At 38.0% G+C, this 121,206-nt stretch overlaps 2 protein-coding genes and 1 long non-coding RNA gene across 3 annotated transcripts in view; 1 reads left to right on the top strand and 2 right to left on the bottom strand.

Moving 5' to 3' along the window:
• The window catches only part of SHC4 (SHC adaptor protein 4), a 130,957-nt gene extending 121,637 nt beyond the window's left edge, over window positions 1-9,320 (bottom strand). Inside the window, exon 1 of the mRNA XM_081293224.1 lies at window positions 8,356-9,320. Within this exon, the coding sequence (XP_081149350.1) occupies window positions 8,356-8,940 (585 nt within the window). The 5' untranslated portion in view covers window positions 8,941-9,320. The remainder of the gene's footprint in view (window positions 1-8,355) is intronic.
• Window positions 9,321-41,973: 32,653 nt separating this feature from the next.
• SECISBP2L (SECIS binding protein 2 like) lies at window positions 41,974-96,508 on the bottom strand. Its single transcript, XM_081291725.1, has 18 exons — window positions 96,323-96,508; window positions 87,322-87,500; window positions 85,148-85,472; window positions 83,402-83,537; window positions 80,662-80,891; window positions 80,361-80,385; window positions 79,903-80,018; window positions 72,050-72,184; window positions 70,589-70,669; window positions 69,412-69,579; window positions 69,124-69,265; window positions 65,040-65,206; window positions 63,969-64,101; window positions 62,395-62,557; window positions 59,794-60,014; window positions 58,835-58,989; window positions 49,563-49,782; window positions 41,974-46,227 (listed from the first exon to the last, which is right to left on the bottom strand). The coding sequence occupies exons 1-18, from the start codon at window positions 96,344-96,346 to the stop codon at window positions 45,545-45,547; spliced, it is 3,303 nt and encodes a 1,100-aa protein (XP_081147851.1). The 5' UTR covers window positions 96,347-96,508; the 3' UTR covers window positions 41,974-45,544.
• A 119-nt stretch (window positions 96,509-96,627) lies between these two features.
• Window positions 96,628-100,525, top strand: LOC308647541. The gene is made up of 4 exons (XR_014021648.1): window positions 96,628-96,744; window positions 97,214-97,340; window positions 100,268-100,348; window positions 100,459-100,525. It is a non-coding gene; the product is annotated as an uncharacterized lncRNA (long non-coding RNA).
• The last annotated feature ends 20,681 nt before the right edge of the window (window positions 100,526-121,206 follow it).

The following is a 121,206-nucleotide window of genomic DNA, read 5'->3' as shown; positions in this document are numbered from 1 at the left end:
CCCCCACCTGGAAGCTATTATGACACAAGTTCTGTGCTTAGCTTGATCCTCTCTCTAACCATAAGAGAAAGCTTATCAAGTCTTATCATTATTTCTCTGGGAAATTTCATTTTTGAAATTTTTTACCCACAAATTATAGACAGTCTGTACTAATCCTGGAGTACTCCTACTCTGAAAAACTCTGCAACATTGTTAGGATAGTAAAAAGGCACTCTCAGCTGAGAGTGTCTCACCCACTCTCCAGGTCTCACCCAGCACCCCCCTCCCAGTACTCTTTGTCCTTTTGCATAAAAGAAAGGAGCCAGAGTATGTTCACCTAAGAAGACATTCTCAGCTTCTCTACCAGGTAGTCTGAATTGGAAAGTGAAAGACAAAGGATTAGAAATTTCTTCACATTCCCATGCCCAGGTAGGTATGAAAACCTAGCCACCCTGGGGGCAGACAGCTGATGTGAGTAAGCAAAGCTCAGTAGAAGGGGTGACTCAAGAGTATGTGTGCATCATCTAGATCATTCTCCAGAGTTGGTTCAGTGCCATCCATGTGGTTACATAATATTGGCTTTAGAGCAATATGAAAATGGAAGTAACCTGGGCAAGGTGGTGCACACCTATAAATCCCAACAACGCAGGAGGGTGAGGCAGAAGGATCTCAAGTTCAAGGTCGGCCTCAGCAATTTAGGAATTTGTAGGAATTTAGTTTATTTTTCCATTAGCATTACCTCCTGATCCACATCCCAGGTTTATGCAATTCATCCCACTGAAAAGGGGTTTCAGCCTCAGCACTATTGACATGTTGGGCCTCCTGAGTCTTTGTTACGGGGTCTTCCCTGTGTGTTATAAGATGTTCAGCTGCATCCTTACCTCTAACCACTAATGGCCAGTAGTACCCTTCTCCTGTCCCAGTTATTACACTCCAAAATGTCTCCAGGCATTGCCAAGTGTCCCAAGTTAGTGCATTGGTTCACAAGTGGGCTTTCACACCTCCAGTTACTTCATTCTCGTGCTTCTGCTCCAATGTCTGAATTCCACAGTTAAATATTTAGCTCAAATCTCAAGAGACCCTAAACTACTTAGGGAGAACCTGTCTCAAAATAAAAAGTGAAAAGGACTATGGATGTAGTTCAGTAGTGAAGCATCCCTGAACTTAATCCCCAGTGAAGAGGAGGAGGAGGAGGAGGAGGAGGAGGAAGAGGAGGAAGAGGAAGAGGAGGAGAAAGAGGAGGAGGAGGAGAAGGAGGAGGAGGAGGAGAAGGAGGAAGAGGAAGAGGAGGAAGAGGAGGAGGAGGAGGAGGAGAAGGAGGAGGAGGAGAAGGAGGAGGAGGAGGAGAAGGAGAAGGAGGAAGAGGAGGAGGAGGAGGAGGAGGAGGAGGAGGAAGGAGGAGGAGGAGGAGAAGGAGAAGGAGGAAGAGGAGGAGGAGGAGGAAGAGGAGGAGAAGGAGGAGGAGGAGGAGGAGAAGGAGGGGGGAGAGGGAGGAAAAGGAGGAGGAGGGGGGAGAGGGAGGAAAAGGAGGAGGAGGGGGGGAGAGGGAGGAAAAGGAGGAGGAGGGGGAGAGAGGGAGGAAAAGGAGGAGGAAGAAAGAAAGAAAGAAGGAAGGAAGGAAGGAAGGAAGGAAGGAAGGAAGGAAGGAAGGAAGGAAGGAAACAGAAGTGAAAAGAAGCCATATTGGAGAAATGTCCCCCAGAGGGTTATAGAAGATGAATGAAATAGGCCAGTCCATGCATAATTGTACAAGTCCTAGTCCAGCATGGACACATACCACCCTCAGGAACTTACTTAAATACAATGGAAAAATTGTCAAAGCCAGTGCTCTAAGGTCTCTGCAATAGTTTGGATATGGTCTTAGTGTGTATTCCAAAGGCTGGTAGGTAGAAAGCTTGGTCCCAGTGTGGCAGTGTTGGGAGGTGGTGGAACTTTTAAGAAATGGGACCTAATGGGAGGTAAGTAGGTCATTAAGGACATGCCCTTAGAAGGCATTAATGTAGTTCTCACAGAGTCCCAGTTGGTTCCCACAAGAGTGAGTTGCTATAAAAGACAGTCTGGACCTTGACTCTTTCAAGCTTCCTGTCTCCATGTGATCTCGCCCTCTCCCATGCACTCACACAGTGACGCCATCCACCATGTTATGATTCAGCCAAGTGACCCTCACTAGAGACCAAATAGATGGGGCTGCCCAATCTTGGACTTTCAGCTTCTGAAATTGTGAGCTTAAAAACCTCTTTTCTTTATACATTACCCAGCATCAGATGTTTTCTAATAGCAATGGAAAACAGTGGCTCCTTGCCATTCTCCCATTCTTTCTTGTATCTTCTCACTACTATTTTAAGACAATTTTCCTATTAGAAAAAAAGTTTGAATTTTGGTTTTATTAAAGCATGTCCAGCATTTTAACCAAATAGAGAACATTTGGAATAGCACATTGAGTACAGGGAATGGAAAAAAATAAGCATGATAGGAGTAGAAAATAGAGTGCTATAAACTTTCTGGGCTCTACCACTAACGAGACGTATGGTTTGGGGCAAGTCACTAAACAGCTTGGAGCTGACTATAAAGTGAAGCATTTGGACTCACTGATATCTGAAACTCTTTTTTGCTCTAGTGTCAAGGTGTATGGAAGGACTAGACAGATCAAGGGACATGGAAAGTTCTTAAAAAAAGAAAATACAGGTCAAACATGCCAGGATTTTCCTAAGATTGTTCTAGTAGAATCTACTTCATAAACACCCCACAAAGAAACAGGGAGGAAAATGCAATACCCTCAAGCCAAGTTGTCTGTTTACCTGGAATTATTTCCACCTACTCTCACCACCTCCCACTAAATCACCAATCACATAGAAAAGCGGGAAGTTGGCAGAGGAAGAAAGCCACCTTCCTTAGCTGTGGGCATCTGAGCGACACTGCCTGGCCCTGCTGTGTGTACACCATGGGACTGTCTCTCCAGGGGTCTTCTGGAGTTACAAGCCTTCCTCTTTCAAGATTAGAATTACCAGGTTGTCTGTCTGGCAGGGCCTTTTTCTCTAAGCACTTTTGTCCAGAGAGACCAGGGAAGGGTTAACTCCTGCTGCTCCTGCAGTCCTTCTGGTAGACCAACACATGAGAAATGCCATGCTCCCATAATCCCTGCCACCATCGCTCCCCTCTTCCAACCCTGGCCTCCCCTAGACTAGCCCACCTTCCACCACTCCCTGGAGTCCCACACTTGGGTGTTGTTCCACAATCTGACTCCTCTCCACACACCTCTAAAATCTACCACCTTTACCCATGCCATTAGAACACATCCCTTCCTGGCTTAACAATGAAGCCAGCTCAGTGTTTCTCAAAGAGTAACTGAAGGACATTCTTTATCCTCTCTGTTCACAAGATGATGCTAAAAATTATTTCTTCCAGAGACGTCTTTCTAACCAAAAAAAAAAAAAAAAAAAAGTCCTAATAGTAAGAGATTTCAGACGTGTGGAAAAGAAGACTTGGAACCTCAAGAGAATAAACAGCATTTTATTCAGTCTTCTTATTTCAAGTATGTGAAGATGAAACCCCAGAGAGGTGAAGTGACTCACCCAAGGTCACACAGCCAGTCAGCATCATGCTTTAACCCAGCCTGTCTAACTTCTAGACCTACACTTTCCTGTGGAAAAGATATTTGAGGTAGACATAACATTTTAGTTTGGTGAACTACATCTAGTCTTGAAATTAGAATACTGACAATACAAGATTATTGGTTCAGAAATAAGATACAACACTAGACAGAGCAAGGTGATTTGTCAGAGTAAATGTGATATTCACAAAGGAAGGTAAGAAAATCTCTCAAGACAAATTTGTATTTACACACAAAGCTGATAAACACAAGGATACCTATGTAAGCAAACACACTGCAATAAATGTTTTGGGGGACTGTTATGTGTTGAACTAAAACCCCCAGGAAAAATATGTTCAGATCTTAACCTCCCCAGAATCTGTGAATGTGACCTCATTTGGAAATTGGTTTTTGCAGATGTAATCAAGTTAAGATGGAGTCAAGTTTGACTAGGATGGGCTCAAATCCAATGACTAGTGTTCTTATAAGAAGAGAGAAACTTGGTCATGGACACACAGGCAGAATGCTATGTGAAGACAAGGAAAAGAATGAAGTGATACATCTACAAGCTAGGAAACAGCAAGAACTGCTGACAACCACCAGAAGTTGGAAGGGGTGAGGAAGGATTCCTCCCCTAGAGCCTTCAGAGACAGCATGGCCCTGCTGATACCTTGCCTTGGGACTTCTCGCCTCCAGAACTGTGAGAAAATAAATTTCTGTTGTTGCAAGCTGCCCAGTTTGTGATACTTGTTATAGCAGCAATAGCAAACTAATACAGTCTGGGGAAAATGGTTGGGTAGAAGTGAAGAGTATAGAATCGTGCAAATAAATGCCAAGTTCTATGGGCTGGTTCTGTATCAAAGCTGTCCTGCCTAGTATGGTTCTCCATCTACACTATTTCATTCATGAACTTCCAGTCTTGCTCAAAGGTAGGTGAAATGCAGGAAGAAGACCACAGGAGTCAAATCTGGATAGGAATCCATAGTCTGCTGCTTACTAGTTGTAATGTATATGCAAATCCCAAACCCTTGGGGTGTCAGCGTCCTGACCTGGAGAATACAGTCTTCTTCAGAACATTGTTGTGAGAACCTCTGAGGTTACTTGGAGAAGCTCTGTCAGAGTAATTTTCTTTGCTTCTGCTTTATTTAGTCTTTGAAGCAGGTTCAGGGTTGGAGTGTGGTGGGAAAAGGAACTAAACATTTTAAACACCTCCCATGTGAAGAAAGGAGTCTTGGAGTCATTAAACACTCATGCTAGGGGACACTTTGAAGAACACAGAGGGAAATTCTCTCATTTTAGAGTGAGAGTGCTGATCACATTATGTATTTTCTACACTTACTGCAGATTATGTTGGGCACCTTGGAGACCTTTAAGTGAGTGACTGTTGATGACTGAAGTGCCTTGGGAAGACCTCATTAAGAAACAATACTTACTTTTATGATGAGAATGAAAGTCACTATTTGACACCACTTAATGGACTTCAGCCAACTCACTACTTTGCCCAAACCAGGGCCTGACTGTCTCATTCCTGGCTTGGTATCTCTCAGAAAATGGTTTGCCAGGACATCTTTCCAGAGAGACTTCAGGGGGTTCAAAGTCTAAGCTTAAAAATGAAAGTTACTCAGGTTGCAGGTGCCTATCTGTTGAGGATGCCCTGAGCCTGCTCCCTCTGCAGGTGGGAGGTGCTTAGGATTCATAGTGCTTCTTAACTGTATTACTAATTTTATGTCATAATACCAATGGAAGTCCTTTTCTACAAAGACATTTAACCCAATGTCAATGCTAACTTAGAGTAGATGAAAAGTACAGTCTCTATTGCAAAGAGAAAAGATGCAAGAAAATGAAAAGAAGCTATAACAGTACCCGTTTTATACCCAGAAGGAATATCTGCCTTCTTCATTCAGGTGCTACCTGTTTCACTTACCCTGCATCATTGCTCTCTGTAGAACTCACTGCCTGCTGAAACAGTGACTTGCTTGTTTTATTAGGCCCCAACTCCATGCACTAGAATGAAAGTTCCATTAGGGCTCACACCTGGTCCAATTTGCTCACGGATGCCCAGAACAAAAACTAGAATAGCTCTTACCACATAATTGTTTCACAGTCCATACTTGTTGAAAAAATGAGTGGATGAGTTGGCAAATAAGTTTTGGCAGGGAGGGGAGCAGTTACATGTCATGGATATAGACTAGACTATGAGGCAGATTTTGCCTACAAAATTCCACCGCCCCCCGTCCCCGCCCAGTCCACTAGCCATTAAGAATGTGACTTCTGGATCCAAAGACATCATCATTAAGCAAGCACTGACTTAAATCTTCCTATGTGCTTTTTCCTGCAGATGAGTTACATGGATCACATTTGTGGTTCACTTGGTATGATATTTTTTCACTGTATATTAATAGGTTGGCATTGCAGCTTTTAAAAAGAGGTTCATGTCTCAAAAGGATTCTTAGGACAAGAACATCCATCAGGATGAGAACCTGTGGGAAAGAGCACCAAGAATGATACACAGGAGACTTAGGTTCCAAATCTCAATCTGCTTTGGACTCAATGTGTGGCCTTAAAAATTACTTCTTTAGGGTACAGTTTCCTCATAGAGGCACTGATTTTGATGAGTTGATGAATAGGATCCTTCTAAATCGTAAAGTTAGGATTGTATAAAAATTCAAGTAAGCTCCTCCATGTATTGTGACTTTGTAAGAGAGGTAGTAACTGGAGTCACATCACAGCTATTGGCATTATCTAGTGTGCATTTGGGTCATGGGGTCAGCACTTTTCCTGGGGTCAGTTATCATTGCCATGAAAAGACAGCTGGTGACCTCATTAAAAACCTAAAATGCCAGCTAGATCACTTCCCAGGGAAAATAGAGAATGCATAGCAACTATTCCACATTTAAAACTGTACAGGTGTGTGGGTGTGGGGAGGTGGCAGGAGGTACAAGAGAGAAGGGAAGGTGAAGCAGAGGGCAGAGGATCTGCAGACCTCAGAAGGACAGATGCAGAGAGCATGGGTTAAGAGAGTCACTTGTTTTCCTACGAGGATTTGGCATGCACTGAAGCTTGACAAATGAACTTTCAGTAGACACATTAAAGTGTTTCCAATATGGGCCACTCACTGTGCTGGAAGGCAAGAACTGAGTGCTCCATACATTTATCTTTCAGGTTGCAGGTGTCCGTCTGTTGAGGATACCCTGAGCCTGCTCCCTCTACAACCCTTCCGGAATTTATTATTTGGCCTTCCTCAAGATCCCCTCTTGTCTGTCTGTGATCCAGTTATTGCAGTAGCTCTCAAATCAATACCTTCAGATCAAAACTCTCACCTTAGTGCCAGTCTTATTCTGTTCTCTACCTACGTATTAGCACCACTAGATAATATTATTTTAATGTTATCTTTCAAAAGCACACTTAGCACAAATCCCCCTCCCTAATTCACTCCTTTTCTTTCTTTGGCATTGCTAATGTCATTCCAAGACTTAAATTTGAAAGTAATTTTTCACTCTTCACAATAATCATCCTCAGTCTTCACAAACAAAAGCAATAACAAGATTTCTCACTGGCCTTCCAGCCGCAAATTTTTCCCTGCTTCAATTCATGTCCAATAAATCAATAGTCTGATCTTTTAAAACTACTGCCATCAAGTCATGATTTGCCTACAGACCAGGGAGGGTTCTTGTTCACCATTCAGAGTGTTTACAACCCTCTCATTTGGCATTGGAGAGCTTTGGACAACTGCCCCTCATCCCTAAACTATGCAGGATCTATACTTGTCTTTATTCATGTTTGTTTGAGCACTGTGATACCAGCCACTCTCTTTATCACCCACTATCTCCACTTTCCAGCATCTTCCTTTCTTTTCAAGGAAGCCCTGTATAGCCCTACGGAGGGTCCCCTGCCACCACCACAATGTCTTTGCTCCTATTCTTGCACCTCCAGGAATCTCCTCTAGATATGATATTTTTTCCAAGATGCACCTTCCCTTGAAGGTTTACCACATGAATGAATCCAGATCACAAGCACCTTTCCCTTTTTCTGAATTCCCTCAGCATTATCACACTAGATATCCATAGGTAAGCATTGTGCTCTTATTATTTTACAAGTGTTCATTGGGATCTGAGCTTTAAAAGGGCAAGGGGCCAGAACTTGACTGGGCAAGGACAGATGCAAGGCTAGTGAGAGCCTTGATTTTGCACGTAGCCCATGGACAAGGCCTACTTGCTGCAGTGTAGGCAATAAATATGCACCGAGGAGCTAAGACCTCCTCCTAGCACAAGGGTTGAAGACTCGGCCATATTTTGAGAAGTGTTTGTTAAATGTTGAATTAATTTTTTTCAAAACTAATTCAAGCTCCCTTATATACCACATGCTCCTCTCTAACAGAAATTTCTATTGGATTCATCCAAAATACAACAGCCATTATAATCTACCAAGTCTCAATCACTATTCAGATTTGAAACCCTTGACTCTTTTTGCCACAATGTTAGGTCCAATGGAGACAAGAAGGTGCCACCTCAGCTGTCTGTATCAAAAGTTGTCCCTACACAAGCAACTATCTACAAGTTAGCACCAGTTCATGCCCTTGAACCAAAGGTTGTCTTTCTGACTCTGGTACATGCCAGATATTTACTGGAAAATGTGTAAAGCCAGCTCCCCTCTCCCTTGGCCCCGTTGCACAATGTCTTGTTCAAATCTAGAACCCAGGCAGGTAATGTGCAGCCCCTTGCAGAAATCAGGGAAAATGTCTCTTTCCCCCAGAGTCCTCAGGAGTGCAGAGAGGGAAATGGACTTACCCTCACGCAGAAGTTCATGCCCATCCCCAACAGGGGCTGCAGAAAGTGTTGGTCCTGCCTGCTTTTTGGGGTTTGTTCTCCAGGACCAGGAAGTGGGCAAGCATCAGGGCTTAAGGAGGTCACCCTGTGTCCCAACAGGTCCGGCTGCCTTGCAGGTGCAGACCCGATTTTATTCAGACTGCTTTCTGGGGATGCTGGGCTACTGGGATCCGGATCCTGGCTTTCCTGGAGCTTCAGCCGGGGCACCTCTTTGGTACCTAGACAAAAGTTTTTCAGACTCAATAAAGTGGCAGGGTTGGCCAGCTTCATACTGGCCATGCCGGGGATCAAGGTGCACAGTGGGGTGGGGCTCTCCTGGGTCGGCAAGGTGGCATCTTCAGCCGGCAGGTGAGGTGCCAGACCAGGGTGGGGTGGCTGCGGCGAGCCCTTGTTCCCGACAGAGACTCCAGGACTGCCTTCATCCAAAGACGTGATGGACTCGTTCCGAAAGCGGCTGTACTTGGCCCTGTGCAGCATCCCGGGGTGCCCAAAGAGTCCTACATACAGCACAAGTCCTGCCAGGCTGTCCTGGCCGCGTTCTCGCATAGCCTTGGCAGTGCTGAAACAGGATATTGTAGCATAAATCGCTTCGTTGTCTGGCAGATAACCGGTATGGACATCAAATGCCTCAACGCCCCGTGCAATTCGCAAATCGCGTAGCAGCCACCTCTCTAATTCTGCTCTAACCCTTGCCCGCCTCGGCTCCGGACGCTTAAGGATGACAGCCCAGGGGGAAACGCCTCCCCATCTCTGATTTCAGTCCCTCCCTGACCGAGGCAGGGGCCTGGTGCTCTCGCCTCGGATTCCTTGCTGGGAAATCCTGCACCCAGGCTACCAGCGACAGGGATCCCTCACCGCCAACTCTTCCGCACAGAACCCAGTAGAACACTAGCCAGCCGGTCCAGCTGCATCTCTAGCCTTGCAGGAATCTAGCAGAAATATGTAGCACGCACCCCCCCCCTTCCCCCAGCCTCCCCTTCTGCTCACAGGAACTTTCAAACCTGCTCCCACAGGGCGGGGCAATGACTGGCCTATTAACCCTTTATCTGTTCCAGTGATTGTTCATTTAAAGAGGAAAAATATAATGTATATATGAGTCAAAGGCCCTTCTGTCTGGGTTCTTTGATTCTGATGGCTGCTCTCTCTTGGAAGATCTGGTCTTGCATCCCATTCTGGGCCACAAGCCAGGAGTACTAGCGACAGGAGCTGCTCCGCATTGTTTCACTGACTCCAGATCCCTCCATTCTCCCCCACCCCACCCCGCCGTGTTCCTCAGATTCCCTCCCAGCCTGCCCACCCTGGCTCAGAGCTTCCCTCCCTCCCGGACTCTTGGAGCTTCTTTCAGGAGCCCATTCGCAGCAGAAGGCTGAGATGTGCAGAATGATAAGCAGAGTGTTGAAATTTTTATGAATGAACTTTGCCGAATGAATTTCTCTCCGTGTGTGCAAGCTAATAAATCTGTGAATGAAGCTGAGAATAGCTGTAATTGACTGATGGTCTCAGGGGTGCTTGGTTTTTATCCAATCAGACAGCAGCTCGATGACTCATGCACCATAAATATACTAAACTAGTAGCCGGGAGAAATAGATGGGGGGTGTATATTTTATTTTGTGCTGTCTGATGAATGAATGGGTTAAAAGGAAAGGCAGTCTTTACTATAGAATATCAGAAAGCTGGTAACAGCAGGTTAAAAGATCTATTTTCTTTCTTGTTGAGATGGCTGGGGAGAGCCAAGCACAAAAGATAAAGATTAGATACATTGTCCCCGGATATTAGAGCATATGGTACACAAACAACTCCTGTGGGAAACCAGTGATGCATTTTTCTTAGAAACATAGTTCCTTTTTTTTTTTTTTTTTTAATATTGATTGCTGGTTCCATCTTCCCTCCGGTGCAGCTTCCTGAACCTATCAAATGTATTTGAAGACATGATGATAACTGCAAGAGGCTTAGCATACAGGAAGCCAGAACCGGAGCTGGGCAGAGGAAATGCAGGTTTTTTTCAGGAACAGAGAAGAGGAAAGTGCTGAGACACTGGGCTGAGGGTGGGGAGGGGATGAAAATCACCTGGTGGAAGAGATAAGAAAATGGCTAAACCTTGCATTTCTCCGTGGGTCAAGGCTCTGGTATCTGAAATTGTTCATTAATTCAAAAATTAAAGCAAACTAGTAACTAAGGGAACCAGGGATGTGCCTTGATGTCTCACTGACCACAGGCTGCATTCGGCTCATGGGTATTCACGACTGTAATAGACTGAGCTCACCAGGAATGCAAACACAGGTATGGAATTAAATGATTGCTGGTGACCCCTTGGGAAAGGCATCCTCTTGGGCTTCTTACTTCCTCCACGGAAAGAATAAATCTTTTTGCATCCTGTCTGCTAAGTGTCCTCCCCCCCCACCTCCACCCCAATCCTCCCAAACGCCTTCAGCATCTTTGTGAATCTTCCTTTCAATCCTTGCTGACCTTCATCTATCCCCAAACCTCCTCCTGGCAAAGCTGAGGGTAGAGGTAAATAAGTCATATCCCTGGGGCTTAGGAAATAGGCTCTATAAGATTGTTATCTCTTATTCCTCCCTGTTCCTTTTTGTCTTTTCCTTCTCTGCCTTGTCCTACCCTAGGCTCCTTCCTTGCTGCCACTAGTGACTATCTCATGAGGTACTGCCTTGAGAAAGTTACTTTACCTCTCTGTGCCTGGATGTCCTCATCTGTTAGGAGCAGCTATCTAATGGAGATGTTAGGAGGGATTATGAGACAATCCTAATCCCTGAGAAGTCTTGGCACAGTGCTCCAGAGAAAGGCTGCCTCACTTAGGTACATGATGGAGAGAGAGTATTTTTAAAAGACTACTGGAACCAGGCTCCTCCCTCTAACATTGCTACTCTTAACCCTATATCATCCTAAGCAATTAAAGAGCACCAAATTGGGGAAGACAAGAAAGCCAACATTGTCCAAAGAAACATTTTCCTAAAAATCATATGGGCCTGAGAACATTGGCCAGAGGGCTGCTGGTTGTGAATCCTCATGGAGGACTTTGTCTTTGTAGGACTCATTGACTTCCAGAGCCCAAACCAACCTCCATTCTTCAGAAGGAATTCTGGGAGAGCTGTGACTGGAACCAGAACAGTAAGAAAGCAGGCAGGTCACTGCCCAGGAACCCTGGAGACCTTGACTCTCCTAGGTACCTCAGCCATGGCTGCTCATGAAAGTGAAAGAGCTCAGATCTGCATCTGAGCAGTGGGGTAAGCCTCCAGGCAGCCAGCCAGAATGGCTCGGCAGCTTTCAGTCCAAACACAGGGCTGAAAAGATGTCTCAACAGCTCATGAGAATGATTGTTAATTGCGTGGATTTCTATTCCAGGTAGGTGGTATACAAGGTAGATGGTTTGCTTTTCTTCTAGGGTATTAAACCATCCTCTTCAACAGGTAATACCAAACATAATATGAATTAGAGCTACTATTTATGAAACACCTGACAGTTCACCTATATTCCTATCCAATTGTAACTCTTGGAGGCTGTGACTGTGTTCATTTATAGATGTGGAAATGAGGCTGAGACGAGTGCTTGGTCCATGTCTCCCCACTTTTGAACAATGATGCCAAGACCCCTCCAGCAGCTCTGCCTCACTGCAGAGCCAGTGTCCTAACCTCTGCATTCTACTGCCTCCCACGGGAGCAGAGAGCCTAAGACCAAGTTCTGGGCCTATGTTGAGGACCACACCATCCTGCTGTTCCCCAGGACTCTGGGACACAATTGAGCAGAAACAGAATTGGGAAGTTCTTTGAGGTCACTGCCACTAGTGACTATCTCATGAGGTACTGCCTTGAGAAAGTTACTTTACCTCTCTGTGCCTGAATTGCTGAGAACCTTATGCTGCCCTCACAGATCAATGACAGAGGGGTCTAACAGAATATCCCCTGCTTATTGTTCTTCCTGTCACTACCCCCACCAATACACACACACAATTTCCAGGGGAAGTGTTTTTAGCCCAAAGATAATCTCTCAAAGTGAGGATGATACTAAATGACTCAAGAAACTTTGGTACTTGGACTACTACCCACAAGCAGTGTGTATTAGCAGCATAGTCTCTCTGAGACTCAGTTTTCTTATCTGTAAAATGAGCCTGGTAAGAGATAATATCTGCTGGACCCAAACTAAGCAATTCATATGTGAACCTCCCAGCAACTCCATGCAACAGGTGCTATTTATCATTCACTGACTTGTCCAAGTCAGAGAGCTAGTAATTAGCAGATCTGGGTAGATGTGAGCACTGACTTATTCCAACCCCAGGCCCTTAACTGCTGTGTTACAGTCCAGAGTTTGCAAGGACCTAACTCCTGCTTCATGTTCACTAAATGTTCGTTTTTGCTCTCTTCTCCTCTTTGGACCTCAGACCTAAAGAAAATCCACACTAAATACCTCATAAGGAAAAATATGAATCACAGATAAGAAAAACTGTGATTGTTATTAAAGGACCAAAGAACCATGAACCCCTCACATCCTCATCCTCGGCAGAGACAGCTTTACTCAGGCTATCTGGTGTGCCTCCTTTGCTCTGAGATGTGCCCCTCCTGTGTACCTGCTGTGAATCAGCACACCAGTTTCCTAAGGGGCAGCCTGCTCTGTGGGTTGAGCTGGGTCAGGCAGGGCCTTGCTAGAATTAGCCAGGTGGGAGTAGTGGGAGAGAAGAGAACTTGGCCCAAAACAAACAAACAACAAAACAAAACAAAACAAAACAAAACAAAACCACAATGTCACTCAGAGCTTGAAGTTAATACAGTGTGGAATTTGGGGTGGAAGAAGGGTGCATTGGAGTGTATGGGGAGGTGTAGGCAGAATAAAGCAGAAGTTACTCTGGAGGACTGTGGCCAGATTGCTACTTTGGAATGAAGTAGAACAGGGGCCATCAGAATGTGATAGCACAAGGAGGCCACTCCAGCCCGCCACCAGTATTTCCATTATAATGGAGAACCCTTACACACATGGCCAGCCAGCAATATGCAAGAGGAGCCCACCAGTGAGCAGTGGCAATGTGGCTGAAGCTGTAGTTCAGGAGGGAAGAATTCCTGGAGACAATATTTATATAAAATGATTGACAGTGCAAAGAGAAATCTGCCCCCACCTCTCAAGGAAGCCATGTCACAGGAGGGGGGCTGGGGGGGGATATCACAGGTATGTGACTACCCACCTACTTCATATCATTCTAAAACTTGATCTACCTCTTTTCCAGGAAGGACAATGTATACAGTGAGCAAGGGTGGCCTTGTGTTAAGAGGAAGTCTCCCAGGGAACAGCCACCTGTCTGGGTCAGGTGTCAGACCCCTGATCTCTTCTTGTGCATGGAAAGATCCCTCTGAAGCAGACAGGGGAACATCAGATGGAAATGCTGTCTGGGGCTGGGGCTGCAGCTCAGTGGTAGAGCACTTTTCTTGCCCATGTGAGGCACTGGGTTCAATCCTCAGCACCACATAAAAATAAATAAGTAAAATAAAGATATTGTGTCCAACTACAACTTAAAAGAAAAGAAATGCTCTGTCTGCATCTGACACTTTTTGGTGTAGAGAGATGTCAATTTCTTTGACAAAAGGACAGCTTTTCAGAGCCATTCCTGTGACTATAATTTCTCTGAATAAACAATTCAGAATATACCAAGGAAATGTATTTGAGGTGGGATATTTTACTCTTCTGCAATGAAGACCAAAACACCATTTTAAGATTGGGGAAGTGGGGGCTGAGGTTGTGGCTCTGTGGTAAAGCGCTTGTCTAGCATGTGAGAGGTGCTGGGTTCGATCCTCAGCACCACATAAAAATAAATAAAATAAAGATTTTTTAAAAATTGGGGAAGTGAGATGGGGAAGAAGGGCTGAATCTGAGACTCAGGACCTCATCTGACAAAAGTGGAGGCAGGACCATTTTGCTCCAGGTTTGTCACTGACTATTGACTCTGGAAGCAACCTTGTCCTTTGCCTCTTGAACTGGTATTCTCTGTTTCCCAGTCTTCAGTCCTGCTAGGTGGTCATCTCTGATGGCTGCTGTTGGCCCTAACTAGCTCTCCTGAAACCATGACCACCTAGAAATGAAGAAAAAAAATCCTATCTTTCCATCTGTTGAAAATGAGATAATGTACCTTACAGAGCCATGTGAAGCATTAGATATCACACAGAAGAAAAAAATAGATGAATTACAGTAATTACTTATGGTTCAGTTGCAAATAACACAAAAATCTAAAAATACAGTGGCTTAAATGCAAAGTTTATTTACCTGGTGGTGGGAAATACAGGGCTAATGTCAACTCTTGGCCATCCCTAACATATTCCTTCCTCTTCGTATCCCAAGATGGTTGATGGATTTCCAGCCATTTCATCTGTAGTCCAAATAGCAAAATAAATTAAAGAATAAAAAGGGACATGCTCTCTCTGTAAGGAAACATCCACTCATGTCACATTAGTCAGAACTTAGTTACATGGCTGTACCTAGTTGTAAGAGAAGTCTTCTTCATCTGAGAATAAATAAATCTTTTGTTTGGGTGTGTGGCTATTGCACATAAAACCACAGTTCTGTTACTAGGGAAGAAGAGGAGACTACATATTATGGTAGGCAATGATAACCTCTACCATGCTGAGATTTTCAGGAGACTTTCTACTCAGAATTTAAAGCTAGGTTAGGATAAGAATGTCCTTGGTCAATGTGACCTAAATCTACCACCCACACCCCCCTTTTTTCCCTATGTGAGTGTGCACACACAGTGTTTAAAACAGACCCATGGGAAAACAGGTGCTACCAAAATGAAAGTTTGCCTCTGCATGGTCACCGGGACTGGTGGAGTCTCTCGACCTCTGAAAGATGGTTAGGTGCTTCCAGGGACCAGCAAAAAATGACGGGAAGCATATTACAGCCACTGCAGATGGCAGTTTAACCAGATGGCTGGGGTCAGAATATCTTGCCAGAAGAGTGAGTAGGGGTCAGACAGGGAGTCTGAGCACAATCACCAGGAGGCAGCTGATTCAGAAGCAGGGTGGCGATTCCAATGTGAATTGGTTTAAAAAAAAAAAAAAAGACCAAGACAGGATCCCGGGCAGAATGGAACTTGGCTGGTCCAAACCTCATTTCCAATTTTCTGCTTCTTTACCTACCTCCACCAGGAAAAGCAGAAGATTAACTTTCTCAGATCTCCTTATAATAGCATGGGATGGGACATGTGACCTAGTTCTAACACATGAGGTGGCAAGTGAAAGTCTGATGGGGACTTTCAGAAAGACATCTGCTTTCCTGATTAAAGAGGCAGACAGAACTGGAGCCCACTGCCTATCCCCATGTCCTCCTCTCTAGCACATGTGGATGTGCTAGCTGGAGCTCTTGCAGCCACATTCCAACCATGATAGAAAGACCAACAATTATCAGCCCAAAGGCTTGACATCACTGAATCACTAAATTGAGCCCAGCAACCACCTCCACACATGTTGTTATGTGAGAAAAATAAACTTCTACTAAGTCAAGCAGCTCAAGGAGATCTTAGCTGTTTGCCGTTACTTACAGCTCAAAGCATTACTAATCTGACACAAATACAGTGGCAAGAACAAGACTACAAGATGAGGGGCCCTCCAGACATGAGATAAAGTCCAGTTATGACAGGGACTATGAACCCTGGTAGGAAGAGTCCAAATGTAATCAGAATGACTTGAGTTCAAGTCAGAACAATAGCAGTATGGAAGGCAGATTAAAGGCCCTCAAAATCGTCCATACCCTAATCCCAGGAACATGGCAAAAGAGATACTGCAGATGTCCTTAATTTATAGACCCTGAGATGGTGGACTATCTGATTGGACGCAATCTACTCACGTGAGTCCTTCAAAGCAGACAACATTTCCCAGCTGCAGTAAGAGCTGGGAGATTTGAGGCAGGAAAAAAAAAAAAAAAGAAGGGGAGATTTGAAGCATGAGAAAATTCAACCTGCTGTTTCTGGCCTCAAAATTGGAAGCAGGAGGCCAGGAAGAAACTGGGAAAATCCCTCAGCTGACAGCTAGTAAAGGAACAGGGGTTCCCACTGTTTCAGTCAGTATTTTTTTTTTCTGCTGTGACCAAAAGACCTGACAAGAACAATTAGAGGAAGAAAAGTTTATTTGGGGGGTTCACGGGTTCGAAGGTCTCAGTACATAGAGGGCTGGCTCTATTCCTTGGAGCCCAAGGTGAAGCAGAACATCATGCAGAAGTATGTGGCAGAGGAAAGCAGCTCAGGACATCACATCTGGAAGGTGGGGGGATCAGGATCTCCTTTCCATGGGCAAAATAAATATAAACCTCAAAGGCATGCTCCCAGGGATCCACCTCTTTCAGCCACACCTTACCAGTTAATCACTCCCAAGGGATTAATTCACTTGATTGGGTTAAGGCTCTCATAACACAATCATTTTACCTCTCAACTTTCTTGTTTTGTGTCATACGTAGCCTTTGGGTGACAGCTAACATCTAAACCATAACACCGACTCGATTCCACTAACCACCTGAAAGAGCAAGACCTTGGATCCTTCCTTGCAGCCTGCAGAAAGGAATGCAACCCAGCCTGCCCTTTGATTTCAGCCCACTGAGACCTGTATGAGACTTCTACTCTAAACTATAGCATAAGAAGGTAATAAGTTTGTGTCCTCAAAGCTACATGGATGGTAATTTGCTATGGCTGCAGTAGGAAATTAATATAAATTTGGCATCAGGAATGTGACACTGCTATAAAAAAATACAAAAGGTGGAGTGACTTTGAAATTGGTCAGCAGGCTGTAGCGAGAAGGAGCACAACAGGAGAAGCCTAGGTGGACTATTAATAGAAATGCAGATATCAAAGTTGCTGTGTTAGTCAGCTTTTTGTCACTATGACCAAAATACCCAACAAGAACAATTTGCAGGAGGAAAAGTTTATTTTCCCTCATAGTTTCAATGTTTTAGTCCATGGGGGCTGACTCTATTGCTCTGGGCCCAAGGTGAGGCAGAACATCATGGCAGAAGGGGTGTGACAGAGTGCTGCTCTGTTCATGGTAGCTGGAAAGCAGAGAGGGGAAAGGCAGGGGGTCCCAGGGAAGATGCACCCTTCCGGGCAATGTGCCTAGAGACCCACCCCTTCCAGCCATACCCCACCTGCCCACAGTTACTACCCTGTCAGTCCATTCTAACTAGAAGGGACCAATTAGGTAATTCCTCTCATAATGTAACCATTTAGCCTTTGAATATTCCTGCATTAATAGAAGAGCTTTAGGGAAAACTTCAGATTCAAACTATAACTGGTGCTGTCAAGTGAGGTCTCTGAAAAACTAAGAGGCATGTCATTTGAAACTGGAGGAAAGAGGATCCTTGATAAACAGAAGCAAAAAGCTTAGTGGAATTGTGTCCTGCAATTGTGTGGAAAGCAGAATTTGTACAACATAAAATTTGACCTTTAGCAGAGGAGACTTCCAAGAAAAGTTTTGAAAGTAAGGTCTTATTTCTTCTTGCTAGTTTTAATAAAATGGGAGATAAAGACAAATTGAGGGGAAACGCATTTAAAAAAAAACGAAAATAGGATTAGATGGTTTTGAAAACTCTCATATTATCCAGATGATGAAAGATGCTAAAATTAAAGGAGTCCAGGCTAGTTTGCACTACAGGAAAAATCCAGGGCATGGCACCTCAGAAAAATAAAAAGGTATAAGTCACACAAAAGGCTCTTAGAAGATATTATCAGAATGATGCACAAATACCATCAATAAAACTAAAAAAGCATATGTGCTTCTAGCTACAGCAAGAAAAGCCAAAAATGGAGGTCAGAATATCTAGAAAGGGGGCTGGGGATGTGGCTCAAGCGGTGGCGCGCTCGCTTGGCATGCGTGCGGCCCGGGTTCGATCCTCAGCACCACATACCAACAAAGATGTTGTGTCCGCTGAAAACTAAAACATAAATATTAAAGAAAAAAAAAGTTAAAAAAAAAAGAATATCTAGAAAGATCTGTGCATATACTTCTTGTCTAATGGAGTAAATTGACATAACATACACGGAAGACACATTAGATACTTTTTTAATATTTATTTTTTAGTTGTAGTTGGTCACAATACCTTTATTTCATTTATTTATTTTTTATGTGGTACCAAAGATCGAACCCAGGGCCTTGCACATGCTAGGTGAGTGCTCTACTGCGGACCCACAACCCCAGCCCCCGACATTAGGTACTTGAGAATGTTAAATCAGCAGAAACTCCAGTAACTTTAGTAGAAATGAGCAACAGAGTACAAAACCAAGAAGGCTGTCAAACCCCCAAATTCCTATGGGCAAAAAACAAGTTGGAGAAATATTTATCTGCAACCACATGCTACCCTTCATGAGAAAGTGGGGGTGACTCAGAGGACAGAGCCATGAGTCTGGGGTATAGAATCATGAGCCACAAAGGATTATTCCCAGACCTTGAAACCTAGAATGATTTGCCTGGCTATATTTGTGAATTACTTGAAACCCAATAATGCTTTTTTGCTTTTAATTTTCTTCCCTTGGGAACTAGAATATCTGTAACTGTTACTGCATGCCTGTCCTACCATTATATTTTGAAAGCAGATAATTTGGTTTAGTTTCGCAGATCTGCAGATAGAGAATACTTTCTTTCAGGATGGAACATGGAACATTCTCAGTTCTTTGCCTATACCTAATTTAGATGCTTGAGATAATGAGATTTGGGACGTCTGAGAGGATAAGATTTAGTGAGATTTTGGACTTTGAGTCATTGCTATAATAAATTGAGAATTTTAAGGACCTTGGGATGAGGTGAACTTATTTTGCATGTGAAACAGATGTGAATCTTTGGAGACCAGAGGGTGGACTGGCCTATGCAAAATTAAGATAATAAATTTGTATTGCTGTTTAAGTTGCTAAATTTGTGGCTTTTTTTTATGACAACAGTAGTGATCACTCTGTATTACAAATCAAGTGGGGGAGAAAGAAGCATTTTGCAGCTCAAGATAACAAAGCAGCAACAGAAACCTAAATAAATAAGGGAATCGATAAATAGGGAATAAGTCTACTTCAGCTCATTTTAGTCCCCAAAGGAAATGACATCTCCGGCTCCCTCAAAACTTATAAACTCCCTAACCAAACAGTTTTGCGATGCTGAACTGAAAAATATGTGCTGACCTCTGCAAATGTGACAATCACGAGAGAAAAACTGCTGTTTTCTGCCATAACTAGACTAACTGCACATGTAGTAATCCTGGTGACCTCATGATTTTCCTTTAAATACCGACTGTAGGGTGAGCTGATCTTTCTAAAGGATGGGCTTCCTTGCAGAACCTCCATATTAAGTCATCAACTTTTCTTTTCAAAATGTTTTTATCTCTGTGTCTTCCTTCACAAATTATTTCACTTCTCTGAGCCCCAGTTTCTCTTCACCTGTACAATGAAGATAACAATGTCTATATAGTGTTACTGTAAGAAATAAATGAGTACAGGACACATAGTAGGCCATCGTTATGAGGCAGTCACGTTTATTAGCTGTTTTAGTCAGTTTTTTCGCTGTTGGGACTAAAAGATCTGATGAGAACAATTGTAAAAGAGGAAAAAGATCTGATGAGAACAATTGTAAAAGAGGAAAAGTATATTTGCGGGCTCACCGTTTCAGAGGTCTCAGTCCATAGACTGCATTCTCCATTCCTTGGGGCTTGAGGTGAGGCAGAATATCATGGTGGAAGAGTCGGGGGGGGGGGGGGTGGTAGGAGTAACTCACCTGATGATCAGGAAGTGAGAGAGACTCCAATTGCCAGATATAACCCCAAAGGCCATGCCCCCAAGGACCCACCTCCTGCTGCCATGCCCTACCTGCCTTCAATTACCACTCAGTTAATTCCCATGGGGATTAATTCACTGATTGGATTAAAGCTCTCATAACCCAATCATTTCTCTTCTAAACTTCCTTGTATTGTCTCACACATGAGCTTTCGGGAGACACCTCACATCCAAACCATAATATTAGCACAGAGGCCCAAGGCAGGGGCAGAACTAACCAACACCAGGCTGAATGGATGCTGAGCCCACACATTCTGACCTAGAACATTTTAAATGTTTCCCTAAGTTATGTTTTGAGAAAGAATCTTTACCTTTTAGAGATACATACAGAACTATTCAAGGATGAAGCAATGCGATTATGGAAATTTACAGTAATCAAGCAGAGGAGAAAAAGTTGGGAGAAATGGGACACAAATGAAGCAAGATTGGTGGCATGTAGATGACTGTGGAAGAAGGCGAAAGGTGGAAGCATGAGAATTAATTGCACTTTGCTCTCCACTTTCTTAGAGCCTTAGAATAAAGGTGATCCGACAAATGCCACCTGAGATCAAGCAACAAATTATATATACATATATGTATATGTGTGTGTGTATATGTGTGTATGTGTATATATATATACACACTGAAGAAAAGTCAGGTGGGGGTGAGGCACACAATAAAGCAGACCAGTCATCCCACACTCAGTTTGGTCCGTGTCAGTCATGTCAATAGAAAGGAAGACATGGGGTTGGAGGCATGACATTTGAGACAGCTCATTTGTGTTTGTCAGGGCTGCAGGATTTGCTTCAGCTGTTTCCCATATAATCTTCCATTCCTGCAACATACACTTAAGAAATTTTTTTTTTTGCTTTCTAAGCCTCCAATTTAACAATAGTAAAATGGGCATGGAGAATGGATATTGCTGAGGTATTATTATTCATGGCTGTAATATACTCTAATTGAAGAAGATGTCTTTTGGTAAACCATACCACTATTCCTTAGCCAGTAAAGTCATGGGGAGATTTCCCATGATACATTTGTCTGCAACCATCACACACATGTCCATAGCTTTTATTAATAACTGATGCACTATGCCGAGGATGAAGTACACTGGTAGAATGTTTGCCCAGCACACTCCAGGCCTGGTTCCATCCCAGAACCACAGAAAAAAATATAAGTAAACAAAGAAAGAAAACCCAATTCACTGATAAGCCTTAAGTTTTCTTTGTAATCCAAACTCCAAGTTCCAGATTCAAATTTCTGTCCATCTTCAAACTCAGAGGGTCAAAACTAGAGCTTTTCTCCTTGACATTCTGTGATTGACTAAGAGCATTAGTGCCCCTCCCCCCATCCAGCTGTCACCCCAGATGCCTCTCTCTTCATGCCCCACATCTGATCACTCATCAAACCTGTCCATTCTATCTTTGAATTGCCTTTTGATTTTATCCTCAACTTTCCACTCACAGGTCAGGCCTTGGTCATCTCTCAGTGAGACTTCACATATCCAATACATTTGTCAGAATTATTTTTTTCTTCTCATTAAAAAATATGATCACATCCATTCCTGGATTAAAACTTTTGATGACTCCTGAGATTTATAGGATAAAATTCTAATCCTTCACCAAGGCTATCCCTAAATAGCTTTTCAATCTCTCCCCCCATCATTCCTTGAAAATCCTATTTCAAGGAATAATTAAGCCATACCAAGTAAATCATGACACTGGCCACTGATCAAGGACAAAGGAACTATATGACAAACTGCCCTGAGAAGTTTGGTAATCCTCCTCACTCTCAGTCCATGAACTCCTTCTCCTCTTTCTCAAATGTCAAATATCATATCTTTCAGCTTCTCAAGATCTGCTCCTGGATTCTTCATTCACACAAAGTCAAATGATTGATAACATATTATAGTGACATCATCCATGACTTTCTTTAAATGCATTTTATTCAATTTGTCAAAGTGAGAACGGACCAGTACTCTGGTAAGTCTGGTTTAAATGCGAATTAGAGAAACAAGAGTTTATATAGGCTACTCTTGCTCACTTCCCATGCAGGTGATGAAATTCCAGGGTTCCTCTGCGCATAAAGGGCTGGCTGCAAAATAAAGCTAAGAAAGAGAAAATGGTGAAGAAACACAGGACACTGGAAGTGATTTTAGAAAGTGGGGATGGGATGGCTCTTCCAACTTAGGAATCAATCTTCTACACTGGGAAGAGAGCGAGAACCCACATTTGCTTTATTTATTTGGGGGAAGCATCAAAGGTTTTCCAAGGAATGTTCTTTTGCCAAATAAGGTAGGAGGTGAGCTACCTAGTTTCCAACGGGTTATGCCCCACTCTAGAGCTATGAGTGCAGACTCCCTAGCCCAGGGAAGACAGAGGTCAGGTGCATTGCGCAATCCATTGAGTGGGAGGGGCCACAAAATAGTTTGCAATGCCAAACCTAAATCTTCCTGGCTCAAGGCTGAGTGAAGATGCTCAAATAAGCTTAAATAATTTACAGGTGGCATCTCACAAGCTACCAGGAAAGTTATTATGAAATAAGTTTGTGAAGTTAGAGAACAAATTGGTTAGTGTTCTACCGAGCGATAACACCATAACCTAATGATTATCTTTGCTACTAGACAGAAATTATTTGTCTCTATTCCAGACAAGGTCTACAAGTTAACATGTAACTTCAGAGTTTTAGCTCTTAATTATAGTAAAAACCAAAATCAAACACAGTGACATTCCCCCACCCCCTATAATTAGATAGCTTTTGGCTAGGCCTGTTAATGCTTCTATGTAACACTGCAAGAACACACTGATTCAGGGGCCAGTGGCCTTGTTGAGTGGCACAATGGTAGTTCTTGGGTGACTCCATGTAAATGGTGATTTGCAGCCTCTTTGTATTTGATAATAGGCCAAAATGCAGATCATCCTGAAGATCCTCACCACCAAAACCATCAGCCTAGAGATGAAGCACAGTGATACCACCGAGAATGTGATGGCCAAGATCTTGGCTGAAGAAGGACTCCTTGGCCAGCAAAGGCTTATCTTCAGAAGGAAATAGCTGGAGGTCAGATGTACTCTTTGTGACTACAACATCCACAAAGAGTTGACCTTGCACCTGGTCTTCCATCTGAGAGACAGCTCTAATTCTTCAGTCTGCAGTCATGGTGCCAATGGTTGTATTACTATGTACTATAACCATTTACCCCAATTTAAGTTTAGACATTATCAGTTTTGGTAATAGCTGAACCTACTTGAAATATGAATAATCATTTGTTGCCTGGTAGTATAAACTTAAAAAAAAAAAAAGAAAAGACATGCTGTCTACCTTTTGTCTTATTCCAAGTTTTTAATGATGTTTAAAAACATTAATGAAGGAGCCAGGTACAGTAAAGCACATCTGTAATCCCAGGCACAAAGATCAAACTGAAGAAATTTCAGGCATTGATCAATAGGTGTACATGGGTAGATTAGAATCCTAATATATACTTCTCCCAGAATCATCTATAAAGATAGCTTTTCTAATAAAAAAATGAAATTAGGAAAGAATTTCCCTGAACTGCTAATACCAGCTGATGAGCTCAGTGATTTTGGATCAAAAATAAAATTTGATCCACTGGGTATACTCTGGTGACCCAAATCTAGACAAGACTCGGAAAAGCAGATCAGGACTATTTTATGTTCATTAACCATCTTGCACAGAATCAGAGATGATCTGGAATGGGGGGGAAACCAGTGGTTCTGGAGCAGACAGATTTAAATTTTATTTCTAATTCAAACATTTTTCAGCTCATGGTCTTTGAACCTCAGTTTCCCTACTGGCAAGTACTTGTCTGTGAAAAAGTTTTCACCTGTTTGTATAGAAATAGTAATCATTTTTAAAAAGTATAAAGGGGAGAAAGGAGGAACTTATAGTAATAATTTTAGAAATTCTATTTAAATACTGATGATTTTTATTTTGATATTGGGGGGGGGGGTGTAACCAGAGATTAAACTCAGGGTGTGCTTAACCACTGAGTCACATTCTCGGTGCTTTTAAAATTTTGAGACAGAATCTCACACCTCCCAACAGGTGTGAGTCACTGAGCCCAGTGGTAATGTTTTAAATGGTTTTATGTGGCAAGATAAAAGTTATTTACCCTATATTCATTTACAAATGAATTTTGGTACTGCTTTAGGAACTAATATAAGAGTGTGTGGATTTACTTTGTGAACTAAAAATATGTGCGTGCAGCAAAGTAAACACGAGAGTGAAGAGAAAGCCTACAGAATGGGAGGTTTTTGCCACCTGCTCCTCAGAAAGGTTATTAATATCCAGAACATATAAAGAACTCAAAAACTTAATACAAAAAAAAAAGAAACAAATCAATTAACGAATGGGCAAAATAACTAAACAGACTCTTCTTCAAAAAATAAATACAAATGGCCAATAAATAATGAAAAAACATTCAACATCTCTAGCAATTAGAGAAATGCAAATTAAAACTCTACATTGAGATTTCAGAATGGCAATTATCAAGAATACAAATAATAATAAGTGTTGACAAGAATGAGGGAGGAGGGCAGGGACTGTGGCTCAGTGGCAGAGCACTTGCCTCACACATATAAGGCTCTGGGTTCGATCCTTAGCACAACGTAAAAATTAATAAATAAAATAAAGGTACTGTGTCCATCGAAACTAAAAATATATATATATTAAAACAAAGAATGAGGGTGAAAGGTACATTCATATATTATTGGTGGGACTGCAAATTAATGTAACCACTCTGGAAAGCAGTATGGAGATTCCTCAATATATCCAAAAGATCTAAAATCGGCATACTATAGGATATATCCACATCAATGTTTATAGCATCACAATTCACAATAGCCAAGATATGGAACCAACCTAGGTGCTCTTCAACAGATGAATGTATAAAGAAAATGTCACATATACACACACACACAATGGAGTTTTACTCAACCACAAAGAAGAATGAAATTATGGCATTTGCTGGTAAATGATGGAACTAGAGACCATCATACTAAGTGAAATAAGCCAGATTCAGAAAGTCAAAGGTTGAATGTTTTCTTTGATATGCAAATGCTAGTCAAAAATAAGAGGGAAGATGGGGAGGGGAAAAGAGAGGGGATTCTATTACAATAGAAGGAAGATCCATGGACAAGATGAAAGGGGTTGAAGAGGAGGGATAAGGGAAGAACAGTGGAATGAATCTGACCTAAATTTCCTGTGTACATATCTAAATATACCACAGTGAATCTCATCATCATATATATATATACAAGACACTACAAAAATAAACAAAAAAATCTCAAGGATCAGTAGATGGAAGGGAACAGGGGAGGGAGGAAGAGAGGAAAAGGGAAAGTACTGGGGACTGGACTGAAGCAAATTATATTTCAAGCTTTTATAACTGCATAAAAATGAATCCTAGCATTACATATTACTAAAAAGAAAAATTTTCTAAATAAATAAAAATAAAAATATGTGCTGCACAAAATGAGCTATGGTTACTGTGCTCTCTCAAAGTGCCATTGGTTGTATGGTGATGAAAATATCCTGTCAGTTCTAAAAGTTCTGGAAGAACCTGTATTAAAGTGAAGGCTCCCCCTGGAAGACTAACAGGGACAGTGCCTCACAGAGAGAGAACTCAGGGCCTGATCAGTGCTGCATCTGGGTTAAGTCAGAGAACTTGAGGAGAGGACTTCCATTCTACTTACTTACAGTGGGGGAAAGTCCCATGGTCAACCCCATCCCCACTCCCCAACAACCAGCAGAGACTAAGGATCCTCCAGGTCTAATAGTAAGAGAGAGAAATTCACATTTTGGAGATGAGCAGGTGCAAGAAAAAGGAGGATTTTTCAGGTCCTCAGCTTCAGGAACCTGTGTAGGGACAGTGGAGCTGCTAATGGAGAGAGATGGAGCCATGTTTGCAGGCAGATTGGAAGAGCCCAGGACTTCCCCTGGATAAGTAAAACCCGATGGAATAATCCCAGAAAGCCCATTTGTCCTCTTGAGTTGACCATTCATTTTAAGTCTCTTTCTTCACTTTACATACAGTATCTCATTGAAAGAAAGAATAATAATAATAATCCAGAGATGAAAATTCAATTTGCCCATACTCTAATTTAGACACAATCCTTGCTAACATTTTAGCAACAAAAAACACATCAGGAACTGGGCTTGGTGGTGCACATCTGTAATCCCAGAGACTTGGGAAGCTGAGGCAAGAGAATCACAAGTTCAAACCCAGCCTCAGCAATTTGGCCAGATCCTATCTAAAACAAACAAACAAACAAACAAACAAACAAACAAAAAAAAAAAAAAAACAAGTGGGGATGGCTCAGTGATTGAGTGCCCCTGGGTTCTAACCTCCATACCAAAAAACAAACATCAGGATGTGTCCACCCTTGCCCCCACCGGCACAACCATGCATAAATAATTTTTTTTCAAACAAAAAATAACAATATTGTATATACAGTTTTTTAACCTATTCTTTTTTCACTCATCAGAGAGACTACATTTTTTTCCAAGTCACTAAAGTATTATTGTGCCACAACTTAATAAATGGCGGGGGGTGGGGATTAGCTTTCTACACACACACACAAAGGACAGCCCTCGTAGCTAAATCTTTTCATACAAAATGCAGATTCTAGTGACCACGGTACCATTCTTTCAACTTTTCTGAATGTTTGAAATTTTTGCAATAAGATCCGGATGAAAATGTTTTGAAATATCCTCGCAGCGATCCCTAGACGTCTAATTAGAACGACCCTACAAGCAGCGTGGCTAGGCGAGAGGCTGCAGGTTTGGGAGCTAAAGGGCGCAGCTGCGGATCGGCTTCGCGACGGCTCCTGCGGTTCCTCCCAGCCCCGCGCAGCGCCCCCTCGGCACGCCGGCTGCAGATGCTGGCCGCGGCTGCTACAGTCCAGTAAAGCCCGGGAGGACGCGCTGACCGGGAGAGCGCCTGCTCCGAACTTTCGCTCGGCCTTCCCGAAAAAGACCCGCGGAACACCAGGCTGCCAGGCGCGCAGCATCAAAGCTGCAGGCACTCGGAGAAGAAAAGGGCCAGTGTGCGTTCGAGAAACTCCAAAGCCCTTCTCCAGGCACAATGACTCACGGGGGAGGGGGAGAGGGCGCTGAAACCGCGCTTGAACAGTGTGGGCAGTCAGGCCGTGGATCTCCCGCCAGGACAAAAGGTCCTCAGTGCTGAAGAGAAGGCGGCCCCGGGGCCTGGTGGAAGCATAAAGGGAAGCTGTGTCTCTGCAGCACTCAAGTTCACCTTTGTCTTCAGAGTCTAAGTCAAAGGAAGGTTACAGAAGGAGCCCGCAGGCTCTCCTCCCTTATCGGGGATCTGGTGGGTAGGAAAAGCCAAGTTTTTCCCCAAGATGCTGGGAATTCGGGTGAAAATAGAAATGTGCTTGCCTGCTAGCTGGGACAGCGGTCAGTGTATGTCAATGGCGTGTCCTCTGGCCAGGGCTCCGGAGAAGGGGGAAGCCAGTACAGATGACTGCAATCTGTCCAGAAGGGGCCCACGCACTTGTGGTACACAGCAGTGAGAATCTGCCCCTGTTGGGGAGTGGAAGGGGGAAGAGGGGGTGTGCAGATTACTTCCCACTAGACCCTAACCAGCCTTCAGCTGCCCATGTGCTGCCCTTGCCTCTTCCCCTAAATGTAGCTATGCTGTGCCCTGGCCTGATAGCTGCAGTCCACTGGCCATCAGGGAAGGGGAAGGGGAAGGTCAATGAGGGAAGTAAGCTACCGTCCTTACACTTGACCTTTGCTGAATCTTCTGAAGTTGGCACAAGATCAGCTGTCTTGGGCCATACTTCTGTTGGGGAGAGGAGAGAGAGAGAGAGAGAGAAGAGAGAAGAGAGAAGAGAGAAGAGAGAGAGAGAGAGAGAGAGAGAGAGAGAGGAAAAGTAAGATAAGTCAGTCCAATGGCTTGCAGCAAAGTAGCTGTGATGAAGAGTGATTCACACACATGGGATTTGTAATCCTGCTTTTTCTCATAGACAACCAAGACAGCTAAAACACACACAAACAAAAAACCAAGGACCTGAACTAACAGTCTGAATCCCCAGAGTGTCATTCCAGCTTTGCCACTTACTAGCTTTGGCTTTGGACAGCTAGCTTAGTCTCATTCTACTGCCTCATCTCTAAATGGGCATGATATCTGCCTTATAGAGTTGCAGTGAGAATCAAAAAAGAAAGCATGTGTGAATGTTCCTAGCACAGCAGTTAGCTTTACTTATGATTAAAGCCATTTACTTATGCTTTTATAAATTTGATTTTTTTTCCTGAGATTGTCCCAAATGAGTTTGAGGCTACTTATTCAAATATAGAGTACCACAATAAACAATAATGCTCTCAAGTTTTGCTCTGTTTAATCCTAAATTCTTTTCTTCTTTTACGACAAGAATGCATTCATCCATTAATTTATGAAATAAATGAATTTAAGAACCAAGCAAAGGGAAAAAAAAAAAGAAAATTAGGAGAAAGCAGTAGTGATAGTATATGAAGTATTTGGCAAAGGACAAGTAAATTTGCTAGAAGTAGACTGTCAACTTAATTCTGATCTCCCAAGCATTCCCTCCCAACAAAGAGGGAATATGATCATATTCATAATTCATAGTTTACTGGTGAAAACAAAACTGCTATTCTTTAGAAATTTATTTTGAACGATTTTGTGAAGATAAACACTATATCATGGACATGCAATCAGCAATGCTCCTTCTTTAATAGCAGAGTGAGTTTCACAGAATTACTTTTTCTTTCTTTCTTCTTGGTGGTAATGGCAAATGGAGTTACTTTTCCTAATGCTCCTTCAAGATGGCCAAACACTGGTGCACAGCTCAATGTGGGCCTGCCTCCAAGCCACACACTCGACAGTGTCAGCAACAACCATGGCCCTCACTTGTAAAGAGTTAACTAAGCACTGCTCCTTGCTTAGATAACTCTTTACAATTGGCACTTTCTTTTTACATGCACTAAATAATTTATTCTCTGACAGTCCTGTAACTTCATCAAGGCCCACTGCTAGAAGATGGCAGAGCCAAGACTCTGAACCAAAAATTTCCACACCTGTATGCTTGGCACCACCAACATTGAGTAACTCATGGGCAATTATAAAGAGACGTAAGAGACCTCTAGCCTTATGATGATAATATTTAATGGGCCATTGAAAAGCCGATAAGAAATATAAGGTCATCCTGGGTGAAGGATTTGAGCTAAGACGGTAATATAGGAGACAAAAGGGTGTAAGCAGTTCCAAACATACCTCGTTTTACTTCCTTTCACTTTCCTCTGCAAACATTGTACTTTTTTTTTTTACAAATTGAAGGCCAGACTGCAGCAACCCTGTGCTCAGCAAGTCTACTGGTGCCATTTTCCCAACAGCATATATATTCACTGTGTCTCTGTGTCACATTTTGGTAATTCTCTCAATGTTTCATATTTTTATATTATTATTATATTTGTAATGGTGGGTGATCTGTGATCTTTGATGTTACTATTGTAATTGTTTTGGGGTACTATGAACTGTGTCCATATAAGACAGAGAACTTCACACAGGTAAATATGTGTTTTCTGACTGTACCAACCAGTCAGTACTGTCTCTCTCCCTCTCCGAGTCCTCCCTATTCCCTGAGACACAACAATATTGAAATTAGGCCAGTTAGTACCCCTACCATGATCTCTAAGTGTTGAAATGAAAGGAAGAGGCCCATATCTTTCACTTTAAATCAAAAACTAGAAATCAAAATGCCTTAGTGAAGAAAGCATGTCAAAAGCCAAGACAAGCTGAAAGCCAGGCCTCTGTGATTAGCCAGGCTATGAATGCAGAGGGAAATTTCTTAGAAACTAAAGGTGCTACTCCACTGAACAGCCCAATGATACAAAAGTAAAACAGCCTTTAGTGATGCTATATTGTGGATAGAAGACCAGATTAGCCATACCGTTCCCTTAGGGTAAAGCTTAATCCAGGGCTCTAACTGTCTTCAATACTGTGAAGGCTGAGAGGTGAGGAAGCTGCCTAAGAAAAGTGTGCAGCTAGCAGAAGTTTGGTTCCTGAGGTTTGCCAAAAGAAGCTCCATAATGTAAAAGTGTCAGGTGAAGCAGCAAGTATTGATGTAGAAGCTGCAGGAACTTATCCAGAAGATCTAGCTAAGATAATTGATGAAAGTAGGCTGCACTGAATAGATTTTCAATACAGATATGACAGCTTCTACTGAGAGAAGATGATATCTAGGACTTTCATAGCTAGAAAGGAGAAGTCAACACGTGGCTTCAAGGTTTCAAAGGACAAGTCAACTCTCTTTCATTTTTAAATATTTATTTTTAGTTATATATGGACACAATATTTTTATTTTGTTCATTTGTTTTTATGTGGTGCTGAGGATGGAACCCGGTGCCTCACATGTGCGAGGTAAGCACCCTGCCACTGAGCCACAACCCCAGCCCAGGCCAACTCTCTTATTAAGGGCTAATGCAGCTGGTGACTTTAAGTTGAAGCCAATGCTCATTTACCTTTCCAAAAATCCTAGGACCCTTGAGAATTTTACTAAATCTACTCTGCCTGTAAATGGTACATTGCAGTCTAGATGACAGCACATCTGCTTACAACATGGTTTACTATGTGGCAGTGTACTGCTCAGAAAAAAAAAAAAAAGAGAAAGATTCCTTTCAAAATATTACTCCTCATTGACAACGCACTTGGTCAACCAAGAGCTCTATGGAGATGTGCAATGAGATTAATGTTGTTTTCATACCTTGTAACACGATGTCCATTCTGTAGCTCACAGATAAAGGAGTAATTTCAACTTTAAAGTCTCATTGTTTAAGAAATACAATGCAATGTTTAGATGAGTGTCCCCAAAGATCAACATATAAAGACTGGATCCCCAATGAATTGGAAGAGGTTGTGGATCTTTAAGAGGTGGGGCCTAGTGGAAGGCCCTTAAGTCATTGGGGCATGCCCTCAAGAGGGATCTCTGTTCTCCCCAATGATTGGAAAAGTGAATGGTTTGCTTAGCTGTATGCTCCTACCAGATGTGCCACTATTACCAGAAGCCGAAAACAATGGAGCCACCCAATCTTGGACTTGAACCTCCAGAACTGTGAGCAAAACTAAACCTCTCTTTACTTCATAAGTAACTAATTCATTATAGTGATAAAAAGCTGGCTAATGTATACATTTTCTAAGGCACAGATAGTGATTCTTCTGGATCTGGCAAAGTAAGAAAATCTTCCAGAAAGAATTCACCATTCTAGATGTCCTCAAGAATGTTCATAGAACTGGGTGTGGTGGTGTGCACTCTTAATCCCAGGGCTTAGGAGGCTGAGCCAGGAGGATTGCAGGTCCAAAGCCAGCCTCAGCAACTTAGCAAGGCCCTAAGCAACTTAGGAAGACCCTATCTAAAAATCAGAAGTAAAAAGGGCTAGGGATGTGGCTCAGTGGTAGAATTCTTGCCTAGCATGCACAAGGCCCTGAGTTGAATTCCCAGCACCAAAATAAATAAATATTTTTAAAAATTATGATTCATCAGAAAAGTTCAAAATATCATCATTAACAAGAGTTTGGAAGAAGTTGATTCTAATCCTCATGGATGACTTTGAGGGGTTCAAGACTTCAGTGGAGACATAACTGCAGATGCGGTAGAAATAGCAAGAGAACTAGAATTAGAAATTGAGCCTGAAAATGTGACTGGAATGCTGCAATCTTGTGGTAAATCTTTAATGGATGAATAGTTGCTTCTTAAGTATAAGCAAACATAATAGCTTCATGAGATGAAATCTACTCCTGGGGAAGATGCTCTGAACATTGTTGTCATGACAATACTACTAAAAATATTTAGAATATGATGTAAACTTTGTTGGAAAACAGCAGCAGGGTTTGAGAGGATTTGGAAAGAAGTTCTACAGAGGTAAAATGCTGTCAAACAATATCATATACTAGAGAGAAACCTTTTGTGAAAGGAAGAGTCAACTATGTAACAAACTTCATTGTCTTATTTTGGGAAATTACTACAGGTATCCCACCCTTCAGCAGTCACCAGTCCAATCAATCAGCAGCCATCAACATAGAGGCAAGACCCTCTACCAGCTTTTTGTGACTAAAACTCCTGGAGGTTCAGATGATCATTAGCATTTTTTAGCAATTAAATATTTTTAAATTAAGGTACATACTTTTTTTAAAGACATAATGCCATTGAACACTTAATAGACTATAGTATAGGTTTAACACAACTTCATATGCACTGTAAAACCAAACATTTTGTGTAACTTGCTTTATTGCAATATTTTCTGTATTGTAGTGGCCTGGAACCAAATTTGCAATATCTCTGTAAATATCTTGCAATATACCTGTAAATCAGAAGAATGCTGGAGATTATGGCTTGGGTAATTCACCTAGGCTCACTGCCTGAAAGTAGAGGTCATTGGAACACATACAGCTAGTTACTGCTCAGAGTGCCATTAAAACAAACAAACAAACAAAAAAACATAGATTGGGTGGCTTATAACAAAAAAAAAATAATTTTCTTACATTTCTGCAAGCCACAAGTTCAAGATCAGGGTGTCAAGGGTGTCAAGCATGGTTCTTGGTGAGCCCTTCCTCTCTTGATTGTGGACAGCCACCTCCTTACTGTGTCCTCACAATGACCTTTCCTGTATGCATACTCAGAGGGTGAGATGTCTGCTTTTCCCTCTCTTGTTATCCGGACACCAGTCCTATTGGATAAACCTTGTTACCTTATTTAACTTTAATTACCTTGTTAAAGGCCCTATCCCCAAATATAATCACAGTGAGGGTCAAATGACCTATTTTCAGTGGAAAGATCCAAGAGACTGAGGTTGTGATCTTTTCTCTGCTAGTGGAAGAATTTGAAGAAAGGCAACTTTACTTTCAATTCCTTCATCTATAAAATGGGTATAAGAATACCAGCTGCCCTACCTTCTCACATGGTCAAATGAGATCATCTATGGGAAAGCATTGTGAACAAATGCTTAGAGGGTTTCAAACAACCCTATATGTAAGATACATCACTAGATCCTAGTTGTATCATTAAGTTTAGCTCTATCCATGTCCTCTGAGAACCTAAAAGCATGGTCTTGAGGGAGATAATTGACATTTCTAGATTAGAAGTAAGGTTTGACTACTTGCCTGGACATCTGTGCACAGAGCAGGGTGAAGCATCAGTATTAAATCTTTCAATGAAGCAGATCTCTCTTTTCATCACCATCATGTACCTACGTGGGATGATCTTACTCCTCTGAGGACTTAAGAACATTTACAGAGATCAGAAGATAGCCAGAAGTGAAGCCCCTCTCTCCCACTAGTGGAGGGAAGTCTGATGAGAATGGGAGAAGTTTGGTGGTGGTTGGTACTGCTATCGCTGCTCAGTTGGAGATTCCAGGTTGCAGGAGGAAAATAGATGGAATTCGAGAGCATTGTGTTAAGTGAAATAATTCAAACTCAGAAAAGGATTGTATGTGTTCTCTTATATGTGGAAGTTGGAGAGGAAAAAGGAAAAGAAAGAGGTGGGGGATCTCATGAAAACAGAAGGGGAAAGGAACCAGGGGGAGAGAGGAGAAGAGGGAAAGGGGACATGCAGGGGGATAATATTGGCTAAAGTGTGTGGCCATATTGATGTATTCATATATATCAATGAATCCCACCATTATGTACAACTAAAATGCACCAAAAAAAGGGGGGGAAGAAAAGAAAGAAAGAAGGAAGACAAGAGGAAAAAATACCATCACAGCAAAAACAGACAAAATGGAGATTCCAGGTGCAGGGACACTACGGTATCTGTAGTGTCATGGGTGGCAAAGTTTGCAAACCCATTTCATGGGAGTTCTATGACCCTAACTCAGTAAGTATAGCTATTTTGGCCTGAAAATAAAGCTTTTCTTAGAGAATGTATTTTTTGAAAGTGAAATTAGGGATGGGGATATTTAGTTTCTGAGGCTCTGAGATGGAGTGGTAAGAGGACAGTATGGCGACTGGGGGATCTGGGTTGCAGCCTAATATTCCTCCAAAAAGCTAAGTGATCCTGAGCATGTCCCATCACTTCCCTGGACCTAGTTTCCCCGTCCATTATCCCCATATTGGGACTTGAACTGAGTCATCTCTGTGGTTTTTTTCATACCAAAATTTCTACATCCTGGGAACCCTGCCTTGGGCACAGCTCTCGTTGGTCCTACCCACATGCTGCCTGCCCTGTGTCTGCTGGACAGGGAGAGGGTGCTATTTCCTTATCCCTGTCATCAGTGTCTGGAGGCCATTGACAGGTGAGTGTCTGTCCAAAGAGGTCAGCAACCAGCAGGGGAAAGTGCAGATGAGCTGTGTCTTACCTGGAAGTCTTGATTGGCACACTGCCCCACTGGGGTGGGAGTCTGAGTAGGAGACAGTGTGCATGCAGTGTGTATGTGGTCAAGTTCTGCACATTTGTAGGAGAGGCCAGGAGATTTCAATGTGGGACTGCTGTCCTGAGTTACACATTTTCTCCTAGAAGAAAAGGAACCCACAATAGCAGTTTCAACCTATGAAATTGAAACATGACTTTTCCAATAGCATTATTTCCTAAAGTTGTAGAAATTTTCCCTATCATTTCAACTGCAATATGAGCTGTACTGAAGGACTGCCAGGTTTAGAAGTATAAGAAGTGGGAATTGAGCCCAGGGCCTCATGCATGCTGGGCAAGTACTCTGTCACTCAGCTACATCCCTAGCCTATGCTGAACCTTTTTATATGATTTCTCTGAGAAAACATTTCACATTCCAAGCGATGGCTTCCTAAGTCTTAGGACACAGCCATATGTGAGTTTGTTTTGATTCTGCCAGGGCACCTCTTTCTACCATGGGCCCATCATCAGCACCAACCAACATGAATTTGATTAAAATGAGACAGAGGGTCCTCATGTTGTGATTAGCAAGTCTCCCATGTCTTTGAACAGTAGGGTGTCCAATTCTTCCCAGATAACCTAGAGCTGTCTTTTAAAACTAGTTTTAAAACTAAGTCCCAGTGTACCAGGAGCCCTTCCCTCCCGGGCAGAGCAGGATGTTGATGTCTTTAAGAGAGCTAATCCTTAATAGGCAGGGCTCTGTGTCCTATTCTTTCTCCTGAAATGTCAGAGTTGCTCAGGCCTTTCCAAGTCTCAGTCCAGTGACTCTCCCTGAGAAGGGACTGGAGTGTGCCCCAGGGATTCTGCTTACCAGGGCAATGGCTGGATTCTGTTATGATCTTATAGAATACAGTCCTTGCCACTCTTGCTTGATTAGATTGTGTGGTCAAGGCCAGACCAGCTCGTTTCTCAGGCCTCCTCCTAGCACTTGACTGGCGCTTTCCTTGGAGCATTCCCTTGGGAGCCTTGCCAAGGTGCCTCCCTGCCCTTTTTTTCTTCACCCGCCTTCCCATGTGATGGGAGAAAATAGATGGGAGACATGGGAGGATGCACTGGCAAGTGAGCAGAAGCTCCAGGTCAAGCTCTCCTCATTCTCTTCCCCAGGAAGCGTGTGTGTGTGTGGAGGGGGGCTGTGTTATCCAGAAGATCTGGATGTGTCTGGCTAAACCCACTGTGGAACTTTAGAGAATGTCTAAGCTTGCACCAGAAACAACGCAAGAGCATTTGATAACACCATAAGAACACATGGCCACCTATTTGGGGTCCTGAATCTGTACAGGTCTAATGCAGTACCCTGGCATTGAGTCAGTGCAGGGTGCCTCAACCTTTGCACTGTAGACAGTTCAGGACAAATGATTCTTTGTTGTTGGGGAGGGTGACACTGTCTTGCACATTGTAAGACGTTTAGCCCTGTCCATCGTCTCAAGCCAGAAGATGACAGCCGCAGCTTCTCCAGTTATGGAAACAGTAAAAATGTTTCCAGGACTGGGGCTGTAGCTGGATTGGGGCTGTAGCTCAGTGGCAGAGCACTTGCCTAGCATGTATGAGGCACTGGGTTCGATCCTCAGCGCCACATAAAAATGAACAAATAAAATAAAGGCATTCTGTCCATCTTAACTACAAAAAAGAAATTAAAAAATGTTTTCTGTGTGTGTGTGTGTGTGTGTGTGTGTGTGTGTGTGTGTGTGTAGGGGGTGCTCCTGGTTGAGAACCTCTGAGTTTTTTTGTAGGTGTCCCTTTTTTGTCCAGACCTTCTGGACCTTCACAGTATAAGCAACATGTTTGGATGCACATATGTAAAACTATTGCCCCAGGATGCTCATATTTTTGCAAAGAAAAAGTGTTCCACAATCAAATAAATTTGGAGAACTTCATGTATGTTCCATGGTCCATCTGCTGCCTGATATGTAATAAATCCCTTTGTGGAAAGTTAAAATGCATTAGGGAAAAAAAAATACATTAGGATGTTGGAAGCTCTAAAATGTCTGACAGTAAGGAAACCTGCTCAACACTAGGGGATGGAGTCTTTGCCTCCTCACGGCCACCAATGACTGTAGAGGTTTCTCTCTTAAAATCCAGGTACCCATGGACACCATTAACCTAGGTACATGTATGAAGACATGAATAGTGTGACTCTACTTTGTGTGCAACCAGAGAAATGAAAAATTGTGCTCCACATGCGTGCTATGAATTGAAATGCATTCTGCTGTCAGGTATAACAAATTAGAATAAACAAATAAAAGTTTTTAAAAATCCAAGTACCCAAAACAAATTGAGCTACTCTTTCTCAGCCCCAAGTCTGAGATTCCCAAGGAAAAAACCCATTGACAACAGTATGGTTAAACTGTTTCAGGATTTCCAAACTAAACAATGGCCTTAGGACCAGCTAACTTATTGCTCTGGTTGTGATTAAGAGATTATATAAGGAGCAGGAATCAGTTTCCCAGAGAAGGGACAAACTAAACAGACAAAAGAACAGATTCCTACTTAATATTTCCTTAATAGTAACTTCCCTGAAAAGCTTTTTTCTAAATGCCCAGGCAGCTCCATCATCTAGATTCTTGCTCAGATTTCATGAAAACTGGCGGTAATTTACCCAAATTTTTGCAAAAGGTAGAAAGATGTGGAAAATTTTTCCTAAATACTGGAATTAAAAGAGACAATTAGATCAGTATTCCCATGGCTTGAAAATAAGGACCAATGTAACTGGCAAGGATGAAGTTGGCTTTGGATACAGGTCCACAGGTTTTGCCAAGATTGTACTCCAGGTTGTAGTCCCTTTAGTAGTTTGCTGCCATGAATAATCAGGTGAGGAAGTCTTTGAAGAGATAAAGCAGCCTTGAGCAGACCAGACACACACAATCAAGCTTATTCACTTTCTATTCTGAGCCAGAGATGCCATCAGTTTAAATATTGTGTTCTGGTTGCTGAGGAAACCAAATAAGCAGGTTGTTAACATGATATTAATCTATGAAGATTAAAGTATCTTGCCCTAGCTAAGGAGCAGATGGAAAAGTCATATATAGGACTCATTCTCATTGTAGGGTAGAGGGTTAGGCTAGGTGAAGAGTGGCCATGGGAAGGAGGAAGGGAGACAGCTTCTAGTTTATGGGAAGAAATAATATTTGTAGCTTTTGGCTACTTAACAAATAGTAGCAATTTGCTAAATTGTTCAGGATAAGGGTTTAAGCCTGGCTTCTGGTACCATTTCTACCACTAGTTTTCTTTGGCAATGTGTCGAAGTCAGACTTAGATAAGTTTTTGAAGTCAGTGCTGGAATAAAAAAGGGTTGTCTTCCATTTTTATTTGGCTGGTTCCTCTTAACTGCTCTTAGTAACTAAATAATCCAAGAACACAAAAAGCTCTACACAATTTAGAGAAGTGTTGATCAAAGGCATGGGAATGGACTAAAAATACAAAACCATTGCTGTAGAATTCAGCTTAATAGTTACAAAGACATGGAAAACGACATATAATAAACCCCTTTGTGGAAAGTTAAAATGCATTAGGAAAAAAAATACTTTAGAATGTTGGAAGCTCTAACATGTCTGACAGTAAGGAAACCTGCTCAACACTAGGGGATGGAGACTTTGCCTCCTCACAGCCACCAAGGACTATAGAGATTTCTCTCTTAAAATCCAGGTACCCATGGATCCAAGAACATAAAAAGCTCTTTGAACAGAGACTGTTCCTCAGAGTTTTATTTTGGCTCACAGTTTCCGAGGCTCAATCCATGGTTGGATTGTTTCTCAGAGACTGCTTTCTGTGCAAACGACTCATTCTGCTTTCAGTGGCTTCCAGTTCAAATTTTTGAGGGAACTAGGGTCATGGGCTTAATTACCATGAGCTGGGTACTGGGTTCACCTTGAATGTGCTGGCAGCCTTAGGGAAGTGCCCAGCTCTGGTCCAATTCATAAGCACCCATGGCCAAAGAATGGTCTGTTTCTCTAAGGAAAAGCCAAATTTTTTTGTTGATGAGGAAATCAAGAACCAGAGATTCAAAAGACTTGCTTAATGTTAGAGTGAGTAGAGAATTGTTATGGTTTGGATATGAGATGTCCCCCTAAGTCTTCTTCATTAATGCAGGAATATTCAGAGGTGGGAGATTGGATAGAGAGCTGTAACCTAATCAGTCCATCCTAGTTTGAATGGACTAATCATAGGCCTGTGGGTATGGCTGGAGGAGATGGGTCACTGGGGCTGTGCCCTGGGAGAGTTCCATCTTTGCTGTAGCTCCTTCCCCTTTCTCTCTGCTTCCTGGCTGCCATCATCTGAGCAGCTTTTCTCATCATTCCCTGCTGCCATAATGTTTTGCTTTGCCTCAGGCCCAGAGCAATGGGTTTGGCTAACCATGGATTGAACCTCTGAAACGGAACCAAAAAAAAAAAACTTTTCCTCCTCTAAGTTGTTTTTGTCAGGTGTTTTGTTCACATTCAAGCTAACGCAAGAATGGAGAAATGAGAACTCGGGCTTCCCAAGTCTCGGTACAATCACAGCATCCAGGCCTGCTTCTGATGGCACTCCTCCCACGTGTCCACACACCTACCAGCTGGCAGAGCTGAATGTGATTTAAAATACGTAAATTCACAACAGATGTATCGTCTCTAGAAACAAAAGAACTGAAGGGGAAAATCACATGAGTGTAAATTGTTGTGGACATCATCACAACATCAGTGGTTCACAACCTTTTTCTGTACAAGGCCAAAGAGTAAATATTTTTGACTTTGTGGGCCATACTGGCTTTAAAAGGGGAAGCTAGGAAAAAGAATAATGACAAAGAGAATTACCTCTGACATTTCTCCTATGTTTTCAAACCTTTCTCATTTCTTTTTATCCAGAGTTAACAAACAAAATTAACTGCTTAAATTTCAACTTCATTATCCCTTTCTCAAGTTGAGGGTTTACAAACAGTTAAATTCTCCAATTCAAGTAAGCAAAGAGAAAACAGAGAAACAATAACCTAAAGAATCTTCATGATAAGTAAGTAGTGGGTTCACTGACACCACTCTATCCCTGGTAGATAAGGGTGCCACGGAGACTGCTTCAAATCAAGAATCCCACCAGGCAAGGCTGTGGTTATTACCTTTCCCCTCTGTGTCATTCAAGGCTATGGCCGTTCTTGAAGCTTCCAAGGAGACAAAGCAGCCTTTCCTTCCATAGAAGCCTATACTATATAGGACTCCAGGAGCACAGCTTGCCGAGTTGCAATGCCATTCTCTTTGGCTCTCGGCAGTGTTAATAAAACACACTTGCTATGACCTCCAACTTTTATGCAGCTCATTCTTACCTGGTCCAGTCCTCTGTTTCCAGACTAGAAACTTGTAGAGTCACAGACTGGTTATAGTCACAGAATTACCCAACCCATTTCTGCAAGAGTAAACATTTCTTTTCTTGCCCCAGGGTTAACACATAATTACTCCAAGTGTCAAGATAGAAAGAGTAGGGTGGGGACTGAGACTGCATCCCCAACTGAACCATCTCCCAGTTCTCCAAACCTTCTGCTTGAGAGTTCTAGGGGAGTATGCCTTGGATCAGCAATCCACAGGCTGCCACTGATGTCTATTATGGGATAAGCCTGGTGTCTTTAACATCAGAACTCAAATTGAGCCAAAACAACTGATTGAATTGCTAATTTAGAAATGTCATACAACTTGACTACTCTAAATGGCTTTTGATAGTGTTAGTTTTAGAAAGCTTCTAAAAAGATACGCTGTGGACATGTTCCCTGAGCTCTGAGCATAAATTTAGAACTAAGCACCTTTCATGGCAAGACCTATAGTTCAGGATACTTCCTTTCTCCACATTAAAAAATTAATGTTATATGGTAGCTTTTGATTGTTTTCAGGTGCCATGCACACCCTCTTCTGGTCAGTTAGGATAAAAAACAATCATAATCAGGGGAAAAAAAAAACACAGGGAGTAGTGCACTGATTAAGAAGGAAATTTCTTGCAAATTAAAACTACACTGAGATTTCATCTCACTCCAGTCAGAATGGCAACTATCAAGAATTCAAGTAACAATAAATGTTAGTGAGGATGTGAGGAAAAAGGTACATCCATACATTGCTGGTGGGACTGCAAATTGGTATAAACACTTTGGAAAGCATTATGGAGATTTTTCAGAAAACTTGGAATGGAACCACCATTTGACCCAGTTAGCCCACTCCTCGGCATATACCCAAAGGACTTAAAATCAGCATACTATAGTAATGTGGCCACATCAATGTTCATAGCAGCTCAATTCACAATAGCTAAACTATGAAACCAACCTATATGCCCTTCAATAGATGAATGGATAAAGACAATGTAGTACATATACACAATGGAATATTACTCAGCCATAAAGAATGAAATCATGGCATTTGGTGGTAAACAGGTGGAACTGGAAGCTATCATACTAAGTGAAATAAGCCAATCCCCCCCAAACCAAAGGCTGGATGTTCTCTCTCTGATATGCAGATGTTGACTCACAATAGGTGGGGGGCAGTTCATTGGATAGGACAGGGGGAGATAGGAGGAACAGAGGGAGGATGGGAATAGGAAAGACAGTAGAATGAATTAGACATATATGAATACCTGATTAATGTAACTCCATATCATGTACAACCACAAGAATGGGAAGTTATACTCCATATATGTATGGCATGTCAAAATACATTCATGTATAACTAAAACTGAAAGAAAGGAAATTTCTGATACAACTGATGATGTACCCCTCCTTTGTGATCACCAAAATTTTCATAAAAGAAATAAAGTTTAAGTATCTTACTGTTTCTGAATAGAGAAGAATCCAGTCTTTCAGATTCCCTGCCTTTCATTGTGACAGTGACTACTCTAGGGAAAGTAATCAGGTAAAGCTCAATAATCCAGTCCCTAAAGCAATCAGTTCATTCCTCAAGTTTCACACTGAGTAGATGCCTAAAGGTAGTGAAGGTATGCTCAGTTTGTATAGCCTCAGCACTTTGTGCAGAGACCCAAGAAAGCAGTGATTAAAATCAAGCACTCTGGAATGGAACTGAGTTCTGCTACTGACCATCTATGGGATCCTGGACAAATCAGTATCTCCATGACTGTTTCATCTTCTGAAAAGTGAGTAGTAGTAATGGCATCTCTAGATGTGTTACTTTTGGGAAGTGGCTTAGAACAGTGTCTGGCACAGAGGAACTCACAAAAAGGACGACTCTTCAGAAGCCTCCTAACAATAGGATGGTCTCTGGCTACAGCCCTAAGCCCTTGCCACAGCTCATACCAACCATCCCATATGGAGATTTTTAATACCGTCCTAGAGATTTTACAATATTCTTTGGCAAACCTAGGTAAGCACTGAACAACTCTACAAACTAAGCTTTTCTTTTTTCACTACTCTACATGTTGGGTGAGTACCTATTCTGAAATGATAAGACTACTTTTCAATAATCATTTTATTAGTACAGAAGAACCCCCACTAGAATTTACATAGTGCAAAATAAGCTGTTATTACCCCCAATGTGATAACAATTATTCTTCATACAGCAAAAAAGCAAGATGAAAATCCCTTCATATTATAACTCAACTAATGTTGCTAGTTTTTATTAGAGCATTATAATTAAGACATTAAATTATAAACTCATATGGTATATTTGGAAATTACATTATAAAATAATACAAATACTTTTAGGTGTGATGTGCCAACAAATTTTAAATTTTTATCATTAAGATTTAGATTTCAGTTTCAGATTAGAAAAAATTTGGTTGATATTGTGGTGTGTATAAAGACTGAAAGGATAAGGGAGGAAGAAGACAAATAAATTACTTCACAGAAAAATTTTTTAAATCAAAAAAGATAATTAATTAAAATTTTAGCAGATTAATGTTCTAACCTGTTGGCACAACATACAGAAAATACTTACATGATGAGTTCTTTTTATTTTTTTAAAGCCAACAGCAGCTTTACAAACAATAATACTTTTTTATACATATATTAAAGTAACAATGTGTTACGGTTTAGCAGTTTTATGTTAAAGAGTTGAAAATTAATGTAGAGATCATTACTCATTTGCACATTATAATTCCCACCCCACCCACCTTCCCTAGCTTATTAAGAAATCAAACAAGTACATTATTTGGATATTAATTTATCAATATTTAAACTATGTGAATTCCTTTTGACTAATTCTTTTCCAAATACTGGAAGCATATAAAATACCATCTCTGCAAAAATGACCTCCAGTCAAAGCCTGTAAAAACTTTTCAATATAACACACATTATTTTTCCATGTTTAGTCAAAAGAAATATATTACATCATTTACAAACATATTTAAACCAAAAAATTAAGCTAATATGAACATTTGTCTTTTGAGAAGTAATCTTCACAGCAAACAAATCTACTGAAGCAGAAATCTAATTTGGGGAGTATAATTCATACTGTAATTCATATACTTATATACTGAAATAGAAATTTAACATTAAGTATTGCCAGTAAAACAACTATACACTAAGAAAAAAAGTCACTATGTTTTTATTTCTTGTGCTAATGAACCCTTACTCTTACCAAGAGATCTCTTTCTAGGTCTCCAAAGAGTGAACCACACAATTTCCAAAAATAAAACTTTCCTAATTCTCATACCTCATCCAAAGCCTATAGTTCAATATACACAAATTTCAAAATTTAAAGAAACAAATTATAAAGACATCATTAATACATACTTAAGTATACTCTCAACATAGTAGCATTTTCTTTAATAAATCTTGGGTTGTCCTCTAGAAGTGACCTGTCTCATATAAAAAAGGCTATGGTCCCTTGGTTTTGCTGGCAGAAGAGGTACTGCATGCGTGAGAGCATTTATCAAACATAATCAAATACTTCTGAAGTCTATAGCAAAATTAAATTACTGGTGTTCTGAAGATTTCCCCAACTTCTCTTTTGATACAAATGTCAAAAATCTAAAATGGTGATTCCTGTTCAGAAGAGATACAAAATATAAGAAACCTTTGAAAAGCCATTACCTCAAGATCAAGAGTTATCTGAATCACTGACATGGAATAAAGGAAATTAACATCATAAAAAGTATGAAAAGTTTTTCAATTCACTTTTAAGATTGTCAGTAGTTCAAATCCTCTATCATTTCTTTAAACAAACTAACACTTCCAAATGTGTAGAGACAGTAAGATCTGCCACATATAAATCCATGATAACTATTTCAGAGGCTTCATTCCTTACACGCTGTGTTCCTTTAAGTATTGGATAATTAGTGCCTAGGAAGTCTATACTGGAGAACAGTGTAGACAGGACATATAATAATGTCCCCTTTTAGCACACTAATAAAGCTGACAGTCTGACATTTTCTATATAGCAACGCTCCTAAACTTTCGTAAGCCACAAGTACTATATTATCAACCAAGAATCTAATCTCTCCAGTAATTAAGTGCCAGCATTATAAAACATCAAAACTAGCACAGTAGTCCCAATAAGTTCAGTAAAGAATCTGCCCAACTCTTCTCTCCCACCTCTGTGAGGCAATGCCTTGCCCCATACAATCAGGGTAGGGAAATAACACTCCCTCCTCTGTTTTGCATCTATGGGAGCTTTTAAGTAGAAAGCTGACTGAGCATGTGCATGTTAGCCAGTTGGAGATGGAGGAGGCGGTAGAGGGAAGACAGAGAAATGAATAATTTGTAATTCTCCTACCATTACATAAACTTGTAGATATCATTAAAGTTCAGGTGATGATTGACTAGCAAATAAAATATTAAGCTCAGTAAGTGTAACTTCTCCCAAGCAAGTACACACACTCCTAGAGAAGGGCAGAGATAAATAATAGTGAATAAAAAATACCTGCATATATCTGTATATAAGTCATCTAATAGGTTCAGCACAATTAGAACAACTTTCTCTGTTCTTCTAAAACTTCCTCTTCTAAGCCTTGATTATCAGGATACATGTTATGAACTGTGCAAAATTCCCTTTCCTTTCAGTAATTATGGTGGTCGCTATGTGGAAGGTTCTCAAGGCTAGGCTTGAAATGTATATTTAAAAAAAGATGAAATGGTTTTGTACTCAGGACAAGTTTGAATGCCCAATCAAATCCATATCTCAAATCAAGAGTGTCCTGAACCAGAAGCATGCAAGAGAACATATCAGAATAGACTTTTTCAGGATAGCTTACATGTAAGTGCTGCAGTCATACAATCAGTTACAGTTATTCACCTGTCAAAATTAATCTAACTTTATGTAAATAAGACTATGTACAAAAGCATTCCTGAGGTAAGTAAGAAGCAATTCAAGATAGAACCTGACAGGTCCTATCTTGGGTGACTATTCATTATCATAAATGACATTTATCACTTTTTACAAATGAGGCCAGCCAGTTCTAATCTATCCTGGTGGCGTCATTGCTAAATTCTGGAGACTCTGTTTTAGCCCATCACAACTTTAATGGATTATAATGATCAGTGACTTCTGAAGTAAGCATTTATGGGCCAAATAAAAGTTGCATCCATTTCTTAATGTATACACTTTGTGGACTCATTAACCTCAGCCTTTAAGCTTTCTGAGCCTATCTTTAGCTCTTTTTAAAACAACAACAACAACAACAAAAAAAAAACCCAACTTTTTAATCAGACAAATTAAGAGTGAAGTTGTAGTCATGAAACAAACACTGACAGCTGTTTTTATCCTTAGAACCTTGATCTTAAGCTTTCAAAATGAATTTAAATAGGCATTTTAAATTTATTTTCTTTAAAACCTGGTCTTCTCTTTTAATTATTATTTTCATTATAAAATAAGGTGAAACAGATCTGAATTTTCTGCACAGTCCTTAGAAAGACACTTTGATGCTAATTAAAAGCTAAGCTACTGATCATAACGAATACATAAAAGCTACAAAAATATTTGTTGGGAATTAAACACATATAACTATTGGACAGTGCTAAATGTTGAGATGAAGCATAAAAGGTGATGGCTGCAACCCTTACATGGTTGGGAGATGGGTGACATTTCCTGAGTTATATATTTTGGGGTGCAGAATTAGAATCAGATTGTTCTTTGTTCATAGAGCTGCAGTTACTGGACTTCTGTTGCTCAGGATTGGCTTGTTGGTCAGGAGTCCATGCTTCATTGTCCATTCCTGGCTCCAGCACCTCAGGTGCTTCTGCTTCCTCTTCTCCACCTAGTTCTACATTGTCTTCCTCAGAACCATTAAGGGTTTTTCCAAGCTGAAGGGTTTCCATAGTTCTCTGGGTCTCTGAGACCCATGACTCAATTCTACTATTAAGTTGCACTTCTACTGATATAGGTTCATGAGTATAATCTTCCTCCTCTTCCTCCTCTTCATCATCCTCTTCTTCAAGCATGCCAGGTACAAGAGTGCTAGTGGTGCTGGTGATGGAGGAATTCAAAAGATCTCGGCAACTACCATCCAAAGAGCCAGTCTCTGTACTCTGCTGTGAGGCCCATTCCAGGTCATCTGGCTTCACTTCCTCTTTATCCCCTGCTGTAGATTTCCCAGGATCTGTAGCTGAGGTAGTACTGCCTACAGACACTAATGATGGCTGCTTACTAACATGAATTGTGTCAAGTGGAAGTTTAATAGGTTTTTCAGAAGTGCTGTGCTTACAGGAAACCTCTTTTTCATTTTCTGATGTTTCCAGTCCATCTGAAGTTTCCACCATGTTTCTCCAATTTGTTTCTACAAATAGAAAACAGATTTTTAAAAGCTAAAACACTGTTTCAAAATCATGGCACTTAAAAATGCAAAAAGAGTGACGAAAAAATACTGAAATTTGTTGGCCTCAGAAATTGATTGAAAAACTAAAAATTAAAGCAACAGCTCTTACACCAACAGGAACCAATGACATTCATATATAAAATCCATATATTCATGAAAATCAATGGATCATCTACACTTTTTTTTCTTTTCTTTTTGAAGGGGGCAGTTGGCAGGTTATGGTTATACTAAGCTCAAGTAGTCACAACTCACAGATGGCAGAGCCAAAATATCCAGCAAAAATATTCTGATTTCAAGAGTTTATATCACATTTGGTCAGCAAGTTACTAAGATATTTTGGGGAATGTAATTCCATATATAAGCAATGAATCAGTCCATGTATTCCTAATACTGTGAAAATCTGATAGTATGTGTAGCTTGGCTTACACAGTGATTCTGAAGTACCAAATGTTATTATATAATACAGTGGTGATAATCTAAAATTATTTTTAATATCAGGAAATCAATATAGAACAAAAAATGTACCAGGAATCAGTAAATGAAACACAGCTCTTCTACCCCTCTATTTTTATCTTTTAAATAAAAATATTTAATTACACTCCAGCTCTGACTTGTATTTTATAAGTATAATATTTTCATCAAGTTGTAGTGAAATAAGAAACCTACTCATATTAATGTATTCAATTTGATTATCACCCATAGACTGACTGGCACTTTGAGTCAGGTACATGGTTTATAAAGAAAAAAACTGCCTTTCCTATGAACAGATCCTTCCCATTCTCACTTCTACCTCATGAAAACAAAATTTTCTCCTAGATTCTCAATCTCAGCTAATTACATTACCATTCATAGTCTTGAAGGTGAAGAAACCTCAGAGTAATCCTTGTCTTCTTTCTCCCTTAAGATACATCTTCATTCCCCTGAATTCATCCTGTCACTTCTAGCTCAAAAACTACCAAATTTGATCAGTACTGCTTTAGTTCATGCCTTATATCTTCCTAACTGGTTCTGTGAATTGACTATATCATTATCTAACTGGCTTTCCATCACCCTAGGACAGGATTCAAACCCCTTAGCTTAGCATAGCCAAGCCCTTCATGATCCAATCCTGTGTGGTCTGTTATGTGAGGTGTCCCCCAAAAGCTTATGTGTGAGACAATGCAAAAAGGTTTAGAGGAGAAATGATTGGGTTATGAGAGTCTTAACCCAAGCAATGAATTAATCCCCTAGTGGGATTAACTAAGCGTAGCTTGAAGGCAGGTAGGGTGTGGCTGGCACAGGTGGACATTGGGGCATGTTTTGGGGGGATATATTTTGTACCTGGTAAGTGGAACTCTCTCTGCTTGCTGATCATCATGTGAACTACTTCCTTCTGCCACATTCTTTTGCCATAATGTCTAGCCTCACCTCAAGCACCGAGGAATGAAGCCAGGTGCTATGGACTGAGACCTCTGAAACTGTGAGCCCCCAAATAAAACTTTTCCTTCTCTATAGCTGTTCTGGTTAGATCTTTAGTCACAGCAGCAAAAAAAGTTGATTAAAACAGACCTTTATCTATCTTTCCAGTACCATTTCATCCTGACCCCAACCCATGCATGTCATCTTGTATCACTGAATTCTCACTGCTGCCTGAAGTCACTGCATAAGCTATGCTTTAGCATACAACATTCTTTCTATTCAAATTATGTTTTCTTTTACCCCTCAGACTCTTACTCATCCTTGATATCCACCCTTAAATGTCAGTTTCTTTGTGAATCTTTCCTGACTTTTCCACAAGAGGCATTTACTAACCTGAACTCCCACAGCATTTTTTACATAGTTCAAAAAGCATTTGTTCTATTTGCTGCTCCACACATCAACTCTCCTCACTCCCAATCCTATGTCCTCTATGGTTGCCATATACTAAGTATAGGGGGGCGGGTACTCAAAATGAAAAAGTTTACAAATGTATTTATAGATATATTCAATTATGCAAAAAACTTTAAAAGCACTAAATTTCTTAAAATTTTATGGCATATTTACATTTCCTTCAAACATTTTTTTCCTAAAGAGAAATCTGAGGTTCAGGAATTAATTGATTATACCTAAATCCCCTAGGCAGAGAGTGAAAAACCAAGTTGCAATCTTTGAACAGTTTAAATCTGATACTAAATCTTTGAGAGTTTCTTTTCATGCTGTTTTTTTCCTATACATCCCCATATGGAGATTATTTATCAATCTGTCATTAGCCCAAATCCTTTGCTTTATAGATATATCTTGAAGAGTGCTTTTGAGACTTGGCCTTTTACTAAATATATATACAGAGAGAGGAGTGAACTTATTTACTTCATTTTATTTTTAACTAGCTATCACTTCAGCAAAAGAACCATGGCTGCCTCTAGCAAGTAACATCTGTCTATGACCAACGGATTCCTAAAGACCAAAAACAACTTGTTAATTGCCTCTGGCCTGAAGATTTATCAAACACTTAGCTACAATCACAGACAAGAAGCCACAGAAGGGAATGTGGGAAGAAAAGGGGACTCAGATTTCTATATATTAAATTTTAGGTGATAACAAACTATTTGATAAACTCTTAGATAAGATTAACATAAGAAAAAGAAGAACAAGATGCCAAAAAGAAGGAGGAGGTTATTCTTTAAAAAAAAACAAAAAACAATAAACAAAAAGAACAGCAAGATAGGATACATGAATCAGAAACTAGTTCAAGGAAGAGAAGTTAAAGAGTCCAAAGTATTATAAAACAAGGCAAGGAGACTACTAAAATGCAGACTGCAGTAAATAATGTTAAACATTAAACACAAATACTGTGGGTCTGTATTTCTTTTTTATCTCAATTAGATTTAATTCAAAGTAAATGTCATGTGTCTAGGTTTTATAAGATTGGACTCAGCAGTATTCAGTTCTTTAGTTTACTTAGTAAATATAGAATTCAATAACTGAGTATAAATTATTAGAATAAAACTTCCTAATATTTACTTAGTGATAGGTCACATGTATGGTGCATTCTACTTTTAAGATCCACGTTGGCTATTTTAAGATTTTAGAACTGTGATTGAATTCCAGGGTCTCATAGAATGCCTATTTCAAAAATTCTCCTGAGTTTTAACCCATTATGTCCCATTGTCCTATACAGAATTGAAAACTTCAAAATTTATAGGTTATTGAAATGTTTGGGTGATTAAAAAAAATAAAGGTAAGAACAAAAGGTAGAATGGAAAGTTACATACAAAATTATTTTAATTAATTAAATTATTTTAAAGTTTAAGTCATTCAAATGGTATGCAATAACTTACCATATTCCTTTTCATTTACTTCAGAGATAGGTTCAGAAATAACACTGCAGAAAGAAATGGCACTTGCTGCAGAGGGGTTCCGAGAATGCCCCATGTGGTGTGGTACCTTTTTCACATTTTTTAAGGCTTCTTCAGCTTGCTCTTGCTCCATTGCTGCAACCATATCTTTATATGCTTTCCTGGCTTCCTCAGTGAGTTCTACTAATTTATTAAACAGGCTCTAGAAAGAAACAGAGATTCTGATTAATCCCTGAAGATTCCAATTAGTCCATTTTTTATTACCCTTCTTTTCAGATAAAAAAAAATCTGAATGGTACGCAAACCATAGAACTACACAAGTCTGAGAAAATTCCTTGATTCTAACACTAGCCACTAACTGTGATACATATTTAACATTCTTCCCAAGTTTATCAACTCAACAACAAAACAAGTTAAATGCACTTCATTTTGTGTCTTGTTTGTTATCACAGAGAGTACAAAGACTGGAAAACCAACTTTGCTTTTGTGGAACTTTCTGTGTGGCTATAAAAAGACAAAAGACAGCTATAATTCCAGGCACAATATCTTAAATCCCTTGAGAGGTATAACATATTATGGCTTTTAGATAAGACATTAACTCTAATTGCTGAAATTCATAAAGGAAGATGATACCTAATATCCATACAATTTTGAGGGGTAAAGATAGGGCATTCTTAGCTAAACATACAAAGCCACGAATAAGGGTACAGACATTAAAAAAAAAAGTACAGGGCTTATCTGGAGAGCACAGGGCTTATCTGGGGAGCAGTGAGGAATCTTATGTGGATTAGGATTTAAGGGATGACTATATGTAGGGTGACATTTGCAAATGTAGAAGAGGGCAGTCTCCACATGAATTAAAAATTCCCAGTAATTTCACTTATTGGAAGAACATGCAAAAGACCAAAAGGAAGTCAGCTAGGGCCTTGAAAATGATAAAAATATGACATTTACAAAACAGGTAAGCATGATTATTGGGTCAAAGGCAAATTATACAAGCAGTATATTTTAGCTGGATTAAGTTTATGATTATGAACAAAAATGAATAACAAAATTTCCCGTATTTTCCTTATTCTATTTGGATTACAGTTAAGTTTATAATTATGATTAAAAACTAACAACAAGGGGGAGATCCAAGATGGCGTGCTAGAGGGAAGCTGCATTCTGTGTTACTCCCAGAGCTGGGATTCAAGTAGTGGAAATACAGTTTCTCTGTGAATGATGAGAGAACCCCTGACAGCTGCTCCCATGCAGGACTCCTGACCACTCCTCCATGCAGGTCCTGCAGGTGTCCAAGTAGGACCACCGGTGTCAGCACCCATGCAGAACTCCTGCCCACCAACCCGTGCAGGAATCCTGACTGTAACACCTGTGTGGACCCATGTCTACCAACATGGGCTCCTCCAGTCTCCTTCATCTTGGGGCACTGCAACCACTGCCACAGTTCTCTACATGTGGTAGCCTGCACCTGGGGACATTGCACTGGGTCTGATGAAAGCCGCTAGCCACAATACTGCACATCACAGAGCTGCATCTCTGAACACACCACTCAACACCACCATTCAGCCCCACCTCATCTGATACCCCATCACTGAAAGCAGCCACCTCCATCTTGGGACACCTTTGTCGCCATCTCTAGTTGGGGCAACTCCCAGCTTGGAATACTGGCTGAGGTTTAGAAACATAATCAAGGTCCCCAACTGCACCCTCTTCCCAGCAGCCTGATAACCTGGCACAGTGCCTGTGGCTATGCAGCCAATCTGAAGCCTGCAAAACCAGGTCCTGAACTGCCCAATATAAAACAGCTCTCTGAGACAGATGCACAGCCCCCTGAGCACATCCCACAAGACCTCTGGAGAAAAAGGTTCCTGATTGGGAAGTAGAAAGGGAGGGTGTGGGTGAGACACAGTTTAGAGACTAAATTAGAGACCAGGAATTATGAGGTCTACAGGAAATATAAGGAGATAAGACCAGGCACCCACATCACAAAAGTGGGCCCCAAAGGAGATCCTTGGGGTACAGTCTCCCATCGATGACTGGCAAGTGCTATACTCCATTTCCAGGAGCTACATTCCCAAGACCAATCCTCACACCCTAATAATCTTCACCATCCTGAGGATGGAGATAGGAGCAAACAACAGACAACCTCACCTACTGGATGAGAAGAGAAGCTGGTAAGATACTGATCTCCAACAAAAACAATCCTTGTATCTTTCTTGGGATTTCTCTTTTTCTCTCTCCTCTGGTCCTCACATCCCCAACATTTATGAAAGAAGTACTTTTCATGAATTAGGCTACTAAGGACTGGGATGTCTAAATAGCATATACAGTGGTGTTGTATATTCTTTTATCTCCTATTTTTACATTTTTTACTTTTCCTAATATTTATGTTTGTCTGTCTTTGTACTCTACTGTCTTCTCACTTACTTGTCTCCCCCAAATCACTTTCTCTCTCTTCTGCTACTCACCAACTTCTTTAGATTCCTCTTTCATGCTTTCTAAGATCTAATACTCTATATCCTCACTTCCTACCCCAACATCTCATCCTATACCTCATCCCTGGTTCTTTGTCCACCAACAGAAAATGAAGACCCTTTTGCAAACCTACTGTTTATACTGTAGCTAATAATTGAAGGTACCGTTTCTGTATATTGTGACAAAACTGTTAATGTCTTAATAGCAGCTCTTTGGTTTAAGATTGTATATCATTTGTATTGAGATCTGTTCACATTGTTCTTCCCCTTAAAGGAGAGATATTGGAAACCTGCAGAAACACTATAAGCCTATAAGGTAAAAACTGTAAAGCCTTGGATCTACAGTGCTAGATGGGAAGACACACGAGCATCATTAAAAAAAAAAAAGGGGAGGAAAAAGTGCTGCCAACAAACCAAGATACTACAATATTAGGATCCATGGCCAGCACAACAGAAGAGAAGGAGTTCAGGATGTAAATAATTAAAATGTTGTATGAATTAAAGGATGATATAAGAGAGAAAATACAGGCAGCAAAAGATCATTTCAATAAAGAGCTACATAAGCAAATACAGGAAGCAAAAGATTACTTCAAAAAGGAGATAGAGGTTCTGAAAAAAAAAACAGAAATCTTTGAAATGAAAGAAACAATAAACGAAATTAAAAGTTCAACAGAAAGCATAACCTAGAGATTAGATCACTTGGAAAACAGAACCTCAGACAATGAAGACAAAATATATAATCTTAAAAAGAATGTTGACCACACAGTAAAGATGGTAAGAAACCATGAATAAAGCATTCAAGAATTATGGGATAACATAAAAAGACCAAATTTAAGAATTTTGAGATAGAGGAAGGCATAGAGTCACAAACCAAAGGAATGAACAATCTATTCAACGAAATAATATCAGAAAATTTTTCAAACATGAAGAATGAATTGGAAAAGAGGCTTACAGGACACCAAATGTACAAAATCACAACAGATCCACACCAAGGCACATTATAAGGAAAATGCCTAGCATAGAGAATAAGGAGAGATTTTTAAAAGCCACAAGAGAAAGGAATCAAATTACATATAGGAGGAACTAATTAGGATATCTGCAGATTTTTCAACCCAGACCCTGAAAGCTAGAAGATCCTGGAACAACATATACCAAGCTCTGAAAGAAAATGGATGCCAACCAAGAATCTTATGCCCAGCAAAAGTAAGCTTTAGATTTGATGATGAAATAAAAACCTTCCATGATTAATAAAAGTTAAAAAGAATTTACAACTAGAAAGGCTGCACTACCGAATGCCCTCAGCAACATGTTCCATGAGAAGGAAACAAAAAACAATAATGAAAATCAGCAAAGGGGCTGGGAATGTGGCTCAAGCGGTAGCGCGCTCGCCTGGTGTGCGTGCGACCCGGGTTCGATCCTCAGCACCACATACCAACAAAGATGTTGTGTCCGCCGAGAACTAAAAAATAAATATTAAAAATTCTCTCTCTCTCTCTCTCTCTCCCCTCTCTCACTCTCTCTTTAAAAAAAAAAAAAAGAAAGAAAATCAGCAAAGGGTGGTACTGCACTAAAGGAAATACTAATCAAAGGAGAAAGAAACCAAGTCAAGTTAAATACCAAAAATAAACAAAAATGGCTGGGAATATAAATCATGTCTCAATAATAACCCCAAATGTTAATGGCTCAAATTCAAAGACAAACTAGCAGATTGGATTAAAAAAAAAAAAAAGAACCAACAATATGCTGCCTTCAAGAGACTCCACTTCATAGGAAAAGACATCCACAGACTGAAGGTGAAACATTGGGGAAAAAATACCTCTCTCATGGACTGTGGAAACAAGCAGGTGTCTATCTTCATATCAAATAAAGTAAACTTCAAGCCAAAATTAATAAAAAAGAATAAAGAAGGACATTTCATACTGCTTGGGAGAACCATACATCAACAAGACATAACAATTATAAATATATATATCCCAAACAATGGAGATTCTGTGTTCATCCAACAAATTCTTCTCAAGTTCAAGAGTCAAATAGACCACAACACAATAATTCTAGGTGACTTTAACACACCTCTTTCCCCACTGGATAGATCTTCCAAACAAAAGCTAAACAAAGAAACTATACAACTCAATAATACAATCAATAACTTAGACTTAACAGACATATATAGATATTTCATCCATCAATGAGTAAATACGCTTTCCTCTCAGCAGCACATAGATCCTTTTCTAAAACAGACTATATATTATGCCACAAAGCAACTCTTAGCAAATGCAAAAATGTAGAGATACTACTCTGCATTCTATCAGATCATGATGGAATGAAATTAGAAGTCAATGTTAAAATAAAAAAATAGAAGCTACTCCAACACCTGGAGACTAAATAATATGCTACTGAATGAACAATGGGTTGCAAAAGACCTCAAAAAAGAGATTAAAATTCTTGGAGGTAAATGAGAATACTGATATGACATATCGAAATCTATGCAACACTATCAAGGCAGTACTAAGAAGAAAGTTCATTGCATAGAGTTCATTACTTCAAAGAAGAACAAGTCAACAAATAAATGATCTAACATTATATCTCAAAGCCCTAGAAAAAGAACAAATCACCACCAAAAATAGAAGAAGACAGGAAATAATTAAAATCAGAGCTGAAATCAATGAAACTGAAACAAAAGAAACAATTGAAAAAATTGACAAAACAAAAAGTTGGTTCTTTGAAAAAGTAAATAAAATTGATAAACCCTTAGCCATGCTAATGAAGAGAAGGAGAGAGAAAACTCAAGTTACTAACATATGTGATGAAAAAGGAAATATTACAACAGACACTACAGAAATACAGAAGATAATTAGAAATTATTTTGGAAATTTGTATTGCATTAAAATAGAAAATATCAAAGGCATCAACAAATTTCTAGACTCATATGATTTACCCAAACGGAATCAGGATGATATACACAATTTAAACAGATCAATTTCAGGCAATGAAATAGAAGACACCATCAAAAGCCTACCAACCAAGAAAAGTCCACGACCAGATGGATACATAGCTGAGTTCCACGAGACCTTCAAGTTATTTCATGAAATCGAAAAAGAGAGAACACTTCCAAACTCATTCTATAAAGCCAATATAACCCTGATTCCCAAACCAGATAAAGGCACATGAAAAAAAGAAAACTTCAGAACAGTATCTCTAATGAACATAGATGCAAAAATTCTCAATAAAATGCTGGCAAATCGAATATAAAAATACATTAAAAAGATAGTGCACCATGATTAAGTGGGGTTCAACCCTGGGATGCAAGGTTGGTTCAACATATGGAAATCAAACAATGCATCACATCAATAGATGTAAAGATAAGAATCATACGATCATCTCAAAAGACGCAGAAAAAGCATTTGACAAAATACAGCATCCCTTCATGTTCAAAACACTAGAAAAACTAAGGATAACAGGAACATATCTCAACATTGTAAAAGCTAGCTATGCTAAGCCCAAAGCCAACATAATTCTACATGGAGAAAAATTAAAAGCATTCCCTCTAAAAACTGGAACAAGACAGGGATGCCCTCTTTCACCACTTCTAATTTAACAGAATTCTTGAAACTCTAGCCAGAGCAATCAGACAGATGAAAGAAATTAAAGAGCTACAGTTAGGAAAAGAACTCAAATTTTCACTATTTGCCAACGATATTATTCTATACCTAGAAGATCCAAAAAATTCCACCAGAAAACTTTTAGAACTAATAAATGAATTCAGCAACACAGCAGGATATAAAATCAACACCCATAAATCAAAGGCATTTCTGTACATCAGTGTCAAATCCTCTGAAAGAGAAACTAGAAAAACTACCCCTTTTATAATAGCCTCAAGGGCTGGGGATGTGGCTCAAGCGGTAGCGCGCTCGCCTGGCATGCGTGCGGCCTGGGTTTGATCCTCAGCACCACATACCAACAAAGATGTTGTGTCCGCCAAGAACTAAAAAATAAATATTAAAAATTCTCTCTCTCTCTCTCTCTCCTCTCTCTCTCTTTAAATAATAATAATAATAATAATAATAATAATAGCCTCAAAACAAAACAACAACAAAAAAAACCTTGGGAATCAACTTAACACAAGAGGTGAAAGACCTCTACAATCAAAATAACAGAATGTTAAAGAAAGAAATTAAAGAAGACCTTAGAAGATGGAAAGATCTCCCTTGTTCTTGGATAAGCAGAATTAATAATGTCCAAAATGTCCATACTATTAAAACCACTATACAGATTTAATGCAATCCCAATCAAAATCCCAATGACATTCCTCATAGTAATAGAAAAAGCAGTCATGAAATTCATCTGGAAAAATAAGAGTCCCAAAATAACTAAAGCAATCCTTAGCAAGAAGAGTGAAACAGGTGGCATCACTTTACCAGACCTTAAACTATACTACAGGGCAATAGTAACAAAAATGGCATGGTATTGGCACCAAAACAGACTGGTAGACCAATGATATGGAAGAATAGAGGACAGAGAGACAAATCCACATAAATACAGTTATCTCATATTAGATAAAGGTGCCAAAAACATATTTTGGAGAAAGGATAGCCTCTTCAACACATGGTGCTGGGAAAACTGGAAGTCCATATGTGATAAAATGAAATTAAGCCCCTGTCTCTCACCATGCACAAAACTCAACTCAAAGTGGAACAAGGACCTAGGAATTAAACCAGAGACCCCATGCCTAATAGAAAAAAATGTAGGCCCAAATCTTCATCATATCTGATTAGGCCCTGACTTTCTTAATAAGACTCCTACAGTGCAAGAAATAAAATCAAGAATCAATAAATGGGATGAATTCAAACTAAAAAGCTTCTTCTTGGAAAAAGAAACAGTGAGGTGAATAGAGAGCCTACAGAATGGGAACAAATTTTTACCACATACATATCATATAGAGCACTAATCTCTAGGATATATAAAGAACTAAAAAATCTTAACATCAAAAACAAAACAAAACAAAAAAACAACCCAAGCAACAAATGGGCCAAGAAACTGAACAGATACTTCTCAGAAGATGCCACATAATCAATCAACAAATATATTAAAAAATGTTCAACATCTCTAGCAATTAGAGAAATGCAAATGTAATGTATTTAGAGTGCAACCAATAACAAGAAAATATGCATATGGACAAATGATTTTGAGATTAACATTGGTTTTACAACATACATAAGTTATTAGGAATAAAAGAATATAAGGGAAGAGAAGAAAAATTAAGGAGAAAACTAGGATCAGGGAATGAAAAGTCTTAAATGTGAGAATAAGGAAAGTTTAATTCAAAGGTTTTATCAGATAATAAAAATAACTTAGGTACATATTACCACAAATGGACATACTTGATAATATGCCAATATTTTATAAAATTTTATTTTAAGAGTACATTTTAGTTTAAATAATAATTTACTTACCTTAATATTTTAGAGGGCTAGAAAAAATGTGCAAAGCTGGCAAATATTTTATAATATAAAATTATAAAAATAAATTAACACATATAATTCATGAAGAAACTGATACAATTAAAAAAAAAATTCACTTTTCTGGACCCTAGCTCTGTTCCTATTCGATAAACTCTTAATAGTGAATTTAAAAAGAGGACGTTTTTATTAGACATCTATATGTGACCCTTCTTTTTCAGCACTCAAATTCCCACATATAGTTAAACATAAGCAGATGTACATCTATCACAATTTATTCAACAAACATTTGTCACCTGCTCACGCTCAGGTAATGTGAAAGATGTCAGGCACACAAAGACAAGGGGCCTTTCCACCCTCAAAAAAGTCAGTTAAAGAGAAACACACATAAATTATAGCAAAGAAATGCGATAAGACCCAAGGGAGAAAAGCATAGGCAATTTTGAGAGCACAGATTATGATATATTCATAAAAAGTGGGTGGGTAGATAATTTTGTAGGCAAAGGAAAAGAAACTGAATGGAGGGGGAATGGGAGGTATACAAACACAGTGAATGGACACAAAGGGGGAGACACTTAAATACATAAAAACAGTGTGTTTGGCAAGAGAAAATGATCTGCCCATGATATCACAAAGTACTTAAGAGTCAACTCCATAAAAAGATAGTCATAAAATGCCATCAGGGGGCTGAGGTTGTGGCTCAGTGGTACAGTGCTTGCCTGGCACCTGTGAGGCACTGGGTTCGATTCTCAGCACCACATAAAAATAAAATATACAATTAAAATGCCATCAGTTGACAGGCATTATTCTAAACTAATAACTCTCATATTATCAATCCTATTGTAAGCTCTGTATTAGAAATTGCCAGAGGCGAAGGTATCATATGTGCAAAACTATTCTGACAACTGGTTTAGGTAGTTAATTTTCTACAGGAAAGTTCCTTCAATAAAAGGATTCTTTTCTCTCTTAATTCCTAGTATACAAAATATAGCCATCACAGTGTCTATTTCACATTGCATAATTCTGGATATCTTCAACTAGTAGTTGAATAAATAATCAAGTATTAAACAGCTGAGCTCAAAAGAAAAAACCACTGGCAGAAGAGAAACTAAGATCTTCTCAAACTGAATATAACCTACACAAATGTTTTCACTGATTTCAAAGAAAAAGGTAATACTCAAGAATTTCCACGTATTCTTTGAGAGTCATCAACTCACTCCTTTATATGCTTAAACTTAATTCTGGTATGTGTCCACAGAAAATGTACTATCTGGGGGATGTGAGGGGAGGGAAAACTCCAAGAGTGTGTTTTGCTTATTCTTACCTCAGCACCAAAGTAGTTGAAAATTCCCACTACACTAACAGGAACCAGCTTGTTCACACAGCGTCCTAGAGCTTTTCTTCCAAGGGCAAATACAAAAGGAATTTCTTGTTCCCGTGCCATAGCTATGACATTATAGAGAGCCTCATCTAGACCACCTATGAAAATCAACATATATGGAGGTAATTTAGTTATTTCCTAAATGGAGCTAATCTAGCAAGCAACAGCTAAAGCATAAAACACAGTAGCAAAGGATTCTATGAGAATTCTCATAGCACTTACACTGTTACATATTATACTATCTGACTTTATGTTACATATGGATACATATATTTTTAAAACATACACACACACAATTTTCTTTCTCTCCAATTAAATTCTAAGTTACTTCAAACCCAATATTTTTGTCTCTCCATACAGATTAGCATAGCAGGAATCAAATTTCAATTTAACAGACATTTATAATGAAGAAATTATTTGTTAATAGTAGCTAACTCCTTTTTCCAATCTTTCAGCTCAAGTAATGACCTATCACAATGCAGTAAGACAGATAACACATTATTGATTTTATTTGGTATTTCTATCCTGTGTATTTGCCTACCACTGCTACTGGGACAGATCTGTCTACTCCAATCCACCTAAAGCAGCTTTTCTACCAAAAAAGGACAAGTAAAGAAGCATGACATGGCACAATGCACTCTGACTAGTCTCCATTCTCATCACAACAGCAGGGACACTTAATGGGCCCAAGAGAATTCTTTTACCACTATTCATACATGGGGATTTCCTTTGTAACTCAATCCCAATTATCCTAGTTAATTTTAGGCTCTGAAATACTTCATTCTTTTCTCAGGCTCAATATTTTGTTTCATATTATGCTTTACAGAGAAAGACCTATGTTTAAATACCCTACAATTATACCAAATAAATATCAAAACACTTCAAAATCAAAGTGTACATACCTTTTGACTGGATTTTTTCACAGTTTGGAGAAATTATAACACACTTGATCTTATTTAGCTTCATATGTTTGGTGACTTCCCTTAGACCCATAACCAGCCGTCTTCGTGCTTTTGCTCTTACAGGATCCTTTTGGTAGATGCGTTCCTGAAAACTGACAAGTTCTTGGAGAAGAAGGGTCACACATTCATCAATCTCTTTACAAAGAACCTGATTACAGTACCTATAAAGGAAAGATAAATAAAAACATAAAAAAACAACAGGAAACTCCACCCTATTTTTCTGTAATTATAAAGTTATATTAGGAAAATATCTTTAAGAGAAACTATATTCAATAAAAAGTTTTCATGAAAAGTCAAGTCTTCAAAACTTTTAAATCCTTATCTGGGAATTGTGGTTTGCATGCTTGTAATCTCAACGACTTGGAAGGCTGAGGCAGGAGGATCACAAGTAGGAAACAACATAGCAAAACCCTGTCTCAAGAAAAAAAAAAAAAGGTGGGGGGCTGGGGATGTAGCTGTGTGGGTAAAGCATCCCTGGATTTAATCCCCAGAATGAATAAATAAATAAATAAATAAATAAAGCCTCTGAATCCCTCAGTTAACTAGAAATAAGAGTGATATAGGCTATCTTTGATAATGAATTTCAACAAATTGGCTTTTAGTAAAGGATAGGTTAATAACCTCTATGAAGTATCCAATTATTAAATTCCTAAAGATATAAATGAAATTCAAATGTTTGCTTGCCATGTGGTTAAAACAGATGAAATATTTCTGGTGAAAAGATATAAAGTTATTTCTTTTCAATGAATACTAAAGATGCTTCTACAAGAAAAGAAAGGTAACTTCTAAATGAGTGTCCTAACAATTAATTTTGAGTTTGAATAAGTCTCTGGGCATTTCTTAACCACAAAAATGAGTCAGATGAGATGACCTTCATGGCCCAGTTAGCTCCGAAAATCAACAGCTATTGAGGATAAACTCAATAGTTGAACTGAGGCCAAAATCAAACAGACCTTGGGGTAGTAGTCATATATCTTTGTATCAGACAAAGCAACTGAATGAGGCTCTTTGAGAGATCATGTATGGTTATAATGTGGAAAACAGGAAAAAATGTGATGTCACTATAGTACTTAATTTCTAGGATAAGAAAATCATCTAGACATATTTTCTATATACCCTTTCCATCTTTTCTAGTTCTCACCCCTTATCTCTACCAAAAGCAGGCATTTAATGGTGTAACTTCTAATCTAGTAATAAATAGGCAAGGAAAATAGAAGACTTCTATTTCAAAGTTATATAGTGAGAAAATCCAGGGCTGCCCTTCTTTAGTGCAAAAAGGAAAAAGAAAGAAAGAAATTTTGTGTGTTGGGAATTTTATTATGTATATAAAAAATGTTTAAATAAGTACAACATTACTTGAGAAGAGAAGATAAAACTGGACACACTGTGGGAGGATTAAATATCATAAAATATTAAAATTAAGGAATGCATTTAAAGAATAGAATATTGAAAATACAATTTTCTTCATTCTTTTTTCTTTCAAGCTGTTATTTCATACATATGTAACATTTCCTAAATGGTTCTTTTGCTCCACATCTGTTATCTGACATTTAATTAACTTCTGAAAGCTGGGCAAAAAGTATTTGCAAAAAACAATGGAATAAGGAAAAGGAAAAGAACAAACTGATACGGTTTGGCTCCTTGCAGACTAAATACTTTCGCCCTGGGATTCTTTCATATGTCATTAAGAGTTTTGGGATATAACTTGGTTGTAGAACATTTGCCTAGTATGTGCAATGTACTGGGTTTGATTACCAGTACAACAAAAAGTAAATAAACAAATAAAGGTAATTAGGGTTGTGTAGTTCACCTATGTAAATGTTAAAACCCTGAAATGCTTCATAGCAATAACCATTAGTTTAAGGTTATTCACAGATAAGGTATCATTTTGTAATTCACTAATTGTTTCAATTCTAAAAACCTATAAATATCTGCTTAAAAGCAAAAGCAAATAGGTGGTGTTGGACATGTATCTCAATGGTAGAGCGCTTACCCACTATGCACAAGACCCAAGGTTCAATTTCTAGTACTTTGAAAAAAGAAAAAATTAGCTTTATGTAATAGATTAATTTCACAAAATAGGGTTTTCAGAACTTTATTACATGTTATTGATTGATGAGAGAAATTTTTGAAGGATTAATTACATATATATACACATATACATATATATATATATACACACATATGTGTGTCTGTGTGTGTGTGTGTGTGCGCGCGCGTGTGTGTGTATATATGCAAAAGCACTTGGAGGGGAAAAACTCATAGCACAAAATTATATATGTAAGATGTAAGAGGCTAGTAGTCCAGGGTAGAAACACTATATGATATCAACAGAATATATTTAGTGTCACATCACTCTCTATGGACACTGACAAAAGGGAATGCTTCAAATAGAGCAAAACCAGCTGTTAAACAAAATTTGAAAAAAATATTTTTGGTGTTTGGCACGTTCAACTCATGAAGTAACAATGACAATACTAGATTCGGAACCACAATAAAGATCCTAAACTATTCCACCTCAATAAAGAGACAAAAACTTACTCTCTAAATCTTTTGCTATGGATTTTGGTTATTGTTGATGATGCCATTGGACTGCCTATCCCAGAACTGGCAGGAGAGCCTTGTGACACAGGTGTCATGCAGTATGGAGAATTCTGACTTGCTGGAGAGAGTGAAGTATCACTCGGTACGCTCAGTCCAGTATCTGTGGAGATGTGAAATGAGGGGAAAGAATTTAGAAACCTCAAATGCTGAAAAGCTCTACACTGATCTATATAATCTAGAATGGCAGTTGTCTTTTGGGTTACTTCCTAATTCTCTGCAAGCTAATGAGTTAGGCACTGTTCCTTTCACACTCACAAAAAAAATTCTCTACAAAACTACAAAAATTAAGTCTTCCTATTATCTATAAAAATATGCTCTTAAAATTTAAGCACAGCCTTGAAGTCTCCACAAACGAGATGAGAAGAGGCCAAATTATTATCAGAAACACGTATTCTCAGGGGATTTAAATTAAAGAACAAAGATCTGCACTTACTTTCAGATATAACCCTATCCTCCATCTCTACTTGTCCACCTATTTCTTAGAAATCTTTCTTTTTAAAGTTCCAATTGTTGCTGGCAATGATAAATTCTACCTCACTCTTTCTCTCCACATTCTCCTGATTCTCTCATGTGGCATTTGCTTCTGTGCTTAAGGAGCCGCATTTTTAAGATGCCATCCCTTGACTCTACCATTTCCTTTGTTCAATTACTGCTTCTTCCTTCACAACTCAGGAAATGAGTTCATATTTCTATGTCCAGTAGAATCATTAGCAAAGTTGCACGTATATCTATCTTATCTCCCTACTGGATCATCACTTTTTGATGACAGGACCTGCCTACTACGTATCTTCTTTATATTCCCCAACCTCCCTATTCTTGCTAGTTAATAAAATACATGTGGTAGGATTCAATAAACATCTGCTGCATGAATAGATGGATGAATAATCCTAAATACAAAGGGAGATATATGAGAATAAAGGGGAACTTAACCAAATATGCCCTAGATGAATAATCCATGGAAGTAAATTCATTTCTCTAAAAACAAAACACTAATGCTTAATCTGTGTATCAGTTAGATTTAAATGTACTGCAAAATCGTATGTGTTCAGTATTTATTATATGGGACTGAATCTTATTGACTAACTGGGCTCTGCTCTGCAATTCTCTATCACACATAAATATCAATTTCCTAAAAGCAAAAAGAAAATCAACAAAAATGAAAAATACCTCTTTGAAGAAAGATAACCAATAGAGTTTCAGATATAAAAGAAGAGAAAATTTTTAAAAGGGGACAGTATCAGAGTAACTAGTGAGATCTTAATTTTGAGGGTTTATTACAAATTCTGAAATTTGTAATAAAATGCCATAGATTCACTATAACACTTTCCCCACCCTCCAGCTATCCTCTGTCTAAAAACATCTTCAAAGGAAATCACTCCCCAAAACAAAGAAATTTATGCAAAATAATGGAGCACATCCTCCACATAGGAACATAACCAGCAACAGCTCATCCTTCAATTAAAATGCTCTAGACCATTCCATGAGAAGAGGAGAAAAAAAGACCTCCTTACCTTCCTGGGAAATAATCTCCTGTGGCAAATCATCAATAAAATCTAAATGCATTTCTGTTGGCTCTTCAGATCCCAACAGATTATGGTCCACAGTTAAACGTCCCTTCTTTTCCTCTCTTTCTTTCAAAATAACCTAAAAAAGTCATTATACCAGTCGATTACAATGTACACTAAAACAGAGGTATATAGTTTGCTTACACATGGACATGAGGATTTTAGTAGGTTATTTGTTTACATGGCTAAAATATAAATGAACTGGGAAAAGGTAAATATAATTTTATGCACTATAGGTTGAAGGAAATACTGTACACAAAAATAAAGGGAAGCAATTGTGCTTGAGAACATTTAGCTATCAAACTATATCTGCTTCATTCTTTAAATCCTGAGTGATAAATTGGAGTTTCCAAAAATGCAACTTCAGTTTAAAAGTCTGGAAACCAGTTTATATACTGAGTTACATTTCACCATTTTCAATTATTTGTACATGGATTATGTCATTCGAATCCTTCTGATAGAGTTAACCAAAGCAAATATCACCTTCAATTTATAGATGAGGAAAATGAAAGTAAAAAAGTTTACCTAAAACTAAGTTAGTACTAAGATAAAGTTAGTACTAAAGTTCAGGGTTGGGGTTAGGGGAACAGCTCAGTTGGGGTTAGTGATAGAGAGCTTGCTGAGCATGCACAAGGACTTGAATTCAATCCCCAGCACTGACACACACATACACATACACATACACACACACACACACACACACACACACAAAACAAAACAAACCAACAAAAAACCCCACCGGCTTTTGATCCTTAGGGTCTAATGCTTTTGGATATTCAACTTTTTTTTTTTTTTAATCTTACAGGGAAAAAAAAAATCATTCTCTAGGGCCTTGTTCCTCACAGAAAGACAATCATCATGGTGACATCCCAGACTTCAAATTAACTAGTTATAAAAATGCATGAATATTAATACTTCCCAATAATTTAGTGGCTAAAACATCACAGTTAATTCTGCAAAAACAGATTAAATCCCTTATTCATCCCATAAAATAAACATCCCCAGATTTTGGTTTACCTTTTTAAGTGCTGTAGGCCGTTTTAGTTTTGCAATTTCCTTCTCTTTTCCTTTTTTTGCTTTAGAGGAAGTAATGTCCAAAGAATTAAAAGATGTCAAGCAGGGTTGGCTTTTTGTTAAAGGTTTTCGGTTAGAGTCTTTAGTGTGAAAAGAAGCTGCAGTAACCACTAAAAACAAAAAAGAAATTAGTTTTACTATAATGATCAATTTAATATACTTTCAAAATTTCCAAAAATAAATCCACAAAAACAAGAACATCCTCTTCTTGTAGGAAAAAAAAAAACAGACATCATAATACTCGGAGCAGAGTCCCTAAGAAAAACCTCCAAATTTTTAGCTTTCATAAGATAAAAAGCATAAAGCCAAAGCAATTAGCTAATCTGGAGGTCCAAAGTAGGGATAAATTAGTTCTACCTTACTGCAGCAAACTTTATGCATGGCTATTCCTTACAAGCGGTCTTCAGTCAAAATCATTCTACCTTTGAAGTTTCAAAACTGAACCTCTTCTCATTCCTACTTAATCACCTATTCACACTTATATAAGAAACTTATGTAGCCCATCGCTCCTTTCCTTATTTTAATCTGTCAGCAAAAATGCTGATCTCCCCCCTCAGCCACACTCTAGGTACCATATAGCAGTTCTTTTATGACTGAACAATACTCTTATTCTCCAATGACTACCTCCAACCCTTTAACATTCCTAAACCTTAAAAATGATAACCTCATTTTTTTTATTCTAGCAGAGCTTTTCTACCACTTCCTTGAAAGGATGCTATTTAATATAAATTATTAACCACAAGAAAGGAAGTGGCAGATATTCTCACTCCTGTATAAGGCTCACCAACCACTTCTGTTCTTACTTCCATCTCAATTCCTCTAGGATCTTGCTCTATCACTTTCCCCTTGCATTTTTCAATTTCCTCCCTAACCCTTGATTCTTTTCCCTGACCCCTCACAACAAGGCAAAAAAAAAAAAAAAAAAAAAAAAAAAGGTTGTTGAGGGTGACAAAGTCTTTCCTTTGACTAACTTTCCTTCAAGCTAAGGCACCATAGCTCCTCTTTCCTTCCCTGGAAACAGTCTTTCTCCCATCATCACTTTCCAAATCATTACAATCTGGCCTTTGCCCTACTCACTCACTTGAAACTGTTATTGTAAAGATCACACATAACCTTGCAATTGCCAAATAAAATTCTTTTTTTACTCCCTTCTAATTTTCTTGGGCATTGGCCCATTATAGTTTTCCTCAAAATCCTTCCTTGCCTTCTGTGATTTCCACTTTTTTTTTTTTACTCTTTTTCAATTCTATTTTTCTAGTTCTTCTTTGTTTGTCCTAAAAATTTGCACATTCCAAAGGCTCTATCCCTGAACATCTTTTCCCCAATTTTTCCTTCCTCCAACAACCTTATTTCCATAGCTTCAACAATTCTATTTGAAAGTCACTGATCTCTAACCTGAACTATTCATTCATAACTCATGTCAAATAAGAACCACAGGACCTCTATTGCTTGCATTTTAAATCAAGGCTCCTGCCTATTCTTCCCAACAAAATTCTTCCATGATCTTTGTGTTTTACCATCATAGCTCTTTTCACCACACACTCTGTGCCAGAGTAAAGAATCATCTTTGATCTGTTTCTACATCCTACCATTGAAAAAGCCTATCAATTCCTTACAATTCTTTTTCATCACTACCGCAGTCTCATTCTTTTCTTGAACTTTCCAGTAGCATTCTTTGTAATCAACACTTCCAGTTTAAACACTGGTGACTGGTTAGAAGTTAATCTCATTCTATCTATCAAGAAGTCTACTCCTGGCTGGGTATGATAGCGCACACCTACATCCCAGCAACACCAGGGCCAAGGCAGGAGGATCAAAAGTTGGAGGTCAACCTGGGCAATTTAGTGAAACCCTGTCTCAATATAAAAAGGCTGGGGATATGGCTCAATGGTAGATTGCCCTTGGGCTCAATTCCTACTATCATAAAAATAAATAACTAAATAAAATAAAGTGTAAAAAAATACAGAGAGAGAATGCTATTCCTTCTTTAAGCCCAGTTCAAATACTATCTTATATGAAATGATTTATAACACCATTCCCATATTTCCACATTGACATACATCACTCTCTCACTCTTCCAAGGATTTACAAAACTTTGCTGGTATCTTTCCTAAAGTGCTGCTTTTGATTAGCTGTGTATGACTTTCTAATCTCACTAGATTAAACTTCTTGAACAAAAAAGTTTATCTTCACCATCTCTGCAATCCCAATAGTTTCTGACTGCATATTTTGCAAAGTTATTTACTATTGATTAACATTTGCTAAATGAATCAAAGTTGTAATAACTCATTTGAAATATTACAGGTTAACAATCTCTTCTTCATAATATTAGTTAACATTTATTGAGTGATATAATCCAAATTCTCTAAGCTCTTTACATGCATCATCTCTTTACTTCTCAAAACAATCCTGAAGTAAGTATTATCAATACCCCCACTTTAATGTAAAGAAATTGAAGCACAGTAACTTCCCAAATAAATATGTAGAAGAGCAGGATTCAAACCCAGACAGTTTGACTTCAGAGCCCCTGCTTTTAGCTACAAGTTCATGCCTCTTCCCCAACACTGCTTTATTCTGGAAAGACTACAGGGAGTTGTTACTGCCACTCCCCCATCTCAATAACATGTAACTCTAAAGCTTGGCACACATTCAATATTACTTTTACTAACAGTGACTCAAAGCAAAGTTTTATATTGGAATGGTAACTAGCTATAGGTTTAAACATTTTGCATACAGATGACAGTTATACACTGTTATTTATCTTTCAGTCTTCTAATAAGCACCACTGGAACAGAACACATAGAATTCATTCCACCATTTAGCATTAGTGCTTTTTATTAATGCCTTTCCCTTCCCTTTTGTCCTATTCCTCACCCTCTAAAACAAAGATTATAACAAAGAAATGAGGGAGCACATTAGAACTGCTGAGAGCTCTAAAACTGACAAGGTTTGTTAAAATAGAAATTACTGTTTCAGTAGAAAATCAGATCATTTTCTCATATACACACACACAAAATTTGACCAAAACTTCTGTTTGGTATTTAAACTGGATAATATAACAGGAGAACCAAATAACTTGTGATTTTTATTCTAACCATTAAAGAAGAAAAAAATGTGGTTGGTTCAAAATGCCCAATTGACATTTTAGCAGAGATTTGAAGGACCTAAGGGAACAAACAATACAGATATCCAGGGAAGCAGCATTCTAGGAAAAGGGAACAGCAAGCCCAAAGATACTGAGCTAGAAGCATGTTGTGTATACCTGAGATGGTGAATGTGTCAGGAGAGAATGGTGATGAAGGTGAAGAGGCAAAGGGGGCAGAATGAGGCTTTATTCCAAGTGAGATGAAGCCAGATATAATCTGGATTATATCTTAAAAAGACGACTTCTTTTAAGATAAATTTGGGGGCCCAGGCATGGTAGTATACACCTGTGATCCCAATGACTCAGGATGCTGAGGCAGGAGGATAGCAACTTTGAGGGCAACCTGGGAAACCTACCAAGACCTTTCTCAAAAGAAAAAATAAAAACATCTTGGGATGTAGCTCAGTGGTAGAACACCGCTGGGTTTAATCCCCAGTACCCAAAAGGGAAAGGGGGAGGAAGGGAGGGAGAGAAGCAGAGGGAGGGAAGGAGGGAGAGAAACTGAGGGACGGGTAGAGAGCAGTCAGAAACTACAATAGTATAATATAATGATGGACAGTCTCGGATGACAGGAAAAGGATCTGGTGAGTAAATTATGGATATATTTTGAAGACAGAATAGACAGGATGTACTGAAGAACTTGGACTTGATATGGAAAGTGAAGAGACATGGACAATTTTGAGGATTGTGGCTTGTGCTAACTAAAATTGCATATATATAATATGTATATGTATCCATATATACATATATATACAATTTAAGTTAGATCATAAATATATGTATATACACATATATAGAAATAAATATAAATTTAGATTAATAATATTCAAAATATATTGCCAAAGCCAAATAGCAAATTACCCAGACTAATGATATAATTACCTGTATATGACAGAGGTCTGGTATTAGTAATCTGCCGTGCTTTCATTGCTGCTTGTTGTTTTTCCAGAGCAGCTAACATGTCTCCTAAATCTAGCTGCACAGGTGTTTTATTCTTTTTTCCAGCTGCTTTTGATAAAGCTTCCTGCAAAGTAAATATGAAAATATTTATTTTTTTGTTGTAGTATGAAAGTATAACAAGTTACCATTATTATATGCTTATTACTCCTATCCATCCCATTAAACCTAGAAAATAAATTATTATAATTGTTCATATAAATCACTATATACCTGTAACTTTTTTTGCTCCATACTTATTTCTGAATATTCTTGAGCTGTGGCAAGAGCTGCCGCTAACGCTTTCTTCTTCTGACTTTTTGCTCGTTTAGGAACTGAAGTGGTAATGGGAATTGGAGTCTGAACTATATTGATTGGTGAGTTTTCAGGTAAATCATCCAACTATTGATAACCAGAGAAAAACATTTGTTAGTGATATCATAAAAGTCTAATCATAAAGAAGAAATCCAGAATGAGACATGTTCTGTAACGTACGGATTTGACATCATAAAACAGAGTGAGAAAGTGGATCATTTCAGCCTGGAAAAAAGGGACAACAGCTTACTGCAACGAGTGACCCATGTCTGGATCTTTGACCTCTGAAATGAAACAAAATATCTCCAAAGTAAATTTTTTCACTAACTGAGAAAATTTCTGTACAGACTGTTACATGTTTCATTATGTAATTAATGATATTTTCTGGTCTTGTAATGAAACTGTAGATTTCAAAGAAAATATCTTTGTTTTGGCTATGTTAAAAAGAAAACATTCTGGGGCTGGAGTGGTAGAGAGACTGCCTAGCTTGTGTGAGGCACTGGGTTCAATTCTCAGCACTGCATATAAAATAAATAAAATAAAAATCCATTGACAACTTAAAAAAAAAATTCACAGGCTGGGATTGTGGCTCAGAGGTAAAGCACTTGCCTAGCATGTGTGAGGCACTGGGTTTAATTCTCAGCACCACATATAAATAAATAAAATAAAGGACCATTGACAACTAAAAAATATTAGATTAAAAAAAAAAAAAAAGAAAGAAAAAGAAAAGAAACATTCAGGCTGGGTATGGTGGCCCACATCAGTAATCCCAATGACTTAGGAGGCTGGGGCAGAAGGATATGAAGTTTGAGAACAGCCTTGGCAACTTAGCAAAGGCTACAAATGTTTTAAAAATAAATAAAACAAATAAAAATGAGATGTTACTCAGGGGTAAAGCACCTTGGGTTCAATCCCTAGTACCAAAAACAAAACAAAATACAAAAAGAAACATTCAAGTTAAATACTGAACATACTGTTTTCTGTATACTACTCTGCCCATTTCTCCTTATATCTACCTTTAATATATTATTCTTTTCACATAGCCATGGTTTAAAAGATAGTCTATTTGCTTATGTTTCTAAAAAGAATCGCTTACCACTTTTGAAGAAAGTTTCTGTTGAATATTCTCATCCTTTGCATTTCCATTTTCATGTAGTTCTTGAAATCCATCTTCATCCTAAAATAATTTCACATTTTTAATAAAAACAATTGAGGGCAAACTCTTAAAAAAAACTTTTTATAATGGCTAAGAGTAATGAAAAATGGGGAAATAATTTTCTGTATTGTACTATTGAACTAATTAAAATCAGCCTTAAAAAGGAAATCTCATTTAGTACATGCTAAATCCCACCCAAATGAATTATTAAAGCATGGGAGCATAGCCACATTATGTTCATCCTTGGATTTCTGCACCTATTTTCCATTTTGATTACTAATTACAAATTAGTTATTATAGGTATCCCAAACAGGTAGGTAATTGAAAAAATATTAAATTGGATTTTATCACATTCAGATCATTTGGAAAAGATATGAATTTTATTAATATATTCTCTATCCCCCATACACAACTACAAAATTAAAAGCTTAAAATTTTTAAATTTTTCTACTCAAATTAATTCTTAACCAATATCATCTTTTATATTGAAAAATGTATATTTAATATATATTTTTACATTGAAAATATATATCTAAAGTCTTTAAATATAAGAATGCAACCAATCATAGTTAAGTGCATATTTAAAAACTGCCATACTTGTAGACACTAGAATTATTTTTCATAGAATAATTGAGATGTACTCTCAAGTACTTTGGGGAAATTACTTAAGCTTATATATCATATTTTTCATCTTTATCCTTTAACCTCAAGAATTCCAGTTTAATCTCCATCTATTAGCCTATTTTATAGAATCTATGATCCAACCAAAATGAGTTATACAAATGAATTATCAGGGATGTATGACTTAAGCAAATTATACTGATTCCTTAAAATCCATTTCAAATGTTATTCCTATCCTGCCTAAAACCCAAAGTGACTTGTGGCTACTTTCAACTCCAACCACACTCAACCAAGTATTAGGTGTTTATATTTCTGCATTCTACTAGGTGGATGGACACTCTCCATAGGAAGGTTGCCATGTACTAGTAGTACTACAGAGTATATTTTTCTTCCTTCTCTAAGACTCACCTGAATGGCAGCACAAATCAACTAGATTGAACTATTCAAATATGAAAAACCTTACAAATGGACTGAACAACAACAACAAAAAATTTTGAGAAAAAGTTTCATACTGGATGAAATCCACATGAAATCAAGTTCTACTTTAATATACCATCTCAAAATGAACACACATGACAAAAATTTATAAAATAATCATTAATGAAGTTAATGTAGACTAAATATATCTAACCAAGGCAAATAAAAATGAGTCAATATTTCTGGATAATTTACTATCTAATAGTAGAGCCACATGCTAAGAAATATTTACAGTACAACAAATTAATTTCTTAATGAGAAATTTTCTATAACAGTTTATGTATAGATTTTGGAAAAAAATACCTCAAAATATAAAGACTCAGAATTTGGGTCACTTCTATGGGACTGACTAGAGTTTAAATGCTTATTATCTTGTCTCTTTTGCAAATTCTGTCTTCTTTCTGAGGAAGTACTGTGGCCTCGGCATCTGAATCCAACCTTAAATAAACCCCAGAGGGGAAGAGAAAATATTATTTTTAAGTAAATATTTTATTGAAATATAACATCTTACAGAAAAATATACAAAAGTGTACAATGCAATAAATGTTCAAAGTGCATAATTTATTTTAAAAAGTTGAAAATTTCTGACAAATAAGTTAATTAAAAGGAAAATATAAAAATGTGACAATTGACGATCATTATCTTTCCTTTTCCTGTACATGAATATTTATTTATATCAGCTTTATTTACAAGAGCCAATAACTGAGAATAAACCAGATGTTCTTTAGTGAGTGAACAGTTAATCTAACTATGGTATATCCACACTAAAGTACAGTTGGTCAGTAGTCAGCCATAAGAGTATGAACTACTGATAAGCCCAACATGGTGGATCTCTAGAAAACCAGATGAGTGAAAAAAGCCAACCCCAAAGGATTATACAAGTACAATCATAAAACATTCTTTTGAACCCAGAGGTGCTTAACCACTGAACTACATCCCCCAACCCTTCTTATTTTTTATCTTGAGAAGGGTTTCGCTAAGTTGCTTAGGCTGGCCTTGAACTTGTGATTCTTCCACCTTGCCTCCAAACTGCTGGGATTATAGACATGCACCACCATGCCCAGCCATAAAACATTCTTAAAACAAAATAACAGAAAGTGAGATCCTGTGATGGATCACTTCTATAACTTAACTGTTCAATATTAACATCCAGGTGATGATATTGCACTATAGTTTTGCAAGATGTTATTACCACTTCAGGAGACTGCACATTACTTTTTTTCCTTTTTTTGGGGGGTGGGGGTACTGGGGATTGAACTCAGGGGCAGCCAACCACTGAGCCATATCCCCAGCACTATTTTGTATTTTTTTATTTAGAGACAGTGTCTCACTGAGTTGCTTAATTCCTTGCCGTTGCTGAGGCTGGCTTTGAACTCAAGATCCTCCTGTCTCAGTCCCCTGAGCCACTGGAATTACAGATGTGCTCCACCACACCCAGCCTTTCCTTTCCTTTTCTTTTTTTAATATTTTTTTTTGTTATACATGGACACAATATCTTTATTTTGTTTATGTTTATGTGGTGCTGAGGATCAAACCCAATGCCTCACATGTGCGAGGCAAGCACTCTGCCACTGAGCCATAACCCAAACCCTTCTTTTCTTTTTTTAAAGGTGACTTTTTAAAATAATTTTCTTTATTTATTTTTATGTGGTGCTGAGGATCGAACACAGTGCCTCACACATGCTAGTTAAGTGCCTCACACAGAGCTCTACCACTGAGCCACAATCTTAGCCCCTACTTTCTTATTTAAGTAAGTCTTCTGATATCTGCCATTTATTTTTTTAACTTCTAAGGAAAAGTAGTTAATAAAATTTTTTTTTCTAAGAAAACAGAAGTATAAGAATAAATTTTTCATCCAATCACATGAATGATTATTGTATCCTCCAGACTCATGTGTTGAATCTTAACTCCCAATGTGATATTATTTAGAGGTGGGAATTTTGGTAGGTGACTAGGTCATGAGAGCAGAGCCATTATGAAAAGAATTAGTGAGCTTATAAAAGGGACCAAATGGGGTCCAGGGGGTAGGGGTGTAACTCAGTGGTAAAGAACTTGCCTAGCATGCAAAAGTCCACAGGCTCAACCTCCAGGACTGGAAAAATTAACAAATATATAAATTGATTCCAGAGAGCTCCCTCACCCCTTCCACCATGTCAGGACATAGAACACAGCCACTAATGAACTAGGAAGTAGGCCTTCACCAGACACTGACTTCTACCAGTGCCTTGATCTTGGACTTCCTAGCCTCCAGGATCATGAGTGATAAATTTCTCTTTGTTAGCCACTATGTACACAGTACATTTTGATACTAACGATTTTTCAAAGTGTTTAACTGTCATAAGGTTTAGGGGGAAAAAATTAAGCTAGGCATGGTGATTGTAATCCCAGCAACTAGGGAGGCTGAGGAAGGAGGATCACAAATTGGAGACCAGCCTTGCAACTCAGAGAGAGCCTGTCTTAAAATAAAAACATAAAAAAGGATTTGGAGTGTAGCTCAGTGGTAGAGTGTCCCTGGGTTCAATCCCCAATATCACAAAATAAATCATAGTAACTGTTCTAAGAATCTTAAAAGACAATTAAAGCACCTTCTCTCAAATACCCATTGTACCTGACAATAAATGACTCTCTAAACCTGAAGAATTAAAAGATGCAAAAGAAGCTGGGTGCAGTGGTACACGCCTGTAATCCCAGTGGCTCAGGAGGCTGAGCAGGAGGATTGAAAGTTCAAAGCCAGCCACAGCAAAAGCAAGGTGCTAAGCAACTCAGTGAGACCCTGTCTCTAAAGAAAATACAAAACAGGACTGGAGATAAGTCTCAGTGGTTAAGTGCCCCTGAGTTCAATCCCCAGTATCACCCCTCAAAAAAGATGCAAAAGTATGATCTTCATTACAGTTACCCAAAAAATCTAACAATAAATAGAATTTGAAGCAGACTGAGAGAGTAGGTGTTAGAACATAAGCCTTTGATTCTGAAATCAAACATATACATGCAAAGACCTACAACCTGGCTATTCCCATTTTTGTTTTGTAAATCAGAGTTAGTGTACATGTATTACAAACGTAACAATTTTCTTTAAAAACAAATACAACTTGATTCTTAGGGACAAACGTGCCAAAATTAAAATTAAAACCCCCAGGGGCTGGGGTTGTGGCTCAAAGTTAGAGCGCTCGCCTAGCATGCATCCTCAGCGCCACATAAAAATAAAATAAAGATATTTGTCAGGCTGGGGATGTGGCTCAAGCGGTAGTGCGCTCGCCTGGCATGCGTGGGGCCCGGGTTCGATCCTCAGCACCACATACAAACAAAGATGTTGTGTCTGCTGAAAACTAAAAAATAAATATTAAAAAATTTTAAAAAAAGATATTTGTCCACCTATAACTGAAAAATATTAAAAAATTAAAACCCCCAAACTAATGGAACCAACAAAGTTCATGAGACCCTAATATGCAAGTATTCCAATAACTTCATGATATCTAAATACTTTATGTCAGTTCTAAGAAAGAGTTTTGTTGATAGAAACTGGGAATCATGAATAAAGCAAAGCAGAAGCTATGGCTTCAAATACATATTAAAACTCAGGATTATTTTCTTATGCCATTTACATAACAAAAAAATACTAGGAAATGATGTTTGAAGATATATACCAACTTATTTTAGAAAAACTTTGACACTCCTGAAGAACATAGTAAGACAACTCAAAAAACAGGAAGACATACTGTTTTTGGATAGAAAGATGCTACATCACAAGGTAGTTCATTCTCTCCGAATTTATAGATTAATATAGAAGCTGATGGAATAGAAAAGACCAGAGTAGATTCCAATACATGTGGGAATTTAATAGGTGACAAACGGTGATCTCATATCTCTGAAAAAGATGAATCTTTCAATAAATGGTGTTGGCAGATTTGGGTGCTACCAGAAAAATACAAAATAGGATCCATATTTCACACCATATATGTGGAAAAACTCCAAGTAGAATAAAGCTTTCTGTATCTTTTTTCTTCCCAGTATTGGAGATGGCACCCAAAACCTTACACACACTAAATAAGTACTCTACTATTGAGCTACATCTCCAGCCTCACCCCCTTTTTTTAATTTTTATTTTTGAAACAGAGTTTTGCTAAGTTGCCCAGACTGCCTCCCAATTTTCAATCCTCCTGTCTTAGCCTTCCAGTAGCTGGGATCAGGTGTGCCACCCGGCCTGGCTAGCTTTAAATGTAAGAAAATGAGACACTCAACAACCTAAACAACCTAGAGAAAAAACATAGGCAAATTCCTTTATAACCCTGGTGTTAGGACAAGTTATTTTCAGTTCATTTAAAACTCAGGAGCCAGCCAGGCATGGTGGTACACACTGAAATCCCAGACACTTGGGAGGCTAAGGCAGGAGAATGGCAAGTTTGAGCCCAGCCTCGGTAACTTTGTAAGACTTTTTCTTAAAATAAAAAGAATTGGGAATGTAGCTCAGTGGCAGAGTATCCCTGGGTTTGAAGCCTAGTACATCAAAAATAAATAAATAAATACTCAGAAGCCATTAAAAAAAAAAGAAGACTAAAAAGTCAATTTATAAAACTAACTTTCCTAATGTTTTTTAAAATATGAACGTGCATGGCAGTAATAATGAGCAAAGTAAAAAATAAAGATTTAAACCTAATTTAAAACCTTTAATTACAGATTAAAGGCTCTTAGAAACTTTAATAATTTGAAAAAAAAAAAAACCTTGATCAAATGGATTTTAAAATGTACCCCAAAAAGGGAAAAGAAGTAGATAACATTCGAAAAATATACATGATCAGATAAGTTCACAGAAAGAGAAATTCAAATGGCCTTTTAGCACCTGGAAAGATGCTTAACTACATTAAGATAAAATTTCTACCCAATTGGCATGCTAACTGTTTTGGAAAATTGTTTGTCCCCCCCACCCCCAAAGGTTTGTGTTGGGAGCTTAGTTCTCAGAGTGACAATACTGGGAGGCCTAGAGGAAGGTCCATAGGTCAATGAGGGAGCTGCTCTTATGAATACTGGTCTCCTTAAAGTGAGTTCTCACAATAGAAAGTTGTTATAAAAGCCTTACCCCTCCACCAGCAACAACCTTGACCCCCATCTCTCTCTAGCTTTCTATACTGGGATGTGATTCCTTTCTCCTATACATGAATTCCCTCAACAGAGTCTTTCCAGGTTGTTTGGACTTTCAGCCTCCAAAATTATGAACTAAATAAGCTTCTTTTCTCTATAAAATAGTCTGTCTCAGGTATTTTGTTCCAGTAACAAATAGCTGACAAATACATGGCATAAATCCAAAATACTGAAAACATTATTTCTAAAACTATATGGAAACAGGCCCTCTTCAAGGTTGTTAAGAAAGCAAACTGGTACAATCAGGTGATATTTACCAAAACAACAGATGAATTTACCTTTTAACCAGCAGTTCCTTATCTAGGAATTGATTCTATTGGTACACACATTTCTAAATGACATTGTATCGAGTTTATCACAGCAATAGTTAAAAAACAACTCAAGTGCCTATGGACAAAACTACAGAAATCAACAAGGGTATATGCATACAGTATTAGGATTTTTTTAAAAAAATTAAAAGCAAGGAAGCCCACTATGTAGTAATATGGAAATGATAAAAATCTCTCCAAGATATATTACTGAGCACAGAAAAGAGTGGGCATGCTATCTTTTGTGTAAGAAAGGGGCAAAGCCTAAGTTTCATATGCATGTACTTACAATGTATATGTATGTACTTACAAGTACTTGTATATACTTATAATGATAAGAAAAAACTCTGGAAGTATATAAAAAATGAATCAAGGTGAAACAGGTACAGGTGAGGACAAAAGACAAGGAGAAACAGTTGAAAATGAGATTTTTCATTGTACAATCTTTTTCATCTTCTTTATTTATCAACTTGATCATAAAGCCACTTTAAAAGATACACATTTTTAGATCCTTTCCATAAGTTTTTTTTTGGGGGGTGGAGTGGGGGGAGGGTACCAGGAATTGAACTCAGGCGCACTCAACTACTGAGCCACATCCCCAGCCCTATTTTGTATTTTTTATTTAGAGATAGGGTCTCACTGAGTTGCTTTGTGCCTCACAATTGCTGAGGCTGGATCTGAACTGAACTAGAAATCCTCCTGCCTCAGTCTCCCAAGTTGCTGGGATTACAGGTACACTCCACTGCGCCCAGCTCCTTTCCATAATTTAAAATTGAATCTACACTAAGTACACAAATGAAAGATATTTAAAATTATAATTAAACAGCATGGTACAAGTACAAAAATCAATAAATGGAACAAACAGATGAGAAACAGCACTTAGGATATAAGAAGTCAGTATATTAAGCTAGTACCATGATGCACACCTGTAATCCCAGTGACATGGGAAACTGAGACAGGAGGATTACAAGTTCAAAGCCAGTCTCAGCAATTTAGCAAGACTTTGTCTCAAAATAAAAAGTACATAAAGGGGTGGGGTTGTGGCTCAGTGGTACAGCATTCCTGTGTTCAGTTCCTGGTACCAGGAAGGAAAAAAGAAATTATCATATTACTATAATGGAAGCACAAACTACAGGGAAAAATGGGTTATAAAGTTAAGATGACTGGTTAACTACTTTGAAAATTTACATCAGTATGTTTACCAAACATCAAGATAAATCTCAGATAAAAATGTCTTGAAACAGAAAGTACAGATATTTATTTGACTTCTAAAAGACTGTGAAAGCCTACACACAATCAGAAATTGCAAAAGGGGAAAATATTTTGACTTAGAAAAGATTCTAAATCTCAAAAAATCAAACTTAATATAAACCTAGGAAAAGCACATAACAAAACAGCAAGTAAAAAGAAAACACATTTTTAACATCTGGTTCAGTTCTTTAGGAATGAAGAGACACACAAAATAAACAAAGTTAACAATACCATGTGTATTTGCTTAATTTCCTTTTTTTGTTCTTTTACCATTTCTCAACAGTTGAGACAGAGATAAAATGTTTTTTCATTTCGGGATTATTTCTACTCCTGTGAGCTACTGATACCAAAAATAACAGTGCTACAAATTTGGCAAGATTAGCAGTCTGCAGCTTCAACAAAAAAATTTCCTCACATAAACAAACATTTTGTAGATTTTATCTAATCTATATAAACAAATGTTTTAGCTTTTTTGTTTTTGTTTTGTTTTGTGTGGTACTAAGGCTTGAACCCAGGGCCTTGTGCAAGCACTCTGTAGTTCTTCTGTTTTTAATCAAATAAAGCTAAAGAGCCTCACAAACCTGCAATGAGCAAGGTATTTTTGCAATAACCACAGAGAAGAGGACATTATTCTGCCTGTTTTCCTGACAGCCTAATTAATGTTAAGGTATATCTGAAGTACTTCATTTCAGGGATGCAAAGAATAGGCAAGTGGTTGGCATATTTAATCCACTATAAACTTGCCCCTTACTTTGATCCATCTGCACATCTACTTATATGATGGTTTTAATCCTTAACTTAGGGAATCCAGGAAAGCTGTCTAAAAACAAAAAGGAAAAACAGCAACCAAAAAACAACTTCCTAATTTCATAGCCAACCAATGTAAGTTACTGGAAATCTGTGGTAGTCTATATCACATTCTGCTATATTGCAGCTTAATCTTGCTCTTCAAGACCTTCAAGAAGCAACCCAATCTGTAGCTTCTCCCTTATGGCACAATGCAGCAATCACTATGGCAATGCCATATACAGAAGGGTATTAACAGTCAAACATACACAAGAACAAAGTTCCAGTCCTTATATTCAAAGAAGATTTAAGACATAAAATGTTTTTAACATATTAACATGGATAGGAAAAATCATGGCAGATAAAACAGTATTGGAGGGCATCCTTTTTTAAATTATGAAATATTCAACAATACAGAAAAGTAGAAAAATGGTACAATATATACTCATATACTCACTACATTCATTCAACATTTTATCGTTTTGTTTTATTATTTAAGTAAGTCTTATTGGCTAAGCCACTGTAAAGTTATAGATATATAGTTTACTTCTAAATAACTTACTATGCATCTTCAAAAATTAAGTATACTGTCCTTCATAATCACTACACCATTATTAAAACAAATGGAAAAGAATTCACCTCACAACCAAATTTCTCCAAACTAATTCAAATTACCTGTGAATTATTTCTTTGTTCCGTCTGCCTTCCACCTCTGGAAAACGTCTGATTTTTTTCCATCCAGGGTTTTTTCTGAGTTGCCTGGCAAGTTACATTGGACCAATTTACACCACCTGCAACAAATATTTAATGATATGATTTGCTTATAAAAGAAACCAAAATCTAAATTGCCCCCTAACTTCACACACTGAAATCCAGGCAATATAAATGTAACACTGAAAATTTTTCTATAAACTTTAAGTGGTATTCCAGTAACTCAAATGTCACCTTGCAGAATACCTCCAGCTGGCACTTTCCCAATTCTTTTGAGCCAAACTATGCTTTCAAATTAATCTAAATATCTGAAAGATTTATAGTTGTTTTTGTTTTTTCTGGCATCAAGAATCTTCATGTTTGAAAACTTTGACAGGGACAAAGAAGAAAATATAGCAAAAGCAATATTCAGAAATGAGTACCTGCACATACAGATGATTCCATGTGCTAAAAAAAGGAAACAAAAAAGGGAATTATTTTCTCCTTAAGAGTGGAGATTATACACTTTGCAATACATTTCACAATTTACTCCAGTTAGAAGCATACTTATTACAATTTTAGAATACTGTTCTATAAATTTTTATTACTAATAAAATATACAAATACATTTTTAACATCTCACTCCTATAGAAATTGTTAATGAAAACAGATACTTAAGCTTTACTAAAGGACACAAAATAATAGTGACATCGATGATTGATAAATCAAGGCAATGTTACGTACATTTATGGTCCCAGAATCGGGATTTCTCAATGCCCCTGCTGCAGGCTGGTTGTTGTTGTGTTTGGGACTGCAGTAACCACTATCACTGTCAATGTCGGCTTCACTAGCCCCCTGTTCACTAGAGGATTCAGCAGTGGGGTGGGAAGCTCTTCTCCTCCTGCCTTTGGACTTCCAAAGCATTGTGGCAGTACTCTCTGAGAGAGACTTGTTAGCGATATCTGATGGAAAATCTACAAGGCAAGGAAAGTGGGACAACTCTTTGTGATGACTGAATAAATTCCCATTAAATTGTCAGTAAGTTTTAAGAAAATAAAAATGAGAAACAGGTTGGCCTGGAACTTGTGATCCTCTTGAGATCTTGTGATCTCCTGAGAAGCTGGGACTATAGACATGTGTCACTGCACCTGGCTCTTTCGCTCAATTTAAAAAAAATTAAAAATTCTTCATTTTAGTAATAGTTCTCTTCCTACAGTCATAAAGATCTGCCTGTATTTTCTTCTACTATTAGTTTTCTCACTTAAATCGTTAATCTACCTGGAAGAGATCTGGGAGGGATATAAATTAGAGATCTGCAAAGCGATTTCTGTTGTTTTCCACATACGTATTTCCACATATATGTGGGGTACATTTCTGGGCTCTCTTTTTTTTTGTAAATTCTTGTACACTACACTGATAATACATATCTACAGAAATTAAAATGATATTTTAAGTCTTTTATATCTAGAGAAAAGTTGTTTTCTAGGTATATCTTTCCTCTTAGACCACTGCTCCTTTATTTTAGAATTAGTTTGTCCAGTTCCGCAAAATTTCCTGCTGGAATATTTACTAGAACTGCACTGACTCTACAGACTAATTATGAGAAAAATGACATTTGCAATATCAAATCATTCTTCATGAATAGGATATTTAGTTTTCTTTTTTTAAAGATTTTATAATAAAGCCTTATAGTTTCTGCATACATGTCTCATGCATCTCTGAAGATTTATTCCCATAAACACTATATTTTTCTTGCTATTATAAGTGATATTTTTTCTTAAGTTTTATTTGTTGGTGGCATATTGAAATGCATTTAAATTTTGTATATATTTATCCATCTTATTAAACTTTTCCCAGATAATACAAGCATGTGTTCAAAAGTGTATATTTGTTATAACTATAATGACATTTTCCCACCAAATTATAATATTTAATTATCTTATTGATACCAATTAATGCTCATAAATTAAAAACTAAAGAATAAAAATGTTAACAGATGCCTTTATCTTCTCATTTTCAAATTTTTAAGCTTCAAAAGGTTGCCATTATGGTGACTAAGTGAGCAAACTAAAGAAGCAATAACATTGTTTTTTTAAAAGCCTTCCCAGAGTTGAAAGGATGTAGAAATGGATCACTATGACTAGAACAACTAATACAGAAAACTTCAGGATACATTACCCAATAATTCTTTTCCTTGGCAACTCGAAGCATTTGTTGGAGTCTGTTAATCAATCTCACAGCTTTAAGCCCTACAAACCCTTCAACTATACTATAACAATCTCCAGAACTATACTTTTAAACTATCTCCAGATCTTTTCTCTGCTAAGGGTTCAAAGTAATTTTAAAAGGATATTATGAGACTACAAAGAGAAAAAGTAACTGGAAGGTGGAAGGTAGAGATATATCTCAGTGGTAAAGCACTTGCCTCCCATCCACAATCCCCAGTGTTCTCACACAAACACACACAGAAAAAAAAAGAAAGAAAGAAAAAGCAAAAAAAAAAAAAAAAAAAAAGCTACTGTGCCTTGAACAGAACTAATTCTTTCTTGGCCTTGGATCCTTAACAGGATTTCTTTTTTTTTTTCTTTTTTCTTTTTTTTACCAGTGTCAATGACAATGGGTAAAAAAGAGATACATATCTACTCTATAGACAATAAGCTGAGCTCAGAGACACAAACTAGAATTTCATGATATAAACTGGAAAATAGAACATTACAAGATATTAATTGTGAGTTGGATTCAGTGACACATCTGTAATCCCAACAAATTTAAGAGGCCGAGGCAGAAGAATCCTAAATTCAAGGCCAGTCTCACTAACTTAATAAGACCCTGTCTCAAAATTAAAAAGGACTGGGAATGTAAATGTAGCTCAGTGGTACAGCACCCCAGATTGAATTCCTAGTATTGGGGGGGGGAGGAGATATTAATTCTTATCTATTATTAGGATAAAGCATTTTTATTTAATGCTTATACAGTACTTTAAAATTTTTTCAACTAATTAGTTTAAAAATTTGACTAGAATATTTACTTTTTGATAAAATACAAGTGTCATGCACAGATTTGGTCCAGATCTGTGCTTAAAGATGGCACAGAAAACTTGACATAAAGATGTTACAGGAAGTTAGGATGTTTTATGAAGAGCTTTAATCCCAGTTATAAAAACATATACAATTTTGATTTCTAACAAAATGAATTTCTTGAATTTCTCCAGGACCTGCAAAATCCCATCTCTGAACTGTTCCTCTACTACAAGACAAGGGAGGGGAAAGGGAAACTTAAGCCCTGTTCAAAAATGTACATAAGCCAGCAAGTAGTTTAAAGAATGTTAAGAACTTGGATTGTTTTAGTGTCCTATAGACTCTCACAAAGTGGTAGGACAAATGGAAGGATGAAAGTCTAGAACCCTGAAGAAAGTATAGTCCACAATTAAAAAGTCCATGCATGAAAGCAGAAAACTCAGTGATGTGTAGAACCCCTGCCTTACCGGTTTGCTGTGAAGCATCTACCAGAAGCACAATTTTTGATCGATTATCAGGACCTGCTGCATTTGTTTCTTTCTGAGTAGCTACATTTTTCACCATCGGCCTTTTGCTTTTTATGTGCTGTTGTAAAAGCTGTTGCTGATTTAAGTCAAAAAAAAAAAAGAAAAAAAAGAAAAAAGAAACCTATTCAATTTACTAAACATTATAGAATACACATCCATTATAAAACACATCTAAATGTATCTGACAAATTAGTGGCTCTGAACCCATGAGGAAAGGTTACTCTACTAGGTTTTCATGAAATTATCTGCTGTTAAGCATAATTGGCCAAAATAATTTACTTTATACACATTTACATACTATTTTTCAAATAACTATTAATACTACTCTATTAGTTCATTTTTTATTTTTAATTCATATGTAATTGTTACTTGAATTTTTCATTTCCTCAATCAACAATAAATAATAAGGGTATAATCATGTCATACAAAGGGTCATAAATTTTTACTTTAAAGGGCCATAAATTTTTACTTTAAAGAGCAAGAAAAAGCATGGTAACTTACTCCAAGGCTAAATTTGAGTTTCATGATAGCAATGATGTGCAAAAAATTCTGCTTTGGAGTTCAAAAAGAAAACATTAAAAAGCTAATCCCTTTTTTCACTTTTTAAAGTTTGAGCATTTATTGTTTAATAGCAATTCACACAATAGAATTCTGAATTTAACTTCTTTAACTACCCAAGCTGAACCACTGGGAATGCATTCTGAGAAATCGTACTCTTTCAACATCTGGAAATTATATACTATTATCTTGTTTTCAATACTTATTTCTTTTCATTCTCAGAGGTTCCAAAAGGATTTCCCTTGGCCCAAACTGCTTCCATGAACAAAGACAAAAAGCTTTTCAAAGTAACCTCTGCTGACTGTTTGTTTTTTAATTTGTAAAAATTATGGCAGGAAGCAGCAAAGACTTCACTGAAGAAACTGGGCTAAGGGAATCTAAGAAAAGCAACAACTCCTTGATGATAACAGTCACAAGATATGTTGTCCATCAGCTGTGTTGCTGACTAGAAAGAGATTTTTCTTATTATTAGTTTTTTAGTTTTCATATTTAAGACCTCAACAGGAAAGCTGCCTAGAATAAACCTTAATTCTCTTGTAGTTTCAAAGCCTTCATTTTTTTTTAACTTAATCAAATGGCTGGTCCTGAATTAAAGTGGTTTCACATATTTCTTTCATTTTCTTCAGTCCTAGGATATCCTTTGTTCATATAATAGCAAAGCACCTCTTAAATAACAAAGTGTTATTTCTACTAAAAATTCACAGAATAGAAACAATGAAGTTGAAGGAATCTAAGGAATCACCAATGTTCTTTTCCATGTCTCCTGATTTCTAAAGATTAGAATATCCTGAACTGCATTAGCCATTCAACACTGTAAGTACAAGATACATTTATTATTATTGATATCACTATGTAATTTCTATCACTAAATTAAAATAATTGGGAAATAACTGTGCATTATGTTTACATAAAACTCTGAGGGAACATGAAGATAACTATAAGTCTAAAAAACAATTATCACAGGAGAAATAAATTTTTAAACCATGAACCTTTTACATTTTATACTAGTGAATGAAATGTTAATTTCATTAATTCAGCATTAAAGGACAATCAATCCAAGTAACAAATTACTTATACTAGTATTAACAGCCCAAATATCAAATTTAAAAGCCAAAGACAGTCACTTACTTTTGGTACTACTGGCCCTCTGTTACTGTTTCTGCTTCGATGACTGGATAATGGGAAGACCTGTCCAAGCTGATTTGGACGCTCGGTGCATTCTGTGGTGATAGCATTTACAGTATTTGCGGCCTGAAAGGTGTTGGAGTAAGGTGTAGGAAAAGGATGATAGAAACCCATAACTTGGGCGCAGGGTGCTGGCATCAGTTGATAATATGTATACTCTGTAGAAACAGGTGGCTGAGCAGATATAATGGGGTAGGCAAGGTATGGTCCAGTAGGGTTTGGGTTGGGCTGTTGCCATCGTATATCATTATTATATAAAGGAAATTGCCTGCAAAACCAAATCAAAAAGGAACAAATCTATTGACAAGTATAAAGGTAATGCTAAAGCAGATCTTTCATCTCTTTTTTAATAAAAGAAAAAAATGTGGCTTCACAATAATTCTGAGAAAAAGGACAAATCATATAAATTTATTTGCTATAAATAGAGATCATCATGTACCTATAACAATTTAAATGACAGTAGAAAGGAATCCATGCTGATAGTATTATGACATTCCATATACCATTATTATTTGTACCTCTGCCCTCAACCCTGTCAAGACATTTCTGCTAAAAGTTAAACATCCAGCTACTGGGTCTGTAAACAATGTCAGTCCAAAGTTCCTGTCCAGTACTAACAACTATGACAGTCTTCAGCAAGATGCAGAGTAAGGCGATCATTGCGTAAGGTGATCATTACATAGGATGATTTTCTCCACCTCTCATTCTTCATGTCCATTTAGGGCTTCCAACTCCACTCCTATATTCCCCTAACTTCTTGGTTAAGTCCAGGTCTTCCTGGCTTTTCTCCCTATCGACAGAAGCAGGCTCCAGGTACAAAAAAGAGAAGAGGCAAAACTCTCCATTGACATCTTATCCTCAAAATTAGAGCTTCTTGTAGAGCAGTTGTTATAAATAACCAGCAAGAATTCTTCCTGTCTCAACAGCCCCCTGGCACTGTGGATGAATGAGGAATCCTTGAGAGTGGAGAATTGAAACAAGCTTTTCCTCACTCACTACTGTCATGGCAAAGAAAAATGGAAAAATGTTCACTACCATAATTCTAAAAATATTTAAAAATAATATGCTGGCTGGCTTACTCATGAATTCTCAGATTACTTGCTAAGACAAGAAAAGAAAACCAGTTAAATTTATCATACTGTATACAACCATTTTGTCAAACAGAAAAATATTACTGGTTTACAAAATCAATTCACACATTTTTCAGTAGGTCAAAGATTTTTAATATAATGCTAACTTTAATCAATAGTGATCCTTTAGTGTCTACTATTTGTCCAACCCTCAAGATTTTTTATTAAGAATCTCAGGATATTAACATGAACATTTAATATCTAAAAAGGTAGTTGAGTGGCCTCATATATCATACATCCAGAATTTCTCAAAACATTGTGCATTGGCACACTAGTGTGCCACAATGTGTTATAGATGTGTGGAAATATTGATTGCTTTAGCCCTCAAGGAAAGCTAGGTAGGGCCCATAGCCACCAGTTGCCTCATGCATTTATCCCACTGTGCTGGGGAAATACAGTTTTCTGTGTGTAATATAACTTGAAAAAGACTAAACATACTTCTTTACAGCAATAAAATGAACTGAAGTTCCAATGAAGTGCCAAACACCATCACAGAAGGGCTAGCAAGGCTATCATGACTACAAATTATATCCTAACTACTATTGTCTGAATTGCAGGCATTTTGCTAAACCATCCTGTGACTACAGCACAAACACTAAGTTTAAACCAAAATCAGAGTCTAGAAATATTTGCTAACTAACCATGAAAACTTGCATTTGCCAGTTTATGAGATTAGATACCTAATCTCAAAAAGAGATTTCTCAATATTGCATTCCTCCCTCTGGGGAAATTTATTTCAAATAAATTTCAATGACTTAATAAAGGGAACATATCAAAAAAAAAAAAAACTCCATTTTCTCACAGAAAGAATGAGAAAATAACTCATGTTAACAATTTTCAAATTTCTACATCATTTGGTTTTATTTATTCCTCTTAAAAATAAACAAAGGATTAATGTCTAAAAGTTACAAAAGAAAACTGAGTATGTTTTGCCAAGTTCTAGACCCCAACCCACACAGGAAACAATACAGAAAATAAATAAGTTACCTATTGGACTGATTTTCCTGAACAAATGGATAACATGTAATCAAGTAGCTGGGAATTGGAGTTGGTTCTACACCAGAAACACTTCCATTATCATTTGGGAGGGCCATAGGGATCATAAATGTATCAGGATTCTTCTTCTGGGGAATAAACGGTTCTACCTCAGCTGAAAGCTTGACATTCTTCAAAGAAAAGGTAGAATACATTATTAACAAATAAGCAAACAACTTAATACAAATTCATAATTTAACAACAGAATAATCCCTCTTTAAAAACATTAATCAGAAAAGAACAGCAATGTCAATTTAAAATAACCGAATAATGATAAAGTTATTTAGACAAAGTGATCAATAAAATAAGGAAAAAATTTATCAAAGGTTACTACATTTCAATGAAATAATTTCTTACATAACCGGAGCCGTTAATCAAGAATGAAAGGAAGTCATACTTCAGTATCAAAAAACAAAGCTAATAGTAAGAAATTTTAAACTCTTCGGACAACATGGTTTTAACTAATATTGTTTGAAGAAAGAAATCATTAAACAGTTCTGAATATAATTATATTTGTTTCAATAGTCTAAAACATATTTCTATCCATTTCAGGAAATTATATATTAGTATCCTTAAATTAAAAGGTAGGAAAATGTCTAAGATGAAGCAAACAAAAGAAACTTTAACACAAGGGGAAAAATTCCTGGTTCATAGTTAAGTGGGGGAAAAATGAGAACAACTTCAGTTTCTCAGTAGACATCTGAGCAAACTATACAATGTACTCCATTTTAGTTTCCTTTCTACTTTTTTATAAATCTATAGAGAAATTAAAAACATAAAATATAAATTATAGTATTTAGGGATGCACATATGAATGACAAAACTATAAGGAAGAGTAAATAAGATCCACAGAAGTCAAGGACTGAAACTACTCTTAGGAAAGAGGGAGCTAGAGAGCTTTTGGGGTGTCTAGCAAAGTTCTGTACCTTGACTGGGGTGAAAAACAAAGTGTTTACCTTACAACGACTTATTAAGCTGTACAGAGTTTTAAGTAGTCATATAAGGGTTTTGAGTAGTTTTCTGCAGGAAATTTTTAACAAATTTAAAATTTTAAATTATAAGAATGTTTAAAACAAAGTAAATACTAGAAAGATATTAAATAATTTTTAGTGAAACAAGTTAGTGAAATACAAGCATTTTAACCACTTAAAATAATTAACTTAAAAGCAATGTCATAAGCAGAACTTTTCCCTAATAAACTCACTAGGGTGATATTAGAAGCACCCACAAAAGCACAATTCTCATTTTTCACAAAAGTAGTTAGTAATAAATCCATGAAAACGTAAGACAAGTCTTGATATGCTTAGTATGTAGCCTTTGTTCAGAAAAATTAAATCATCTATACAGAAACCAGTTTCTGTTCTAAGCACAATTCTAGATACTAGAGTCTATTCTGTATGTAGAAATGCTTGTAGAAAAAGGGGGATAGAAGGAAGAGACAGAAATCTGAATAGCAGTATTGATTCAATATCTTTCCTCCCTACCTGATATAACTTTAAAGTCTACATTTCTACTATTAACCAAACCTGAAGTAGTTACAGTTATAACAAATATTTGTGAGATTAAGTTGGCTCCTTGTGTTTTAACATAAGACAAAAAACACCTTCTAATGCTAATAAATTAGTAATTCTTACTGTGATATTCATTAGAACTCAAGATTTATTTGCATAGAGTATACTATATCAAACTAATAAGTGGTTCCCCAATTTGGAAAGAAGATTGACTTCCAATAATGATGCACAGATAATGAAAACTTGCTATATGAAATTTACACATATGCATAAAAAAGGAAGAAATTTAATTCACATTTTTAACTATATTAAAAATGTAATTTTTACGGGCTTGGGTTGTGGCTCAGAGGTAGAGCACTCACCTAGTATGCGTGAGGCACTGGGTTCAATCCTCAGCACCACATAAAAATAAAATATTGTGTCCACCTATAACTAAAAAAAATGTTTTAAAAATGTAATTTTTAGGATTTCTTATAAAAATCAAAAAGTTCTTTTTAACATATGAAAACTCTCTCAATAGTTTTATAAATCTGGACTAGTATCTGTACTATATTCATTTTTTAAAGCAAGGGGAATGTGAGTACACCAAATAATCTGAAGTGAAAAAAGAACCATAGAAACAAAATGAATTTTTAAATAACATTTTTCCTGGGCCCTTTTCCCCAAAATATCCCCAATTTATCAATTACTTTAGTAGCAACAAATTCAAAAAGTGAAATGCGTAATTTATAACTAATGTCTGTACATATACACAGCATAAATCTTTAAAATTTGTACTGGTTTTTGTTCTAAGGACAATTCTAGACACTAGTGTTCAGCAATAAAACAAACACTGAAATGACCCTTTGTTTTTAGCAAAAGAGAGAGAGCGCATGTGGAGAGAGAGAGAAGCTGCTATAGTCAACAGCTGCACAAAAACAGAAGATGTCACTAGTAGGAACAGACTGACAAACTTTCTCCTATAGTTATAGCTCTGTATGGTCTCAAAAGTTGTTTATTGTGACTTTGAGGCCTTTAGTATTTATAAAACATCAAAATGCACCATCTGTTATTCTCAGACCTGAAGAGCAATGGTAACATATCAAATGAGTCTTAAAATTCCATATAATAAAACCCATTTAGATAATGTTAGGTAAACATATTCTAGTAATATTTTGACATTAGAACAGATAGAGAAAAAATGTTTTGCATAGTAGTCAGAAAAATGTTTTAAAAATATAAGACGAGTTACACAGTTTGAATTTCCATGTTTAGTATCTACTTTTGCCATGAACTATTTATTCTCTTAGGGGTCAGAAATGTTATATCAGGGAGTTTTTTAACGAAAAGAAAATATAAATATGGCATAAGTCTAAACTACACTGAATACAGTCTAGTCATTATTGTATTACTAGCTTGCTTCAACTATCTACATGGTAAAATTATCTTTATCTTTCAGAAATTTCCAAATTAATAAAAAATTAAAGTATTTTCAGACACCTATCTTTGAACACATATTTAAGAAGTTTCACTCATTTTTAGTTTTGTATATATGTAAGCAAATGTCAATAAATAAAATGTCTTTGATGTGAATCTAAAAATCCGATAAATTTTTTTAGAACATTAAACTATAAAAACCTTGCTTAGAAGAGATTATTGGACAAATGCGTTCTGATCACCAAGAGATTATATAATTCAATGCATTGACCACATGTTCTGGAAAGAGAACTGCACTAGAGCAGTTTAAGGGAAATGGGCAAACATTACTAAGAAACACACATCAGCAGACAATGCATACTAAACTTCTCAGAGACAGAACCTCCAAGAGAATGCAAATAATTTTCCCAGATTAAGCAACAGAAAAAAGACACCCACTTAAAACTGAAGTAGAACATAATGCGACACTCTCCCACAGCGAAACTTCAGAATATGTACCACACACCCACAGAAAAAAATACGATCATGGAAACCCTCCATATTCCATGTTAAGGTAAAAACATCAAATGTTAAAATATTTTATATCCCATGCACAAAGATAAAATAAATGTCTTCTGAAGGAAAAAGAATTAATGTTTAAGAGATACCTGTTGGTTATGTTTTATGATTGCATTGGCTCATACTGAAAGTAAATCACTTGCCAAACCATCGTGCAGTTTGTCAAGACTTCAGAAAATACTGAGGAAAAAAAATCAAAGTATTTAACAGACTGCTCATTTGCATTCTTATTCACATATTTTTGCCTTTTCCTTAACAGAGCAAATCTAATCCTGTTAAAATTTGATGGTACCCTTCTAACAACCAGCTTTCTAGATTTAATATTAGTTTTTAGATTATCTAATTTATTAATTTGTTTTTATATTTATCATTTTCTCTTGTTTTAATGGGTCTTTCCTTCTAATTTCTTGCCATGGATGGATAATTTCTATCTTCCTTTTAAACTGTTTAACAATGAAAGCATTTTATGACTATGCATTTGCCTCAGAGTATAGCTTCATCCATGTCTACAGGTTTTAATATATATATTTCATATATATATTAAATATTTTCTTTTAGTTGTAGATGAACACAATACCTTTATTTGTTTTTATTTTTATGTGGTGCCGGGGATCAAACCCAATGCCTCATGCATGGTAGGCAAGTGCTCTACCACTGAGACACAACCCTAGCCCCCATTCTATATTTTTATTTCCTCTCTGACCTAAGACTTGAAAATGTCTTTTTAAATTTAAAAACAGGTATTTTCTCTAAATGAGCATGTATTCACTTATCTACTTTCTGATCATAAAAGTTTTGTGTTGGTTTTTTTTGTTTTTTTGTTTTTTTTTTTTTTTTTTTGGTGGGGGGACCAGGGATTTAACTGATGTCACCAGTGCTTTTTAGTTTTTATTTTGAGGGTCTCACTAAGTTGCTTAGAGCCCCATTAAGTTGCTAAGGCTGGTCTTGAACTTGCAATCCTCCTGTCTCAATCTAACCAGTTGCTGAGATTACAGGTGTGCACCAACACCCAGCTAGTATTTTTTAAATCTATTAAGATAGGTCAATTATTTATACCCATCTACCCATATATACCCATATACAGTGTTTAAGTATTACTGAATAATAGCATTTTATAGTAACTTAGTTATTTAATACTGAGGATTAAATCCAGAAGAGTTTTACAACTGAGCTACATCCTTTACGTCCCTAGTCCTTTCTATTTATTTTGAGACAGGGTCTTGCTTGTTTGAGCTGGCCTCAAACTCGGAATACTTCAGTCTCAGTCTCTGGAGGTGCAGGTATTACAGGCATGAGCCACCATGCTCTGTAGTAACTTACTTAGAATACAGTATCCCTCAATAACCTAGGGGATTTGTTCCAGGATCCTCACCACAGATACTAAAATCCATGGATGCTCAGGTCCCTTATATAAAATAGCAAAGCATTTGCATATAACCTATGTACATTCTCCTGTATATTTTAAACCATCCCTAGGTTATTTATAATACCTAATACAATGTAAATGCTTTGTAAATAGTTGTTAAATAGTTTAGGGAATAATGACAAGGAAAAATGTCTCTACATGTTCAGCACACACTTAAATTTCCCTCCAACTTTTTCAGTCCATAGTTAGATTCAAAACTTGTGGATACAGAGAACTATACAACAACTTTGAAGTACTGATATTATTTGAAGTGTACAAATTATTTAAAGGGAACAGTTGTAAGTCAAACAATTTCGTATTCTTATTGGTGAACAACATAGCATGATATTACATGTATTCATTATATTTGTTCTTCTAAGAATTAAAGATATGGGCTGGGGATGTGGCTCAAGCGATAGTGCGCTTGCCTGGCATGCACGGGGCACTGGGTTCGATCCTCAGCTCCACATAAAAATACAATAAAGATGTTGTGTCCACTGAAAACTAAAAAATAAATATTAAAAAATTCTCTCTCTCAAAAAAAAAAGAATTAAAGATGTAAGTAAAATCAGTAATTCTGTAAATCATTTTTAAATTATCTAATATTAATGTACTAAAAATTAGGCCAACATTTAAATTGTTTGTAATAACACAAAAGAGACTGTAAACCAAGCATGGTAGCACATGGCTTTAATCCCACCTACTTAGGAGGCAGAGGCAGGAGAATGGCAAGTTTGAGGCCAGCCTGGGCAACTTAGTAAGACCCTGTCTTAAAATAAAACTGTTCTTAAAAAGGCTGGGGGAAAGGCAAGAGTTCACTAGAGGAAGGGACCACAGGAAGAGTGATACTGGCCAAATTATATTGTTATATTGTGTGCATGTGCAAATGTATAACAACAAACCCCATCATTATGTACAACTATAATGCACCAGTTTAAAAAAAAAAAAAAAGTTGTGAGGGGGGAAAAAGGGATGGGGATGTCTTTCAGGGATAAAGTGCTTGCCCAGCATGTGTAAGGCCCTGGGTTCCATTCCCAGTATCCAGAGAACAGAGAGAGAGGCAGGGAGAGAACTGCAAGTGTTCTATCACTTCTAAGCCCATGGTTTATTAAATCTCCAACCACTGTTCCAAATTTCCTAAAAATAGAGACACTAAACCTTTATAAACAAAATGAACTCAATGATTTATTCTTCACATCCCTTAACTTTCTTTTTAGAAAAATAAAATTATACCAAGTAACATCCCTTTTTAGAACATCTAACTCTAGCAGTTAAAATTTAGCTACCTGTTTCAATTAATACAGTTTTGCTAAAAGAGAATACTCCCAAAATTCTCTTCTAGATAGTTATAACATTCTTTCAAATGATCATTATTGCAATTAAGATTATCTATCTAGCACTGTACCCTCAATGAGTTACTTTTCATAATCTTGATCGAGTTATACAAAATGTATCTTTTTATAAACATTTTATATAAAAAGGAAATCTGCAAGAAGAGCAACATGAATGTCTTGGACACAAAATAATTAGACCTTTTAAAAAGTAATTTTTGTGCAATACTCCAAGGACTTAATTAGACTAAGATGAAATGCAGAAAGTCTCCATTAAGTACTATTTTATAAAAATCAAACATTTAGCTGGGGGTGTAGCTCAGTGGTAGAGCACTTGTTTAGCATGCATGAAGCCCTAGTTCAATATCCAATACCACAAAGAAATTTCTTTAAAGATAATAAAGCTTTATAAATTGCTAAACACTACAAGCCAAAACTGGTTTAAAAGGGGGGGGAGGGGAATGTGGGGAAATAAAAGGGAATTCAGCACATACCACATAAACTTTTTATTTATTTATTTATTTTTTAGTTATAAATGGACAGCATGCCTTTATTTTATTTGTTTATTTTATGTGGTGCTAAGGATTTAACCCAGTGTCTCACACATGCTGGGCAAGTGCTTTGCCACTGAGCTACAACCCCAGCCCCCACATAAACTTTTTAATGATTTGTACCCAATTTATAATTTCAATAGTAGGAACATAAAAGTATATTCCAAATAATCTGGAAAAAGCCATCACATTACTGTATGGCATAGTGAGAAGAATCAAGAACTCCACAAAGCTGAGAAATCTCAGCCCCTCATCTACAATTAATGGTTCTTACCCTTTTTCTCAAGAACAGACCCTTTTGAGAATATGGTAGAAAAAATGGAGTCCTGCCCAGAAAAATGCATATAAAATGAAGTGTGCTCTTTCTAGGTCAACCATATCTCCTGGAATTGACTGCCTAATACATTAACTAAACAAAGACACATGGCTTTTCTGGATCTGTTTTCTGAGTATACAGGTAAGTGGGAGAATTCAAATTAATGTCTTTACGGTTAGGTTGGGGAAAAGGCAAGAGACTCTGGAGAAAAAAAAAATCTTCAACAGAATACTTTCATCGCCTCCATGACTTCCCCCTACCGCCGCCCCTAGATCTTATATTTCTATAAAGCTTTAATAGATTGGAGACTTTAGAAGAAGGTTGGATGAAAAATGAAGAGCTAAATAAATTGCTCACAATAACCTGCTGTTAAGATAATCACACACAAACAGCTAAGCCAAAAGTTACCATCTAAATAGTTAATTACATTTCCTCTAGGATGAAAGGAACCATAAGTATACATATGGTGGCATTACTGGTTACAGTTCTAGCATCTTGGTGAAGGACCAAAATGTAGAACCTTTCATTAGTGACATACAAGGAAATGATTCAAGGAAATTTTCCTGTTGGTCAGTAGAACTTTGAAATCTCAGGTATTTCTGATAACTTCAAAAACAAAAACAATCCTTAAATTAAATCAGATACAAGCTGTATAAAGAAAACTCCGGGGTTTTGCAAAGAGCACAACATCAATTTTTTTTTTTTTTTTTTTTTTTTTTTTTTTGCTTGCACCATTTAATGAAACTCTGGGACTTTCAGAGTTCTATTCACATAAAGCTTTTTTTTTTTTTTTTGGGAAAAATTAAAGTTTGTGTAAAATAAAAAATGCACAATTTAGAAGCTGTGTTTTGCCTGCTAAGAATTCGATTTCAAAGTCAAACTGGCTCTTACTAGGTCCAGACACATATACGAGGAATTTAGGAAATCTTGTCTCATTTATTCAAGTGCCAATTATAAATTTGTAAACTAAACAGCAAATCACTAGCCTCTCTTCTTCTTTCATCCATTTGCCTAATATATCCCTGCTCAAGACCTTGGAAGAGGGAGTGGACAGTGAATAAACGTTAAGACTTCATCAAATTAAGTCGTTTCGAAGTGATCCTAAGACTGGAAAACACCGGGGGAAAACTATTATCTTAGATTATTTTTTTTAACACTATCACTGTTCCTGCCTCCCAGCACCTACTAGCATGGATAATAGAGCTGATGCAATTAAAAATAAAACAGAACACTAATGGTACTATTTCGCGACTATGAAAACGGTCTTGGAAATGAACTCATGTTCCTATACCCTTAAAATATGAGCTTGATTTTTTAAAAACACTAATTACATTTTTAAAAAAAAATAATTATATAGGAGGACATGGAGAAACTATAGCTATCGTTGCTTAAAAAAAGAATACTTCCCTAAGCCACTACAAAAACAATGCTTCGCTCAACTGAACACAGATATAAAAGGCCCATGACACTCTTCATCTGTAGTTACCGCACATTCTGTCTTCCTAGGTGAAAAGCCTTCAAAAGCCTTTCCACCTTGAAAACGCATTCCAGAACTGAAGGCAAAGGAGCGGGGTTCACTGGAAGTTACAACCCCCGCTTCTCGGGAGGGTAGGGAGGACTTGGAGCCCTCCGACCTCTGTGGCCAAGACCCGGGGAGAGCAGGACTGGAAAGCCCCGAACCCGAGCAGAAGCTGCAACAATGCAGAAGAGCACGGCGCAGCCGGGCTGCCGGAGACAGGGTGGGTTCCCGCAGGAGCCCGAGGTCTCCAGCCGCCGGGCCTCACGTTCGGAGGCTCGGGCCTGGCCCGAGAAGCAGCAGCGACCCTCAACCCGTAGCCAAGCGGGCCCAACCTAAGCCCGCATACCTGGTCTGTTGGGGCTCGGTCCATGGCGCCTGCAGCCGCAACACGCCTGCTCTAGTAGGTATAAAGAGCGCCTCGGGCCGCTTTCTCCATGGCCCCCCGCTCGGGTCCAGGCTGTGCTCCGGACCTCCTCCACTATCTAGTTATCCGCGACACCAAGTCGGCTACGCCACTGGCCGAGGAGGCGGCTCCAGCTCCGGGAGATGGAGGAGGCGGTGGCAAGCCCGGGGAGGGATCATCTGGGACGGAAGCCGAGGAGGGCCGAAACAGGCGGAGGCGTAGTCGGAAATGGAGGAGTGCGGAAGGGCAGGGAGGAGGGAGAAGGCAGAGCACGGCGGTGGGCCGAATGGCCGTAAATGACCCGAGCTGGGGCTGCTAGAACGCTGGCTGGCCTACGGGCTGAAGCCAGATGGATATGCACAAGAGTAGGTTCCTCGAGACACGCTCCTTTTTCTGACTTTAAACCGGAGAAGAATCAGGCCACTCAGGACTCAGGACACCCGATGCCAGTGGTCGCGGACCTCAGAGATCCTTTAGGATCCAAACCACCTCTAAGTGATGTTAGAAGAGATTTTAGCTGCCCACTGTACATATCATCCTTCGTGTTACCTAGATAAAAGCAGTCATGACTAGAAAGAAATGAAAACAATGGAATCTTGCCCAAGAAAAATGCCTACGTAGGGTTGCTATCGATAAGAAGCCCTGTAAGAAAGCTCCACAAATATTTATTGATTAATTAATTCCTTATCTAGATCCAGCCCCACCTCTAGGCTTGCTTCCAGTCTGATGTTGACCATCTCACAACCCTAATTGTACCCAGAATCTGTGTTATATTACCTAGCAAGTATGCTGCTTTCACTACTACACGTGTTGATTATTCCTTTTAATCTGTAGATCCTTGAAAGCAGAACTTGCCTTTAAACTGGCCACTTCCTAGAGATGGTCAGTTCCTTCTGGGCATCTCTTCAGACACAGCTTTCAACATACACACACAGCCTCCCTGAAGAGTTCTTTCTTTCTGGTAAGCTCTTCGAGGAGGAAGAAATATAAACAGAATAAGCTAGACCCAAGTGAAGAAAGGGTAGAGTGACTGCTGTTTGGGTACTATTGAGGTAATCCATGATTGGAAAGGGGAAGAGAAATGTAAGAAATTTGCTCTGTCATGCTTCAGGAAATGTCAGTAAAGACTGGAATTGCCTTTTCAGTTTGTCTAGGTTGTTAGTCTGGTTTTGTTTGAATAACACTCCAAAATGAGGCTGATCTGTGAAATCCCTAACTATAATTGTGTTGATACTTTATTTTGGCCTGTTAAAAGGAGCTATATGATATCAATAAGATTTATATCAAGGCTAGCAATAGAAACAGTTTTTAAGAGAAAGATTTGTACTTGTACATAGAGAGCTCTCATTTGGTTATATTAATTCTACTTAAATTTAGGAGGAGGCAAAAGATTTATAATTATATCTATCTGCATATATATTTAAATTACACATATATTCATGAATGTTACAAATGTGCAATTAATGTATGTTAAGTCCTTAGTGCCTTCTACACACCTAGTCATGATTCAATGAATGCTGAATGAATTTAAGATTGCTCAGAAAAACTAAGCTGTTTATAAAGTGTAGTTATGTAAACTAACAGATGATCATTCTCCACAATTAAAAGATACAACAAACTCCAAATTTGGTGGTTAATAGCTATAAAATACCCCCATATGGATAAAAGCATAATAATAATGCAGTTATGAAAGTATTACACTACTACTAAAGTACTTTGAGTTTTTTTCCTTCTTCTGAGGAATGATCTGAGGACATTTAAATATAGAATATCCAAGAATCTTTCTCATTATAGGGTTTTTAGGACTGAACTTTATTCAAAGAGTATTTTTTATGTATAAGATATTCACTTAAATTATAAGAAGAGAATCGTAAGAAATTATAGTCATTAAGCTGGACACAGTGGCACACACCTATAATCCCAGCTACTTGGGAGGCTGAGGTGAGGAGAATCACAAGTTCAAGGCCAGCTTTAGCAACTTAGTGTCTCAAAATAAAAAGTAAAAAAAAAAAGAACTGGGGATGTGGCTCACTGGTAAAGCACCTCTAAGCTCAATTCCCAGTACCCCTCCCCCCCAAATTATAATTATTATAGAAACAACGTTGTAATACCCTTATTTATTAATATAATCCTGAAAGGGATGGCAATAATTATTAAAAATTAAATCTATGGGGGCTGGGGATGTGACTCAGGCGGTAGCGCACTCGCCTGTCATGCGTGCGGCCCGGGTTCCATCCTCAGCACCACATACAAACAAAGATGTTGTATCCGCTGAAAACTAAAAAAATAAATATTAAAAAATTCTCTCTCTCTCTTTAAAAAAATTAAATCTATGAAGAAAATGAAGACATTAATAATTCATTTTACAGATCATATAAATTAATTAAAACTAATTATCTCATTTAGCAACAAATATTTATTGTATTTAATGTGCCAGGTACTATGCCAAGTTCTGGAGACACAGCAGTTAAGGAGACACTTTTAAGGGCAAAGGCCATGTTTGTCTTATGGGCAAGACACACATTATAACAAGTAATTAGAAGTGAGTGAATATCATGAAAAAGGAAGTTTAATAGGTATATAGAGAGAAGGTCAGAGAAGGCACATCTGAATAAATAGCATCTAAACAAGGGGAGTGGGAGTTATGAAGGGTGAAAGAAGTAGTAGAAAAGTTGTTTCCGGAAGAGAAAAACGTCATGTTTTAGGATGTCATAGAGCAAGTCCTCTGAGAAATTTGGAGGAGGTAGGATACAAAAGTCAGAAGAAGAGAATGGCCTCCTATGAAAGGAGGGACTTGAAATCCACTGAAATTGAAGGAAAGAAATAAAAGATAAGTATGGCTGCAGATACATTTACAGGTATGATGCTGAGAGTTGGAGGAGTGCCTGTTTGATGACTTCTGTGCTCTCAAGGAAGTGGGAGGCAAGGTTACTTGCTGACAGTGAAAGGAGGCAGAGTTGTGATCATGCACTTATTAAAACTCAGCAGACATATTTAAGGTTTATACATGTCATCATGTGTAAATTTTACAATAAAAGGAAAAAACCATAACCAACTCTAGTTTTAACAAATGCATACACCTATGTAATTCAAATGGCCTCCCTTAAGACACAAAATATTACCATTACCCCCAAGGATTTTAAAAACTTCTCTTCTTACAGCAAATGTTTGTCTTATACACTGTTGTATTCTTTTGTTGTTGTTTTTGTTTTGTTTTTCATAGTATATATCACTTTAATTAGGTAGATGAAATTCTTTTCAAAATTCAGGTTTTAAAACTTTTCATGATCATTTTTCTATATCAATAAATGGCCTATGAAAACTTAATTTTAATGTCTGCATAATTGTGCATCATTTGAATGCACCATAATTTATTTAATCACTCCTTATTGTTAGACATTGCATTTCTAATGTATTTGTTTTTTTCCATTTGAATATTATTTATTTATTTTTTAAATTAATTTTTGCTACCTATTGTATTCTTACTACCTATACCAATGCCTACTAGCATGTAGTAGGTGCTTAATCACTAGATGTTGAATAAATTATCATGTGATATAATATCAAATCAGAGTTTTTTCATCCAGGGTTGGAGTTTTGTTAGGCATGTGCATTTTATTGATTAAGTAGGATCCAATAAAGTGCAAACAGAATATTATTTTTTACTGCACAGTACCTTCTCATACTCTGAATGCTCTTTTTTTTTTCTGCCCTGGGTGAAATGTAATGAAGGTCACACAAACTTTATTCCAAGTCAAAGCTTTTCTTTTTCTCCAGTTTAGTTCTGCGTTAGACTAGATGCCTGAAATAAGGGATATGGCATATCTGCTTTTGTTTTGTCTTCTATCACTGAACTATATCCCAGCCCTTTATATTTTTTATTTTAAGATGGGGTCTCATTAAGTTGCTGAGACTGCTGTTGAACTTCTAATCCTTCTACCTCAGCCTTCTGAGTTTCTGAGATTACAGGTGTGTACCACTATGTGTGGCTTTTTAATTTTGTTTTCTATCTTTTATATTTCTACCTTCTTTGATTTGCTCAGCAAAGTATCAGATCCCTGGTCCCTTTATCTTCCCAGACTCCAGGAGATACGCTATCAAGTTCTCTAAGTGTTCCTGTGAAAGCTCCTCTCACATATCTTGAGGTAAGGAGAGGAGTCTCTTTTTCCCCATAGTGGGGGAAGAGGTTTTAGGTAAATATCAGATATCTCCAAAACCATGCTCTTCAGGAGTTATCAGGTCCACTCCCCACTAGCTACCATGGGCTGGAGGTGAGTGATGATTAATGCCACACCACAATTTCTTAGCTTATCTTTCATGGTAGACTAACATTTGGCTTAGGATATAAACATGGGGCACCTATGTATTGTCTTTTGAGTACCTGTTCAAAATTAAGAGCATCCTTATTGAATATTGTATTACATGTTCATTTAATTAATAAATACTTTGAGCATCTGTTTTGTGCTAGGCACAGGTCTTGGTAGTGAGGATACAGCTGTGACTAAGACAACATTTCTGCTCTCATGTAATTTATAATTTAGTCTGGGAGGTATACAGTGAGCGTATAAAAAAGAAGATGATTTCAGGTAAAAATGAGTGCTATGAAGGAAGTAAAATATGCTAATGAAATAGCTGCAGATGGAGAGGGAGGTGGAATACTTTAGATGGATTGACCTCTGAGAAGGGGATACCTGATTTGAATACCATATATATAAATATAAATATATATATGAAAGGAAAGACAAAGCATAGACCCCAGGAGGGGAAAATCTTCCATGGGAGGAACAGAAAGAAGACACAAGTGTGAATAAAGAATGGTAAGAGGGCCAGACGAGGTAGCACATGGCTTCAATCCCAGCTACTCAGGAAGCCAAAGCAGGAAGATTGCACATTCAAGGCCTGCCTGGGCCCTTAGTGAGACTGGCTCAAAATAAATAAAAAGATCTGTGGATGTAACTCAGTGGTAGATCATTTGCCTAGCATGTATAAGGCCCTGTATTCAATCTCCAGTATCACACACAAAAGAAAAAATGGTGGGAGGCAAAGAAGAATAGATGTAACTGGAGACTAAACCAGATCGTGTAGGAATTTTTAGGCCATGATAAGGAGTTCAAATTTAATCTTAAGGAAAAAGTTATTTGGAGGATTTTTGTTGTTGTAGTTTGGTACTGGGGATTGAACCCAGGGGTATTTTACCACTGACCTATGTCCTCAATCCTTTTTATTTGATTTTGAGACAAGGTTTCATTAAATTGCATAGGCTGGCCTCAAAATTGTGATCCTTCTACCTCATTCTTGTAAGTAGCTGGGATTACAGTTAAGGGCCACTGTACCTGGCTCATTTGGAGGACTTTGAATAGGTGCTTTGAATTCAAATTTTGTCTGAATACTAAAGAACCAAATGTTAAAATTAATGCTTCTGGGATATAAAAATAAATCTGAATGTATATTTAAGAATTGGGTCATTATTATAATTTTATTATTAAAAATCTTTAGTAGTCAAACTTTAGAAATTTGTTGTGCAATAATAACTCATTAGCATTATTAGTTCCTAGGTGTTCTTATAGCCAGATACTGCATACTGTGATCTTTATAAAAGTCTACTTTTAGTTAAAGTCAGATAAGGAGCAAGATTTTTTTTTTGGCTAGCTCTGCTAAGTATAGGATACTTCGGATAGTGATGTTGCTACATATTATTCTTCCCTTCTTTGCCAACAGAAATTGAATAAGGTGAAGTTTTATCTGCTCTTCAACTCCTTTGGCTTTGGCTGATGGAAGTGATTTAATTTCACCAAAGCCCCTAGGATCTAAAGCTAGTGCTGTGGTTCAAGATCCTTTATAAATATTTTCAGATGTAGACTTAAGATTGTTATTGTCACCTAGTGAATTAACATTTAATATGCATTTATTTCAGCATGACTTTCATTATTAATTATATTATGCATAACTTTGTGGCTCAAAGGGTATAATTTTCTTCCTAAATTTATTTAGTCAAACTTTCTTATAATTGTATTGCCTTTTAATTATTTCTCTATTTAACTATTCGGAAATTTTTCCTTAAAATAACAATTTTTGCAACCATTATTATTATTATTGCAACTTGCTCTATATTTAAACAGTTAATGGAATTTCAATATAAGGAGCTACTTCCAAAATGCTTACTTATCTGAAAGTGCATATTCACAGATTCACTAACTCTGACTGGCATACTTTATTCTTATAACTTATTTAGTTACACTGATTAGATGTAATGATTACCCAATGAGATTACCTAATGAGGGGGGCATACCAAGTTTAGAGTTGCTAGAAGGTGAAATAGGAATTTGACAATGTGGCTTTCCAAAGGTCAAGGCTGAAGTTGAAGCTGGAAAGAGTAGATTTTGGCTAATCACAAATGCCAAAACACAGCTGAACTTGAGTATATGTGTATACATACACAGACACACACACAGATACACACACTCTCTCTCTCTATATATATATATATATAGAGAGAGAGAGAGAAAGAATATATATGTGTGTGTGTATGTGTCTGTGTATATATATATATATATATATATATATATATATATATATATATAGAGAGAGAGAGAGAGAGAGAGAGAGAGAGAAAGAGAGAGAGAGAGAATAAGATGATCTAAAGAGGGCAGTTAAGGTGATGGACCATGAAAAATCTCATTATTATGTATGATTATAATGCACCAATAAAATGTGAAACAGGAAAACATACTAAAGGTAAATACTAAAGATGAGTAAAGATAATGTTAATCAAAAATTACTAGAGGTACAAAAGACTAGGAATGCAACCACCATATGACCCAGCTATACCTCTCCTAAAGAATGAAAGTTATCACCACTGGGCACTGTGATTCATGCCTGTAATCCAGGGGCTCCAGAGATTGAGGCAGGAAGATCACAAGTTCAAAGTCAGCCTCAGCAACTTCGTGAGACCTTAAGCAACTTGGTGAGACACTGTCTCTAAATAAAGTACAAAATAGGGCTTGGGATGTGGCTCAGTGGTTGGGTGCCCCTGCGTTCAATCCCCAGCAACCCTCCCCTCCAAAAAAAGAATTAAAGTAATCATACAAGAGCAATACAATCATACCCAGGTTTATAGCAGCATAATTCACAATAGCCAAATCATGGAACAAGCCTAGGTGTCTATCAGTGGATGAAGGATAGAAAACGTGATACATATATACAATGGAGTTTTATTCATCCATAAAGAAGAATGAAATTACACCTTGTGACAAATGCAGCCTTGGAAGAGCTTTGTTTGGAGACAGGATCTTGCTAAGCTGCTGAGGCTGACCTGGAACTCCCTATGCTAGCCTTAGCGTCCTGGGCTAGGATTAGAGGTGAGAACCCACTCACAGGCTGACAGGCCATATGACTAGTTCTCATCTTCCACAACATGTGTTGATTCTCCTATTTTTTTGGAAAACGACACATTCCTAGTTTGTCACGGCACCTGGTTACAGCACCTTCTTTCTGCTCCAATCAGCCCCTGAATCTAATGTGTTCTGGAAATCCCAATAAAAGTGCTTCTCCCTGTTCAAAAAAGAAGAATGAAATTATGTAATTTGCAAGAGAATGGATGGAATTTGAGAATATTGTTAAGCAAAATAAGACAAACTCAGAAAGTCAAAGATCATGTTTTCTTTCATATGTGGAAGCTAAAGGAAAAGAAAAGGACAAGGGGAACTCATGAAAATCAAAGGGAGATCAGTGAATTAGAGAAAAGGGACTAGGGACGGGGATGAGGGAAGAAATTAGGGAAAATACTGGGGAGTGATATTGGTCAAATTACATTGTCATATTGTGTGCATGTACAAATATGTAACAAAAAATCCCACTATTTTGTGTGATTGTAATGCACCAATAAAATATGAAATAGGAAAAAATACTAAAGGTAATACCTGTATGTTTTCAGTATATAAAATAAATCACAAAATTTCTTTATATCAGTGGCAAACTGATTGGAAAGAAAGTCCCACTGATGACATCATCATGTGAAGGAAAGAGCACTATTAGACAAAGAGTTTACAACTTGGATTTAAATCTTAGTTATGCCCCTTACAGGTCACGAAAGCTTGAAAGTCACTTGAGCCTCTTGGGCCTGTTTCCCCATCTGCACATTGCAATTGGTTGTTGAGAGGTTCAAGTTGAGATAATGAATTTAAGATCATGTTGCAAGCTCTAGAGGAATAGCTCTCAGTCTGGGGTACTTCCCCCCCCCCCCAACCCAGATGCTGGGAATCAAATCTAGGTCTTTGTGTATGCTAGGTAAGCACTCTACCACTGAGCTACACACCCAGCCCAATTTGGGACACTTAAAATTAAGATGCTCAGGCCTTTCCTTAGACTAAATCAGAATCCCTTAGGTAAAAAATCTCCCAATCAAACAGAGTGAGCCATAAAATTTCAAATCAGAATATATCACTCCTGTCTTCAAACCCTCTAATAGAGATTCCCATATCAGTGTAAAAGCCAAAGTCCATAGATTAGTCAGTGAGGCCACTATAATCAGGCTCACACCATGCTCTAGCCTCATTTGCTACTTCTCCCCCTCTCTCACTGGGCTTCAGCTACCCTGGCCTCCTTGCTATTCCCCTTTCATTCCAAGAACATTCCCATCTAGGAGCCTTTGGCCCTGCTGCTTCTGCTGTCTGGAATTCTCTTTCCCCAGTTAACCCATTTGGCTCCATCATGACTTGAGGCCTCTGCTTGAATGTGACTTTAAGGGAGGCCCTCCCTAACCACCCACTTTAAAAACAGCAGACAAATGTACACTCCTTTTCCCTCTCCAGCTTTTTCTCAGTGGCACTTGTCACCATCTAAAATGTTTTTTGTTTCTTGACTATCAATGTCCACTTGAATGTAAGCTCCATGAGGGCAGGCACTCCTTTTTTTTTTAACCCACTGCTTGATACTACCAGAGCTTAGATCACTGCCTGATTATTACTTAATACAGTCAAGTTTTTACTATATATTTCTTGTTGGTATTCCACATGGAAGCTCTGAGCATGCACCTTACCAAGTCTAAAAACTTCAGTGATGGGTTACTGCTTACCTTAAATGTTCTTGACTCTCCTTGACTCTGTTCATGAAGTTCTTACTACTTAGCATGCCCTTCTCACATCAAAAATTAGTTCCTCCATTTCCTGCATGAAAAGGATCCTCAAAATTCCTCTAGCTTGTTGTGTCACATGCTGCCTTAAGTTATGTATTGTGTAGAGTTATTTATATAATTTTTTTCCTGTCTAAGAGTGTACACTCCCTGAGAACATTGTTACTTAACAGTGTTGAATGAATGAATCAGCTTGCCTTGGTAGCTGATGTGGATTCACCAGAAGGAAGAGAAGTAATTAAATGGTGAATTTAAATGGAAATCCCTCTGACTTATTTGAGAATATAGGTTGTGTGTGAGTAAATTTTTAAAAAATGATGTTATGGAATGTCCCCTCAAAAGTTCATGTGTTGAAAGCATAGACCCCAATGGATCAAGGTTCAGAGGTGGGGCTTTTAGGCAATGATGGATCATGAAGGCTCTGAACCCATCAGTGCATAACTGAATGGATTACTGGGAGGTGGGACTAGTTGGAGGAAGTAGGTCACTGGGGGCATGCCCTAAAAAGGGATATCCTTTCCCTGACTTCCTGGCCCTACTTCCCAGCAGTCAGGAGCTGAGCAGCTTTCCTCCACCATGCCCTTCTGCTATGATGTTTCTGCAATGGAGTGGGTAGACCATGGACTAAGGCTTCTGAAACCATGAGCCAAAATAAATCTTTCTTTCTCAAAATTGTTCTTAACATGTATTTTGGTCACAGTGATGAAAAGCTAACTAACACAGATGATCCTATCCAAAAATGATTTGTGGGTGGAAAGATCAACTACATGAAGATCAACCACACAAAAAAAATTGTCTTGTGAATAATCTAGTTTAGGTAAGAGTGAGTTGGAATGGATTTATTACATAAATGGACTCTGAGACCCAGGTTGAAAAGTTAAACAGGGCATTCATTTTTTATGGCAGTGAGGTCATCAGGCCAGACCAGCTAAACACAGGAAATAACTTCCAAGATTTATTATTATGCCTTAGCATTATTTTCATGAACTATTCCAAATCTCAATCTTTCTTTATAGGAAACTATTTTATGATAGTGAAAACAGTAAATCTCTGATAGTTAGCTTCATTTAGAAGTACCACGTAATCTGACTTGAAAAATCTCTTTCAAGTTAATGTTTTTTCACTTTGTTATTAAAAGCCTTTGTAAACAATCCATTGAGATTTTTCAAGTTATTGATTCATATCCACAGCCCCACAAATCTAGGTACTTTCTGGAATGTTCTTTCTGAACTAACAGGAACTTACTTCATCAGTAGGACCTGATCTTCAGAACCAGGAACTTATGAAGTTACACCTACCTGTGAATATATAACTCTTGTTAGCCTTGGCATATCACCAGGTTTCTCCAAGGCTTCCAACTAGCCTGACTGAGCAAGACATGATCATTGGCTTCAGAGGGAAAATAAGTAATGCCAGTTAAACGACTAAAACCAGCAGAGCTAACGCCTCTGAAAAATCCCCACTCCAAAGAATGCCATCCAAAAAGGCATACATTATAGATAACAATGTGGTTTTTCCTTTTCTTGAGTTTTAAATGTTTTTACATAAATAGCATCACAGCAGTAAGAATAAAAAAGAGAGAAAATCACCCACAACTCATTTTTTGCAACAAATAGGAGGATAACTTCCCTCCCCACTTCTCATTTTCTGTTCACCTCTATGTATAGGTAGCTACATGACTTAGTTTTTCCTCCATGTAACATGGAGGTGTCAGGCCTGTTGTACAACAAAGTATCTGCTCTGTAGAAATGGGGTAGGAAGAAATCACAGCTCCTAGTTCTGGGGCCTATACAAATATCTTGGAACCTGGGAAGAAATTAAAACAGCCTAGGGGAATCTGAGAGAAGAGGCCTATGACAGGCCCCAAAATGTGCTTCACTCAGCCTGATGCATGACTTGGAAGACCAGAGACCCAATATTGACCCCAGAACAGAACAAAGTTTCCATCCACTTAAAGGACAGCTGGGATCTCATGTTGACAATTCTATAAAGTCCTTGCTTTCTAGGCCCTGTATTATCTGGGTCTGAGGGTAGAAGGTAGTATTAGATAAATATTGTGAGGGGGGAAAAAAGGTAATAATATAAAATTCTAAAATTGTATTGGGAGAGACAGAGAAGGGCATCAAAACTTCCCTGTTGTGTTTTCATTCAAGACCCATCAACAACAAAATCAACAAGAAACTACATCTGCTTATAAAAACTCCAGCCTCTTTTCCAGTCCTTCCACAATCAGAGTTGGCAGAGCTCTTAAGAAAGACACTTCTGTAGCAATCCTAGCTTGTTGCTTCTGGCTGACCTGCCCTCTTTCTTCATGTCCACTGACAGGGGAGCTGTCAGCTTGCCAGATGACCACAGAATCTCTGGATTCCCAGCTCCACCAGGTTACAATTCACAAGCTTTGAGCTAGTAAAGATCTCTGAAAGAGAAACAACAGGAACTGTGGCACCTGGCAGTCAAGAACAACAAATGGAAGAGACTGTTCACAATGACCTCTTACCAAGTAGTAACAATAACAGTGCCTTTTACGAATTCTGCCAGAAACAGTGCTGAGATCTTTATAGACGGTATCTCCTTTACTTTCACAACAATTCTTGAGGTAGGAATCATTGTCCTTTTTTTCCCTCAGAAGGGGCAAACTGACACATAAATCCTAATTGGTTTACACAAACTCCTTTTCAGTTAGAAGTGGCAAAACTGTAATTTGAATATAGCAAGCAAAGGATCTTGTACAGAAGAGGACCAGTCATTCCTGATGATGAAACTAATGTGAGGGACATAGTGGGTTGCCTTGGAACTCTTGGGCCATTATGTCCTGAGCAGGGCAAGGCCTCTGAAATGCTTCACCTTGATCCATGTGCCCTGACCCCACAGCTCATCCTGACAGTACAATTCATGATTTGTGGTATACTGTTTGCTCATGATGCCAACAGGAAATGCCTAGACATAGGACAGAACCTCAAACTAGTGAAGTGATCAAACTGGGACAGAAAGAGGAACTAAGGATCTAGGGGAAAAGTCATTCTGACAAGTTCACAAACCCCTTCACAGTATGAGGAAGTGGTTTTGGATGCCCAGTCAACTGGGATTAGAGAGCAGCAGCAGCCACTGAAGCAAAGCTGTTCAAGAGGCACTGATGTCTGTGTGTCTGTTAATGTGTTCTCCCAGGGTGCAAGAAAACCCCTGTCTCCTCTGCAGGAAGTTAATTTCTCCACTCCAAATGATGGAAAAACAAGCTGTTTTGTGAGGGGAAAAAGTTGAAGAGCAAGGGGTTTGCAGAGAAAACAAAGAAAGGAAAGAAGAAATAACAACATCAAGTATAGAGAGTAAAAAGAGAAGCCTCAGGATGCACCCTGGGCCCTGGGAGTGAAGTGCTCCTGATTCTCAACATAAACCTGCTACCAAAGCTTGACCACACCAGGATGGTCTACAGTGGCTGAGGGGGGGGATTCTAATAGAACCCCACATACCCTTGCCCTTCCGCATTGCTCCACCTCTGCTCAAGTATCACTTTGTTTCTCTCCCTCTCATCCTTCCCCATTCTACCACTCTCTTTTATCCATCTCTCTATCATTCACCTTTTCTTCTCAATTTTCTCACTCTGTAAATGCCCTATTCAGGGCAGGCAGCACCAAAAAAGTTGCTAGCCCCTGGTTGGGCACTGTGGCGCATGCCTTCAATCCCAGCAACTTGGGAGGCTGAAGTAAGAGGATTGCGAGTTCAAAGCCAGCCTCAGCAATTTAGGGAGGCCTTAAGCAACTTAGCAAGATCCTGTCTCTAAATAAAATAACAAAAAAAGGGCTGGGAATGTGGTTCAGTGGTTAAGAGGCCCCTGGGTTCCATCCCCAGTACCAAAAAAAAGTTGTTAACCCTAGATCTATAGTGTGACTTACTACTATGTTGTACTGGGAAATTAATTCAGTGAGACATTGAACTCCAATGTCCTTATTCTCACTGAGGTCAAGTTGCTTGAGTTAGAATTTGAAAACACTGCAGCACTTTCAGTGATGTAACTTAGTCCTGAGTCCTTGCCTACTCCACCCAGAACCCTGTGGCAACCTTTGATGGTATAACATTTTGCAATTCTACTGCTTACTGCAGAGGAAAGACGGAAAGACATTTGCAAGCTATGGGAATCTGTGATTCAGTGCTGTTACTCTTATTCCTTCTTGAGATCAAGGTGGATTTTTTTTTCAATTTTGTGTCCTTGAAATTGCATATCACTGTGATTAGTTTGGACTCAGTTTTAAAAGCATTAAGGTATTCTTTTCATTGCCAGGGGAAAATATGTTCTAAGTGTATATTCAGAGGGAAAATACGCAGGGATATTATGTACAAAGTTGGGCAACATTAGGTCATAAAAATCACCTTTAACACCCTTGGTAAATCATAGTCAAATAAGTCAGAAGTGATAATCTGCTATTAATGAAAATCAAACATGGAAAAATGATTTAAAAAAAAACGGAAGCCTTTTTTAAATAGTCAGGGATGGCCTCACTAAAAAAGTGACTTTTAAGCAGAACCCTGAAAGAAGTGAGGTAATTAGCTGCGCAAACAACTGGGGGGAAAACTATGTTCCAGATAGAAAGAATAGCAAATTGCAATGGCCCTGAGATGGCAGTGACTTGGAGAGTCTGAAGAACAGCAAGGTTAGTCAGGTTAGAAAGCCAAACCTATGTGGCCACAGAGGTTTGCAGAGCCTAGCAGCCTACATTTCGGCGTTTGTTTGTTTGTTTGTAACCCTGGGAATCAAACCCAGGGCCTCATGTGTGCTCTATCACTGAGCTATATCCCCAGTGCAGGAGTAGTTTGGATTGTATTGTCAATGTGATGAGAAATCATGGTAGGATTTGAGCAGAAGAATGACATGATCTGACATGAAACACAAGTTTCAGAAAGAAACATAATTGGTTAAATTTTAGATATAGGAGAGCAGGGGTGGGAAAAGGAAAGCTAGGTAGAAGGCTATTGGAGGTGTCAAAATAAGAGAGGATGTGGCTCTCTTGTTTGTGATATATTTTATAGATAGAGACAAAAGGACATGATGATAATTTGGATATAAGGGAAAGAAATGATTCAAGAGCACCTCTAGGTTTTTAGCCTGAGCAAAAACCTAGAGGTTTGGGAGAAAGGTAATAAATCCAGTGTTCAGTTTTGGACATATTGAGATGGCCTGAGGTATCCAAGTAGGCAACTGTAAAGCAAGTCTGGAGTTCATTGAAAGATGATGTTTATCATGACACATCTTAATCACCACCACTGGTCCGTAGTTAGGGATTTGAATTTCAAAATAGGAATTAATTCCCTACTGTACTCCATCTTGCCGAGCTCTGATCTTCATTTCAATGCCACAAGTGGAGAGAGTTAGATGAGATGTTAAGGGTTCACCAGATTCATGCCAGTCCTGCAGTAGTACCACCTGAGCAATTAAAATTTGACACTTAAGGAGGGACTCAACTAGTGAGACAAAGTGTTCCTTAAAGGTTGTTCAGTTCATGGGTAGGTAGAAACACTGACAAATGGAGACAGCTGAGACAGTGCATGTTCTATAAGAACTGTAGATGTTTCAGGCATGCTAACGTCTTGGAAGATGTGGTGAGTCACAGATCTAAAGATGTGGAGTGTGGACTCTGGATGAGGAAAGGCAACCTTGAAAGAGCATACTATTCAAATGCTGCTGGATGGAAGCTGAGAATTTATGCCACAGGGTCACATCACTTAATATCAGATGATCTGGATTACTCACAGGACACCAAGATCCAAGAGTTGCATCATATCAGAAGATTAAGGATACATGCCTTAGGATACTTTGGAGTGTATAACAGGATAAATGAGTAAACGAGTGAGTGAATGGATAAAGCATGGCATAATATTGCAATAATCAACAAAGGCTTTTCTCATGATATTTTTCATGAGGTGTTTTTGTCAGAATTATCAAATAATCCAGGACACCTTTAACATTCCTGTACTCACATAATTGATCTTTCCAAAGACTCCTTTTTTGAGAGTCCTGTCCTTTCTAGGAATATAGGAACCTGAGTGTAGAGCAGCTGTGGCATTGGAAAGTCTTATTGAATTCATTATCACCAGATTTCCCACCATTTTCCCTAATACATTGGAGCTTATACAACTCATTCTAGTTTCATTCTCTTTAATTGGGTCAAGTCTGGCATCTCCTCCGAGGTTGCTGCTCACCAACTAGATCTCATTGTTGCAGTCATTCACTGGAAACCTAGATGGGTATATTTTTGCAATTAGAAAAACCTAAAAGGAATTTGGTTATCTTATTAAATAAGTTTGCTTTGAATCAGGTGCATGTACCAACATGAACCGCATCAATTGTATTCTCAGATTCATTATGAATAGGCATAGGTTTCGAATCAGTCCAACTGAAGGAAGCATTGGAGGGGTGCTCATTGTTCTCATTCTTTCTTCCCCAAAAGCCTAAGTTATTCTATTCCTAGTGGAAATGAAAATTGTTACACAAAGGCAATACTATTCAAAATGTTAAGCAGTGGTGGATGTTAGAACCCATTTTAATTTATTATAAAAAGAGAGCTCTGTCGTCACAGTTGCTTCTCCTTACATTACTGGTGTTATGTTTGGCCACTGATGCCACTTGGCACCAAGGTACAGATTGTACCTGAAGATAATGTTTCTTATTGTGTGGAGCTACACAGTTACTGACAATAAAATCCTTGCTGGGATGAGGGAGTTGTTTTCTCTAGCCAAACATCAACAATTTAAACTAATCTTGGCTTGGGAGGTGGGGGCTCATATTCTAAGAGTAAGCATATTCTGTTAATGATGTTCCATCTCAATTCTCCACCACAGTCACTCTGCCTCCACTGTTTGCAACATACACATGTTGTCACACTTGGCCTTGTTGTTGATGCTCAATATCAGCCAGATTTCCCACCATTTTTCCTAAGACACTGGAGCTTATACAACTCATTCTAGTTTCATTCCCTTTAATTGGGTCAAGTCTGGCATCTCCTTTGAGGTTGCTGCTCACCAACTAGACATCATTGTTGCACTCATTTTCTTGAAACCTAGATGGGTTTTAATTTTGCAATTAGAAAAATATACCAGCTGAAGATATCACCAAGTCTTCCAGCATTCTGGGCATGCCCATTTTCATAATATCAAGTACAAATAGCTCTGAGCACCATCCTTCATCTTTCCTCCTAGTGACTTTCAGTGTTTGCATTTCTCCCAGTCACTTTTGATTCTATCATACTTTTCTGCTGAATTCTTTGATCCTGGTTCTGGGTCTGACTGTTTGAATGTTCTGCTCTCTTTCTGTACCACATCATCCTATATTGGATGTATCTCCTTCCCTTATTTCCCCAAATACTATTGGCAAAGTAATATTGAAATATTTGGGGATAACAATTGATAGTACAGAACAAATTACTTAAAAGTGAATATTTCAGTTTATTTTCAAGATCCCTTGACAATTTTTCACTAGTCATTTTTTCCACACCTCTTTTTTATTCTCCCCCAATTTTCCTCAGAACTCAAATATTCTCTTCTTTTTATCATTATGCAGGGCAAGGTACTTTTTGTTTCTACTCCAAATTAGCTCTTGACCTACTTTGGTACTTATTATAATGGCCTCCTAAATAAATAGGCATTTGCTTTAAAGCACTACACTTGAACAGCACAAAGCACCCATAAGGACTCTGAAACATATCTTTATTGGTTAGGGATGTAGCTCAGTGGTAGAGCACTTGCCTAGCATGTGTGAGGCCCTGGGTTCAATCCCCAGCACCTCAAAAACAAAGTGATTAAACCTTGTTGATATTGATATCAGCAGCATTGATATCACCTGGGTCGAATTGCAATGTCAGGTCCCAACATAGACTTATTTGTTGTGAAGTCCATCCACAAGCCCTCCAGATAATACTTTTTACTGTCCCCCCAGTGTTGGAGACAGAACCTAGGGCCTCATACAGGCTAGGAAAATGCTCTACCACTGAGCTACATCCCTAGCTCCCGCATAATTCTAAGGCATGCTAAAGTTGGAGAACCCCTGACTTCACAAACTTTGGTTTGTAATGGGTATACATATTAATATCTACTTCATCATTTTAATGATTGTATGAATAAAATGATTTCATATTGATGGACCATATCGATTGCTTCTGATTTTAATATGCAACCAAACTCTAGAAGAGTATATGGAAAAATACAATGATGAGAAAACCTGGCAATTTTAGATGAAACTTTTTAAAAATCCCTTTAATATCATTAATTGTTTAACAGTGAATGCAAATTGAGGCCAGGCATGGTGGTTCATGCCCGTAATCCCAGCAACTCGGGAAGCTAAGGCAAGAGGATTGCAAGTTCAAGGGCAGCCTCAGCAACTTATGGAAGCCCCAAGAAACTTAGCGAGACTCTGTCTCAAAATAAAAAATAAAAAAGGGCTGCGATGGGACTGGGTTTGTGGCTCTGTAGTAGAGCACTTGCCTAGCACATGTAAGGCACTGGATTTGATTCTCAGCATCATATATAAACAAATAAAGATCCATCAACAACTGAAAAATATAAATAAATAGATGAGGAAAAATCCTTTTAAAAAAAAGGATGTAGCTCAGTAGTTAAGTGCCCCTGGGTTCAATCCCCAGTATACCCTCTCCCCCAAAAAGAAAACAAATTGGAATATAGGACAATGTCATGCGAGCTAAAGTGGGAGTGAGCTATGGATTCTCCTTAGGAAGCAATGGAGGGAGGCCAAAAGCTCTGAAAAGTCAAGGACCTCGTCTGGTTTGTCAACTTCTATATGCCCAGTGCCTTAAACAGTGCCCGGCACAAATGAGCTGCTTAGCAAGTATTTAATGAATGAGTAGGTTAGCTAAGTGCTGCTAAGTGTGCAGCTCTGGACTTGCCACAGGTCACCCTCTGGGACGTGAGCCTTTCTGACCACCCAGGGTTGTAGGTATGGCCCTGCTTTGTGCCCAGGGCTCATCTACTGTGGAGAGGCACTTGTGACAGTACCATGGCAAGAAGCCTATGTGCATTTCAGTGTGAATCTGTGTTCTTTTCTTCCAAAGGATGCTACCTATAACTCCTCTGTAGACAGGGTCAACAGTCTGGTGCTACACCAACTGAATCTTGGAAGATATTAAGGAGTTATTGTTAATTTTTATTTAGTTTGAGTAATAGTAGAGTAGTTATAAATATTTTTTGAAAAAAATATAGATTTGCTTCAAATTCATCTGAATGGGGGAGTTGGATACTAGTGGGATAAATGAAAGAAGATGGGCTATCAGTTGATAATTGTTGAAGCTGAACGATGAGTGCACTAAACTCCTAATGAATGTATTGATGTAATGTTTTTGTTGTTGTTGTTTTTAATCAATTAATTAATTTGTTCTAATTAGTTTTACATGACAGCAGAATGCATTTCGATTCATAGTACACAAATGGAGCACAATTTTTCATGTCTCTGGTTGTACACAAAGTAGAGTGACACCATTTATGTCTTCATACATGTACCTAGGGTAATGATGTCCATCTCATTCCACCATCTTTCCTACCCCCCTTTTTTTAAAGACATGAAATCTTTTTAAAAATATTTTTTGTTGTAGATGGACACAATATCTTTCTCTCTCTCTCTCTCTCTCTCTCTCTCTTTCTTTCCATGCAGTGCTTTATTTATTTATTTATTTTCATGTGGATCTAATCTAGTGGCTCATACGTACTAGGCAAGTGCTCTACCACTGAACCACAACCCCAGCCCTGATCTCCTGTTTTTAAAGAATAAGATAATGGGCTGGGGATGTGGCTCAAGCCGTAGCGCGCTCCCCTGGCTTACACGGGGGCGCTGGGTTTGATCCTCAGCACCACATAAAATAAAATAAAGATGTTGCGTCCACTGAAAACTGAAAAATAAATATTAAAAAATATTCTCTCTCTCTCTCCCCCTCTCTCTCTTTAAAAAAAGAATAAGATAATGACTTATTAATGACTTATAATACTTTCAAGAAGTATTCCCTCTTCTTGAAATCATCTTCAGGTCAGCAGCAGATGCCCTTCAAATAAGCATAAGCTCTTCCAATAAGCAACAACAACAAAATTATTACATCAAACATTACATCAATACACCTGCCACCAACTTCCTGGGCCCATGTCCCTTGCACATGAACCCGGGAGTTACAATAGAAGTAACCAAAGTAATTGCCTCTTTTTCTCTCTACATTTCTTTGCTTCTTTAGTCAACTAAGTCTGGTTTCTGTCTTTGTTACTCAACCTTAATGGTTGATGTCACAAAATTCAATGTGTATAATTACTTGTAAAAGAATGGTTCCAAGTTGAGTGTGGTGGTGCACACCTGTAATCCCAGTGACTCAGGAGGCTGAGGCTGAGGCAGGAGGATCACAGGTTCAAGGCTAACCTCAGCAACTTAGCAAGACCCTATCTCAAAATAAAAGATAAAAAGGATTGAGATGAGTTCAGTCCCCAGAACTCCCCCCACCAATGAACAAAAAGGCAAATAAAACATGTTCCAGCCTAGATATTCCTCCTTTGAAAGATTTCTATACCCCCAAATTTATGGACATTTCTAGTTGCATATTCTATGGTTGCTCCAAACTCAGCTTGTTCCAAGCTCATTATCTTCCCCCAAACCCGTGATATCCCATTTTGGTGAACCATTAAATTACCCAAATAAGAACCACTCAGGCAATATTTTATTTTATTTTTGAACAGCTTTATTGAAGATACTTGACATACCTCAATAAATTGCACATGTTTACTGATCTGATTTTCTGTCAGTACAGATTCATTCTCAGTTATTAGAATTATTTAAATGTTTAATTGATACAAAATAATTATACATATTTGTAGGGTGTATTGTGATAATTCAATACATGTATACAAGTGCAATTATCAAATCAGGGAAAATAGCATTTCCAGCTCTTTAAAATTTATCATTTCTTTGTGTTGGGTACTTTTAAACTCTCTTCTACTTCTTTATAAATATATAAAATTGTTAAAAAAAAACTACAGTCACCTCACTAGTTGGACTATATCCATATAATAACTTGATCCTTATTCCTCTAATCTAAATGTATATATTTAGTTATTGTTATCTAGTTCCCTTTTACCCTTGCTCCCCCCTCTTCCCTTTTTAGCTTCTCTCTAGTGACCTCTATTCTACTTTTTATTTCTGTGAAATCAACATTTTTAGTTCTCACAAATGAGTGGAAACATGATATTTATTTTTCTGTACCTGATTTATTTCATTTAGCATAATATCCTCTAATTCCATCTGTGTTGCTACAAGTGACAGGATTTCATTCTTTTTTGACTGAGTAATATTCCATTTGTGTGTATGTACTACATATTCTTCATCCATTCATTCATTGATGGACATTTAATTTGATTCCATATCTTGCCTATTATGAATAGTGCTTAAATCAACATAGGAGTGCAGGTATTTCTTTGTTTTTACAATTTTATACAAATGGAATCATTCAACATATGTTCTTTTTTTGTTTGTCTTTTTGCACTGAGCATAATTATATGTATTAATATTTCATTGCTTTTATCAGGGAGCATCAAAGTATTATATGGACATAACCCAATTTGTTCATTCATTCATGACAATTATATTGTTTTCAATTTGGGACTATTGCAAATAAAGTTGCTATTTCATGCACAAGTCTTTGTATGGACATATGCTGTTGTTTCTCTTGTTTAAATTTTTGGGAGGGGGATTTCTGGGTAATATGGTAGACAGTTTTATGTATTAAATTCTAAAGAAACTTCTGAGCATGACTTTTGACTTTCTGTAGTAGTGATGATTGGTGGCCATCCCAGCATCTATCTCATATTCCACCGCTTAACCCTTTACTGCCTCTTCTTCCACAGGATTAAAAAAAATGACACATGCTTTCCCAGCTGCCTTTGCATCTGTGGCCAGGGCATGTGGCTCCACCTGGCTGTGAGGACCTGAAGAACCAGCAGGAAATGAGAAGGTAGGTAGAATTCTGAGGATGTAACAGAAGGACTCCTTGGTGCTCCCCGTTGTAGAGGGTGGTGTAGAGAGGGCATTTCCTCCCAGAGCTTGTAGCTTCCTTCCACACTTTTCTCAGAGTACCCAGTCCTCCAAACTCTCTAGCTCATTGCCAGAGCCCCCCAGGTCCTGAAAGTGACTCTTCACTACTGTCCTCTGGTGGGGGGCCACATGACTGGCTGGCATGCCCATCCCTGGACCCCAGAGGTGGCTGTGTGCAGAAGATGCTCTGGAGTGTCCACATTTAAGGGTCCCTAAGGTCCCTGGCCTGCTTATTTTCTTGCCTATCAACAGCATGCTGAGGATGGTCCTTAATGACATCTTAGAGTCTCCAAACCTTTCTCCCAGCTGGTCTGCCTCTGGTTTTTGTCCTTTATAGTTGAGTCCTCTTTTCCTTGCTGTTCAAAGCAACCATCCTGGCTGATGCTCTTTAACTTCTTTCTCCACCAAGTTCTTTTACTCTATTTCCTTAGGAATCCTTAAATCTGTTCACTTTTCTCAATCCCTCTGCCCTTGTCCTAGGCCAATTTAACTTCACCTGGATTATGGCAGATTCTGAAGATTATGCCTTTAGTACAGCTATGAAATACCTCTTTCCTAAAGTCACTAGGTCTAAATCCCAGCTTGTTTCTTATGAGCTTAGTAACTTCTCTGTGTCAAAATTAACAGTAATTTTCTGCCAGCATGGTTGTGAGGGTTAAAGGTAACAAATCAAACAGAGCATTTAGCACAGTTCCTGGTTTTTAAAACATGTTTCTCACCAGTGTGGTTATATATGCCTCTAATCCCAGTGATATGGGAGAGACCAAGGCAAGAGAATGGGAATTTTGAGGCCTGACGGACTCTGTCTCAAAATAAAAAATGAAAAGGTCTGAGATGTTGCACCTCTTGAGTTCAAACCCCAGTACCCCCAAAAATGTTTATCATATTTTTTCTAACATCTATATAATTGCTTGTGTTTTTTTTCTGTGTTTAGAAACAAAGCAAAGACATCATCAACTGGTTAAATCCTACTCAATTTAAAACCCCAGTTGAAGTTCCAGCTCCTTCAAGAAAGACTGCTTGATCCATTTACCTCTCTATCCCCCCCACCAGGTAAGCTGCTACATACTTTATGGTTCTTTTCCTCCCTCCACCTCCTCCTTCTCCTTCTTTTTCTTCCTTTCCCTCTCCCTCCTCTTCTTCTTTCTTATTGAATTCTGCATTAGTTGATGATGAACTCTTTGAGGGCTAGGATGGTGTCTTCAGCATTGAAAAAAAAAGTTTAGTGGCATAAAGTCCCAGGAGGAGATGAGTATTAGTTAAAACTAGGATTCTTATGTACTGTATAATTCTAACTCTAGGACATTCTGGAAAAGGCACAGCTATGAAGAAGAGAAAATGATCAGTGGTTGCTAGGAGTGTGGGGGGGTGGGGATGGACAGACAGAGTGTGGGAGTTGTTTAGGGTGGTGAAACTGTGCTGTATGAAATATAGTGCTGGAGATATGTCATTATATGTTTGTTCAAACCTATAGCACATATGACACCAAGAGTGATTGTTACTATTATCTATTATTTATCATTTAAGAAGTGCTATAGAGCGTGCGGTCTGCCATGAGAAAGTCACACTTAAGATGGTATCTGAGGACAGGGAGGAGTTAACCCAATTAAAAGGCTTTTCAAAGAGCCTCGGGACCAGAGAGAACACTGTGTTCCAGGACCTGGAAGCAGACAAGAGAGGAACTACAGGCAGGTTAGGCTAGTTGGGGCATAGTGAGCTAAGGAAATAAGACTGGGGAGGTGAGCAAAGGGCAGACCATAGAAGGTGTGAAGCCAAGGTTAGGGTTGGAGGTTGTACTCTAAGAATGATGAAAGCCACTGAAATATTTAAAGTAGGAAAGTGTATTGTCAGATTTGAATTGTAAAAATTGATATTTATATAAATCAACAAATGTATATATATGTGTATATTTATATATATGTATGTATAGATATATATATACTATGTAAGATAATGGATCATGAAAAACAAGCTCAAAGTGGCTTGACCAGGAAAGTGAGTACTGTGACAGCCAGGTCAGGTAAATGGTAAATGTGAAATACTTAGCTCCTTGCCAGTATACTCCATGTGATCATGAGCCATGCAGACAGTGGAAGAAGAAGAAAGAAAGCATGCAAAATAGGCAGAAAATGTGAGCAGACAGCTCATGGGATGATAAAGTTGAATAACTTGATATAGTTGATGATACATAATGCTTTTTAAAATAATCTTTACATCAATGATGAGTAGTAATAAAATAATCACCACATTAAATATTTAATGAGTGTTTGCTATGTGTTGGGCAACTGCTCTCTGCTCTTTACATAGATGAAATAATTTCATCCTTATCCCAGTTATCTGTTATTTCATTGCAAATGCTCTAAAATATAGTGCTTAAAACAACAGCAATACATATTTTGCTCCCAAACCTGCAGCTTGGGTGGGGGTTGGGGGCTGCAAGGAGACTGTTGATGATCCACTTTGTGTTAGCTAGGACAGCTCAGAGTTTGAGGGGCAGAACCTCTGGAGCTTGCTCATTTGCATGCCTGCGATAGATGCCAGCTGTGTGCACTCTTCTTCTGTTGCACTCAACACATTATATTGCAAACTATTTGTTTAATGTCCAAACATCTGATGGACTTTGGGGTCCTCCAGAACATGAACCATCCTATTTTTCTTTGTATCACCACTATTTGGGGCACCATCCCACAGTGGCTGCTCCATAAATGTTCACTGAATAAGGAAAAACAGAATTTATTCTGACTCTTACTAATAGAATATCTTCCTTCATTAAATAAGAAATTCTCCAGCTTCTGCTTGAACACTCTTCATGACTAGATTTTTATAACTTTCTAAGGCTCCAGTTTTCTTAGGAAGTTTTTTCTTTTTTTTGTACTTAGCTAGAATCTGCTTTTGTGTAACTCCTGCTTAGCTGTTTCTGCTCAGGACTCATAGAATTGCACAGCATGAGACTAAGCCAACTTCCACAAAACATCCAGCCCCTCAGTGGTAACATCACAGACCATCTAAATCCTCTCTAACATCCCAGTTCTTACATTGTCCCACATGGATGTAGATTCCATGGTTACCTTCCTTTAGAGTCATTCTTATATGCACGGAGGCTCAGGATAAAATGCCTGGGGAAATATTAATGGTGAGCCTAAAGATGAAGGAATGAAGTGGAATGGAGCACCATTCTGAGCTGAGTGTGCTGGAACAGGCCTGTAATCCCAGCTATTCAGGAGGCTAAATTAGGAGGATTGCAAATTTGAGGCCAGCCTGGATGATTTAGCAAGATCAGCTTAAAATAAAAAGTCAAAATGGCTGGGAATGTAGCTCAGTGGTAAAGCACCTGTGGGTTCTATCATTAGTGCCAAACACACAGACACAAACAACAACAGCACATATTTTAAGGCCATGGTAAGCAAATGGGCTTAAATGGGAAGTGCAGGATGGGACTATGGAGTGAGGACGCAGACTGGGAATAGGAAAGACCACAACCTATCACGGACCTCCCCTGGATAGGATCTTGGTGAGAAGCAGATGCAGAATGTGTGGGAAAGTCGTGTGAGGCATTAACTCATTAGAAATGGAGAAGAGAAAACAGGAAAATTTCAGAGGTCAGTTAAAACCAGTTACCCTCTTCTATGTTAACAC

Source organism: Spermophilus citellus (assembly GCF_964194105.1).
Source record: "Spermophilus citellus genome assembly, chromosome: 4".
NCBI classification, from domain to species: Eukaryota; Metazoa; Chordata; class Mammalia; order Rodentia; family Sciuridae; genus Spermophilus; species Spermophilus citellus.
The sequence above is the reverse complement of the archived record's forward strand: the minus strand, read 5'-3'. Positions and strand labels throughout refer to the sequence as shown.

Excerpts from the sequence above, each read along its gene's own strand:
- SECISBP2L (XM_081291725.1), bottom strand. The coding sequence starts at position 96,346 with ATGGACCGAGCCCCAACAGACCAG. Across the intron at positions 69,266-69,411 it reads TGGAGCAAAAAAAGTTACAG|GAAGCTTTATCAAAAGCAGC; the intron begins GTATATAGTGAT and ends TTTACTTTGCAG. Across the intron at positions 65,207-69,123 it reads CAGACCTCTGTCATATACAG|TGGTTACTGCAGCTTCTTTT; the intron begins GTAATTATATCA and ends TTTTGTTTTTAG.